General features: G+C 40.9%; 1 protein-coding gene, 1 long non-coding RNA gene, 1 other non-coding gene and 1 pseudogene across 3 annotated transcripts; 2 read left to right on the top strand and 2 right to left on the bottom strand.

The window, feature by feature from the left end:
• Positions 1–61,923: 61,923 nt before the first annotated feature.
• LOC144365529 (uncharacterized) lies at positions 61,924–63,561 on the bottom strand. The gene is made up of 2 exons (XR_013424062.1): positions 63,084–63,561; positions 61,924–62,207 (listed from the first exon to the last, which is right to left on the bottom strand). It is a non-coding gene; the product is annotated as an uncharacterized LOC144365529 (long non-coding RNA).
• Positions 63,562–82,546: 18,985 nt separating this feature from the next.
• On the top strand, positions 82,547–86,424 carry Cxcr4 (C-X-C motif chemokine receptor 4). Its single transcript, XM_005315834.3, has 2 exons — positions 82,547–82,697; positions 84,831–86,424. The coding sequence occupies exons 1-2, from the start codon at positions 82,683–82,685 to the stop codon at positions 85,872–85,874; spliced, it is 1,059 nt and encodes a 352-aa protein (XP_005315891.1). The 5' UTR covers positions 82,547–82,682; the 3' UTR covers positions 85,875–86,424.
• On the top strand, positions 86,109–93,227 carry LOC101971260 (small ribosomal subunit protein uS2-like; annotated as a pseudogene).
• A 29,396-nt stretch (positions 93,228–122,623) lies between these two features.
• Trnaa-cgc (transfer RNA alanine (anticodon CGC)) lies at positions 122,624–122,695 on the bottom strand. The gene has a single exon. It is a non-coding gene; the product is annotated as a tRNA-Ala (tRNA).
• Positions 122,696–144,179: the final 21,484 nt, after the last annotated feature.

The following is a 144,179-nucleotide window of genomic DNA, read 5'->3' as shown; positions in this document are numbered from 1 at the left end:
GGATAAGAAGAAAGCAACAAAATAACAAATATGTGGGTAAATACAAGAGGCTATTTTTCTCTAAATTCTTTGAGATACATTTCGACTACTGAAAAGAAAAACTGAGAAAATATCTGGAACTGAACAAAAATTAAAATATAATATATAGCTAGGCACACGCCTATAATCCCAGCGGCTCAAGAAGCTGAGGCAGAAGGATTACAAGTTCAAAGCCACCTTCAGCAAAAGTGAGGAGCAAATCAGTGAGACCCTGTCTCTAAATAAAGTACAAAATAGGGCTGGGGATGTGGCTCGATGGTGGAGTGCTCCTGAGTTCAATCCCTGGTATCTCCCCCACTCCCCCTGCCCCCCCCAAAAAAAATACAACATATCAAAATTTGTGGAGGCTGAACAAAAATTAAAATACAACATATCAGAATTTGTGGATGCAATGAAAACATCATTTAGAGAGAGATTCATAGCATCAAATGCTTATGTGAGGCAAGAAGAAAGTTCCCAGATCAGTAAACTTCCACTTTCAGAAACAAAAATTGATGATCAAAAATAAACCCAAAACCAGCACAAGGAAAAGGAGAGAAAAAAAAAAAGATGAAAACTAACATCAGTGACACTGTACAAACCATACAGTATGAATGGAGTGGACAATTTCTGGAGAAACATGAAGTACCACAAGAACATGAACATTTAGATGGTCCGATGACTATCAGAAAAAATTAAGTTCCTGATATGAAAAGCTCCCCCAAAGATCTTCAGGTATAGATGATATTCCTGAAGAATTCTGACACACATTTGAAGAAGAATTAATACCAACTGTATACAAACATTTCCAGGAAGTAAAAGCACAGGAAACAAGTCTCCTGTGTTTTATGAAGCTGGTATTACCCCACCATCAAACCAGAAAAGATGCTGCCAGAATAAAACCATGAAAGAAACCCAAAATCGACAGACCAAAGTCTTTCATGAATATGGACACAATATCCCTAGTAATGCACTTTATTGAAAAGCCAAGAAAGACGCTTCATGGCATAGATGGATATAGAACAATTAACATGACAAAATTCAACACCGATTGATAAAATCTGTTAGGTAGGTAGGACCAGGGAATGTTATGGATTAAATTTTATCCCCCCAAATTACATATAGTTTCAAAACAGTACACAGAACAATGATGTCTTTCTTTGTCAGAAACGGCACTGTTAGAATGTAATTACCCAAGATGGGGTCCTCAGGGCTAGGGTGAGCTCATGGTTCAGCATGGCTTGTGTCCTTCTGAGAGGACCAGGGCAAGTTTGATTCGGTGTGATTTATGTTGTTATGTGACTGTTTTCTCTCCTGTTTAGTTGATGTTGGTGGTGAAACATTTAATTCCCTTACCTCTCATTTTGGGCATGTCCTATAGGTATTTCTTTGTGGTTCCCATGGGGGTTCCATTTAACACGAGAGATGGGTAGTACCCTGATGTGAATTCCTCAAACTCTCTTCTGTTTTTCCTTCACAATATTTATCATGACCTTCAGGTCCAGAACTCCAATAAGGGGAAAGTCCTTCTTTCCTTAGAGATAGGAAGGACAGAACCCCCCACCCCTCACACGCACACCCTTCCTGGAAGGTTAGGGGTGACCTCCTCATACCAGCAAGGAAATGGAAGAAGCACAAAGCATTTCACTTATTTGTTAGTTTAGCTATAAGATAAGCTGATACTATGAGTCCAAAATTACAAAGGCTAAAATAAGATATAAAATTCTCTCTCTTTCTTGCCATCAAGAGACAATTTGGCAGGCTGAAGCCAATGAGTGAGTCTAGTCTACAAAGCCAATCTAGGACTCAAGTCCCCTCTCCTCCTCCATCTTCCCACTAGTTTGTGCTAATGTATATTCAAGCCAGTTAGAAAGAGGGAAAAAGGGAAGACAGGAAATTTCATTTTAGAAACAATGTGGACTTCTCTTCACAAGACCTCTATTCATATTCCTTCATCAGCCACACCTAGCTGCAAGAGAGGCTGAGATGTGTAGACTACCTGGATGGCTGTGTGCCTTCTGCAAGGGAATAGGGGAATGTCATTTTAAAAGTAAGATGAGCACAAATATCATTCTTTGCCAAGAGTCGCCATATTAAACCAGTCTAAAATTTTGGATCCATTACATTACACTAGCAATACAAAATCAGTAAGATGTAATACAAAGATGAGTAATATGAATGAAATACACAAGGAGGAAGGATTTGTCATAAATTCGTGGTGGAGATAAAACTTGGTACAAATAAAAATCCCATCCTGGATGATGGGAAGCCAACAATCACTGAATTAATGGAGAGAAGATATACTTGGATGTCACTGAAAGGTGACCTTTAACCAGTCATGGTACCATCAAGGACATCCACTTATTACAGTAAATTGTCAAAAAAAACCTGGGTCCTTGATAAAGCCGAATCACATACTCAAGACATTCATATCTCAGGTTACATTGAAAATAACATATTAAACCTCGGGCCTCTCTTTCTGGTTTTACAGGTGTGCACTAAGAAGTTAAGCAACTAAAAAAATCATAAGGAGATAAGAATTAAGTTCAATTTCCTCTCATAGCCCTCCACTCCTCCTGAACAAAATCATTTCCTGATGTATCACAAGACCGTTAATCATCCCCACCCCATTAAATCTATTTGCTTTCTTTATGTGTTCCTACTCCAGTTGAACATGAACAAAACATTTTATTTACTTCCTATGAATTTCACCTCTTATTTTCATAACTACTTATTGTGCCTGTTTTCCCTGGCTTGTCTTTCATCTTCCCCTCCCTAACCCTCCAGAGTCCTCAGGACCTGGGATAGACAGAGCTCCAAGCTGTGACAATGCCCTCTCTGCACACGGGCCCACTCTCACCTCCAGGCTTAGCTTCATGTTACACCCCACATCTCAGCAGCAGTCCAACCTCAGGGTCATGAGCACAGGATCTACAGGAAGGTATTTTGCAGACAGCAGCACTGGGCTAGAGCAAGCTCCCTCACTACTCCTTCAACTGAAACAACATTTTGAAGCAGGTGTAAAAAGTCACATCAAACCCATCTTCTTTCTGAAGCACAAGGTCAAAAGGACAACAATCAAGGGCTGGTATGATCTTAGTCATTCTCCTTGTTCACTTTCTCTTGCTGCCAGGGCAGGAGAGTCCAGGGAGAAATTAACTTCAGAATTATAGTCTGAGCACCTTGGCCTTCTCTAAAATGAATGCTTCAGAAATGCCCAGTAGGCAGATCATTAAAACCTCCTTAAGCATTGTTACAGGAAGGCCACTGAGAGCCACAAATCTTGCCACAGGGGTACAGTATTTATCCTGTCAGCATTTCCATAGTGAACTGATGACTAGTGAAGGATTTAGCAAGGTGGTACTTCCAACCTCCCCACTTTACCAAGTGCCTGGTGCAGATGGGCTGACCTTGAGCAGGTCTTATTTGTTCTCTGAACCTCACTTTCTCATCTATAAATTGAAGGGATTAAACCAATTGTAAGGAGATGGGTTCCAAGAACATTGCTCCCTCTGTTCATTCCAAGGGGCTTAGATTCCACTCCAGAATAGTAGTCTGGCCTTGGGAAAACTGGTTTATAATCCCTAAACTCAAATAGATCAACTGGTGACTTAAAGGCCATTTAAGCTGAATGTTCAATTAAGCAATGGAAGAAGACCACTCTCAGATGTCCAGTCAGCTTGCCACAGCTACCCCTTTCTCCCTAAAGCAGTTCACACAAGTGGGCTTCCAGTGACCATGTTGATGACTGTGTCTCTTCTGGTGATTGGACCAACTATAGACACTCAACCAATGGAAAGCCTCTCCCAGAAGTTGAGAGACAAAAGTCAATTTGCAAATAAGACTATATTTGTCCTGGGTTAAGGTAGAAAATGCATGCTCAACCCCTATCCATTTTTTTTTTGTCTTTGAACTTTAAAACGTGACTTGTTCTTTCATATACAGCCTCAATCACCAGAGTGTCTGCCCACAAAACTTTCACCATTTCTCCCATGATGTGATAAATAAGGTGAGCGTGAGAGTGAAAAAATTACTGAGTAACCACAGCTTGGTGCCAGAACAACCTCCTGTTGGTTTGCAGGGCTTGGAGGCACGGTGTGGAGGCTTCCACACATAGAGCAGGCTGACAGGTGACCTAGAAGACAGATCAAAGATAACTTCCCAAACTGGTGATTCAGAGCTAGAAAGCCTGTACCCTTTTTATTAAATGCAGTATTTGCATTTAGCCTCTGTGGCATTTGAAAGCACAATCCTGGCACTCATTACAGTTAGGAGGCCAATAAGACGCTCATCTCTAGAGCATTACATAACCTGTAGAGGCAAGGGCAGGGCAGTGAGGACCAGTGAGGAGCAGTGGGGAGCTGGGCAAGGACTATGCAACAAGCCCTCTGGGGTACTGGGACGTCATGGTTGGCCAAATGCACCAAAGAAGAGAATGTTGATCTGCTGATGAGGAAAGGGTGCCCCAGTTTTGCCTTTTATTATCTGTAGTCACTCTGTTCCTGGCAACCAGAGTTTACAAGAGGGTTTTCATAGTTAAAATCCAATCTGAAAAGTTCCTTGAGAGTCTATAGGAGCAGAGGGTCAGAAGAGAGATGGTCAAGTCACATCTTAGGAGCCACCCTGACCCTGAGACAATGCCTAGACGTCTGCACCACAGCTGCCTACCTTTCCCTCTCTGTGCTTTAGGCTGCCCTTTTGGTTCTTCACACTACACCAAGTATTCCATCACTTGTCCCCCTGTGAGGCTTTGGGAGAAGGCCATTAGGAGTGCTCTCTGTGACCTGGTGCTCAATGCAGTGAACTAGAGAGATAGTCTAGTGGGTGGAGTTGCTAAAAGGAAACCAGGACCAGGAGGCAAAGAAGCAGCACGCTGATGAGCTGGGTGCCCTGGGGCAAGTCCCTTAACCTCTCTGGATTTCAATTAACTCCTCTGTAAGAAGAAGACCAGGACATCTCCAAGATCCTAGGGCCAGATGGTATGATTTCCCTCCCACTCTCCTACAACACCTCCTGTGTCCCAGCCAGTTCCTAGGAGAATTACTCCCTAAAAAAGGTGCCTGCTCTTCCACAGCCTTTTCCAGATGCTGCCTGCTCAAAATGGAGCCAGCTCTAATTGGGATTCACCCCACACTTCTTTCCTCTATCACCAGAAATGCTCATTTGAATTGATGAGTTGAGGACTGCCAGTCCGGGTTGCTCTGGCAATAGACAGTTGAGTTTATTGGAAGTGAACACCAGGCTTTCAATTCACGTCAGTCTGGGTCCTCGGATTTGCATGATTGCACATTCAGAGACAGGCACCTGCACTCGGAGCATCCTTGGCCGCCCGCACGCTCTGCTGAGCCAACCCCAGCTGTTACAAGCTGCCTGTTTAAACAAGGCCTGCCGGGAGTTGAGCACGACCGCTGAGGCAAAACTGCATGTTAGTGGCTGAGGTTACTGGCATAGGACAGTCCCCGCCATAGGCCAGGCCTGGCTGGGCTGCTCTTCAGGACAGCTGTGAAGGTTCTACTTTCCCAAGGAGCCTCCTCCCTCTTGATCTGAGGCATTTGTTAGGGCCCATTCATTTTCACTCTTACCTAGCTTCAAAACTGGGTCCTAGGGTGCTTAGTTTCCTCCAATGGACCTTGGGCTTCCCCCAAGTGAGGGGTCCACTTACAGAAGCCCCTCCTCAAAGCTTTCATAGTAGCAGGTAATTCACAGTTAGTTTCAGTGTTTACATCCTAAGATTACAGTTTCTAGCTGTGTAAACCCCAGGCCCTTCACAGCCTGTTTCCTCAGTGTAATTGGGAATAATAATGCTGCCTACCTCTTTGGGTTGTGGAGGATTAAACGAATTACTACTTGTTTAACACTTGGAACAGGGCCTAGTACATTGCTCAATGAATCTTAGCCATTGCTGTTATTAATTTGGTCAGGGAGATCAAATGTAGAAAGTACTTAGAAAAAGACAGTTTAAGTTCATCATTGAAGAAGCAATGATCTTAAGTATCAAAATATTCCTTGAAAGAAAGATGGAATTATTTAACTGTGACATTGGGTGCCATAAAATGTAAGGTAATCTCTTACAAATTTCTACAGTTTTAAGATAAAAATGCACTATTTAGAATGCAGGCTGAGGAAAGGGTGGACGAATGGGAGGAAGTACGTATCCTCTTTTATCCAGATCTGGTAGCCCACCCCTTAGGATTTCCAGCCTCAGTTTCCATGGGGTCACTCACCCTCATTGGGCAAGAAAACTGAAGAACAGAGAAGTTAAATAATTTTTTGCTGATCTGCAATTAAAACCTATATCTACCTGGTTCAAAAAGCCTTGCTATTGTGGTCTGGAATTGTGGCCCAGTGGTAGAGCACTTGCCTGGCATGTATGAGGCCTTGGATTCAATCCTCAGCACCACATGTAAATAAATAAATAAATAAATTTTAAAAGCCTTGCTATTTCTACTTCTCTAGCTTGTCTCCAGTATAGACAGCAGGATATGGTCCCAAGGTGTCATAACTCTGACAGGAGCATCTATGTTATGCAGAAAAGCCAGAATACAGTTGAAAAAAAAATCTCCCAGCAATCAAGAGAAAGAGGGGAATGGGAAGAAAGAAATAAAATTACAGAAAATACTTAAAAGATCAAAACAAAAGATCCAGTAACCAATAAATAGACATTCAAGGAAAAGAGAGAAAAATGGACAAGAGGAAATCATTAATGAAAACAAAGTTTCTAAGAGCTGAGTTTCCTGAATGAAAAGGATCTGTGAAGAGCATAGAACGAACGAGAGGGTAGAAATTCACCATTATAAAATTTCATGTCATAAGGGACAAAAAGATTTTAGAGACATCTAGAGAAATAAAATAAGATACATACAAAGGATGAGACCCAGGATGACACTGGAGTTCTGACCAGCAAACACAGCAACAGCAGCAGCAATAATAATAATAATGGAGTAGCAGCCCCAAAGTTTTGAATGAAAATCATTCCCCACCTACATTTTGGTAACCAAAACAAAGTCTACTGAGTGTGAGAGGTTTAAAAAAAAAAATGTCATTTAAAAAAAAACGGAAGTTTTCAAAACACTCAGAACTGGTAATAGTGGAAATAACTGACACCACAGAAATCATCCAACACTACAACTAAGACTTCCTATCTTCAACCTTCCCCCACCCCAGACAGTTGTTAAACACTTCCCAGCACACCACTGGAATAAACCAAAACAGAAAGACAGGGATCTTCCATGGTCTGTTTGTGTCCCTCCAAAATTCACAGGTTGAAACTTAATCCCCATTGTGTTGGCATTAAGAGGTGTGGTCTTTGGGAGGTGACTAGTCAGGAAGAGAAGACCTGGGAAATGGGGTTGATTGCTTGCTTGCGGCCTTTGCTCTTTTGTCATATGAGGTCACATAGATGGCACCTCATCAGATACTAAATCTGCTGGCACCTTGATCTTGGATTTCCAGCCTCCAGAACTGTGAACAATAAATTCCTATTATTTATAAATTACTCATTCTAAGGTCATTTGTTTAAGCAGCCTGAACTAAGATAAGATCTTTTTAGAGAAAAAAACTCAGAATTCCAAAGATAATAACACCAAGAAATCCCAGGATAGCAGAGATGAAAGTGGATAGATGACAGAGTTCTAGAAAACAAACGTCTCCCCAAAAGGGTCTAGGGAGACTGATGAATTGTCTAATAATTTCCACCATGTTGAGAGGTATTTTAGAATTCTGGTGGAAACTTTGGGGATATATTAGTACCAGGGATAAATGCAGATGCAAAAAAAAAAAAAGGAGAGGGCAATTATTACATTTGTGAAATATGACATTTCACACACAAAAACATAGTACATTGTTTGTGTATCCATCCAGTGCAATAGTGTGAACAATGTTTATATCGTGATAGTGAGCAACTTAGCGAGACCCTGTCTCAAAATAAAAAAATAAAAAGGGCTGGGGATATGGCTCGGTGGTTGAGTGCCCCTGGGTTCAGACCCTGGTACCAAAAATAATAATGATAATTTTGGTCCAACTAAAACCATAAAATAACTGTCAACAGAATGTAAGGAGGGTGTTCGAGAAAAAATTCTGGTCCTGGTGTATGAAAAATGGTCCCCAAAATGCTGTGAGGCCAAAGAAGGAGGCAGACAGATCTAGGATTGCACAGAGTACAATTTGTGTGGTCCTGGGTGGTAGTAAAACCTTTGAGTCCCTGCCATTTGGGTCAGAAGAAGGGGGCTTATAAAGTGGTCAGGATATAAATCACTTCATCCAAGACAGATCGTAGCTGGTTTATCTTGAGCTAATATGGGAGGTATCAGGCACATTTCTGGCACTGATAGTGCCAGGGTACAGCTGTAAAGCTCCAGATATTACTCTCATGGTTTTGTTTGTTGATAGTAGGCTGGGAAACTATGCATTGAAATCCAGTGCTACCCGGGTTACTCAGGAGCACTCATTGCAGGTACAGTTCAACATGGCTGCAGTCAGGTGAAGCTGTACCCTACAGAGGGCAGCTAGGAGATGTTAAAATAGTAGAATATTCTCCAAAATAGCAGGAAACAATATATAAAATATACTATAGAAAAATGTGGCATGTTATACAGTAATAAGGAGACAGCTAAAGAAATAAGTGAAAAAAACTGTAAATGGTTGCTTCTAGGGAGTGATATATAATTGGGTAAGAGAGGCAAATGTTATTTCTTATTCTTATTTCATAGTACTATCTTACTGTTCAACTGCAGTTATTTAAACAAATTATTTAAACAAACAAGAAGAGGAGACATAATAGTATAGACAATCTCAGCCTCAGGATCTATGGGTTCCTGAGATGAAGAGCAAGGCAGAGTGAGCTTGGGGAAGATGGAGAGCCCTGTCCTTCCCTTTGTTATAGACCTGTGAAAAGAAAGGAGGAGAACAATTAGAGAGAAAAGAAGAACTGGAAAGTGCAGGCACAATGATCCATCTTATAGTCGGTCAGCTGAGACCTTCCAAGATTGAGTCAGCCTTTCTCTAAATTGCTCCCAAACAAGGCTCCTAGCTTTAAAACCCAGAGTTGAGTGGATAAAAAATATTACTGACAATAATACAAAACACATGATGCAAAAGTGTCCCACAATAAAAGATGGCTTAAATAAAAATAGTACATCCATATATAGAATTCTGGGCAGACATTTAAAAGGATGTTCAGAAAGCTATTAAATAACATGGAAAGGTATTTACAGTCTGTTCAGTTTGAGGGGAATAAGAAAAGGAAAATATATAATAGTATGTAACACGTGCCTTTTTGGTTTAAAATTACAAATGCCAAAAATAAAAACCAAGAACGTAAATAAGCACATGGGAGGGGAAAAAAAGACTGGAAGAATACACTGACAAGTAAGGCTTGTTTTAAATGGTCTGTAATTTTAAAATAATCTCATGGAGCATATATTCCTTTTGTATTAAGAAAACAATAAATGATGCTGATGTTTTACATTTTTAATCAACAAAAGGTGTATTCCTAGGTTCATCCTCTCACACTCACTCCTGCTTCTCATCCCCCACCCTGGTACCACCTAGAACAGAAGAGGAGCACTACAGGTCTCCAGTCAAAAATAAGTAAGGGGTCTCGGGGCATAGCTCACTGATAAAATGAGTGCCTTGCATGCACAAGGCCCTGGGTTTGGGCCCCATCACCAACAGAAAATACTAATTGATAAATAAGGTATCACAATGAATTACCCCAGCCACCACTGCTGTGGGATAAACCATGGGTCCCTGTTAATATCCCTCAGTATGGTCATATACCCACATTTCAAATTTCATTGCAATATATTTGATTTACAAAAGATTGGCACATTTTATAAAGCATGACTATCATTTTTTATTCAAATTGGCCAACCTCCACCAGAAAAGCTTTAGGAATTGGCATGACACCAGTTTTGGTTTTTTTTTTTTTTTTTTAGTAACATTCCAAATTTGGTCTTCTCTGTCTAAAGCTATTAGGCAATCAACAGAAACCCAAATGAATATTTTAAATTCTGGTCTCTGAGTTAAAACAGAGCTTTTAATTTGGCCAATATAGTAACTAAGATCAGAAGTATTATCCCCTGCCCAATGCTAGCGGACAAGGGGGGATATAAACTCATACCAACATTTTGGAAAATAATTTGGAAATATTTAAGCCATAAAAACTGACCCAGCAATTCCTCTTCTGGGAATATAATCTAATAAAACAGCTGAAAGGTAGAAGAAGAAGAAAAAAAAAAGAATTGCAACATTATTTCTACCGCAGATCAAGTATAGTGTTTAATCCCCAGGGTAGGATATTGCACAGTCATTAAAAACTGTCTTCAAATAATGTTAATGACACAACAAAATGCTTATGATAAGAGAGTGGTTGGAAAAAAGAGAGCCCAATTGTAGAATCTCAAATATTTAAACTAAATGCGTATCATAGAAGGTGAGAGATATATCAAATTACTAATCATGATCATCAATGAGTGGTAGAATTATGGATGATTTCAATTCTCTTATCAAGATGTTATGTTTTCTGAATTTTGTGCAGTGATAGCTGAGAGGAAGAGGCATTCCCACATTCCCACAAAACAGTGAGTACCAATATTGTTTCAAATAGTCATCCAGAGATGTGCTTATAAACTGACCTTCCAGGAAAAAAAAATATATTGATTTGTAGATTTCATATTTTCATAGTGCAAATATTCCAGCTGTGACCAATTTCAGGCTACAGCTGTCCTCAGACTAGTGGGCTGGGGCAGGATAGATGTAGATGAACACCAAAACACCACACCTCCACCTTCATGCTGATCTCTGCTTCCCCTTCCACTCTTGGAATCCAGGTAATCAGAGTCATTTTTATTCACAGTTGTGATAAAGAACAGTAGTCAAAGAGTGAGTGTTTTCAATCCCAAAGATAGATTCCAAAGAGTTGGACAGCCCAAAAATCTAGCCTCGGCCAAATGAGTCAAAAGCTAGGATCACCAAGGTCAACAAGAGTAAGTAGGTAACTAGGAAGGCGCCAATTAAATGTGGAGACCAGCTACCTCCAATTTACAACTCTGAATCCCAGAGCAGGCAGTGGGAGGATGGTGATTTAAGCAAAGGCCCCATATTTTAAGGAGAATTAGAATCACTTGGGGGCTTGGTGAACACTGATCACTAATTTTTTTTAACACTAAAAAATTTGGGACTCCCTCATCCATCTGGAATATCTGAACCTCTTCTCAGGATAGTGATTTTCAGTGCTTGTGTAGAGAACATTTTTTCCATACTTTGAATGTCTGAAAATTGAATCTTCTAAAATAAACTGACCATTGATTAACGGGAGAAAAGGCACACCAATTCACTTGTGTGTATAAGCAACACAAACTGAGATTCACAGAAGGACCAGGTGGTTAAAGCTTAAATAACATTTTAAGCTACAGTGAAAAAAAAAAAACAAAAAAATAGAGCTTGGGGTTTCTCAGGGTGCTGCAGTCTGGCTGGGCACAAATCACCGAGCCGCCACAAAGCACTTGTATGTTCAAACAGGAAACTTTATTGCCTGAACTCCAACAGCACTCGACGCACACTCCCCGGGAACTCTCCCGAATGCCACCCACGCGGCCCCCAGGAACACCACACACCAACTGAAACTCCCTCCACTGGGCTGCACACGCGCTCTCGGAACCCCCAAGAGAACTCAACGGGAACTCCAAAGTTGCCAGCGCCCGAGGCAGCAAGAGCCGCCCTATTACTGGAAAGTAAAGGTCTAATATACAATTGAATACACAGCCTGTTTCAATCCAGCATCATCCACAGCAATTATAGACAGCTTAACTTAATATCATCATCTTAATGGCTCGCCTCTCAACCATTACTTCTGGCAAAATGCCAGGGGCCATTCCAACTCGGCTGTGGCTCTCAGCATCAGGGAAATAAAATTTTAGGGAAGATGAATGGGCCTAAAGAAGAGACAACTGCCTGGGACCAAGGTGGGGGGGGCGGGGTTTCTGGGTGTGGTGTCAACTCTATAGTCTTCTTTCCTACTGGTTACTCTTCCTGTTAAGAGAATTTCAGAGAAAACCCTTCCCTGCTTTAGTTACTCTCCATGTGCTCTCAATCTGAAGCTCAAAGTAGCATATTTTGAGATATCATTTTCTGAGCCCCAACCCTTGAATTAAAATATGCAAGGCTGTAAGAAAAAGCAACAGCTTTGAAATATTGCTATCAAAATATTAGAAAACAAATTTTGATATAGTGATATGTAATCATGATGGATATTACTATACATTTAAGTACACAGAACAAAATCTAGGAACTAAACTAGTAACTCTCATAACTTTGAAGCACTAAACTAAATAATATTTTGAGATGACTGTAGCAATTTCAATGTTCTACAGAAATAGCTATAATTTCTATTGGTGACAATTATAGGTCTGCTACTATTTCTATGGTTTGTCACTGTTCAGTCTCAGAACATACCCCATCAAAATATGAATGTAGGAAACCAGAATATGTTGCCCCCAAATATACTTCTTTGACATATTTTGAACTGGGTATTCTGAAAAAGAGCAGATAAAGAAGAGGCCCCTAAAAAGCTGTCCTTTTGTAAAAGAAATTACATCTATAAAGGAAACCTACAGTGCTAAAAAGTATCTGTATCAAGTGTCAAGACAACTTTTACTACCTGGGAGACTTTATCTGCATAACAAGATAAACTTTATTCACTATCCATTGTCTCCCTTTACCCTCCCCACTCAATCTCTCCACCACCACCCAAGCCTCTTTGCTTCTGTAGCTCAGGATGTTATATATACTTCAGTGATCTAACTCTTCCTTAAATCTTGCATTTTCTGGAACTCTTGTGCATTAATTCTCTTGGGGCTCAGAAAAATAATACCCCCAAAATTGACAATTTTTTGGCATGCTAACTAATTTGATCTAAATTAAAAGTCATTAAAAATAGGCTTAGAATCAAGGTCCCTCTAACTTTTCTTGCTCATCTTCTCCCCAAGTGCAGGGAAAAGGCTCTCTGGAACTCTCCTTTATCTGCATTAGAACCACACTGCAAATATAATGGTCTTTTATCCCCACTTTGATATCCCATTATCTATCTCAGAAAAGAAGACTGAGGAGTGAATCCACACCTGGGTGAATTTCCCTTACAAGAACACCATTCAAACTCCAAATGGAACTTTTTTACAAGCTCATCTCTGTCTCCTGGAGCATTCATTCCTCATTTCACTTCTTCCCTATAGAAAAAGGAATGTGGGTCTGAGGATGTAGCTCAGTGGTGAGCCATATACATAGCATATGCAATGCCCTGGACTAGGTTTCTAACACCCAAAAACAAAGCGGGGAACATAAATTTGTGAATAATAGTAGGCAGGTGGGTAATCACAAGTCTATGGTTTGTGATTCATCCACTTCTGTGATTTTCCCTTCCACACCTTAATAAATGTGTGTGCCTTCTTTCCTGTGTAATCTGTCAGAGAACCATGAGAGGGCGAAGGAGAAATATCCCTTCATCCTTACCATATACCCATCATGGGCATATAATTAAACTGCTTTTTCTTGTTAATCTGTCTTATGTCAATTTAATACATAACCCAGGCAAAGAACCTAGAAGGACAAAGGGAAAACTTTCCCTCCCCCACATCACCTAACTTCTTAAAGGACATGCCAACTTTCAGTTAAAGATGTGATTTCTTTTTCCAATCCAAGTTCATGTACCCTCTGAATTCTAAACATGGACCTCAGTTTAAGATGGATTCAACAAGTCTAAAAGACACTCAAAATTACATTTCCATCTTACACACACACACATATTAGTTGTAGATGGACACAATACCTTTATTTTTATTTTATTTATTTATTTTTATGTGGTGCTGATGATTGAACCCAATGTCTCGCACATGCCAGGCAAGTGCTCTACCACTGAACCACAGCCCCAGCCCCTACATTTTCATCTTATTTTTATATTACTTAAAAAAACTATGGTCACAATTCCTTGGCTTTTTTTTTTTTTAACTTGGAATGAGTTATACTTGTTCAGTAATTATCCCAGGATCCATCACATAAAACACAAAACAAACTCATATTCGTGTCTCAACAGGACTTACAAATGTCATAGATCCACCTTGCCTTTTAAGTAATATAAAACATCATTGGTTTAAAAAAAAAAAAAGTGGTATTTGGACCCACAGACCCATCTTTTTTAGAATCATAAACTCAGAACTCTTGCCTTTAAGGTACCTTGCCAAATCAGATCCAGCACTAAAGGCAAAACATTTTTGGCTTCCTGGAACACACTTCATTTCATTCCTTAATGTGTCTTAATTAAAGGCTGGGGAAAACATTATAAAAATAAAACCTTTATTCTCTCTGGAAAACCAAAATCCAATAATAATGTTGTCTATTGTGGCTGTAAGGTAAAGGGGGAAAAAAATCACAGCATTTTATTTTCTTCCAGACTCCATAAATGCACAAGAACCCAGTGAGGTGACGGAAGTTAAATTTCTACTTTCTAAAAGTCATGGGCATCTCTGCAGAGTATGCAATGCCAGGACATTCATAGTGTTTTGTTTTGTTTTTTCATTGCATTCCCCCAAATCCTGCCCTTTCAAACATGTATGTAAATGAGGGGGCCCAAAGAGCTATTAATGCAAATTTCTTTAAGTAAGATTCCTGCAAACCAAAAGGCTGTTGGTGGTTTCGGAAAATATCTTGCAAGAAAATGCTGTGTCCATAGTGAACTGTTGCTACATGACCCTGGGAAAATTAACTTGTGTAGAGGGAAAACAAAGAGCCAGGGCCAGAGCAAGACACCTCTGTCAGTCTCAGAGCACAAAACCCTGCAGCAATGCTGGTGGGGAGATTTTTGAAAGTCGGTTAGGAGGGGTACTCATACTTTTTTATGGACTTGAGGATCATTCTTTAACAGGAGTATATCTGTTAACATCGCGCTTAATAATACATTAATAAGTGTGTGAAAGGCGCTTTGTTAGAGGGATGAAAGTCCACCACCTATCCCCGGAACCTGAGATCATTGTGCTAACATTACTAGAAGATCCAGAAACCCAAGGTTCCACGGGCCTTGACCCAAAGAGCCCCCACCCCAGACTCCCTTGCCACAGGAGGTCACACTGCCAACTGCAGGAATCCAGCTCCCAGGTTTGACTACCAAAGTTTCTTTGCACCTAGGGCTTTCCCTGCTGGGTAGAGAAACTGGAATTTATCACAACATGGAAGCTACTGAGGATTTGCTTCTCCCTCGAAATTCAATGCATTTTCTCATCAGAATTTTCTTAGATCAAGCAAAGGACCTTCTATAACCAAGACCTTGGGAATCAAATAGAAGAGAAACTAGCATGGTGGTAACGTCTGCAGCCTCCCATTACTCAACCTCACAGTGCCTCCATTTTTCATTCCTAGAAGGAAGAATAATAATACCCTCCTCACCAGGTGGTGTGGGTAACTAACAATGAAAGGTCAAGCCTGGGGAAGGCGGGAAAGTCAGCAGACGTTCAGGATATTGAAGAAGTGAATGGATTTTATGTCTCTTCTTTTCACTCAATCTGAAACACCTGAGGACACCCACCTTTGTAGAAAAGTATTGATTTTATGAACATGTATTGATTGGTCTAAAAAAGTAAAGGACCTTCCTTGTCCATTAGGAACAATTGATCATTTTCTCAGAAACCTACATTTCTACACTTTTCAAAGTGGTAGAAAAGGAACACAAAGTCTGCTGAAATCCTCCTTCTCACCTGAAACCAACTCTGTTGTACTTCAATGGGCTTGAGGGGCACACTACCAGGAACATCTGTTTTGAAGATGAGAAGATGAGGACCAGCAACATCCATCTGTCCACATCACCAGCAGAGCCCAATCCAGTGTCCCTGATTCCCAACCCAGTGTTCATCTTCAGCTCCACAGGACCCCCACATCATGAAGTGACCCTAATTCTCCTCTCTCCCTACCACTGCATTCCACCAGAGTCACTAACAGCTGAAGATACAATTTAAATCTTGAAGTTGCCTTTGAATTTATAGCTTATTGAAGGCACCTGCACTTGGAAGCTAGCACTAGAAACTACAAAATCAGAACTTTGAAGGAGACATTTCTCCCTGAGTACTGTTGGCACACATTTATTATTAAGGTCTTAGTAATTCTTAGTAATTACATTTCAGTAGATTTCCCTGCTTCACTAATTTTAGTGCCTTTGAAGGTTCTAAATGCAACCCTAGATTCTCCACTACAACCAGCCCTCCAAGAACAGCAACTCCAAGAAGCCAAGGTATTAAATACAGTCAGACTGGTTCATCTGTGTGGCACAAGTTCACAAGCAGCCCAATCAATAAACCTGAACCTTTCACACACCTGCCAGCCTCTAATTTCACACACCAAAGTGTATGCAAGCACATACTCCTACTCTGCACACTAGCCTCAAACATATGAGCACACTGTATTAGTCAGTTTTCCATTGCTGTAACAAAATACCCGAGAAAAGCTATTTAAAGGAAGAAAGCTTTATTTCAACTCACAGCTTTAGAGATTTCTGTTCAGTCAACTAGCTGCATTCCATTTAGGCCTGTGGCAAGGCAGAGCATGGTGGCAGAGAGGACACGGTGGAGCAGAGTTGCTTACCTCTTGGAAGCTAGAAAGCAGAAAGAGAGCAAGCATGAGAAAGGGGCAAGAATAAGAGATAGCCTTCTGGGGCACCTCCACAATGACCTACCTTCCTCCAATTAGACCCCACCTCCTACAGTTTTCATCACCTCCCAATAATCCATTCAATTATGAACCCATCACAGATTAATCCATTGAGGAATATAGAGCCCTCGTGATTCAATCACTTCCTAAAAGACTCACCTCTGAACATTGCTGCACTGAGGCCCAACATCCAATACATGCAATTTTGGGGGATATTTCAGATAATGTACACCTAGCACACTCTACATACTCTAAACTTTACATACATGTATGTAGCACGATTAGCCTAAATGTGCTCATACATGCACAAGCTCGCATAAATACCACATGTGCACACACATGCACACATAATACATTTTCTTTCTCTTTCTTTCTCTCTCTCATGTCTCTACCTGATTGGTCATTCTCCACGTCTTGGCTCTGACCCTGAATTTCCCACCCTCAGGCCTGCTTCTGGCCCTGTCCACTTGGCATTTTCTCTTGGGTCCTCAGACTTTAAACAGGAGCTGACACTAATGTCTCTAACTCAAGTTGCCTTACTTTTCATGAGATCTGTAACATCCAAGTTCTAAGCTCAAACCTCCGAGGGTTCCAAACTCTGATACCTCCCATTTAGCCAGAGATTTAATGCATCCCACCCAACCAGCTTCCTCTTCACCCACCATCACCTTGCTCACAAAGTCAGAGGGCTTGGGCAGGGGGACTGATCAGACAGGACAGTCCAGAAAGCATCAGAGCATAAAACTTGCCCACTTCCTCAGTTTAGTCAGCCTAGAATACATACCTACAGAGGTGTTATACATGGTCATAAGACTACATGGATATCATTCCATCCAAAAAAAAAATAGGAAATCAGCCCATTCTTGCATATCTTGAGTTAATTTCAGATACTACATTGTTTTGTGTTTTTCAGAGATGAGGCTGGCACCCCAACTCTTCCTTGGCATGTTTCAGAGACAGTAGGGCAGCTAACAACGGCAGCCATCAACGGCAGCCAAGAATAGCTGGGCACAGTCTCTCCTAGCCTCCTCCACTGCACCTGACCATCAGAACTACTGACTAGGCTGAACTGGGATGGAGCTAAAGACACTCACTACCCCCATTCATGACTTGATCTTGTCCTCATTTCCCACACCCAGGATCTACACTTAAAAGACGTCTCCGAGAACAGAAGCAACTAAAGTTTGGCTACTTTTTCCTCCATTGTTTTCACAGTTTTGTTCTATGAATCCAGACTAGGAAGAGGGTGGAGGCAGAGGAAAAGATCTTGGATCCCACAAGGAGAACATTCATTTCCAATGACGCCTCTTCTGCCCACTCTTAAACCCACTCCCAGAAGAAAACAGAGACTGGAGCCCGAGTCGTACAAAACAGCCATGGGCATTTCACACGGATGCAAATGACTCACCCTCCCCCACAAACTCCAATCTTCTTAATAGCCTATGACCTCATTTTAATTGAAACCCATCCACTGCTACAATAAGCCAAAACGATTTGGGAAGAACAATCCAATCCCATTCTCCTTTCTTGCTCCTGCCTCTGAGGAGGAAGAAGTGTCAATACTGATGAGCTAGTGGGTCAGGTGAGCTGTTGGCATCCAGAACAAATAGATCCCATCCCCAGACTGCCTTCGCCTCAAATGAGATGTGGGAACCACCCCAGAGATTGGGGACTGGGAACATTGAAGAAATGATACTTTGTCAAATAACTAGAAATCACACCTCATTATCTGAGCTCAGAATTATGGCAATATTTTATTTTTATTGTTACATGGAATTACATACATGGCTATACATGTATAAGGGAGAGAGACTCCCTCTATTATCCTCCTAGGTTCTTACGTGGGCTTATCTTGGCTGAGTCTAGGGACCAAATTAACACAAGACAGATTAACAAGGAAAAAAGCATATGATTTTTATTAATTTTTATATGTAACAGAGGATCTTCATGAGAGTGAAGTTCAAAGAAATGACCAAAGAAAGATGATTTTACACCTTTCTAGACAAAGAATGATAAGTTTGCGGAGACATAGGTACCATTGGATAAGGGGGTCTGTGGCTGGACAAGGGGGTCTGTGGCTAGGGGCTATAAATTCTAGAGAAGTCACTAAGATATAAGGGGGATGTAAAGCTAGCAAAAGATAAGAGTGACTTCAGGGAGTTTATTTACCCAGGCTCATTGCAACCCCAATTACCAGTCTCTAATGATCATGATAAAGGCTATTTTCTTTCCCTGGTACAAGGAGGGCACCCCTCCCAAAGGAATCTTTATGGCCTGCTACATATAGGAAAAGGCAGACTGTATAACTCTTTCTGGAGCTATTGTCTCTCCAATGCTCTCAGCTCTAAATAAGCAATGTACCAATTTGGCATATTTGGGGATGGTATATACTTAACTCCTTCATATATGTAGACCTGTAGGTGAATTTTAATTCCCTGTGTCCTGCCTATTGAAACCCATCCATAGCTATAATAAGCCAAAATGATTTGGGAACAACAGTCCAATCCCATTCTCATAGGAGGTGGCTGAAAACTATGTGCAATACAAAAGTATATTTGAAAAAAAAAAGTAAGGAAACAACCCAAAGATCCATAAACTGATGAAGAGATAAACAAAATGTGGTATATCCACTTAAATGGAATATTATTCAGTCCTAAAAAGGAATGAAGTACCGATACATGGTATAACATGGATGAACCTTGAAAGCATTACGCAAACTGAAAGGCAGACATGAATATTATGTGAGTTCATGTGGAGGAAATGTCCAGAATGAGAAAACCCATAGAGATTGAAGGAAGATTAATGGTTGGTGTGGACTGGGGGTTCAGGGGAAATTAGGGATAACTGCTTATTGAGAAAAGGGTTTGGGGGACAAGTGACAACATTTTCTGAAATCAGTGGTGATAACTGCATGACATCGAATGTACTAAAAGCCACCCTTAAATGTCTAACATGGTGATTTAATATTGTACGAATTTTACCAAAAATATTTTTTTTTTGAAATAGTGATGAGGCATGAAGGAAAAACTAAAGGTAAGAGATTAGCATGAAGCCTAGAAGGGAAGGGAGTGGCGATCATCACACAAAGACAAACCACCATTACTGGGGATGGTCCATGATGATTTAGACATGAGTCCCAGAAGAGACAGTAAAATAAGATATATTCCACATCAGAATGGATTCTACTGTCATGTATAAATAAAAAGAACCAATTAAAAAAATCAATCCATTAGGAGACCCATTCATTTTTCTACAATATAAGGGCAAACCAGTTGGGGAGAAAAGCAGAGTCTACTCCCAGAACTGGGATGCAATAGATACTACCTCCAGAGGGAAGCTCCATGATGTGGCAGGCTGGATTTACCTTCAGCAAATACAACAGGGTATCTCACAGCATCTGTCAGAGCTGATTGAAGCCAAAATGCCAAAATTACCACTAAACAAAGACATGCCCATTACCAAACATTCCCACGCTGTGACTTCAGTCCTTTGGATTTCAGGACCAATGTTTCATAGAGGATCTTCTTATCTTCATCATCCTTTTTTTTTTTTTTACCGTATTTTGTACATATTTTGAATGCTGCATTACAAACACCTGGAGTGCTTATTTAACTGCACATTGTAGGACTTTATGCTAAACTAATGCAGATTCAAAGTCTTTGAGGGTAGGGTCCATGAATATGCAGTTCAATAAACCCTCCAATTGATGTATACAGACAGCAAAGCTAGAAAGTCACTGAGGACCCGGATGGTGGTGGGGGCTCTAGAGAGAGCCATGATGTATCTCCACTTCCCTTCATCCCTCTCACCAGCCATCCAAGTTCTCCAATTCTTATTTAGAAACAGAGTCACTGAAAAGAAAAGCAGTCACATAGTGTCCTCCAAGGTACCCTTTCATCCCCTTCAGAACCACCTACTTTGGTTGCACTGGGAAAATACCATATAAATAGTGCTTTGGGTCAGACACTCATAGGTCTCCAGAGCTCTTCCTTAGAAGTAGGAAGATGTTGAAGAGTTCATTAACACTAAAGTATTAAGACTCCTTCTGCGGAACTTAACCAAGCAAAGAGGGGCCAACTCTCCTTATTCCCAGTCCATACTCTTCCACTCACAGCAGCTGTGGATTCTCAATGGAAAGTCTAACCAATTTCCCCAGCTCTGAGCGAAGCCTAAGTCTGTGTTCATCACCATGTGCAAGTCCATATTCACCACTATGTGCTGGACAGCTCCAATCAGAGACTCCCCAAGACGCCTCAAACCCAACAGCCAGAAGTGACTTATCTCCTTCCATTACCTTTAAAGGCAGAATCAACTGAATCCCCAGATCTGGGCAGGTAGGCATTTCTTTTGTAATTTCATTCAGTCTGTCCCAGTTCTTAAATCTTGGGACAAAGGCTTATATACACACACACAAAAAAAAAACAGGAACAGTTGTTCCTTTGTATCCATAGAGGCCTGGTTCCAGGATCCGTGAGGATGCCAAAATCTACACATGCTCAAGTACATTATATAAAATGGTGTAGTACTTGCCTATAACCTACACATATCCTCCCATATACTTTAAATCATCTCTAGATGACTTACAATACCTAATACTGGGAAAATACCATATAAATAGTTGTTACACTATATTGTTTATGAGTTAATTACAAAAGGAAGTCTGTACATGTTCAGTAAAGATGCAATTTTTATTTGACCTGCAATTGGTTGAATTCATGGTTGTGGAACTTGAAGATGTGGATGGCTGGCTGCACTGTACTTACGAGACCAAAGGGGTCTATAAAGGGAGATTATGGCTCAGTTGATTTTTGCTATCATCAAACTTCAGAAACTGACACAAGGTGATGTGGTTCCTCTGAACCCATTTCTGTTTACAGCATTTATCACTTGTAAATATGTTTTCCCCCCACTGTTGAATTGTTTTTTTTTTCCGGTACTGGGGATTGGACCTAGTGGTATTTAACCAATAAGCCACATCCATAGCCCTTTCTATTTTGAGCCAGAGTCTCACTAAGTTGCTACCTATTATTGCATTTTAAATCCAAGGAGTCCCTCCCCCCAGTAACCTGTTCCTAGTCTTTGCTCATTTCTCTATAGGATGTGTCTTTTTCTTACTGATTTATAAGTGCTCATATTAGTTTTCTGTTGCCCTGACAAAATACCTGAGACAATCAACTTAAAAGAAGAAAAGATTTATCTAGTCTCATAGAGAAATTCCAGTCCATGGTAGCTCCATTGCCTTTAGACCTGTCATGGCACAGAACATCATAGCAGAAGTATATGGTGGAGTAATCTGTTTACCTCATGGCAGCCAAGAAGCAAAGCGAGAAGGGGCTGGGGTCCCAATATCCCCTTCAAAGTCATGTCCCCAATGACCTAACATTCTTCAGTCAGGCCCCTCCTCCTAGAGGCTCCACCTCCTCCCAATAGCACCATAGACTGGTGACTACACGTTTAACACTTGAGCCTTTGAGAGTCATTTCAAATCCAAATTGTTTGTTCTTATTCTATTAATTTTTAATGTTGTCTGTAGCATCTTTCACTATACCAGAGGAGGAGGAGTTGTTATTGCTGTCAATGCTATCAAATCTGTCCATCATTTTATTCTTCTTTTTCAGCCTTATAGAACAGTGGATTGAACTAAATGAAATGGATTGAATTAAATCAATAAGCAAATCTGTGCTAATGGGAGACTTCTACACATGACTGGGGAAATTCTCATGTTTAGAGATGGAAGTTTGGGAAAAGGAAGAAGACCTTACTAGTTCAACATCTAAGCCTGCTTTGTTTTGTTTTGTCTTGGATTTTAATGATTCTGAGGCTCAAATCCAAGGCCTCACAGAGGGTAGGCACGTGCTCTACTAGTGAGTTAAAACACAGCCATGTAAGCCTGCTTTAAGATTTTTCATTCTTTTGATCTTGGGCGATTGCTGTGTATCTTTTTTTCCCACAGCCTCAGCCTCTAGCAAAGGTGCAGAAAAGAAAGATGCCCAGGGTTTGATACAACTGTCTTTTCCTTCTGGACTACTTGCCTATGACTCAACTACTAAAAAGCACACATGAAATCGTCAGGTGGGATGGAAGCAGCACTGCATCCTCCAGGCCTCCCAGTATCTTGGCACTCCAAAGAGTTTAGTTCTCACTACACAGATGTCACTCACTGGGATCTGAATTCTAAATGTAGGCAAGATTTTTGTTCTCATCTGGCCAGTCCTGTCCCTTAAACTTGATGGGAAGCTCACAGAGAAGGCTGAAATCCTCTGTAGACATCCACAACCTGCTAAGTTTCAAATATTGCTTCAAGGGCATAGTGCTGAGAATGTGGGCTTCAGGGCTGCCCGAACACACTTTCAACCCTGACTCTGCCGCTCACTAGCTATTTATTTCCAAAGTGACCCAACTTTTCTCTACCTCAATTTCATCATCTATGAAGCCCAATCTTATAGAGTGCTGGTAGGAATAACTGAGTAAATATATATCTATTGCTTGACATACCTGACCAAGCAGAAACCCTTAAGACGTTGGGATATTCTGAACACACACTACTTGAGTCTTATCTGAAGTGAAAACTTTTGGTGGTAGTCCTGAAAGCTACTGTAAATTAAAGTCTAAAGAGAGCTATGATAGCTGAAACCCCCCACCCACACACACACACACACCAGGGATAATTTGGCCATTGTCCTTCTTATTGGAAGAGGCTGTTATCATAGATGCTATTTCCTGGAACTAATTTCAGCCAAACTGAATAAATAAATAAATAAATGGTGCTAGGTGTTAGCCCAGGCTAAGACAGGAAGGCTGGCCAGACCACGGCCACCTGGGGGGCCACCTGGGGGGCTGCGGGAAAGGGAGCACTGGCTCAGTCAACAGCTGCAAGACAGCATCCTCAGTTTGATACTAAAACATCCCTCATGTTCCCTGCCACATGCCTGGACATGGGTCCTGCTAAACCTTTGCAGTTGTTTCAGCCAATTCAGCACCTCAAGCTTCCCCGCTGGGCTCCCAGCCTCCAAGGTTGTGGGCAGAGAAAATCTGGACCAGATTTTACCAGAGCCTTTTTTTCTCCCTCCCTGAGGCCAGAAGAGGGCTTTCTCTTGGTTTTATCCAATCCTTTTTTTTTTTTTTCATTTAAAAGTTGATATTCAACTTAACACAGAGAAACCTCATCCCCAGAGGAATAGAAAAATAAGCCACCCAAATCCTATTCAATAGGGTAAATATTGGGATAAGATAAACATCTGAGCTGCCTTAAAAAGACCATTGTATTCGAGCAAACTGTCATTTCCTTACCTGGTGAAAGGGCTCTGAATTCAGAAAACCTTAAGCTGAGGTGGGGTCCCAGCCTTGGTAAGAGAAGGCTGTCTCCATGGTCACCGTTTGCCCAGGAACGTGAGTGCCAGGTCACAACCAAGTGCTTTATCCACTGGTTTGCTCTCTGGTTCAGCAGCCCTGCAGGGCTGGTGTCTCTAATCACAAAGCCTGGCTCTTTCTCCATTTTCACCAAGATTGTGTAGCCACCTCTCTCCCACAATCCAGCTGGACGACCGGGCTGTGTCAGACACCCTCACCATCTGGATTCAGTCCTCCAACTTGCAACATGGCCTTTGGCAAAAGGCTCCTCTCCTTTAGCTTCCTTCTCTCTGACTCCATCTTTGAATTTGCTACCTTCTTCCTAGTGTAGTGAATGGTCCACACTAACACTACTAGCTGCTTTGTTACTGTGTAACTTGCCACTTTGTATGTGTTGTATACAATTTAAATACTATAAATTTGCTATAAGGTATTTTTATAGAGGCATGAGAGCTCCTGGAACTTTCCCAACTGACTGACTCTGAATCCTGTATTCTTCACCAAAACTGAGAACAGACAACAGATGGAAAGGACAGGAAAGCAGACTTGACAAGGCAAAGTCGCATCTGGGACCCTTTGGCTGACATTTTCCCAAATGGGCCATTTCCTCCAGATCCTAGCTCCTGACTGAAGGAAGCACGTTGAAAGACTTGGACTTTACTAGAGCCATAGATCTCAGAAAGTTACAAAGAATTCCAGAAGTTTCCTTGAGGTAAAAAGAACAAGGGAGAGCCATCTGTTAAAAGAGAGAGAGAGAGAAGTCTTCCAACTGATTCTACATAACAAGGTACTACACAGAACTGCCTGGTGTTAGCAGTCCTTGCACAGAGCAGGGTCCCAAAGGGACCACTGGTCTGAGTGGAACTTCTCTACATAAAGTGACCTCAAGGCAGCTGAGGATGAATGGTAGTAGGGGAGGAGCTGAGGACCCATGGTTAGGGCACTGCTGGTGTTTTGTTTGGGGGCTGGGTGATGAACTTTGTTTGTTCTCCTGAAGTTTGTGTTTCCAGATGACTATCTCTAGAGCAGTCAAGCAAATGGACAAACACATTAGGGCAAAAACAAACATTTACATAGGCAGGGAAGTCATTTCTCCCAAGTTCCCTCATTCACAGGACTCTATCCATCTAGGGATTAAAACAAGCTGCTTTTTTTCTTTCTTTCTTTCTTTCTTGAGAAAAATGGATTCTTTCCAGAATTCCCATACTCAAGAGTGAACTTCGATGACAGAATTCTTTCTTCTCTTTTCACAAATGAAAACCCAAATCCGATGAGCAATGTGCATTTTTTACTGTCCCTAGCCTCATCAGGCTCCAGCAGATGAATCCCAACAATAAGCCTCTTCTTTTCCATTAGACCATGTCCTTGAATTCCACAAAGCTAGTGTGGGAGCCAACCATATATGATTTTTTTGCTTGATTCTTTTCTTAATATATATTTTTTAGTTGTCAATGGACTTTTATTTTATTTATTTACTTACATGTGGTGCTGAGATCCTAACCCAGTGCCTCACACATGCCAAGCATGCGCTCTACCACTGAGCCACAACACCAGCCCTCATATATAATTTTTTAAATTTAATCTAGCTGGGTTCTAGTTACTCAATACCCTAGGAGATTATGTATTCCTTCTTCTTCTTTTTTTTTTTTAACCCATATAGCCTCTAGAGCTTCTAATATAACAGAAATGCAGACTGAAAAGTGCCTCAGGGGACACTGGTCCAGAGTTTTCAGAATGAATCATTTGAGGGTCAGGAAGTCCATAAAATGGGTTATAACCAGGATTTTAAAGGAAACAGACAACATGGAGAATTTCACTCAGTAATTTCACTTAGTATCGTTTCATGAAACTTTTGTTCCAATAATGTATGTGGTCCTGAGAGTCACAATGTAAAACTATGGGCACTTTTTATTGTGAGTCCTAATCTGAAAAATGTTGACCAACTCCTTGACTTCACAGATAGGGCAAGTGAGATCCCAAGAGGGGCAATGACTTGCCAAGGATTCTATCGCAGGACGGAGGAGATACTGCCCTTCTCCATCCCCTTCCCACCTGCAGACTCCCCTGGTTCCCTCCCACCAGTGAGCACATCATGTCTGCCTAGTGTTAGCCATGTCAGCATTTAGTTTCCTTCAGACAGAAGACACCCCAGAAAGCCCAGTGATTTCAAGTCTTTTAGTCACATCTGTCAGGTGTCTAATATCCATCCAGTGGCTCTTTGAGGTAATTAGAGATAGGATCTGGGAGAAGAAGAGGTAAGGAAATGCCTAAGAAAAGAGAACTCCGTGGAAAGGCAACCATGTTTATAAGCCCCTGAACACTAATGGCAGTGATTCCAATGATGACCCACCTACCCTCTTGGTATGTCCTCCAGGGACCGGGCTGAGCTCTGAATATGAAATATCTCCTCACAAGAAGCTGGTAGGATGCTGTTATTCCAGGACCCAGAGAGGTTTAATAACCAGTTCACTAAGCTATGGGACTTTGGGCCCCATGCTTTTAACCACTCCACCCAACTCCTACTTGTGAAAAAAACAAAAAAAAAAAAAACCTCACAGAATGTTAGCTGTTGCAACAATGATTAGGTACTTAATGAATTTGTTGAAAGACTGAGTGAGTGGATAAGGCAGAATGGGCCCACTTACGCTTGCTGAGAGGATGAAAGCTGAAACAGAACTGCCAGGGCAGAGCAGGCTCAGCCTGGAGAACAAGCCAGCACAAGAAAACATTCTTCAAAGGGGGGAGCAGATGCTCCTGGGGCACAAATAATCAAAGACATTCCCATCTCTCTCTCCTTCTAGCAGAGGCAGCAGCCACATCTCACTCAGTCTGTTCACCTGGGATATAGGTGTGTAGCCCAGTGAGGAAGTCTCACAGGGATAGTCCCTAAACCAATGCCTTCTCAAAATTCCTACTTAAAAAAAAAAAAAAAATTACCTAACATGAGGTTGAGCAGTGAAAGAGAAAATTAACTCAGCTTTTCATCAGCTTGGACTCCCGGGGCTTGTCAAAGATAGAGTGTCTAGTTAAAAATACACAGCAAAAACAAGAAAAAGAAAAGCCCATGTCTAGGAGAGAAGCTTTTCTTTCTGTTCTTCACTGTCAAGGAGGCAAAGCTGGTTTGGTTATTCTTGTTCACTCCTCTCAAGAAATTCTCAGTATGAATGGCAAGAAATCAGGAATAACAAGATAAAGTGGTGATGTAAATGCCAGTGGAAACAGTAGATCCTTTGTGCTGACCTTGTCTAAGAAGTCTCAAAGTGGGAAGAATAGCTGGGATTTGGGCTTTGATGCAGAACCCTTGCACATAAAACTTAACAGTATCCTTCCTATCGGAAATGCGCAAATACTTTCCCTACAGGTATTTACAATCTGTCTCAACATTTGGCTGACTCCTGGCGATTTTCTGCTCTCATTCAGAGGAACAACTTAAAGAAAAACTCCAGCCTTTTAAGTAGCATACTGAATTAAAACAAAGGATAAATCACCAAACATTGGAGGATCTGGAATGCAATTATCATCCAAGGGAGGGGGATCATTATTCTTTACTTGTATAAAATTCTGGCAAGATGTTGACAAGGACCTAGGAAGCTGGGAAAACTAGTCTAGGCAAAACCATATTTAAAAACCATTTGAATGTTCCCCTCTCTAAAACATCCATAGCTCCAGCATTCCATTGTCCCGTCTCTCTTCCAATTTAGAATCTTTTCAATCACAATAGACACAGTCCATTCTTGTGTCCAACTTAACCTCTTCAACTACAGTTTAAGATGAGTTACCTTATATTGGTGCTCAATGGAAAGAGAAATACCGTTCACTCGCATCCCAAGGTCCTGGGATCCTTGCCTGGAAGCAGTTATGACTCCTGTTTTACCTTGTGAATTTTATAATCTATACCAATAGCCACGTCTGTTTTCACATGAAAGTACTTTTAAGCTATCATCGAGATAAATGGACACTCTAGGAAAATACACCACATTTATCCATTAGCTGAAAGTCTCCCCCAGCATGCTGGCCCCTGTCCCCCATTAGAAGCCCAGCTCTGGATAAAGTCTCTATCCATTACAATGCTCTTAGCTCTAAATAACAGGATCTTCAACTTAAAAGTACCCTGAAGAGTGAGGAAAATGTATTACCACACATATATGATTCCAGAGGTGGATAGTACAAGGTTGCTTTCGTGCCTCAAAAATGGCAGCAAAGACCCCAGCTCTGGGAAGCTTTCCATTCTGCCAGCCTCCGTATGCTGGCTGATCCTGAGATTTGTCCTCACACAGACATAGATGGTGTCCTGGTTTAGGTGCTCTTTATAAACACAATGACATGTGCTTGAAGAAAATGGATGCTTCTCTCAGGAGCCATGCTTTATCAGCAAAGAAAATCTTTCCTCAAATCCCCACAGGAAACTTTCCCTATTGGCCAGAATCGGACCCCACAGCAGGGTTTCGTTGCCAGAGAGACTAGAAGGTGGAAAATCTGGTATTTTCAGTCTCTCTAGTAGGAGGTGAACTCTGCCAGCAAGAAGTAGATGGGGAGGGGCCTCACTTCCCCCTTACTCTGTAGGTAAACAGAAGGATCTTCCACAAAGCCCCTCATCCCACAGGCTCAGGTCCTTATGACAGCAAGGGGACTAGAGACAATCACTCTGAATGAACAAGACTCAATGGATCTCAAGCCCTTGGAATGGTAGTTTCCTTATTTTCATAAAATTCACTCATACTCTTCCAATGGCTTCTTTTTTCTTTCTTTCTTTCTTTTTTCCTGTTCAGAGGTGGTTTAACAATCCCAAAAAGTCTTTCCCATCAGTTTTTAAAAGCTATTTGCAGAAAGTTTTATTCTGCTACTTCTGCTGTTAAAAATATTAAGCATTTCTAAATATATAGAAGAACTAGATATTCCACATAAGAACCTGTCCACTATGTACACAGCACTAGTAAATAAAATTTCACATGTAGCAAGGGTTATAATCCGAGGTATCTTCTCATTTTGTCCTTGAACTTTTCCCTCCTCACTTCTCTCTACTATCAGACCAGTGGACAGGTACAGGCATATGTAACACTTAGAAATGGTTGAACAAATTCATATCCAAAAGTCATCTACATAGGACAAGCTTTCCTATAAATTTCAACACAAAATGTACAAAATGTGCTAATTTTTCTAACTACTTGGTCATACACTGGCAACCTCTTTAACCTCTAGAGACTAGACATTGCAAAATTGGGGCTCATTTGTCCATTACATACACTATATACAAAGCAAAACAAAATGCAGAAAACTGATGTCTGAAATGTCCAAGTATGAACACACTGACATTATCTTTTGCAATTGCTTCCCTCTCACCTCCTCCACATCACTGAACAAACACAGATAGTATTATACTGCTCACAGAGGTGGTTTAAAAGTTCCATTCCCAAAAGACAATATTTCATATGAATTTTAGCTAAAAGATATTTACAAAGTGATATTTTACTATCTCTACATTTAACATACATAAGGCACTTCTAAACATCTAGACAGACTAGATGTTTCAAGTGAGAACTCAATTTGTCCACTATGTAAAGGACAGTCTTGAATAGACTGCACACATGTAACAATAATTCTAATATGTAAAATGTCTTCTGGCCCTTCAGCAACCCAATGGGCTACAATGCTCAAATTTTCAGAAGACAATCCTTCCTAGGAATTTTAACATAAAACATACAAAATTTGTTTATTAATTCTACTTTTATCATACAGTGGCAACCTCTTTAACATCTAGAAAGACTAGATGTACATTATGACTCATTTGTCCTTTATATATACTATGGGCACAGCAAGATGAAACAAAACCCATAGACAGAAGGGTTTCACTCTTGCCTCATTGTTAGCACATTGGCATGGTGCTCCCAAGGAGCAACACACAATACTACTCCACAGGGGCTTTGACTATTTCCCCCACAACCCCAAAAAAATTTCATAAGAATTTTAACAAAAAGAAATTTACAAAATGTGTTATATTTTACCACTCCTACTTTTAACATATATCAGGCACTTTAGAACATCTAGAAAGTCTAGATATTAAAAAAAAAAAGTACTTAGCATTTTCAACTATATACAGTAATGAGGAATAAAAGGCACACACAAAACAATGGTTATTATACGGAAAATATCTTTTACATAAAACTGGTCTAGCATAGGACCTTTTTCTTCTCACAGTCAGTCTTCTCCACGTCCTCTAACCCGCAGAACAATCGTGGACAAGCGTCTCTCCTAGAGGTGGTCTAACAAATCTATTTCAAAGTAACTTTCAGAAGACGTTTCTGATTTTTTTTTTAAACAAATGGGCATTTACAGGAAGCTATTTTCTAACTCTTTCATACCTCAAGCAACCTCTTTACATCTAGAATGTCCAGATACAGCACAAGTTTTGAAAGGTTGGGGGGCAAGTTGAGAGCGCTTTATCATATTACATACACAGACCTACAAACAGCCAGTAAATCTTCCCAAAGGGTGGTGGCCATTTCCAGTTGGTGAAATAAAGTGTAACTCCACCATTTCCCTCTTTGGTAGAATGAACAACAACCACCGAGGCCTCTAACCAGTCATCTGGGGCTGTGCTCACCTCCCAGGTCGGTTAAGGCCTTTGTTTGCTTTGGCATGAGGCACGCTCTGGCTGGAGGCAAGGTCTGGTGGATGCATGTTCTCACTGTCTGAGATGCCGGTCTCCTGGGACCATGTGAGGTCTCTATGGAGTGGTCACTGAGGGCTCTAGTTTGCACGACTCCGCTGTCTAATGTGTGGCCAAGCTTTCGGGCGTCCACTCACCTTCTTGGGCCTTCGAAGCCCTCACTGGCCTCCAGCCCTCACTGGCCTCCACAGCATTGGGACTGCCGCCAGTCTTCTCACCACACCAGGCTCGAAGCCATCCAAAAGCACCACGTACTCAGTGGCAGCTTCGGCTAGGACAGACAGAATTGGACCAGGAGACCCAGCAGGCCGCAGGCTCCGGGGTCTAACAGGTAGTCGCCGCCATAAGGTCATCCAGCCAGAGGGATAGGCTCACCAGTCCTTCACAGCCTGGGTCAGCTAGTGGGCAGTAGCATCGGGAGCTCCGGGGATCTGCAGGGCAAAGGCCAGGGCCTGTGCCCGGACCCCCAGCTCACCCGCCTGCCCAGGGCTGGAGGGCCCCAGAGGGCCATGGGGAGCAAGCTCTCATTACACTCTGAGGAACTCTCTTTTTCCTTTTTAAAAAAACAATTTTTATTGTGGATATCTGAGGTTTATAGCATGATGTTATTGGATACATATGGATAGTAAACTGGTTACCATAGTGAAGCAAACTAACATCTATCATCACACAGCCTACTTTTTCTGTGGGTGCAGCTAAAATCCACTTAACAAAAATCTCTAAAACAAGTCAACTTAATAACTACAGTCTTCATTTTGGAAAGTAGCTCTCCAGACGCCTTCCTCCTATATATCTGCTAGTTTGTATCCTCTGACATGCATCTCCCCATCCCTGTCCCCTACCCTTCTATCCTTTCTGACACTTCCCTCTCCTTGTTACTTCTCTACCAGGCCCTAAGGCCATGAGGCCCTCCTGGGACATCTAGAGTCCCCTCTACTGCCATAGGATCAGGGACCTCCCTCATTGATACAGCCTTTACTCCAAATCAAGTCACAAATTCAAATGGCTCCATGTATACATAGAAATATTTTAGTTCGGAAAGACAGTAGAATGAATCGGACATAACTTTCCTATGTTCATTTATGAATACATGGCCCATGAAACTCCACCACTATATACATCCACAAGAATGGGTTATACCTCCATATATGCAAAATGTCAAAATATACTCTACTATCATGTATATCTAAAAAGAACAAATTAAATTTTAAAAAGAAATATTTTCCTGTCACAGAAAAGTCAAAAGACAGCAAAGATCACTAGCAAATGACACTTAACATCAGGGCTGAGAGTAACAGGGAAGGGTGGGGAATGTGACAAACTGAAAAATCCTATTCCCTTCTTAAAAGGACAGTGAAGTTGCCATGTAAGAATATAGACACGGGGTTGCCAGATATTTCTATTCTTCTAAAGAAGTCAGAAACCAGGATTTTTTTTCCATTGAAATTTCAAGTGTTGGTTCAGTTTAAAAAATAATAATAATAATGTTCAAGCCAAATACATTATGCACATATTTCTGTGCTCAAGATATTGTTCTCCATGCCCCACCATCACCATCAAAGCATATCCCTCTCCCTGGTGGATTTCGAAGTCTAGCAAGGTCCTTCCTTTACATCATGGTTTTTCTTGGCTACTGACCCTCCTAATGACATTGTTCTTCATCCTTAGACAACTTCAGCCCATATTATTTCTGGCCACCTAGGGATTCTCAACACTTCAGCATTCCTTTTGACAACACACCAGCCCTCTTGACCTGCAGCCCCTGGATCAGGACCTCATTTCCCATTAGTGTTTCTGGGCTGCTGCCCTGCTAAGCACCCAGCTGAGGCCTCTCCTCCTAATAGTATCCTTCCACTCCCCGATCATGGTGTCAGCTTTTAATCACCAGGACCTCTCTGCATTTGACCCTGTCGCCTTCACCTTGCACAGCAGCTGGCAATATAGATAATAAGAGCAACCTATTCTCTCAGTCCTATAACTATTCACCAGATCTGAAGGCCAGAGCCCCATCCTAGATCCCCTAGTTTGGCTCTGTGTTCTCTGGTCCTGATCCTGGGCTAGGGACATTGTTGGACATCAGTGGATGCTGGACTTAATTCACTCTTAATTCATGCCATTTCACTTCCACTGAACCCTGTGGCATCTTTCTACTAACCTTGCACACTGGCTCCTCTAAACACGGGTCCCCAGGCCACTCAGAGTCACCCACTGTTAACAAATGATGAGGAAGAAGATGAGAATGATATGCAGAGGGGTCATCTATTGAGAGCCTGCCTATGCTGGACACTCTGCAGTACTCATTTAATCAGCTTTTTAAATTAGATATCATCACCCCCATTTATAGACATGGAAACTGACCATCACTGGAATTATATTAATTGCTCAGGATCAAATGGCTAGTGTCTGAAACATGACACTCTCTGTGTCTATTGGCTCCAAAACCCCACCGAGCATCTAGCCTGCTGAGCTGGTTTGACCAGTCCCCTCCACTGGGCCATGGATTCACTCCCTCTCTCTGTTCCCTTATTCTTTCTCCCTTTCCCTGTACCAGCAGAAGACAAGTGTTTCTTCTTCCTTTGGGGGGCTGAAAGCCACACAATACCCTTGTTGCCTCCACTGTGTCCCCTCCATCTTCTCATGGGTCTTGATTCTTCAGTATTCCCTCTCTACTCAATTTCCTGAGTCCCTGCACAGATTGCTTCCCCTCCATCCACAGCTGAGAAGGAGGTCCCTGTGCTGGAAAATCCTTCATGTATCTCCTCTCTGCTACCCATTATGTTTCCCCTTCTTTGTTATTAACAGTCTAGGTAGTCCCTAAACTAATTCAAGCAAGAGTGTTAATGGATGATATCCCTTCTAAAGACTGTATTTGTTTTATTCATGGAAATCTTTGGAACTTTCCCACAGAAATTGTAAGTTTAGAAGAAAGAAAGTTGAAGAACACGAATTTGAGTTGACGGATGATAGATTAAATGGCCGGGGCCTTTTTACTTCTCACACTATGGAGAGAAGGGATTCCCCAGCTGGGTCTTACACAAAGGACTCACCGGGTCCCTCCCAGACATGCTGCAGATTTTCATCTCTATAACAACCTATTTGAGGTAGGTATGATAGACTTGCTTTTTAATGCAGAAACTAAAGTTCAGAAGGGATAAGAAACTTACCCAGACCCACAGAGTGTAGTAAAATGAACTGGGATTGAAACCCAGGCCACCTGACCTCATAGTCTCTGATATTTCCATAAAATGGAACAACTTTATTGAGAAGATTGAGGTCCTATAATTGCAAGCACTAAACCAGACCCACAAAACAGAGTACTAAAGTCACTTCTGAGTTCTAAAAGTGACTCCCACCTTCCCTCCCTCCCAGACTACCCTCCAAAGACAAATGACTCCCATTTGAGGACACTGCTGGAACTTGTCTTCTCCTTTGATTTCCATCTTCACCTTCCAGATGTAAACCTTTCCAGGTGGTATCTGGTTCTTTAATTGAAGCTGGTCAGGTCCATGGGCAGGGGCCCAAGACGACATGGCTAAGATGATTCAACTTGAGAGAACAGGAAAGGCTTATAGGTTGTGCAGGGTATGAAGGCCCTTACAAAATGTGTGTTCTGGTATTATTTGTACACATTTTAACTTGGGCCTAGCTTGCTTGCTTATTTATTTATTTAGGTACTAAGGAATAAACCCAGGTGCTTTACCACTGAGGTACACCCCTAGCCCCCTTTTTTTTTTTTTTTTTTTTGAGAGAGAGAGAGAGAGGATCTCAAGTTGCCAAGGCTGGCCTCAAACTTGACAGCCTCCTGCCTTGGCCTTCCAAGTTGCTGAGATTTCAAGGGTTCTTTTTGTTTGTTGGTTGGTTTGGTTTGGTTTGGTTTGGGGGTTTTTTAAGTTTGGGAGTTATTTTTGGTACCGAGGATTGAACTCGGGGACACTCAACCACTGAGCCACATCCCCAGCCCTATTTTGTATTTTATTTAGAGACAGGGTCTTACTGAGTTGCTTAGTACCTCGCTTTTGCTGAAGCTAGCTTTGAACTCTGCATCCTTAGCCTCCCTAGCATGTGCCTGGCTCAGTCTAGCTTCTTACAGTCCTACTGCCAAAGGATTGACATGTACCCTCAGGGGTCATTTAGCCCATGCAGATTAAAGTTAGGGCAGTAGGGGTAGTCTGGAATCCTCTGAGGGAGATTTTTTTTTTTTTTTAAATTTTTAATGCCCAGGTAGCAATTCAGCAAAACCTGCTTGCACACAGACTGAAAAACAGAAAGTCAAAATGTTCTTCACATCAGTACATGTGTTTTTATACTAAAAGCAGAAGCAGATCAGAAGAGACATTGGAGCAATGCTCCTATCGCAAGTCCTTACAGATAACATCTTCAGATAACACTGAGGCAAGCAACCCAGGTCGAAGTCACGGAATTAATTGTTGCTGGGAAGCCTCGGGCTATTAAAAAGAAGAAGAAAGAAAAGTCTCAACTGTACCAGCAAACTTTCAAGCCTGGCCTGCTGCAGGGACTTCCAGCTCAGCCCCAGATTCTTTGTGTGAAGCTCATTGTTAAACAGGACAGCTTCTCCAGCAGAGGGAATCACTGTCGGAATTCCAGCTCCTATTCAAAGGGTTATCAGCAGCTATTGTTTTGATGTTTCTCAATTTGCAGTGTTCACGGAGGAAACGGTTCACTCCTTTGTGGCTCCAATTCTTTAAAACAAATCGGCCCTTTTCCCTGGTTCCGGAATAATTTGCCATTTATGAAATGCCCTCTCTTCAAACTGTCTGTGCAAATCCCAAGTTATGCATTTGAAGTTCATGACCCCTTTTTCCTCTTTATGTTCCCAGCCCTCCCTCTCCCTCAATTTGCTGAGCTACAGGGCAGGAAACACCCCTGTGAATCGCGCTGTAGGAACATCCAGGCTTCCCCATCTTCCTTCTCCCAAACAAATGGGTCTAACTGTTAGAACAAATAATCCAAAGCCCCTCCACTCCACTCCCACCCCTGAGCACACAGCCCAATTCTTCTCCATTCCCTTATTAAGGAAACAATGAAATGAACACTCCAGGATATGCTGGTGCGGACAGTGAACACTAGCAATAAATTACTTCCTCACTTGCTGACTTTTATGGGTCAGGGAAACCATATGGCCCATGCAGCTGACTCCAGGTCAAATCCAGCAAACTCCATGCTCCTGCATCTCATCCTGGTTGTGTTAAAAGGCTGCAGGGTGCACAATACTGACATTTTCCACCACCCATCTACCCAAATGCATGCAATTCACTCTCAAGGTCCCAGCCTTTCTTCTTCTTTTTGTTGCCACCCCTTCTGGGTCTATTGACTCTTGATTTGTCCTATCTGGTCCTTCCTCTGCCAGACTCATTCCTATACAGCCTCGAGTGGGGAACGTTCTCTTGGGATTTGTCTCACCCTGACTGATAGACATCTCTATAGCTTTATCTTGCCCTTTCTTAATTTCAGCAACAGTAATTACATAACTTATGTTGCCTCTTTTTGCAAATTTACCCAATTTGGCAAGAACTGCCTGACCTGGGTCCTCTTGCCCCCTGGTCCCACTTCTGCACTGTAGAGGCCACCCCCTTTGTGACACAGTAATGATTAGAGTACTGCTCCCCAGTCTGCTGCTGTACAGGGTGCTTTGAAAAGGAACTTCTCACACTGGGAGCACAGGGTCCCAGTGGGCAGTAGCCAGGCAGCTGGCCCCAGAGCATGTGAAATTGCAGAATAAACCAGCCATTTCCTACGGAGTGGCAGGTGGGGAGAAGAGGACTGGAAACAATTTAACTGTAGTTAATTTAAAACATCCTCACATTAAAATAGGCCTGAATTTACCATAGACAGGAATGAAAAAAAAAAAAAACCTATAAGTTTACACAAATTGATTTCTCATTTGCAGGAGGCCACTTTGGGTCATTACCTCCCCCCAGTTCTCACCATCAAGATAATTTTCTCTCTTCTGTTCCCAGAAATATTTTGGCAAAAAGTATGAGTACTGGGCTGGCTGGTGATGTTGATGCTAGTCATAAAAATAATGATAGTTATTACTATTTCCTCTGAGATTATTTTTCTCAAGCAATGGTATCATGGGTGGATTGATGACAGTAACTATACTGGCCCTCTACCTTCTCCAGGAAAGCATGATTACTCCATGATTTATAGAGGAGTCAACAGATTCAGAGAAGTTAAGTAATTTGCCAAAGTAAGTGGAAGTAGCAGAATGTGAATCAGTTATATCTAACACCCCCTGCCCCCCCGCCAAACTACTTAGTAGGAAAAATAGCCAAACTTAAAAAAAAATAAAAGCACTCTTGAACACCCCAAAATTTCAGGATTTAAAACAACAGTGTACTATTTACTGGGTACCTTTGATCTGCTAGGCATTATTCTGTACACTTTATATTTCCCATATAGTCACAACCACCTTGGAAAGTAGGTACAGATTGAGCATTTTTAATCCAAAAATCAAAATCCCAAATGTTCCAAAAGATGAAAACTTTTGACAACATGATGCCCCAGTGGAAAATTCCATACCTGATCATACATAATAGGTTTCAGTCAAAACACAGGTGCACTAAAAATATTCTGTAAGATTCCCTTCAGGCTATGCATGTAAGGTTCATATGAGGCATAAGGAACTTTCTGTTCAGATGGATCCTAACTCCAAGATATCCCATTCTATATATGTAAATATTCCAATTTTTTTAAAATTCAAAATCTGAAATGCTCCTGGTAACAAGCATTTCAGTTAAGGAATATTCAAACTAGTATTAGACTCACTTTACAGATAGGAAAACTGAGGCAGAGAATTATATTTCATGAGGAAAAAATTATATATGTCTTGTTCATTATGTTATCATAGCATTACACTGGCAATACTTCAGTGAACTATTTGAATGTTCTAATTAGGTAATATTTAATTTAATATTAATAAGGCCAATACAGAATAAGTCAACCATATTATCTGTCTTGTTCATAATTTGGTCTCTAGTATCTAGCATGGTTTTGACACATAGTTTACATTAGTTGAATAAAAAACTAATCTTATATTCATACAACATTCAATTTACTATTAATTTGTTTAATATGTGATATTAATCTATTGAGTATTAACACATATGTAAACTAATATATTAATCAGGACTCTTTGGGTTGAAAATTATGGAAATTGAGCTTTTAAACTAGTTTAAGATAAAAGAAAAAGAAGGATGAAGGAAGAAGTTGATACATGTAACTCAGAAGTTCACAAACATATGAAAAAATGTTCAACATCTCTAGCAATTAGAGAAATGCAAATAAAAACTACTCTAGTGAGATTTCATCTCATTCCAGTCAGAATGGAAGCTAGCAAGATACAAACAACAATAAGTGTTGGCGAGGATGTGAGGGAAAAGGCACACTCATACATTGCTGGTGGGACTGCAAACTGGTGCAGCCAATCTGGAAAGCAGAATGGAGATTCCTTGGAAAACTTGGAATGGATCCACCATTTGACCCAGCTATTCCATTCCTCAGTTTATACCCAAAGGACTTAAAAACAGCATACTACAGGGACACAGTCATATCGATATTTATAGCAGCACAATTCACAATAGCTAAGTTATGGAACCAACCTAGATGCCCTTCAGTAGATGAACGGATAGGAAAACTTTGGTATATATATACAATGGAACATTTCTCAGCATTAAAAGGGAATAAAATCATGGCATTTGCAAGAAAATGGATGAAGTTGAAGAATATAATGCTAAGCGAAGCAAGCCAATCCCAAAAACCAAAGGCCTAATGTCTTCTTTGATATAAGAATGCTGACTCATAATAGCAATATCGGGGGAGATGGAGGAATGGAGAAACTTTGGATAGGGCAAAAGGGAGGGAGAGGAAAGAAGCAGGTAAGGGGGTAGGAATGATGGTGGAATGAGCTAGACATCATTATCCTATTTTCACACGAATGTTGTGAAAATACTTGTGTACAATCAGTGACTTGAAAAATTGTGTTCTTTATGTATAATATGAAATGAATTGCATTCTGCTGTCCATCATGTATAACAATTAGAATATTAATTGTGTTAGAATAAATAATTAAATTTTGATTTAAAAAGGACTGTATCCAGGGGCTCAGCCAATAGCATCAAGCCCATTTAAATGCATTTATTAGTTCAATTTTATTTTCATAGGCTCTTGGTAACAATAAGATGCTCTAGGTGGCTGGGCGCGGTGGTGCCTATAATCCCAGAGGCTTGGGAGGCTGAGGCAGGAGGATCGCAAATTCAAAGCCAGCCTCAGCAAAAGCAAGGTGGTAAGCAACTCAGTGAGACCCTGTCTCTAAAGAAAATACAAAATAAGGCTGGGGATGTGGCTCAGTGGTTGAATGCCCCCGAGTTCAACCCCAGTACCAAAAAAAGATGCTCTAAGTTGTATCATCCTTACAGCCAATATATAGAAAGAGTGATCAGTCTGTTTACTTCTGGCACAAGTCCTAGGAAGAACTAGATTGTACCAGCTAAGGTCACATACCCATCCTTTAACTAATCATTGAGGCTAGAGGAACATTTATTCTGATTAGATGCGCTGAGAGAGAGAGAGAGAGAGAGAGAGAGAGAGAGAGAGAGAGAGAAGTCAATCAAGTTTAGTTTTCTAAACTACACTGAGTGGGTTTTCCCTAAAAAGGAACGTGGACAAGGAAAGCCATGTTAGGCCAAAGCTTAGACTGCTACCATTTACTTGGCAAGAGAAGGCTCAGTTCCCCCTTGTGTCTTCTGAGGCCCCAGTGGTGAGACTCCAGAGCTGCAGATTCCTTCCCATTAGCCTTTTCCTCTTTCAGCAGGTATCTGGGCTGGCTGGGGACGCAACCATGAAGAGTAAACACCTTCCGAGTCACCCTTTCTCACCACCTCCAGCCCTAGACCCAACCCCACAGACCCCTAAATGAATCTCTTCCCTGGGTATGCAATGTTGGTACCTAATGCAATTGTGCAGGACAGGGATGGAAGCCACCTTTCCTGCCTGGGACCAGGCCCTCCCAACTCATGGACTCACCTGTCCCATTCACATTTGTGTTCAATTTCCCCATTTCTCGTTCTGGGATATATGTTATTGTCTACTCCAATGCCATTTTTCAGCCCACTATAATGGGCCTTCCCCTATTGCATGCTTAACATAAATCTAAGGGTGTTAGAGCATCAATCATGGTCCTGAAATGGGGATGAGAGATGGCCTCAATTCTCACTCATCATCACAAAATCAGTAATGCGTGTAGAGAAGGCAGATCCATTGATGAGAGGCTATGATCTGTAACAGACTAAATGATACATTCCCAAGTGCTCCTGCAGGGCTGCCAGGGAGGGGAGCAGAGCCAGTGGAGGCCAGTTCAGCCTGAATCCTCTTTCTCAGGCCTAGATTCCAACACCCGCAAAAACACTTGGTACCTCAATTGCAGAACTTTTTTTGTTGGTGGAGGGTACCAGGGATTGAACTCAGGGGCATTCAATCACTGAGCCACATCCCCAGCCCTATTTTTTGTATTTTATTTAGAATCACTGAATTGCTTAGCACCTTGCTTTTGCTGAGGCTGGCTTTGAACTTGCAATCCTCCTGCCTCAGCCTCCTGACCCACTGCGATTTCAGGCATGTGCCACCACGCTCGACTACAGAAATTTTAAATTGGACAAGGTTTTAATTTTACATGCAGTGATGCAAGAACCTTCAAAACGACTTCCAAATGTCTGATGCAATCTCTGATAAAGAACCTGGTAAATTGTTCATCAAGGTTTACCATCTCAGCCCAGAGTTCAAAAGGATGGTACAGAACAGCCTATCCTGTTTTGTTGGGCTCTGGTGGTGCTTACAAATAAGGAACTTTCACGTTTTAAAAATCTAGAGTTCTACCTACCTTAAAATGCAAATGTTCTGATAAACTAGACCCACAGTTCAACACTGTTGCCATTGGCTGTGGCTGAAGCAAAACTGCTCCTTGAGGCAGGTATAAACTCACTAGTCGTCCACAGCTCCCACCATTCCCTATTGTCTTCCATTGAGACTGCTCACTGCCCTTCATCACCATTTCCATTTGCAGTTCCTGGCTGCCCAGGTCTTTCATTTCAGAGGAGTGAAAGGAAACCCAAAGGGTTAGAATTACTTGCTCAATTCAAACTAAAAGCCTATCTGCTGATTTTTGTTTCTGTTTTACATAATATGCTGACACTGCGGCAATTTCTTCCTTAAAAAAAAAATTCCCATGCAGTGGAACTTTTTTGGGAGGGACAGGATTGGGGAAGCAAGGTATATGGTTTTAGGAATTTTAACACATTGAAAATTTTAGGAAATCCCCACCACAATCAAGGCACAGTTCCATCATCCAAAAAAATTCTCTTGAGCTGCCCCTTTTTAGTCATTCCCTCCTGCCCCAATCCCTGGCAATCGCTGATCTATCCTCCAACATAATAAATTTGTCTTTTAAGCCTTTTGTAAAAAAAAAAAAAAAATGGAGTAATGTATTATGTAACTTGTGAAAGGGGACTTCTTTCATTTGGCATGATACCCTGAGATTCATTTGAAGTGTTGGGTGTATAAGAGTCATTTCTATTTGTTACCAAATATTGCTCCTCTGTATCATTGCGCCATAGTTTACAGCATGAAGTTCTTAATTTGAAGTTCAGAGGATTTTTTTTTTTTCAAGAGGTGGAATAAAGCAATATTAGAACTGGCTCGAACTGGCTTATGAGAGTTGATTGTCAACTTTTCAGAAATTGTGCAATTTGGTTATTAAACATAATCATTACAAATTTAAATGAGGAGAGTAAATACTCAAAAGTTATCACTTACTGCATTTTCCTTTTTTCTAAGTCTATAAGATTATTTCATTGTATCAATCTAGCAGAAATACGATACAATGATGCACAAGGACACATCTCCCACTTTCCCGTTTGGTAACTTCATGTTGGTGTCATTAAATTTGTTATGATGCATCTTTTACTTGGCTTTTTTGCTGCTGGGATCAAAGAGCCTGACAAGAGCAATTTTAGAGGAAGAAAGAAAAGTCTATTTGGGGGCTCACAGTTTCAGAGGTCTCAGAACATAGAAGGCCTACTTCATTCCTCAGGGCCTGAGAAGAAGCAGGACATCATGATGGAGGAATCTGAGTCGGGGCATGGCCACCAAAAAGCAGAGAGAGAAAGAAAAAGAGAGAGAGGTGGGAGGTGGAAGGAAGAGAGAGATTCCCACTCCACTGGGACAAAACATACACCCCAAAGTCACGCCACCCAATGACTCATCTCCTCAAGCAACACCCTACCTGTTTACAGTTACCACCCAGTTAATCCCTATTAGGGGATTAACACACTGATTGGGTTAAGGTTACCAAAACCCAATCATTTCACCTCTAAACCTTCTTGCATTGTCTGACACATAAGCTTTTTGGAGACAGCTAATATTGAAACCATAGCAGCACGGAAATCTGCAAATGCTACAGGCCCATCCCTCTGCCTGCCTTCATTCCTACCTTCCTTTATTTTTCCCTCTTTCTTCCCTTCCTTCCAACTGAGAACCAATTATCAAACATATACTAACACACCATAGGATGGGAGAAGTTAGGTCCCAGATACCTTCCCCAGAAGAGTCCCCACTGTTGTCCTTGTTTGCCCTTTGCATCTCCAACCCTGGTGTGGCTTGTGGGTTCATGCAGGTCAAAGCATGTCCCCTTGTTGGGGAGCATCTTTGTTAATTTTCTGCTGCTGTAATAGAATATCTGAGAATGGATAGTTTATGGAGGACAGATTTGTTTGTCTCACAGTTCTGATGGCTGAGAAGCCCAAGTGCATGGTCCTGGCATCTAGCTGGGGCCACCATGGCAGAAGGTAGAAGGGGCAAGAGAGGGCGGAAGCAGAAGCACAAGTGAGGACCAAACTCTGTGACAATTAAGCGGCTCCTGCAATTATGACCTACTCACCTCTTCAAGGTCCTACACAATTGCCCTGGAGATGACGTTTCCAGCACAGAACTTGGGGAACATATTCAAAACATAGCAGAGGGAAGGTGAGGGCTAGATATGGTAAAACTGACACGCTGCAGTTGGCCTGAAAGCTGCCAAAAGCAGTGTGGTGCAGTATGCAGTGACCTGAATTGGAGCAAACGGCCAGGGTTTGCTCTGCCTTCGCCACAGAAAGTCTTTCCTCCTAAGAACACAGAGTATGATTCTATTTCTACCTTTCCACCTTTTCTCACAGCATGAACCCCACCTGGGAAGTCCTTCTACCCAAATCCACCCCTCAGTCAACTCCTCCCTGCCCTGTATTTAACTGGTCCTTTAAAGGAGAGAACTGGGTATTTGGTGATCAACAGAAGCCAAATTCAAAGGCACACCTCTGGGGGTCTCTAGGTGAATGAAGCAGATGAAAGGGATGAGCCAGGAGACTCTGGAACCCTCCTAATTCAGCGGAAGCCACTTCCCTTTAATGATTTTTAGATGAAGAAATAAGGTTTTCTTTGAAAAAGGGTTTCTGCTGCTAAATAAAAACTTTTGAACATCAGTGAATAATCCTGAAGAATCTATTATCTGAACCACAGCAAAAACCTCTTCATTTTGTCTCCTACCTTCCACTCTTGCCTCTCCCTTCCTCTCTTCTCTCTCTTCCTCTCTACTGTCCCACACACAGCAATCACAGCGTTAAAATGTAAATAAGATTATGCCATTTTCTCCTCCAAACTCCCCAACAACTTCCTGTAGTCATCAGAATAAAATCTGAAGTCTAACATGTCCAGTAAGTTTCTGCAGGGTGTGGCCCCCAGCCCCTTTCTGACTTCATCTCCTCTTCCCCAGAGAGATCTATTTATCACACATCTTTCTGGAATCTTCTTCCCTTGAGTATCCATATGGTTTGCTCTTTCAAAGATCTGGCCAAATGTCATTGTGAGCAAAGCCTTCCCAAATCCTCCTATCAAAACTAGTACCCATCACTATAACCCTCTCTTCCTGCCTTAATCTAGAAAGTATGTGTTTCATAATTTAAAAAGTAAGGCATGTTAATTTTAGGAAATGTAGAAAACATGAAATAAAAAATAATTCATTGCCATAAATGCAAAGATGAACAAACGATCTTTCACTATTTTTTCCAAGTGTTTTTCATTTCTTTTGGTTTTATTCTTTTTCAATGTTAATCATGCACAGAGTTTAAACAATCAACTAGATTTACAGATTTTATTATGAGTGCCGCAGTCTGGCTGGGCACAAAATCACGAGCCACTCAAGCAGGAACAAACTTTATTTTTGAAAATGCCACCAATACCCCCGTACATGTCCGGGAAGAAGCCGGTCCACACACGCGGCCCCGTTCTCCCCAAAACCCCAGAACAAGCTCCTCCCCTGGAATTCCCTCCTACTGTACTTCCCCAACCAATGGGAACTCTCCAGGAGTCCCGTAGCAGGCCGAGGTGAACAGCAGGAGTCCAATATCCATATGAATGCAAATCTTAACATAATCCTATCATCTCTATGGCTAGCTGGCGTCACCTTTCAACCAAAAGTGCCATGCATCATATTACTTGGCTGTGGCTTTTAGCAATGAGAAGCAGCAATTTGATTTTGGTTCTTTTTTCCTTCTACCTCAACCAAAGATGCACGTTTCCTATCCCTCTGTCCTCCTAATATACAATATATGTGTATTTTGAATAAGTCAACATTCAGTGTTAAATAATTGTGATTATGAATACACAATGAGCCATATGGTTTTTCATTATTACTTTTCCTTTCCAATTATTTATGTTTTGCCTAGAATTACTCATTTTATTGTATCCTATTTGCTCAGAGTTCTGTGTTCCATATCAGTAATGAAACCCAAATTACACCAGTTGTCCAAATTGTCTCAACAGAATCCAGACATATGTGTCATGTTGTTTTAATTTCTTGGAGCACTTTCCTACCTGTGCTTTATGACATGGTCCATCTAGAATGGTTGGCCTACGTATCTGGTACATTGCTGGCATCCCAGAATTACCTGAAATTCTCAGAAAACAGTATGCATGTTCTCCTTGGTTTACTCCAAGCCCATGCTCCAAGAGCATTCTGAGAAAGGCTGCCTAGAAGACATATTTTTGAGACATTTCACATCTGCAAATGCTTTCCTTATGTGCTTACAGCTCATTGATAATTTGGCTGGAAGTAGAATCTTAGGTCTGAAATCATTTTCCTTCAGAATTTTGAAGGCACAGTTCCATTGTGTTTCAGCTCCCAAAGTTTCTAATGAGAACCGAAACCACGCTAATTAATGGTCCTTTGTAAGTGGCATGTTTTTGCTCTCTGCAGGATTTTAAGCTCTCTCTTTGGCTTGATGTTCTGAAAGTTCATGGTGGTGTGAATGTGGGACTATTCTCATCTATTGTGCAATTGTGATGGGCACATGGTGGCCTTTTCAGTCTGGAAACTCAATTTTTTCAATTCTGGGAATTTTCTTGAATTCTTTCTTTGACAATCCCTTCCTCTTTGTTTTCTCTTTTCTTTCTTTCTGAAATCTGGATTATTGAGACCTCCCAGGCTGCTGCTTTAATTGTCTCATCTTTTCTCACCGATCTATCCATCTGTCTTCTTAATTCTACTTTGGGGGAGGTTCCTTCAACTTTCCAATTCTTCCACTGACTTTTTCATTTTTGCTATCATATTTTTAATTTCCAACAGCTTTTTTTCTGTTCTCTGAGTATTAACTTTTTTTTAGCATCCTATTCTCATGTCATAATTGCAATATCTTCTTCTCTTTTGTCTGAATATTCTTTCTCCTATACATTTTCTTCTCCCTGTGTAATGTTTCTTCCAAGTTGCTCTTTTTCTGTTTACGTGGTTTTTGTTTGGTCTTTCCTGTTAGAAACTTTCAGCAGATGTCTGATAGTCCTTGGACATCCGTTCATCTGAAGAAGGGGGAACCAAATGCTGATCATTAACTCTGAATGCACAGGTGGGACTCGTTGACTGGAGAGTTTCACTAGGTGGTGTAATTGCTTTGTACCATTTGGTTGGAAAACCCCCAAATATCAGTATCTTTAGGTCTTTCTCTGTTGAGACTGTCAGACTTTCCAGAGAAGACTTCTCCAATCTTCTGCCAGAAGGCCTAGCCCTTGGCTGCCATCTTTCTTGGCAGCATTAAAGTGAGCATAAACTCACTTAATCCCCCTTTTGAATCCAGTCCTCCATCCTCAGCTTGGCCAAGTGTCATTTTCAGAAAATAAAGCTCCAGTCTTCTTCAGGATGCCTGGCTCTTCTTTGTGGAGAAGAGAAGGTCTAGAGAGACAAATTGCTTCTTCAACAAATTTTCAGTTGACTCTATTTATCTTCTGTTTCCTGCACACACACACACACACACACACACACACACACACACACACACACACACACACACACGCCATTCCAGATTCACTTGACCCCACCAATTCCTGCACTTTGGAAGGTGATTACCATAAACCCAGGTTGTTCTCAGCTTTCCCCTCTGCCCACCTTGGGTACAGTTTTCTCAAGTTTGCCTCCTAGCCCCCACACTTGTTCCTATTTGCTTCTCTCTTTATCCATAAGCATGAATTTTGCCTTTAAAACCCTTTTACTGGCATTCTGTGAGGTTTCAGGTTTCATAAGAGGCAAAAATAGATGTGTGTTTTCAGTGTGACATCTGTATCCAGCAATCCCTATCCTACATCTACTTATTTGCTTATTGGCTATCTTGCCTCAATAGAATACGAGCTCCACAAGAGCAGAGACCTGGTTGTTTTGGTCACTTCTATACACTCAATTCCTAGAAGAACAGCTCTGGCACAAAGCATGTACTCCAGCAATTGACAAATAAGTGGATAAATGTAAGAAGGAAATTTCCTCTAGCTCAATTTCTCTTTTGTAAGTTTTTGGATCTTCAATTCCTGAATGCATTATATTGTTCCTTCTCCTTTCACCTTAAGGACCTTCTACTTCACTGTTTTTCAATCTTTACTTTTTCCTGGTAGATCGTCTATCTTATTGACTTGTTCCAAACTCCTTTCTCTTTCTGCTACCTGGCTGTCTTCAGTCTTGTTTTCCATAAGGGAGATGTATTTTTCACTCAGTAAAGCACACTCCCTATACTTGTAGGAGCTAGGAGAACACAAAGAGGGAAGGCTAAGTCCCTAGGTTATCTGGAAAAATATAATTTAACTAACTTTCTTTTTAAAATCAAGATTCCTATTGAGATTCAAATTCAAAGTAGGTGGGGGATGGGGAAAAAGGAACGGCAAATTACCAGTTTGCCAGGAGCAGGTGAGTTAATAAGAGATCTGGGGCAAGGGAATTGGAAGGATTATTGGAAGGGAATGAGACTACGCTTCTAGACAAAGAAAAGGCAAATTAATACTCAGAGTGTTCACATTCATCCTTATTCTTTCAAGTTCTTCTCTTCTGTCTCCCTTAGTAAAAACCAGAGCCAAATAGAGAAATAAGAAATTTGGTAAGTTTTTCTTTCATTGAAACAATATATATTAAATTTTCTAGTATACTTTAGCACCAGGTGAAGAAATCATATCTGCCCTTATGAAATGAGAGTCTAGTTGGAAATTCAGACCCTAAACCAATAGACAAATAAAGTTAATATTAGCAAACAGTGTCAAGTGCCTTGAGAGAAGTGAGTAGAATTCAGTAATAGGAGATTATAAAGGACAGTTCCTTAGATGAATTGGGCAGTGAAGGCTCCTCTATGAAAGTGCATTGGACAGATTTATTGTTGTTGTTGTTCTTGTTACATCTCAAATATTTACTTTAAATTTTTCCAGCCCAAAGTAATTAAGGGCTCCCCCATATGAAGCTTTATTGTTATGTGTAATCTCATCCTCAGCTGGAGGGGTGTCCTGATTGGCTTGAGCAAATCTGGTCCCTCCCCCTTGAATTTATTTTACTGCCAAAGGGATTGGGTTAGACATGGGCATGTGATACAATTCAGACCAATGAGAGATAATGAATCCCTGAACTCCAGAAGAAAATACCATGGGAATCCCTCCTTCTTCCTCTGGAGATTAGATGTGAGGATGTGATTCTGAAATGATGGCAGTAGTTTTGTTACCATAAGAATCAGAGCTGGGGGCTGGGGCTGGGGCTAGGTAGTAGAGTGCTTGCTTTGCATGTGTGAGGTACTGGGTTCGATCCTCAGCACCACATAAAAATAAAATAAAGATATTTTTAAAAATCAGCTGTACAGAAAATGAGAGAAATGGGGATCTTCAGAAACCTAGATCAATCCTTTCTTGAAGCCATTACTATTTCTCACTCAAGAGACATATGAACAAGTAGATTCCCTTATTATTTAGGGTATTCCCAGTGGGAGTTTTTCATTTACAATCAAAACAAAATAACTAAATTCTAAAAAAAAAAAAAAAAAGACACTTAAGCAGAAGCTTGAGAAAGATACAACCCAAAGACAAGAAAAAGTCTATTCTAGACACAGAAATCAGTCCTGGGAAAATTCTGAAGGGGAAAAAAAAATTGCTGTAATGCATTCAGGAATTGAAGATCCAAAAAATCACAAAATAGAAATTGAGCTGGAGGAAATTTCCTTCTTACATGTATCCACTTATTTGTCAATTGTTGGAGTCCTTGCTTTGTGTCAGAGATGTTCTTCTAGTGTAAAGGTAAAAATTCTAAGCTGATTCCAAGCTGCAAGAGCTTGAGTTAAAGTGTAAGAGACTAGGGCATTGTAAAGCTTCTAGGTTACAAGGCCTGGGCTAAAAAGTAAAAGACAATTGTCACAATTATAAGTCTATTGTTACAATTCCTCTGCTATCCCCGGAACCTATAATCTCTGTAAAGTTGTTAGGACAATGCTGGAACTGCCCAGTAAATATCTCCATTGATTCCCTGGTTGTTTAATAGCTAAGAGCTCTAGGTAGGAAGGCACGTAAGCATCTAGGCCCCAGAACCAATCAGTTTAAATGTGTACCCCGCTTAGACATGACCAATCACCCCTGCCCTGATTGTTCCCGCCAATGTATGTACTAATCATGTTTCAGAATTGTTGTTCAATTTTCCCGCACCTCATGATGATTTGTTCTGATGTATGCAAAGCCCACCGCCCTCTCCAAAAAGTGTACTTAAGCTCCACCTGACCTCCGCTCTGGGCTCTGAGCCACTCTCCCTTCTTGAGTGGGCACAGAGTCCCAGCGCGCTGGAACGGATCCCTAATAAATTTCCCCCCTGCGATTGCATGAAGTGAGTCTCTTGTGTGGTCTCTCCCCTCCGACGCTTCGCTGCACCCCAACACTAGGAATTGAGTGTATAGATGTGACCAAAACACACAGGTGTCAGGAAACTAAAACTACACCCTGGTGTGGAAGACACAGAAAGAATGAGCTGAGGCTAGGTAGCAGGCAGTGGCTGGATTATGCCTCCATGGGTCATGAGAAGGAATTTGTACATTTGGGTATAAGGAAATAGGAAGTCCCATTCGGATTCATGTTTCAAAATGATGGGATTACCAAATAAGAACATGGTGGACAGAGGCAAGAGCAGAAGAAGGGTATGAAAAGGGGCTTTTGGGTTGTCCAGACAAGAGAAGATGGTTGCTTAAGAAAAGTGGGTTCCATTTTCCCACGATAGAATGGAACTCAACTTCCAGCTCTTGCTTTCTCCTCCATGGCAAAGGAGGAAATCTGGTGACATGGAAAAATATTGGTAAGGCAACCTGTTTTCTGTGTCATTGCAGTTCCACTAGAGAGTCACCCAGAAATGCAGTGAACTTTGCATAAATAAGAAATAAGAAATCTTTTTTGCGTGTTGGGCCATTGAGATTTTGAAAATGTTTGAGGATGTATCAAATTTAGCCTGGTTAATATACAAAGTGATGAGGATAAGACTAGACAGAAAAGCAAGAGCCAGAACATGGACTTGACTGTCACATGCCCTGATAACATTGGATTTCATTGTGTAGGCCTTTAAGATTAACCAAAGAATAGAGAGTGACATATCAGACCATTCTGGCAGTAGTGGGATGGATGGATGGATAGAAATGTAGTCTTGAGGCTTGGGGGCAGGGATAGCTCTTAAAATCAGAGAGAATAGAAAAGATATTGTTGAAATAGTACAGGAGAAAAAAAAGAAAGAAAAAGTATAGGAGAAAAAGTGCTTTTTGAACTAAGACAATGATGGTATGAAAGGAGCATGCACATTTGGCAGATATTTTAGGAGACTGCACAGAGGTTGTCGGTGCCTGGATATTTGGTGGGGTATAGGAGAAAGAAGACTTAGAAGTTTTGAATCCCTTAAACTTCTACTTTCTTAGTTCAACCAACTTGATTGCTCTGGGTCCAACCACTGTCAGCATTAAAAGAACCAGAAGGGAGAGCTGAAGGAGAAGTCTTCGTGGCTTCAAGGCAAAATAGAAAAATATTGTACCATGAGTCAGAGGAGCAAGGAGATCAAATCTGGTCCCTCCAACTTGAATAAATTCATTGCACTTCTCTGGACTTCAGTTTCCTCATCTGCATAAGGTGATCTTCAAACTTCAAAGAATCCCAAGGCCCATATCCGTTTTAGTGTTTCATAAATTTCAAAAAAGGAACAGGAATAGGGAAAGGAAAGGATGGGAAGAAAGTAGGTGAGGAGTCCAGCTAGGCCCAACAAGAAGAATGGAAGAATAGGGAATAGAGAAAAAATAGAATAGTGTTGGTCAAAATGAGATTCTTGGGCCCCCAAGGTCACCCAGCCACCTGGTGTCTTTTTATCTAAGCCAGGGACAGGGTGTAGATTTTATCTCAGCTTACATAGGTCATGTTTTACTTATTGGATTTGTATTTTTATATATCAATTTTATAATTGTCCCTGATTTATGAAAATGCATCATTGGTTCAAAAGATAATAAAAATAGTGATTTAAATATCAGAATTCAGGTACCCCATGCCATGGTAACTGTAAAGAGAAAGCAGATTTAAGGACAAATGAAGAGAAGTGAAGTAGTATATGCTAGGAGAAGTAAGAATATAACTGTGATCTTAAACAAGCTCACATAAATTAAAGTCTATAAGTTGAGCTTAGGAAATATGACCAGAAGCATCTAAAAACTGTTTTGTATTGGACTGGTAATGTGTTTGCCCCTAGACCTCCAGGGTGGCATCTGTTATAAAAATGTTTTCCAATAACACTAGGAAGTCATGAAAGCTTCAGTGCCATTTTCCAACAAAGCACAATGACTTCGCTGATAGGACAATAAAGTTTTTCCAGAACAAGTGCAAACATCACAAGTGTTTTCTAAAACAAAATTGATGAATTTTGTGGCTAAAGGTAATAGAGAAACCAACACTACAGAAGCATCATAAAATAAGTATAGGCCACACTATTACCAAGAAGTTGTGAAACCAGCTACGAAGGTAATGACAAATAATGTATTTGAAGAGAAAGTGGAAGAGCACAATTTCTTTATCAAAGGACATTTGTAGGTGTTACATAGTATCTGTGGTACACAACGTGGGAGAAAGGTAGTATTGTTCCTGTGTAGATATTTTACTTTATATATGGAAAAATTCAGCTCTGGTGAGGCACATATATGAAAGAGAAGATTTGATTTTTCCACTTCAAGAGTCTCTCTCTCTTTTTTTTTTAATTGCTTTATTAGCCTGGCATGGTGGCACATACCTGTAATCCCAGCACCCTGGGAGTCTGAGGCAGGAGGATCACAAGTTCAAAGCCAGCCTCAGCAACTTCGCAAGGCCCTCAATAACTTAGTAAAAACCTGTCTCAAAATAAAAATAAAAAGGAATGAGGATGTGACTCAGTGCTTAAGTGCCCCTTGGTTCAATCTCTAGTACCAAAACAATAAATAAATATATGACCTTATTGAAATATAACTTACATAGCACACAATTCATCCACATAAAGTGTATAAGTCAATGATTTTGTTATGATATATTGTTTTGTCTTGTTTTTTATATCACATTGATTTTTTTTAAATTGTGGTAAAAAATAAGTAACATGTGTGTTTTACTAGGGATTGAACCACATGGTAGGCAATGCTCTGCGCTACATTCCCCCACCCTATTTTATTTTATTTGAGACAGGGTCTCCTACTAAATTGACTCAAACTTGTGATCCTCCTTCCTCAGCCTCTTGAGTAGCTGAGATTACAGGCCTGTGCCACACGTCTACCTTCTCTTTTTCACTTAGATATAGTGTGCCACACGTCTACCTTCTCTTTTTCACTTAGATATAGTTTACTAATTGTTTATCACTGAAAACTCACACTCCAAGTGAAAATGATTGTCATTTGATCAACACATATTTTGTGAGTCATGCTATAAAGTAAAAAAAGTACTTTGGCATCAGTTTGCAGAGTGTGCACTAAGGAGGGCATTCCCAGTGAATTGAGGAGGACGTGTCTGAACAGCAGTCTATCCACAGCTTCCCTCAGAGATCAGGTGGCTATCAGCACCACACCTTTCAATCTTGATTCCATTTTGATGGTATTCCCATGGAAGTTATCTCTGAGATGCAGATTAGCATACAGGATTTTTCCTAGGGCAAGGGTTTAGGATCAATACCTGTTGAAGGAAGAGAAAGGAAGCAAGATTGGGAGATTGTGAGCTATCATACATCCTAACAAAGTCCTCAGCCAACCCCCTAGGGTGCTATGAATCTAGGGGATTCAGAGTTGACTTGATTGGAGATGAGGGGACCAGATCCTTAAACCCCTGTCACTGGTCAGTCATTGGAAATATTGTACCTTTAGCAAGAAGTTTCCTCAGTCAAGACAATTCCATGAACGGGCTGATGATTGAGAGCCACCTTCCCAAGAGCTTTCCCAGCAAGAGGAATTTAGTCCTTCAGCTCTAAAGGAGTATCTGGGACGTACATCCAATGCATTTCATCTCTTGCACTGCTCAGATCCACCTCTTTGTTTAAACTCTGGGAGAAGCTTTTGCAGGATTCCTAGAGAACGCTTGAGAGGAAAGTTAGTGAGATAAACTGTAGTCCTTATCCACTGTAGATGTCTCCAGGATGCAACTGATAATCATCATTTTATCTCTGTAACTCATCTTAGATTCCCCTCACCTTCAGCTACCACATCAGTTGGTCTCACTGGCTTACCTGTTGGCAAGACCCATTTCCTCATACTTGAGGGGTCTGAGTACCTTGTCATCATGCTCTTTTGGGGCCAGAATAGCTGTATTTGTCCATTTGCCACCAGAATTGGGCAAGAGGATTCAAAGAGGTATCCTGTGGATCACCTAGGTACTCTCATAGGCTTACTTCATCCTAATAATCAGGATAATTACCCCTGCCAAGATGTGACTCCTCTTCTTCCTGCTGATCCCTTAGCAAAAGTACTGAACCATGCAGGTAGCAGTCATAGTTCAATAGGACTCTTTGTCCCTGGAAGAAGTAAGTGTTCATGTTCCACTTCGGGAGCCAGATTTGCTCAAACATAAATTCTAGAGTTCTGGGAACGAGAAGAACAACTCTCCAGGCTTTCCCATGCACAGTCTCCATCCCTGCCATCCAGGCTGCTTTATTCATGCCTATCTGGGCAGCTGATGACAGAGGTTCCCTGATAGAAATCAGTCAAGTCCCTTTGTCTACCTGTTTGCTTAGTGCCTCTTCTATGGTGGATGCTGTCTGGTGGGCTTTAACATGAAAAAAAAAAAAAAAGAACTTCTCCCTTCTTTCCTTCTCCCACATATCAATTCACAGGCATCTACCCTGGATCTTCTAGTTTCTGTTATTCTAATCTTTCTCCTCCCAGGACCATAAATAGTCAACCAAACCATTCACCACTGATCCTGAAGGCATATATATTCTAGTCTCTGAGCTGCTTTTCCTTCCTCCCAAAGTTGTACCACTTAAAGCTCTACTCATTGAGAGCACTTTTCCTGCTCTGCTTCTATTGAGGCCACCCTGAAAAAGTCTATATACGTACAATTTCTGTATTAGTCAGACTTTTGTCCCAATGACCAAAATACCTTACAAGAATAACTTAGTGGATTAAAAGTTCATTTGGGGCTCACAGTTTCAGAGGTTCAGTCCATGGTTGGGTGACTCCATGGCTTTGGGACTGAGTAAGGCAGAACATCATGGTGGAAGGGTAAAGTAGAAGAAAGCTTTTAGCTCATGGAAGCCAGAGAGCAGATAGAATTGGAGCCAAGAAAAAAAATATTCCCAAAGGCATGCCCCCAGTGACTTCCTTCCTCTAGCCATACCCCACATGCCTATCATTACTACCCAGTAGATCATTCAAATTATTGATCCATCAAATTGTAAATCTACTGATGATGTTACAGCTCTTGTGATCTAATCTTTTCACCTCTAAACATTGGATGTTTCCAACACATGAGCTTTTCAGTAAACATATCCAAACCTTAACAACTACCATGATTCTTATCTTAAACATGCATACCAAGGCAAGCCATATGTGGACAAGTCTCAGAGTTTGTCCTTCTTCATTAACTGGTCTTAAAGGATTCTTTTGCAGTTACAGAAATAAACTGAGGAAAGTGTGCTACCATAGTCATGATAGATGACATGGGGCGCTAGACTCTGTCTCTGTAGCTTAGTTGTGTGCCTGGTTTAACTCATGCTCATCTCCTTAGGGACTGTTATTGGGCCTTCCCAACCTTAAGATTCTGGCAGAATTTAGCCCATTGTTGGTAGTTCTGCCTTCATGGTCATTTAGTGTGCTGTGATTAAGCATGAAGCCTCTACTACAGTCCACAAGATAATTTTGAAACTTATATAATTCTAACTGTAGATGGTATTATCATGCTCCAGAAATCTAAGAGTCTGTACTATAATTCTTTTATTGGGTTTATCATAAATTCACAAAGCATCTTTTTCTACCATTGATACTTCCAATAAAATAGTATCTATCTGGTCATGTAACTCAAACCTATATCTGCTCCAGGGCCCTTTCCTGCTCTGAACATCAGTGAAAATTGACATCCTTCCACATTACCCACTACATGATCTAGAGCAACATTCCCAAGTACAGAGTATAGAAGAACCAGAGTACCTTACCAAGAGTTGTAGATTGTGCTTCCTACTTTGTGGTCAAGATACATGATGAAAGGAAGGAAGGAAGGAAGGAAGGAAGGGAGGGAGGGAGGGAAGGAGGAGATACGTGATGTAATAATTTGTCCTTTACTTTTAAGGGAATATCCTGGCAGGCCTCAGAACAGGACCCCCAAAATATGTTACTGGTGTGGTAGGTTCTTTGTAGAGTTTATCTCCCACCCTCTGGAATGTGTCTCACTAAAGTATCCACAGATCTGTTTTTTTTTTTTTCTTTATCCAATCTGATCCAATCTTGTCATAGACATAGTGAAGTAAGGTAGTACTCTTTGGATGTCTGGATAGCTCAGACTATCTTAAGACAGAGAGAAGAAGAGTTAATGTAGCCCTGAGGGAAAACTATAAGGGAATACTCTTGTCCTTTTCAAGTTAGTGCAAGTCATTTTTTATCCTTTCCAATAAGATTGGAAAAGAAAGCATTAGCCAGATCAGTGACTTTGCATCATATAACGAAGGACATGATAATCTGCTCAATAAAGAAGTTGCAGTTGGGGCTACTGCTTGGTTCTTATGATCCTCATTGTTTTCTCTGAACAGAGTTCTGTAACAGCATCTCCAACTGTCAGTCGAAGGGGAAGAGAGGCACCACTGCTTCTTCAGAACCATATTTCTTGTTGCTGTGGTTATTGGTGTGCCCTCTTGAATTTTTTTTTTTTTGTATCAGTGATTGAATCTAAGGACACTTAACAACTGAGCCACATCCCCAGCCCCTTTTTAATATTTTATTTAGAGACAGGGTCCCACTAAGTTGCTTAAGGCCTCGCTAAATTCCCGAAGTTTGGCTTTGGACTCATGATTCTACTGTCTCAACCTCCTGAGTCATGCACTAGTGTGCCCAGCCTCCTGACCTTTCTGCAATACAGTCATCCTGTGAATTTTTCACCCTTCATAGCACATGCACTCTCATGTGCCCACTTTGCTGAGCTTTTTGCACTACTCCTTCTACCACCATCTGCTACAGAAATTGGGTCATTTTTGCTCCAATTGGTGTGAATGACCATTTTTTCCATTTTTCTAGAGGGCCATCCTAGCAGCATGTTTGTACCATTTTCTGGGGGTCCTCAAAGAACGTTAAAATCCTGTGTCCCAGGAGAGGGCTCACATATCAATAAGCTCTCTTTAATTGAATGAATAATCTGTTCTCCTTGTTTCTGCATTCTCACAATCCAGTCCTTCCCTGGGTCCTACAAGTTGACTCCTTCAGAGCATGACTCCTTCCCTCCCCAGGCAGGCCCAGCATGTCCTCGGCTTATGTTGTGACTTAGCCCTAGTCATTGACCTCGTGGACAAAAAAGGAGGGGAGAGTAGATTCTATGGGAAAGAGGCACGTGGTATCTAACATGGAGAAGGCTCTGCATCATCTTCAGATAAGAAGAGAATGTCAAGCCTTCCAGGGAATGTGGGCTACTTCTACAGGTTCAGAGGGTCCCAGGGATTTCAGGACAGAAGATTCTTGGATGCATCAACCCAGAAGTCCCCCTTCCCAATTCTCAGCATCCCACTCTTTTCTAATCAAGATCTTAACTTTACAATATCCGACCAGCCTTTGTTAGTTTGGTCTTCTTCGGTGCTCATCTATTTTTAAGAATTAAATCTTCAGCCTGATCCTTGCAGCTTTCTCTTCCACAGAGGAGATGAAACCCTCTTCACCTGCTGCCCTCTGAATTTCACACTTAGGTTTTATTTGCTAAGTCATCATGATTAACTTTCTGTTATCTTTTATGAGAATGGAGTTTAGTTATAGTGACCAAAATCTGTTGTCTTTAAAGTTACCATTTCTACTGTGTTTCTCAAAAGTTTAATACACTGTAGGATCTGTCTCCCATAGGTGTACCATCCCCATTCATGATTGGTAAAAGTCTTCATAATTGTGCTGCCACACTGAGCCAGCAACTATCTATATTCCACCTACCACCAGTGATGGGATCCTCATTACCACCAAACAGCTCAAAATCTAGATCCAAAAATCCCATTCCAGTGATTTTCTCCTCTTTCATGATGACGGCTATCACAGGTTGGGTTCCCCAGGATGCAGACTTGAGATACATATTAATGTGCAGGATGTTTTTCAGGACTTTTTTTTAAATCAACACCTGTGAAAAGGAAAAAAGAAAGCAGGATTGATCAGAGAGAGAATTCGAGCTGTGGTCTAGGCTTAAGCCAACCATGTGGGGAGTTCTGAAGCTGGGATGTCCCTTCAGAGATGTCCTGAGTTTGGATGAAGGGACTGGTCCTCTCTACCTCACATGGATCAATCAGCCCTGGGAGGAGGAATGAGCTTGAGTGAGGTAGTTTTCCTCAGCCAAGGCAGCCCCACAAAGGGAGGAAAGCTGAGCTCAGTTTTCAGGAGCAATTTCAGGAACATGGAGAAGGGGGTGAATCCTTCCTTCATTTCCAGAGGGGGATGGGTAGTGAATAAATACCACAGCACCCACCACCACAAAGGAAATGGTGAAAACTGGGAACAGGATGACATTGCAATCACTGATAGATAGTGACATATTTTGACTTTTATGAGGAAGGAGGTTTTGAAATGAGAGATGAGATAAAAAGTAATTTCTTCATGGCCATTTCTATGATTTCAAGTGGCTTCCTATAAGAGCATTATCTCATCAATATATGCAGCTCGAACATCCTGAACCTGCATGCCCACATGAAAAATAAGATAAAGGGATTTCTTTTAAGACTGAGCCATGTTATAAACAGCTTAAAAATGCCAAAAAATATTTTTTATTTATTACCAGAATGTAATGACTTACCTTTCTTGTTAGAAACAAACCTACTATGTATTATTTTATATATCTAAAAACATGCCTAAATGCTGCAATAAAACATAAATAAATACTTTCAGAGCCAAATGGAACTCAAGAATAGACTAGAAATCCATTTGCAGTTATCTCCTGATGTGCAGCATCCAACTATCCCTCGTCTGAGTGTGATAAGCTCATCCACAGAGTGTCTGACAGTCTCCAGAGAGAGCCCTTGCCATGGTTTCTGGATCTGTATGTGACTGAGCTACCAGGAACAAAAACGCATGGGCCTTTCCCTACAGCTTTATAATTGTGAGATATTATTTTGTAATTTAATAAAACAGAGGAAATCAAAACAATAAGAAAAGATGAAAAGAAACAAAGCAAAAATAAAGAAATTGACCTCATTCATGCCATGATCAATGACTCAAGTGGATGATTCAAACAGATTATAGATGCTTTAATGAGATTGCCAGCGGCAGCATCCATCTCATCGAAATGAGATAATTATCACTTGATTTTTAACATTGTGCTTTATTTCTGTCTTGTGACAAGCACCATTTTGTAATCAATTTGTTATAATTTGCCTAAATTGGTAGAGATGGCTCTGACACCATACACACCCCCATATGTGCGTGCGCGCACACACACACACACACACACACTTCTCAATACATCAACTGCAGTGAATATTTTTTTATTTCTATCATATGTTGGGGTTTCCATATAGGATATGCTTTTTCAAATGAAAAAAGTATTTATTGTTTTATTTATAGAAAATATTTACTGTTTATTGCAAGCTGCCCCTCCACTAAAATGTAAGGTCACTGAGAACAGAGACCTTGTCTCCTCACCTTGTAACCCCATCACCTAGAACAATATCAAGTACATGACACTTCCTTGCTCAATGTTTATTGCACAAGAGAATGAATAAAACCTTTACTTATCCAGCCAACCATACCCATCGGAAATGTACCTATTCATGCATCATCTGAGAAAACCAGGTTTACTAGTGAGTGAGTTAGTTTTTTAATCTATTTGGCAGATTAAGTATGGTCTGCATATTCAATATGTATTATGTAAAATGATATTCTGAAGAAAGAGTCCTAAGGTGAAGGCCCATAAGCCCAACAAACTGGTAACTGGAAGAGCCAACTTTCATCTTCATTTGCTCAGTCCTCCCAGATAATAGCATTAGGATAGCCAGAAAAAGCAAGAAAGGGGACCTGAAGCCGGCATGGCTGGGGCCTTGTTTAATCAATCCTATTAAGCCTTATGCAGCTTTCATATTTAATAGCCTCCTCCCAAATACCTCACTAACCCAACCTAAATCACTCCTTTGTATAATACAGTACATACCTGCTGCTCAATAATAGCTTCTTTTTCCTGCCCTCCTCCTGCCCAGTAGAGTTCCATTTATTATCTCTCTTTGGTTGGACCTTTCCAACAATCTTTTCATGTCCCCCCGTACACATTTTCTATAAAGCCAGCTGAGCAATTTTGACCATCCCTGGAGATTATTGACCAACCAGGCTGGGTTTGCATTTATGAGCATGTAACTGAAGCTGACACGACTCTTATCAGAATTAATAGTACTTGGAACAATTTGCCTTCGAAGCATTTTATAAACAGCTTCATACATCTAAGGGCAAGGCAGATTTTAATTAGTGTCACTAATAGCTAAGTAATCAGAGGTAAAATAATTAAGTGACAGGACCAATAGGAGAAAGGGGTAGAAGGTGAACTTGGAGTCTGCCCTTTCAAGGGGATAGACGTGTCCACTTGTCTATGGGGTGATATGGGCAAGTCTTCTGTTAGCACTGACGGCTGGCAAATTGGTTTGTTTGGGTGTAATATCATTTTGAAACACCCGGCACTTCCTTCCTCTCACCCTCTCTCTTTAGTTTCTCCTCTTATTTAATTGTAGTTGCTCTATTCTCTCAGCAAAGCAGCTGCCTGACTGGGGAAGAGGTCCACCATACAGAGTCATGGTTTACAGTTTGCTAAATGTAAGCCTGCCTAATCCTTTGGTATCATTGGATTACTCTCCCCAAGCAAATTTTCCCAGCTTTCATCATGAGAATGGGCTCCCTGCCAAGAAAGCACTCATCCCAGCTCAGATCCACCTGGGCCTTCCCGATTGTAGACTCCCCCACCCCAGGCCATTAAGAGAGCTTTCAGCCTGAATATTTGCTCAACCATTTCTGCAAGTCAAATACAAAGTCTTTGTTCCGCGGAATCACTAACCTCTGTGCAAGATTCTGTTCTGAACTGTCGCCAGGAAAAGAGAAAGAAAAAGAAAGCCTTTGATCATTTGGTCAGTTTTCACCTAATTTCATCTAATTATATTTAAAATGAATTTATAGTCTATTTAAATAAGTTTAAATAGTAACCAAGTTAAGATCAGAGAGTTTAAAGAAAATCATGCACCTATGCGGATGAATGTCACTCTACAGGTGGCTGCATTTGGAAAGTAAGTAAAAGCTTTCTGAAATTCCTGAACGCTTCATGAACGCTGTATCAATTAAAGCTTTAACCGATTAAAAAAAAAAATGTTCATGGTCATTTGCTGCCTAATTCCCTCCACAAGCTAAGAGAAGGGGACCTTCTTAGATTTCAAAGGGAAAGGGTTCTTTGTGATGGCAAAACAGAACAAGGAGCTTGAGTCACACACACACACACACACACACACACACACACACACACACACACACACACATCTCTGTCAGTCATGTCTAACATTCCCAGTACGTATAAACTCTCTCTTGGAGCCAAGACAATAACACCTTGCCATTGAATCTCTGATTTTGATCCCTCCATAGCTAAACTTTAACAACTGTAAGCAAGCAATTGGGGAAGAAGGGTTGGTAAAGAGCTGCTTTCAGAATCAAGTACCCAGACTCAAAGAATTTAAGGATCTAAGGGGCACATTCATTGCACAGGCAAACAACAAAAATTACTCCTTGAACACTGAATCTGTTTAAAGTATTATGAAAATCAAAGATTCCTCTATACATTTTCCACTTGTATGCAAAAATTCTGGAGCCTGAGTGAGGAAGCATTCAATGTGTTAAATGTGCACTAAGTAGCAAAACATTGGGTGGATTTCTATAACACTGTCTTAGTACTCCTTTATTCATGGAGATTGCAGATGCCTGAAACCCTAGATAGTATCAAGACCTATATGTCCATGTTTTCTCCTATATGTACATACATAGGATAACATTTACTTTATAAATTAGGCACAGTAAGAAATTAACAACTAATAAAATTGAATAATTATAACAATACACCGTAATACATTTTTTTGTAAATGTGATCTCTCTCAAAATAAAATTTTTGTTTTTATTTTTGAGAATATATGTGGTCTTTGTTCTGTACACTATGCCTGGCTTTATCATGTGCCCTGCCATGTTGCCACATGTTTACCAGAGTTAATCTGTCCTTTCATGTTTTGTGCCCCAATGTTTCCTTTATACTTTTATGAAAGTGGAATCTATTAGGCATCTTCTTCCAGAAGAGCCCACTTTTAAGACAATTGAAGACTTGTTCTGAACAGTGTCCTCTCTCTTTCAACTTCTTCAGCTCTGTTGGAAATACAGCAACAGCTTCTTCAATGGCAGATACAGTTTCTCCAGTCATTTTCTTATTTTTCAATCCACACCTATTCCTGAATCTGTGTAACCATTGCTTTTTGCATTAAAAGGCACTCATTTCAGAGGATCCCTTGCTGAACACTTCATATAGGCTCAATGCTTTCTGACACACAACACATTGCTGTCAATCAGAGCATATTTTCTGTTCACGTCTTTCACCACGAATTTAAAGCCTCTTCCACCTGAAGCACTTATTATGCCCTGTGGCTATAACTTTGCCATTTTGAGGTCCAACAGCCAAACTAGCACAGATTTCTTTTTCCTTCATAGTTTCACAGACAGAAGATTCATTCTTACTTCAAATTTTAGCAACCTCCGCATAAGACTTTTTATTCCCCTGAGTGGAGAACTATCCCCTTGTAAAGGAAGCACTTTACAGCTCCTCTTTGATATATCAGAATTACCAGCATCGCTACTCTTTTGTTTGGAAACCACTATTAATAAAGTACAGGTTACTAAAATTTCAAGCACTGCAATACAATACAGTCAATCTGATAACTGAGATGACTACTAAGTGGCTAACAGGTAGATAATGTATACAGCCTGGATACCTGGATACACCAGACAGAGAACAATTCATGCTCTGGGCAGGCAGAATTGCATGGTATGAGATTTCATCACACTACTCAGAATGGCACACAATTTAAAACTTTCAAATCATTTATTTCTAGAATTTTCCACTGAATATTTTTGGATTGTGGTAGGCTGAGGATAACTGAAAACTTGGGAAGCAAAACTACAAAGTGGAACTACTGTGCTTTATTGATTTACTTAAACCCAGCTTATCAAATATGTCAAGACTGAAGAACACATTTTTGTCGTGCTAGAGCCTCCCTTCTTTCACACTCCCCGGCCTTTGCATTGCTTTCCAGAGTTGCTACAGTCAATGGAGAGGGGCAAGGTCTCTTTATCATGTGCCTTTATCCACACAGAGATAAGTAGGTAAGTATTCTGCCAGGTTCACCTTTCCTCTTCTTCCTCCAATCTTCCAGAAGATGGAGGACAGTAAGGTCTTAAAAATACAGCACCTTAAAAAAGAAAAAAAAAAAAAAAAGATGATATCTATGACTTAAATAAAGTAGTCCAGGTGAGCATGGACTTTGAGAAGGGTTAAAAAGGCCATTCTATTTGGTGGTCAGCAATGTATCTTATTTTAAATCAAGTTCCTAAAGACAGGGTACCATACATTTGCTGAAGTGGGGAGGGTGACAGCTAACAATGTGTGAGCTGATAAGAAGCTTAACTGGAACTCAGCTTCATTCATAGAAGTCTGTTTGGCTTGATATGCACCCGCACTCCCAAGTTTCACTTTGCATTTCTGGGTTCACCAAACCCTCAGATTCGATGCTGAAAGTCAAAGTGAAACCCCCCATGAAGAAAACCACACTGATTTTTACCTGCTTTAATGTCAACATTTTAAGAACCTGACAGTAAATCAAATCAGTTTACTCTACACTCACCTTTGGGGGTATATAAAATACCTCCACTAAAGTGTCAGCTAATTTGATTGGCCTCAAAAATGTTTACCATTTCAAGAATTTTAAATAAAATCAAAAGCCTCCACACATATCTAACAATGTTAAACAATTATACATGCTTTGTGAAAACCTGAAAATCCCAAGTCCTTCAAAACAATGGCCAAAAGTAAATATTGAAAATTTCTCTATAATATGCGTACAATAACACTGTCAACAAAAGAGAGAAAAGGAGTAATAGCCCAAAGAATGAAGACAGGTAGGAGGAAAGTTAGAGGGGGGAAAAAACCAAAATATGGATGCCTTTTCTATTCATTACTGGAACAGGTAGAATTTTCACTTGTTACCAGAATTAGTCTGATTTGAAATGCTCATCTGACTTGAAATGTTCAAATTGATCCTGGGGCCAGATTGGTCTGTCCAATTTACCTGGGGCTGAATTTGATCCATTCTGTGTACCCAGGGCCATCTTCATTGCACCGGGGACTGCATCCTTAGGTGCTCTTCTGTCCATAACCCTGACAAAATAGGACTAGGGCAGCCCAGCTTCTGTAAGTCATCAGAGTTGCTGAAAGTCAGAGTAGAAGAACTAGGAAGAAAGCCAAGATTTGGGAATGTACAAACAGCAGAGCAGGAGTGGCCAAGTTAAAGACCAAGGTCAAAGTAACAGAGTGAGAGCTGAGCCAGGTGGGAATAGGTCAGTCAGGAAGGCTGGAGACAAAGAAAACAGGAGCTAGGGGAAATAAGGCAGCTCCTAGAAGATTGTTGGAACTCCCCACCATCATCAAGGTGGGGGTGCCCAGGGAGGGGTCGAGGACACCCACCATTGACAGAACACAACCAGTCTTACCCTTGAAATCAAAATCTGGTTACCTTAAAGCCAAAAAGTTCTCCCTTTTGTGGAAATGAGAACTCTTGGATGCTCTACTATTCCCCACCCACCTTTTTTCCCCAAATAAAATGGTAACCCTGGGATTTAGTTTTCTGTCTTTACTAATAAAATTCAAAAGGCCTATGTGGAAATTCCATGAGGATGAAGATGAAAAAATATATATATATGGCTAGATGATCCTATAGTTCATGTTTCTGTTATGCATCTGCCATCCCCCACATAACCCCCCCCCATTATGATTTCCTTGTGGACTAAGACCTTCATCTCTCTGTTCCATCTCTCTGTTCCATCTCTCTGTCTTTGAGGCCTAGTCTAATGCTTGGCACTTCCTAACTACTTATAAAAATGCTTACTTTAATGTTCAAGTTGAGGAATGGTCATACTATTTGATACTTTTTTTTTTTTTTTTTGACAATGCTGGGGACAGAACCCAGGGCCTCATGCATGTTACCTGGGCTAGTGCTCTACCACTGAGCTACATTCCCAGCCCCCATTTGATACTTTCAGTCTCTCCAGAGTCTTCAAATATGTTTGAAGCATTTGTCCCCAGAGTCAATTAAATATCATCAATCTCCAGGAAGCTCAGAAGTACCAACCACCCTTAGGCTCAGTTACCTTCCCTGGAATGAAAGTGGCTGGTATTTTTTTCTGGAAACATATAAGAAAGTAACTTATAAGCAGCCCCTTTTCCCGCCTTTTTGCGTGTTTCTCCTTGCCTCAAAAAATATAGTGTGTTTCCAAGCTGCAAAGAAACCGTTGAAAATTAAACCACACAACAGCATTTTAATGAGAACATGATTACCTAACACCCCTCTGTGGTTTTTAGGTGGCCTTATGCCAACCTTCCAAACTGCTATCAGAAGCCCAGAGTTTAAAAAAAAACAAGAAGAAAGAGACCAAAAAAAAAGTGATTAGCATCCCCTTAGTGAAGGTAGCTTTCTTGGATGGCTTCCAAATAGATCTCTCTAGAAGGACCTAGGTTATTATTGGTGCCTACAGTTGAAGAAAAAACTTTCTTCCTGTTTTGAAAAGTTTGAGAGACAAAAAAAGGGGGGGCAACCTTGAATTAGTACACGATGTCCTCAACTCAAGTGTTTTCAGCACTGAGCTCCACTGTGAGTGGCTGTACCCAGTGCTGTCTGTCTCATCAACTTGCCCTCTGCGTACCCACTTGCTATTTCTGTAGCCTAGGTTACAAGACCGCAGGTGTCAATGCTGCAAGGTGGAAGCTCCAGGGCCCTCAGAACAAAACCTGGGGCGCAAAGCGGGCACTTTGCACCAAGCATGCCTGATAGTGGGCACAAAGAGTCAGACAGAGGTGCTGGGGCTCACATGAGGGTCATTTCTCTGGGAGCCTTCTTCCCTTGGTCTCCAACTGGCCAGCACTTCTATAAGTCAGGGTTGTGGTTTCATTTCCACATTGGGTTTCCTGACTCAACCCCTGAGCCACCTTCTGTAGTTGTCTTCCCACCGTTCAATGTCACTCAGATGGCTCTAAGAGGCAACATGAAAAAGGGCAGAGCAGAACTGGAAGACACTGGAGTGGAATCCCTTCAATCCCCAGATGACTAAATCAAGGCACAGATGAGCAAATCACAGGAAGTATGCCCTAACTCACAAGAAGACTCAGAGACAAGAGCATAACTACCATCCTCATTTCCAGGCTGTGCGCATTGCCCTAGCCTGGCTACCTCCAGTTCCTTTCAGAACACAGTAACTTCACACAAAGTGATGGCCCCAGAGCTGGCCCTTTGTAAATGCTACTTTTCTTCCTGGCAAAGTACTCTGTGCTTTGCTAAACCCTGACAAAGATAAGTGGGAAAGTCCTCAGGGAGTTCCATTACCTCAAAGGCAATAAACAACATGGACACATTTGGCATAGAAACAACACAATCAAATACACAGCAGAATGCAAGATGCTGAAGAGTGTGAATGCAATGAAAAGTCAAAGGCTCTCCCGCCTTACTGCCTCACCTGGCTAACTCCACTGTTCTTAAATTTGAGATCACTTCTTTTGGGCAGCCCTTTGGGTTTGATTTAGGTTTTGTGTAAGTGTGCAATGGTCTGCATACTCCACGATGACAGGATCCCATTCTGCCTTATACATTGCTGTCTCCCCAGGCCTAGTGCCTGGAACATAGTGCTCTGTAAACATCTGCAGAAGGAAGAAGCTGAATGTCCATCAGGAAACTCTAACTAGGACTTGCGATTGGAGATGGTGTCTAAGATAGGAAAGATTTCTGTCTAGAAAGTGGTCTAGAAATGGGTGGATAATACCCATACACATCATAGAAAACCACTGCAATCTGTGCTGGTGGGTGAGGAGACTGGTCAGTGAGGAGACTCCCACAGACAAGGGTCCCCTTTAAGGAAAAAGAGCCCAGACTGGAAGGCCCAGACTGGGAGGTCAGGAATGCTAACAGGATGGCAGCAATTTGAAGGGAGATGATTCAAAAAGAAAAGGATTAAGGGAAAATCAAATTCTAGAAGTCACTCAGTTCGATTTTAGAATCTGATTTGGGGAAACAGTTTCCTACACTGGGAAAGAGAGCTTTCAGGGTTCCTAGCGGCTGCTGCCCACACCCCCAATTTGGAAGCATTGAATCTCTTTCTGAGCACCTGAAAAGACTAGCTGAGTTTCACCTCAGGAAAATGCAAAATAGTCAGCTGCAGCCTAGGGAAGAAAAAAAAAAAGGTTTGCAAACTCCAGCATAGATTTCTCTGAAACACTCTTGTAAAGGAAATTCTGAAAAGACCACTGACTCATTTCAGCCGAGTGGCAGGGTGATCCTTTAATGTGGCGAGAACATGACCAAGAAACCACTTCTCTTTGGCGAGACTTCTCTCTTTGGGGAGCTGTTCGCTCTGACTCTTATCTGGTGTCTGTCCCAGGCAAATGAGCTTCATCTCCGTCTTCCACTCAGGGGCACCTGGTCTGCATTTAACAAAACAAAACAACAACAACAAAAAAGAGTTCCACAAAGAATTATAATTGTCAACAGCAGAGAAGGCTACCTTATGGCTCACCCACAAGATAATTATAACAAGGAGCAGAATGATTGGTCTGACAGTGGGTGCAAAGAAGGATCAAGGAGTCATGAGGAACAATTGGGACTGACTTATAAAACATGCCCCACCCCCTATACCCTGGGTAGAAAAGGCCACCTTCTAGGCAGCCATACACTGTATGAAACACAGCAGACATTTAGTGTCGATTCCTCCAAATCATCCTTAGCAAGAAGCTAACTAAAGAGGATGCCCAGAAAATGAGAGAATGGAAGACAGGTGAGCATGGCAGCCTTAAACTGTTGCTGACACATTCCACCCCAACCTTGGGCAGACGAGGAAGAAAACTATGACTCATTTCTATATAAGACCCCGATAGTTCTGCTGCTCTCCAGGAAAGATTACCTCAAGGTTACAAGGTTATAGACCAGGTCTATGGGCTGAGCTGCCATTGCAGAGCACAGCAAGGGCCCACTCAGCTAGTCTGTTGGACTGGCCTCACTATGGAAGCCATCCCTTCTTTGGGACCATGCTTTTTTAAAAATTTATTTGTTCTTATTAGTTATACATGATAGTAGAACATAATTTGACATATTATACATATATGGAGTATAACTTCTCATTTTTCTGGTTGTACACAATGTAGAATTACATTGGCAGTGTAATCATATAAGTGCATAGGATAGTAATGTCCTATTCATTCTACTATCTTTCCTATTCCCATCTCCCCTCCCTTCTATTCATTCTCCTTTGTTTAATTCCAAGTATTTCTATTCTTCCCTACCACCCCCTTATTATGAATTAGCATTTGCATATCAGACAAAACATTCAGCCTTTGGTTTTGGGGGACTGGACTATTTCACTTAGCGTGATATTCTCCCGTTCCATTTATTTTCCCAGCAAATGCTATAATTTCATTCTTTTTTATGGCTGAGTAACATTCCATTGTGTATATATACCACATTTTCTTTATCCGTTCATCTATTGAAGGGCACCTAGGTTGGCTCCATAGTTTAGCTATTGTGAATTGAACTGCTATAAACATTGATGTGGCTGTGTCACTGTGGTATACTGATTTTAAGTCCCTTAGGTATAAACTGGGAGTCAGATGACTGGGTCAAATGGAGTGGTTCCATTCCAAGTTTTCTGAGGAATCTTCATACTGCTTTCCATTATGTTTGCACCAATTTGCAGTCCCACCAGCAATGTATGAGTGTACCCTTTTCCCCACATCCTCACCATCATTTATTGTTACTTATACTCTTGATAGTTGCTATTCTGACTGGAGTGAGGTAAAATCTCAGTGTAGTTTTAATTTGCATTTCTCTAATTGCTAGAGAAGTTGAACATTTTCTCATATATTTGTTGACCATTTGTATTTTTTTTCTGTGAAGTTCCTGTTCAGTTCTTTTCCCCATTTATTGATTGAATAATTTGGTTTGGTTTGGTGTTAAGTTTTTTGAGTTCGTTATGTATCCTAAAGATTAATGCTGTATCTGAGGTATAGATGGCAAAGATTTTCTCCCATTCTGTAGGCTCTCTTCACATTCTTGTTTCCTTTGCTGTGAAGAAGCTTTTTAGTTTGATTCCATTCTCTTTACTGATTCTTGATTTTACTTCTTGGGCTTTAGGAGTCTTGTTAAGGAAATCAGTTCCTAAGCCAACATGATATAGATTTGGGCCTACTTTTTCTTCTAATACGTGCAGGGTCTCTGTTCTAGTGCCTAAGTCCTTGATCCACTTTGTGCAGGGTGAGAGTTAGGGGTTTAATTTCATTTTGCTACATACGGATTTCCGGTTTTCAGCACCATTTGCTGAAGAGGCTATCTTTTCTCCAATGTATGTTTTTGGCACCTTTGCCTAGTATGAGATAACTGAATTTATGTGGATTTGTCTCTTTGTCTTCTATTCTGTACCATCAGTCTATGTGTCTGTTTTAGAACCATCCTTTTCTTGCCACCTATCTGGATTTGAATTTATAAGGGCAGCCTCAAATAGCCCCAAAGCCAGTGACCATTGAGATCCCTGTAACTAAGAGAACAGTCTCTCCTAATCAGATGGGCATTCCTTAGTAATCCGGAAGGACATTTAAGGGGGAGGGGCTTGGCTGTCAAATTGTAAGCAGCCCTTTCCCACCCCCATACTGGAGCAGCTGTAAATAGTGGGTGGCTGTCTCTGGGGACCCCCATAAGGCACACACATGCTGCAGGGTACAGTAGGGAGCATCAAGTCACTGACTTCCCTGGTCCTTACCTAAAAAAACAAGATGAGCATCTGATGCCCTTGTCCTCCTCCTTCCCCCACATCCTCAACATGGGGCTTCTGTCATCTTCAGAGAGTGGCATCCCCAGCTCAGAAAGGGTGCAGGACAACTGTGCCACTAATGTTGATGATGATGACTACCCTGGTGGCAAATAGCAGGTACCACTATTATCTCTTAGCAGATGCCCTATTACATGGAGTAGGTAACCTGTCCAAAGCCCCTGAGCTAGTGAGCCCAGGCCTCTTATAATGGACAGAGGAATTGGGTGTGTCAGAAGCACTTTTTCAGCACCACCCTGTTCTGGCTCCTGCAGCATCAGTCTCCTGTCACTTGGTTGGCGCCAATTTTGTGCTTGAAATCTCAATTGTGGGTTTGAGGTCATAACTGTCTGTTCTTCCTCAAGAGGGGACACACCCACTGTTCCCTGGTTTCATTTGTACATTGGGGTTCCAACTGTCACTCCCCAGCCACCGCATTGGTTTCACTTCCCTGAGCCCTAATTCATTCGAAATAGGGACCTACCTACCAAAGTCCGTGTGAGAAATGAGAAAAGGGGTATAAATATAATGCCGGCAGGAGCCTCACCATGATCTGTTCATGCACCAGTGAGCACTTCACAAACAAAAACCATCCTAATGAATTATTTTTGTCTTTCATAACAGTCATCGTCACCTCTGGCTGACATCAGAATCATCCAGAGCATGTTCTTAAAATACAAATGTTCAAGACCCTACCCCAGCCATGCCAAATCAGAAACGCAATGATGGGGTCCAGGAATCTGAATTTTGTCTAGCATTAAGCTCCTTGTTGTGCAGGGACTAAGGCCCAGCTCATGTTCCTCCTTCTGGAAGGTTCCATAAGGGATTCTTACCCAGTAAGAGGTTTAGATGACCCAAAAGCTACCTCTCAAATAGCAATCCACTTATTTGGTTCTCGGTTTGTAGCTCCCTAACTACAAGTTAAGCAGTGATTGGAATACAGAGAAATATTTCTTCTATCCCATTCCACATTGGTCATCTCCCAAACTCATATCTCTGGCAGTCAAAGTAGGAATAGGCTCCAGGTACCAGACTAAAACTACACTCCCTCCATAACTACCTTTCCTCTACTAAACATGAATATCACTTTTAACAACCACAAAGTTTCATGAACCACCACATGAAAGCTGGTCATGCTGGTAACATGTCTGTTAACAAATAATATTCTTACACACACACACATACATAAAACTCCTATGAATTCAAACACTTCCAGATAAATTTAGTACTTTTAAAAATCACAGTGGTATCCACGTGTATTTGAAATGTTACCAGACAATATTTATTCAATCTTTAGAAAGATTTGGAACTTGGGAATATTTGAACCCTATACAACACCCTCCATAGGGGTCCAGATTGGGAACCTCAGACTGGGAACTAGCCTGCACCACCCTGTCAGGGCCAAAGGTCAGTAGCCTGCCCTCACTTGTTCCTGCACAGCAAATGTCACCTAAAAACTCCAACTGTGAAAACAGCAGTGTTTGAGATGAGCTGCCAGTGAGTAACCAAAGAGCCAGAAATGTGATCTGAAGCCAAGAAGGAAAAAGAAAATGGATCTGAAAACAAACTCTTCCCATTGCAAATTGTATCTGTGGCCATCCTGGAACCACACTGCATGAACCAACAATGAACAAGCCAAACTAGACCAAAACACTCAGCAAAGAAAATATTATAATGGAATAAAGGGTCTGGGAGACAAAAATGGCTGTTTTCCTTTAGAATGACTCTGGCACAATTTATAAATAAAGGCACAAATGTAGAACAAGTTATTTTCAATGTTTCACTGAAATTATGCCTGCAGGTGGGGAGCCCTGGAAGGACCAACTTCAAGTATCTTGGGTATGACATCCCAACAACACGCTCACCTGGGAGGCGAGTGCCGTGGCGATAGTGTGGGCTTCCTGGGAAGCTCAGCTCAGATTCCATCTCTTCTGTAAATCTTTTCCCAGGTCCACTGGTTTGTAATGACTCTTTCTCATCTGAAACACTGGGTCTTGACCATGGTCATTCTAACTCTGTCTGAGGAGGGCAGACGCCATCAACTTCTTGTTTTCTGTAAAAGTCACCTCTCACCATAAAAGTTACAGACAAGTGTATCTGAACTGTTATGACATCACAGATGTTGATCTAAACTCATACCTAAGCTCCTAGGACATCTGCTTTTTCTATTCTGCCTTTTCTCCTCGAGCTCTTTGGCACAGTCCTCGGCTCTGATATTGCATAGTCACACACTGATTTGCTTTAATCTAACATGTCGTCCTATCCTACAGAATCAACTGGTCTTACCCAGGTAGAACATTACAAATATAAGGAAGGATCTAGAAATCTACATTATTTTTTTGTCTGCCAAGTTTACCTCCTCTGATGGTTATCTTCTAAAGATGTGCAAAGGAGGTGAAGTCACCTTGATGACATCACTAACCGGATGTCATTGTACTACACAAAAGCCCACAAGTCAGAGGCAGGCATTGCTTGAGAAACCCAAAGTCTGAAAAACAAAAAAAAGATAAGCCTTCAAACTTTCTCTAAACAACATCAACTCCCCTCCAAAATCGTCTCCCTTGACCTGCATTCATCACATCCTAACTGCAGTTAGAGACCCCCTGGCTTCCTCTTTCTTCCTCAGTCCCACATCAATGAGTCACCAGATGCTGATTCCCTAAGGTTTCTTCTGCCCATTAGCCTCCTTCTAACTCCCACCACTATGCAGCTAACCAGACCTTTATAACCTTCCACCCTAGTTACCAGATATTTTTCTATCTGGTCTATCCACTTCAGCTTTCTCCTTCCAATCCATTCACCACCCCACTTAAGACCAAATTAAAAAGCCTGTAATTCTGCTCAGATTATTCTCCCAATCAAAATCTTCACACTTTTCCTATGCCTTGATAGAACAATATGCAGACCTAGCCTTGTTTATAATTCCATCTCTGTTCTGGCCTCCATATACGTTACCAGACAGAACCCCAGCCTGTATTACAGACAACCAGCTGATCCCTGTTCATGACTGCAACTTTCTATTCATGCTTTCTTCCTTGAACTCTTTTCAAGTCAAAATCCTATCCATTCTTCATATGTATTTTCTTTGTGAAAGGAAGGCCTCTTCTTTCTCTCCTAGACCTTATGTGTACATTGCCCATCCTGCTCTGGCTCAAGTCACAGTTACTTATGTTCTTCTATTTATGTCCCATGCTAGACTTAAGTGTCTTGATACTGAATATCGTATGTTATTCATACAGTATCTTTCCCAGTACCTAGGGGAGTGCTGAACATCATTGGGACTCAAAATACTTTGTGGAAAGAAAGGGGAGAGGGAAGAAAAGAAAGATAAAAGGAAGGGAGGAAGGGAGCAAAAAAGAAAAGGCAGAAAGAAAGGGGAGGAAGAGAGGAGCGATCTAATGAAGAGACTTCAGAAATAAGAGGAGGAAATAAGAAGGGGCTAGTTAGCGCAGGAAGAGAAGCCACTGAAGAAGAAGACAGGTTGTGAAGATAAATGGGGAAAACCAAATACTATAGGTCTGATCCTGGGCAGCGTGAGAGTATGTGTACTAAATTTGCAAGGGATTTGCAAGGGAGAACCATGGAAACTTGCTTGCACCATCAGAGAACTTAACAGCAACCCTGATTTTATTCAGTGGCAGACAATCATCTTATTATCTCCCCCACCTTTCACAGCAGGGCTGAGGTTTTCAGGCCAAAGAATGGTCTCTGATTTATGAAGTCATAATGGGTAGAAGCTCACCTCATTTCATACTTATCTAGATTTAATTAAAGCATCTTATCTCTAATAATAATTAACTTTAACTGAACAATCATTCCACTTTACCAAGTAGCCATATGGATTACCCTGGATGGTCCTCAAATCAATCTTGGTAAGATAAATCGTTAATAGGATTACCAGAGAGTGGCCTTGCACTTCAGAATGTGATAAACTTCTGGTTGTGTGCTGTCATCTCCCTTGGCCCTCACTCATATCTCCATTACCTAAGTCACACTCAGGGAAACCCATCAACCCCAGTTTGAAGAACACAAGCCACTGCTTTATACTTCCAAGTCTTTGCCCATAGGGTTCTCTGGGTAGAATTTGCTTTTAGTCCTTCAGCAACTTCACCTCCAGAATCATGTCTTCTGAGGGGAGAATCAGAATAGCATCCACTGAGAGAATTTCTAGGGTTCTCCTTTGGAGATTGGGGATGACCATCAACAGACAGGCATGCCTGGTTTTTAGCAACTGCTTCTGTGGAAATTCTGGAAGATGAACCAGGACCTAAGAGATTATGGGACCCATACCATCACATCTGACCAGTGAAGAAATACAGACATGTGCATATACGTGCATATACGCTCTTTATCCAGTACACCCCACCCCAGCAACAGACAGAAGGGAGGGCTTACATAGTAAAACCCACTTCCCTCGCTCTCAGGAGAAAGAGGTGTTTACACTTAGAACAAAGTGGGACAGCAGACGGGTGGGGGAGAAACTCAGACTTGTATTGGCCTCTTTGTACCAATTTCTGGATGAATCCACTCCCCTATCTTTAGCTCCTTCTTCTACAGAATTCATTTAAGATGGGCATATTCCATTCACAGAGGGACACAATGGCATGGGGCCTGGAGACTGCCGATAACAGGTCTTGAGATCAGAGTATTCTATATGGTTCTCTCTGATTCGAGGTGGATGTGAACAAATTTTTCAAGAAGAAAATGAGATGTATAGCTTGAAAAAAATATATACTTAATGATGTACATTTTTTCCAAGGTACTAAGTATTGAACCCAGGGTGCTTTACCACTAATCTTTACCTCTACCCCCCCCCCTTTTTTTTTAAGAGAGAGTGGGGGAGAGAGAGAGAGAGAGAGAGAGAGAATGAGAGAAATTTCTTTAATATTTATTTCTCAGTTCTCGGCGGACACAACATCTTTGTATGTGGTGCTGAGGATTGAACCCGGGCTGCACGCATGCCATGCGAGCGCGCTACCGCTTGAGCCACATCCCCAGCCCACCTCTACCCCTTTTTGAGATAGGGCATCACCAAGTTTCTCACTGACTTTGAACTTGGAATCCTGGCTCAGCCTCCTGAGTAGCTGGGATTACAGGCATGCACCACTGCATCTGGCATGATGTACTTTTTAATATTTGGAAAGCAGTCTATTGTTTTCACAATACAAACTAGAAGAAGTAAGTAAAGTTAGCAAAACTCTCTTGACTGTCGGGGAATGGACAGCACAAATATCTTCTGTATATTTGTACTTTCAAAAAAGAGGCAAAGGACAACTCCTGGGACCGGTTACAAAGAGCATCAGTTAAATTTTTACAGATAGTATAAAAGAATGAAGGGGATCTTTGCTGACCAGGCACCAGGGAGCCTCTCTCACTTTCTAGGCCAGTCCTGGGACACTCAACCCCTGAACTCAAAGAAAGAAGCCTACATAGGAATGTGTGTGATGGTGTCTTAGTGAGCTTTCTCTTTTCTAGAATGGACGTTAGGAAATGGGGAAGGCAAATGACAAAGAAGAGAAAAATCAGGAGATGCTAGGGTCTCCACAAACTCAGAAGCATAAACTAGGGGATAGAGCACTTGCTTTTAAGAGGCTCTGGGTTCCATCCTCAGCATTGAAAAAGAACATTTTTTTTTTCAGAAGTACTAGAGAATTTGGATTTCTGGGGCAGCAATAAGTGTAAGTGTGTGGGCGTACATGTGTGCACACGTGTGTGAGAGAAATTGGGGAAGGTTTTGGTGGAAGGAGGTGGGTGGTTCTTTTTTTAGTCTGGCAAATTGTCAAACTGTGACAAAAACCTCAGCACACCCCATGGGTGAAAGGAATAGGAAAAAAAAATCCCTTCAAAAAAGTAACCAGCTGCCAAAACCCTAATGCTGAAGTGAAATTTTACCTGGGGTTGGAGGGGAACCTGTTCAGTCTAAAGGAGGTTCATTCCTAAATCAGGTTAGGGAGACACTTGACAAGGGAGCTGGGATACCCTCCCATTTTCTACCAATTGGACACACAAATAGAGACCAGCTCATGGAAAGGATTAATCCAAGTGGTTCAGAGTTGTTCCTAAAGTGTCTCTGTGGAAGTTGTTCTTTCTTCTCTGCCCCCCCCCAAGCAAGTCATAAACTATCCACATGTTAGCTGTCTCCCAAACCATAAAGAAACAACAGGGAGGACATAGGATCTTTGATGCCTGCTCAGACAGCAGAGCTGCCCCACCTGGCTTTCAAAGGTAAGAGGGGCCAGGGACAGTGGTAAGCAAAAATAACCCAAATAAACACAGCCCAGCGGGTGCCACATCGGATTAAACACCTGGATAAATGAGTTGTGGGGGAGGGGGAAATGAAGAAAACCGGAGACATGCCCCCCGTGGTATTTTTAAATGACAGTGAACCATTTTCCTTTCCTCTATTTAAAAATAAAGTGCTCCAACACAGAGCCATCCCCAGCTCACACAGATCTCAGGAAATTCCCTGAGCTTTTCAGGGGAGGGAATGACAGGGAAATCTAGATGATAAAGCAATATTGTCTCCAGGCAGCCACCAGCACCTGCTAAAAGGAAACCCATTTGAGTGTGTATTGTCAGATGACTTTTTAAGTTTTCATTTGAACCTGGTTTTGCCTAATATAACACAAAGCAAAGAGGGGGTTAACTTCATTCTTTATTAGCCTGCTTCCAACACTGCTACTTTCCTGCATATTTTTCTCCAAGGCAAGTATGTCTGAAAGTCTCAGGAAGCCTTAAAAAGTCTAGCACTAAATCTTTTGAGACACTTAATCCCTAAATCTTCCATGTTTGGAGATAATTTCCTTTATGAAAAGAAACCCTAACCTGGCCCAATTCCTCTCTCAAACTCACTAATGGAACAAAGAAGCCTCTCATTAGACTCATCTCTGTGGCTGCAGAAAAAAGTGTCTCAGAAAGAGCACGTTTTTGCTTTAGCCTCAGGATGGCTTTGGCTGTCGCCTTCTTTGGCTTCCTCTCCTGGCGTCTCATCCAGGCAAGCTCTAGCCTAGTTAGATCCAGTGGATAGCAAAGAGGAGAGCCAGGTGCCCAGGAGAAAGGAAGAGTTGTCTAGTGACTAGGGTTTGCCCAGCATAAAATAGGCTCTCTTTCCCCTGCTGGGCAAGACTTCCCTGGGAGTGTTAAGAGACTGGACCACCCACATGGTTTTGTTGAAGTTTTTCCTTACAGTGGTTGGAAGATAAGACCAAATGGCTCCAGAGGACTCCTTCCAACCCAAATCTGAGACTCTGTAACTACAGGAGGGGCTTTCGAGGCACGTATGAGAAACTCTTTATTACTTCTCTTTCCTTCCCTCATCACACATCTCTCTTCTGCTCTGCAATTAGAAGAAAGAACATTTCACACTTTATTTAAGGCTCCATTTCCCTTTACCTGACTTCTGTGGGTAATGATGGAGAAAGCCGTTTGCCTGGCTAATTAAAGCCCTCCACTGGCAGGAGAGATATTTTAGCAGCTGAGATCTGAACCTATATTTAATATAGATCATGTCTTTGAGCACTTATGTGTTCCACACTGTACTAAAGATTTTACATATATATTGTATTTAGTCCTCCAACAATCCAAAAAGTGAAATGCTACTGTTATCTAGATATTACAACAAAGGTGATAGATTTAGAGATACGCTTGCCCAGATCTACATTGGTAAACCATGTGCTGGTAAATAAGTTCTCAAAAAAAAAAAGCCTTAATTTATCACATTTGCTGATTTCCATGGTGTAATATTCCCACTGTGGTCAATTTTAAACTATCAACATGATGTTTCCAATTTTAGAGGTAAAAGAGTAGATACGTTAATGCCTGTATGAGCCAATGCAGTACCCCCATGCTCTGAATCACAGAGCTACACTGTCTGGGTTGCAATCCCTTCTACTGTCATTCCTCTTATTTAAAGAAAAGGATGAAGAGTGTATTTCTTGTTGAAGGATGTTATCCTACAATAGCTGAAAGGAGAAATCAGGCTTAGGGCAGAGGGTGTTGCTCAATGGTATAGTGCTTGCCTAGCATGTAGGAGATTCTGGGTTCGAATCCCAGGAGAGAGGGAAGGGAAGGGAAGGGAAGGGAAGGGAAGGGAAGGGGGGAGGGGGAGGGGGAGGGGGAGGGGGAGGGGGAGGGGGAGGGGGAGGGGGAGGGGGAGGGGAGGGGGAGGGGGAGGGGGAAGGGGAGGGGGGAGGGGGAAGGGGAAGGGGAAGGGGAAGGGAGAAAGAAAAACAGACCAAGCCCTCATGCATCAAGGTAGTAGATAAAGCAGAGAGCCAGGGATGGGAAAGGGGTTGAAGAAAATGAGTCACAGAGACTTTCTTAATTCTCTTTAGGGACCCAGACTTGAATTAGTCAGAAGCCACAGTGGAGGATCAATTCAGAAATCCAAAGTGACTAATTTCAATCTTAGAGATATGGGCACCCCACAAAGATTCTGAAGCCAGCTGTTGTCTATTTTCATTGCTGCCTATGTGTGTCTGTTCCTTTCATCATCTTACACTACCTTAGACCAGTATAAACTGAAAGTTTGTAGAGTTTTTGTGTTTGTTTTGAACCAATACTATTTACTTACTTTTTTTTTTTTTCTGATGCTAGGGATTGAACCCAGGGCCCAGTGCACACTAGGCAAGTAATGTACCATTGAGCCATGCCCTCAAACCGTGAACCAACATTTTTTAAGTTTATAGATTTCATATTTCAAAAAATCAGGACTTTCATTCTCTCTTCACCATGAGTGAAATTCCCACGTAATAATGGAAGGTAGTAGCTGCCACTTTTAGGCAAGGCATACATACACCTTCCAGTTAGCTACAGTCTCCACCACTTTCTATTGTCTCACTCATTTACAATATCTGCAGGTTTCCAAACTTTGTCACTTGTGTCTTAGATTTACAAGAGCTCCATAGCTTTAGATTCAGAAAACTGTCAGAACAGCCAGACATGAAGGCACATGCCTATAATCCGAGGCTGGGGAGGCTGATGATTGCAAGTTCAAGGCAGGCCTCAGCAACTTAGTGAGACCCTAAGCAACTTAGAGACACCATCTCAAAATAAAAATTAAAAAGGGCTGGGAATGTAGCTCAGGGCTGGGAATGTAGCCCAGATTCAATCCCCAGTACCAAAGGAAAGAAGAAGAAGGTGGAGGAGCAAAAAGAGGAGGAGGAGGAACAGGAAAAGGAGGAGGAGGAAAATAGGTCAAGCAAAATATTGCATGGATTCCCCTACACACACAGACACATACACACAAATAATTCCCACCTTGTCCTTCTGCCAATGTAATGCTCTTGGTAGACTTAAAACCCCTCTACATGATCAATCAGACCACCACATTTCTACAAGAACTGGGGCTCTGCCATGGGATGCGTAGTTCTCTTTAGAAAACCTTCTATCCACAGGGCTCTAAACGCTTCCTCTTGTTATATAGCTGCCTGAGGTCACCACCAATAAATTACTGGCTTAAGGAAAACAATGACAAGCCTTTTCCATGGAGAACAGGGTTTGTTCACTCAATTATTTCCTAAAGTCATGCCCTCTTTCCAGCTTGACACCATAATTTTTGAAGCAATAGCACTGAGTCTGTTTGGTGCTGTTCTTCACACCCACAAAGTCACACAGCACCTGCCACATGAGCACAGCAAAGTTTGAGAACAATTCTTCCTCCTGGCAGTGGAATTAGTGAAGTAATGATCATTGCATTGCTAATTAAGTGGCTGCTTTGTTAAAATGACTTACCAGGGTGACTCTAAATTGGCTATATTTGTTTACCAGCCTAGCTTTTTTTCTTTGGGTAGGAAATTATGTTGACTGCTCCTGACTGCTATAAAACTTTGAAAGAAATCACAAATAGTCTCATTTTACTGAAAGCAAACCTTTTAGAAATTTAAGATGTGATTGAAATAACTCCAAGAAAACCAGTAATAATTTTCCTAAATTGGTATAGAGCTGCTTAAGTTCTAAGGCTTAAGTTTCTTTTCCAAAGTCATTTTCCACCTGTAAGTGTTGGAGACAGAAGGCATTAGAGAAGGAGTGGGCTGGGTGTGGTCAGGCAGGAGACCATTTCACTTAACACCGCCTTGCAAATAGTTGACATTTGATAGCATTGTCTCTTTGAGATTTGTATCCTATTGCTAGAATTACATGACCCTTGGGGAAAACAGGCTTGCTTTCTCTTTTTCTTTTCTTTTTTTTTTTTTAATTACTTGGGAAAACATTAACTTTATCCCTTTGAGTATCCCCTACAACCATCAAGGAAGTTTGTACTACTTTTTCTCTTTCAGAAACAAAAGCTATCAAACATTTTAAAAAGAGATTGGAAGGGTCTGTGAGAGGACAGGAGGATGCTATATATTCTTCAGGCCTTTAAGATCCCTGTCTCCTGCCATCCACCTTCAGGAAGAGGACTGTCCCTAAGCTATCTTCTGTCTCTGACCTGAAGCCGATTTTGGAACAGAGTACAGCTTTCTGTCAAACACATAAGTACACATAGACTTACACATGAATCAACCAGCTACAGAGAGAGCAACAGGAGGTGGCAGGATGCTTGCCACCATGTCACTTGATTTGCAAGCATCTCCTCCAAACCATGGCCAAGGCTAGTAATTCCCTGGGCTAAAGCCAACTTGAGAACTTGGGGACACTGCCAAAGCCCTGACAGCCCCTAAGCCTGGATCTGTTCTCAGAGCCACATAGGAAAGAATATTTAGGGGAGAGGAATAAAGACATACATGCATTTAAAAGTTGGATTACTTCACAAGAGATGCCACTTAAGCACTAGGTAAGTAAATGTCAAGTGACCTTCCAGAGGATGCAGCTTTCAGAGGGTAAATTGCAATGGCCAGAAAAAGGGAGACATTGTAATGGAGTGGAACAAGCCGGAGCTCTGGAGCCAGACAGACTGAATACAGATCCTCACTGTGTGGTCACATGCAAGTTGCTCATCCTCTCCAGACCTTATTTTCTTTACCTAAGGAAGAGAAGTAATGGCACCTGCCTTACAGAATTGTTGAGGAGATTATCTGGGGTTGGTTGCACTTAACAAGCAATCAATGTTTGAGTTTTGTTTGTTTTTTAAAGTATATCACAGAATACTGAAAACAGCGGTTTAGGTAAGATTAACGGGGAGAAAACAAGGAGGACTATCACATCTAGTGAATACTTTAGGAAGTAGAAAGGTATGAGAAAGGAGGCATTCTGATTCCTTTTTTTTCTTTTTTGTTAAAATTTATTGACATTTTTCTGAATATGAAAATGCTTCATCACTATTTTAGAAAAAATGGAGAGTGTTAAAATGCAAGGAAGAAAGTAAAAAATCAAATATAATTATCTAGCCAATGAAGCTTCCAATAAATATTTCATTTTTTATCCTATCTTTTCCTAAATGTGTATTTTAACAAAATTGAGATTACGATATATACACAGTTTGGAATCCTGCTTTTGGCACTTATTGTTTCATATTTTCCCATGTTATTAAAAATTCTTCACAACATTATCTGCAGTGTCCACAGGGAATTTCATATATAGATGTACCAAAATCTCAACTATCCACCAACAATGGACTTATGGTATTGTTCAGATATTTCACTATTATTAATGGTCATAAGTTAATTATTAACTATTATTAATGTGGTATAAGTCTTTCTTCCTTAGGATAAATTTCTATAGGTGAAATTACTGACCTAAGGTTCCTGCTGAATACAAAATACTTTTCACTGAGTATTTTCCCAACCCACACTTCTACCAGTAGTTAGAGATAGAGACAGCTGCTCTTTTCAAAGCCCAAAGCCAAATATTATCTTTGAAAGAAAAAAATTTTGGCTAATTTATAGTCACTAAATAGCATTTCATTGTTCTTTTGTTTCCTCTTATCTTAAAATGATCCTTAAAAGGAGCGTTCAGATAAACGCAGACTTCTTTTGTCTGCAAACAATCAACAAATATTTATTATTCAAATCATTCCACTAGGGATATATCCTCTCTTCCTTTGGGGGCAAGTTTGAGAGATTCCACCTTTCAGATTTTTGCCATTGTGAAGAATGGATTTTGGAGATACAACACAGCTGTCATTCCAGGATAAAACATACTGATCCCGTCACTACAAAGTTTCCCAAAACGGATCTTCTGCCTGTCCTAACTAGCTTATGAAAATAAGAAAATCCTGAAGTTGTGTTTAGACGTTTTAATAAAAGTGCTTTTGAGTTTTTGTATGTCATTTGGAGGGTTTTGAGAATTCCACCTGACCCCCAATATCAGCTTTCCTGTATCTGCTAAAATGCAGTGTACAGGGAAACCTTCAAAGGCAAACATTAGGGAGCCGGCCCTTACAAAAGAAGAAAATCATGCTCAGTAGAGAAAAGGGTCTCAGTCTCCCGAAACACTTCTAAACCGAAAGCTTTTCCTTTGATAAAGCAAAGGTGGGGTACTGCTCAGGGTCCACTCTGGACAAATCCTCTCCTTAGGGCTGTCCCAAGATAGGAGGATGCGATCTGGGGTCCGTGCCGTCGCGCAACCAGAGGTCTCGGGATAGGAAGCTCCTACCTGGGAACCAGCTAGGACTCCTGCGGTCCCGTCCCTCCGTGTGCAGTCGCACTGATTCTCAGCCCCGCCCCTCCCTCGCTCCCCGCCGCGCCCGGGCGAGACGCAGGCGGGAAGTGGCGAGGGGCTGGAAATTTATGTCTGGACGCCTACTGCAAACCCCAGCCCGTCTGGGGCTGCTTTAACGGTCCTATCCCCGCCCCGCCCCTCAACCTAATTTCTCGTTTGTGCTAAAGCTGTTCTCCGCACACAACCGTGGAAGACAACGGATGCGGCGCGGAAACCTGGTTCCGTCCAGGCTTTGAATCCCAAGGCACTTCTTCTCTGCGGCCGGTCTTCAGTTTCCAAGGATGCTCCCCCTCCCCGGCACGTGGCACACAGTCGGCCCTTTGTGCATAATCTGTTGACTAAATGCATCTCTGTGATGTTACCATCCACACGTTTTAAGAGAATGAGCAAGTGATTCTAAATTCCTTGTGATGTTACAGAAAGTCCCAATCGCCAAACACTTTTAATAATCCCACACACAAAAATATTATTCATGAATTGGTTGCCACTATTGTGAATTTCCTCCCAGGAACACACTTCTACTTCTCTGTTAGTCTCAAGAATTGTATCAAATCCTATCTGCTTCTGAAAGGTGTTTCCTGATTACTTACGCCTGACCCTGATGTAATTACTATGATTATTCACATAAAGTTACACACAGTTTTGCTGCGAAGCACCTTTACAAAAATCTGCCGAATGGACAGCATCTGCTGAAAGAGCGGGGAATGGAGTCAGACGCTCGGCCCCGTTTTCAACATTGCCGCCTACTGGTTGGGTTACTATCGTAAGTCACTTCCCCTCTCTGGACCTCAGTGTCTCCATCTGTAGCATTTCCAGGTCTGGATTCCATCCACGTGAATGAGAATTGTCGCACTCATCACGCAGAGATGCGTCTCACGGTCGCACTTCCCGCCTCCCTCCAGACGCATAAGGCTTTCCCCCAAATTCGGGGACTTTCTACCCTAATCTGGACTTTCAAAAGTGACCATCGGTGATCCACTACGGCTCTGGAGCTCCCCAAGCAGCTCACCCCTAAGCCCCGCCTCTCCGTCCTCCTCTTGGTTGCCAGTCCTTCTCCCCAAACACGCCCCCCCCCTTAACTGCGCATGCGCTGTTTAGCGAGCGTGTTTTTATAAAAGTCCGGCTTCGGCCAGAAACTTCAATCTGTTGGCTGTTGCAGCAGGTAGCAAAGTGACCCTGAGGACCTGAGTTCTCCCGTGGCTTCTGCGACTGGAGAAGGAGCGGCTACCATGGAAGGGATCAGTGTAAGTCCAGTTCCAACCTTTGTGCTAAACGTACAGACGCTTGAACTTAGAGCTCAGCCGCTCTCGGAGCGGGCAGAAGGGATCAGAACATTGGATCTGTCCATGCCCCAAAGAAGGGACATGGAAAGAAATTTTCAGGACTATGGCTATGTGGTGGGTTAAGATTGGAATTTCTTTTTTTTTTTCCCCAGAAAGTTGAGGGGAAAAAATTGAAATGAGGGTTCATGCGGCTGCATGTGTCTCCCCCTTGAGTCCTGCGGCGCACGCTGTTTGCAAACATAACATTTTGCCCAAGTGCAGGGAAGGCGCGCGCTTTGCCCCAGTATTCAGAACCTTGGTCTCTTCCTCCCAGGAAAGTGGGTGTCTTGGAGCGAGTTACATTATCTGAACCTAGAGGCAGGGGTCAGCGCTCCTGGGCTGGTTTTCCAGAAGTATTCTTCGTCCTAGGTTAACGTCGAGCACAAGCTCTTGGGGACTGTTTCTTGTCTTTGGGCGCACATTAGCTTAACTCCGTGCAGCCAGCAGAGGTGTGCCAGACTCGGGCACAGTGGGCAGACGGCGGGAAAGTCGGGCAGGCGCATTGCGCTGCTTGCTTGAGGGGTCAAAGCTGTGGCAGCAGCCGGGAGGTGGTTGGGAGTTATCCGCACGCACCCCTTGGGATTGAGAAAAAAGGTGCGGTGCCCGAAGCGCTTCGCTTGCCCCTAGTGGGGCCTCGAAGTTTGGGAGTTTGGGATTGTGCAGAGGTCGAAGGAGGCAGGCACATAGAACTTCTGGCCCCGAGGTGTGTGCAGCAGGCACTGAAGTAGCAGGGGTATTGGGACAGCACCTGGGCTGCCTGGTCTCCCGGGCGAAGAACAGGTGCGAGCGGGGAGACCGTTTGGCTGTCTTCTAACCTATTGCGTCGCGTAACCGTCGGTGGTTTCCTGAAGCCTTTTGAAACCTCCTTGCCTGGGAGGCTTTTCATTTCCTCCCGCGGCGCGCAATTCAAAGGAGCTCACCACGGAGCCGCCCAATCTCTCTTTAGCACCCTGAGGGGCAAGCCTGGCCGCACAACCAGGCGGAACCCCTGGAGCCGCTACCAGCCTGTTGTGGATGTGGGTGTGGTGGGCAGCGGCACGGCTGTGGTGGGGCGGGGTGATCCGACCCCTGGTAAACCCAATGCCTGGAGGCTTCCAACTGCCCCCTTCCGACCCCTTCAACTGGATCGGTGGCAGGGTGGAAAGTGATCTGGGAGAGTGAGGAAATGAAACTTGGGGCGCGGACCACGAGTGCAGACCCCGTGACTTTCCCCACCCAGGAAAATGCCGCGCTCCCTAACGTCTCAAACGCGCCAAGTAATAAACACGAGGATGGCAAAAGAGGCCCACGCCCCCAAGGAGCGTCGGTTTGGACTGAGGGGGTGCCATTTGCGCGTTTCTGACAATTTCTCTCAATACTTCAAGCCCTAAAAGACCCCGCTTTAATGCCGCAGTCTCCTTCTCCACTACGTGTTGCTTGAAGCGCAGAATGGTTTGTATTTAGACCGGCGTGGGAAAAACAATATTTTGCGTTTTAAAAGAATAAAAGACTTCAGGATTGTGAAGCCCCCTCCCTCCCCCGTCTGTTCCTTCATCCCCTCTGGCCTCTTTTTGGCTAATCTTCATACAAAAAGTTAATCCCAGCTCCTCCAGCAACCCTAGATTCTACACCCACATTGCCCCCACCCCATGCTGCCTGGGAGTGGCCTCTTTGTGTGTATGTTTGGTGTGTGTTTTTTTTTCTCTCTCCCTTGTACTTTTTTTTTTCCTTTCCTCTAGTGGGCGGGGTAGAAGAGTTAGCCAAGATGTGACTTTGAAACCCTCAGTCTCAGCGCCCTTTTGTTCTAAACAAAGAATCTTGTAATTGGTTCCACTAAAGAGGGATATAATGAAGTAACTATGGGGAAGATGGGGAGTATGGCTGTAGGATTTTATAATTCTCTTGGGCCTTTCCCCAGTACTTTAGAATTTCCTGAAGAAGGCTGACCTGGGTGTATATATATATATATGCACACACAAGAAATTGTTTGCTTTTAATACCCAGAAACATTTTTTTTAAACTTGGGTAGTGTCTGCTGACCTTGGAAGTGAATGTGTACCCTTGCCTCTTTTGCAGATATACACCTCAGATAACTACTCGGAGGAATTGGGCTCAGGGGACTATGATTCTATAAAGGAACCCTGCTTCCGAGAGGAAAGTGCCCATTTCAACCGTATCTTCCTGCCCACCATCTACTCCATCATCTTTTTGACTGGCATTGTGGGCAACGGATTGGTGATCCTGGTCATGGGTTACCAGAAGAAATTGAGAAGCATGACGGACAAGTACCGGCTGCATCTGTCAGTGGCCGACCTCCTTTTTGTCATCACACTTCCATTCTGGGCTGTTGATGCTGTGGCAAATTGGTACTTTGGGAAATTTCTATGCAAAGCAGTCCATGTCATCTATACTGTCAACCTGTATAGTAGTGTCCTCATCCTGGCCTTTATCAGTCTGGACCGATACCTGGCCATTGTTCATGCCACCAATAGTCAGAGGCCAAGAAAGCTGTTGGCTGAAAAGGCGGTGTATGTTGGCGTCTGGATCCCTGCTCTCCTGCTAACTATTCCTGATTTAATCTTTGCCAATATCAGTGAGGCAGAAGGGAAATATATCTGTGACCGCTTTTACCCCAATGACTTGTGGGTAGTTGTATTCCAGTTTCAGCACATCATGGTTGGCCTTATCCTGCCTGGTATTGTCATCCTGTCCTGCTATTGCATTATCATCTCTAAGCTGTCACACTCCAAGGGCCACCAGAAGCGCAAAGCACTCAAGACCACCGTCATCCTCATCCTGGCTTTCTTTGCCTGCTGGCTGCCCTACTACATTGGGATCAGTATCGACTCTTTCATTCTTCTAGAAATCATCAAACAAGGATGTGAATTTGAGAACACTGTGCACAAGTGGATTTCCATCACTGAGGCCCTTGCATTTTTCCACTGTTGCCTGAATCCCATCCTCTATGCCTTCCTTGGAGCCAAATTTAAAACCTCAGCCCAGCATGCACTCACCTCTGTGAGCAGAGGGTCCAGCCTCAAGATTCTCTCCAAAGGCAAACGAGGTGGACATTCTTCTGTTTCAACTGAGTCTGAGTCTTCAAGTTTTCACTCCAGCTAACGTTGATGTAAAAGACTTTTTTTTTATATGAAAAAGAACTTTTTTTTAAGTTACACGTTTTTCAGATATAAAAGACTGACCAATACTGTACAGTTTTTATTGACTGTTGGATTTTTGTCTTGTGTTTTTTAGTTTTTGTGAGGTTTAATTGACTTATTTATATAAATATTTTTTTGTTTGTTTCATGTTAATGAGTGTCTAGGCAGGACCTGTGGCCAAGTTCTTAGTTGCTGTATGTCTGGTTGTAAGACTTTAGAAAAGGGAACTGAACATTCTAGAGTGTGTAGTGAATCACGTAAAGCTAGAAATTATCCTCAGCTGTTTGTGCATAAATAATCTTTCCATTCCAGTGGAACATCTTTTTTTTCCTCCCCTTTTCTTAAGTTTTTTGGTTACACTGTGTGATTTTGCTCTAGAAGACAGCACTTATAACCAAAGTCTTAAGTGGTATAGAAATGCTGGTTTTTCAGTTTTCAGGAATGGGTTGATTTCAGCACCTACAATGTACAGTCTTGTATTAAGTTGTTAATAAAAGTACATGATAAACTTCCTTGGTGTTTTGTTCTGGTTTCTGTTAACATCCCCTTGGTTGGCAGAAGACAAAAATAATAGACATGTTTATGGCATACCAAATACAAGCAAAGGTATTTTTCTGGTAATATTTTACTTACACTTATCTATAATAGTTTCTGCTTCTGTTATTACTTAACATTTTATAGAGGAGGAAACTGAGGCACAGAAAGCCTAAATAACTTGTTCCAAGGCATGTGATTATTAGCAGAGCCAATATTTCATACCAGGTAAGGTCTCTTAAGTCATCCAAAGCTGTAACCACGATTTCAACTCCAATGGAAGTCTGGAAATGTTCATCCAGTGCCCATTCTTATTAAAGATCATCTTTCAGAAGGATATGTGCATGTGAAGAAGGAATAGCATGCAGTAGTGTTTGGATTTTACTGCTGCTTTCCCCTTGTGTAATCCAGGTCAGGGGCATGCTCTTCTCATCTAACCCTTTCTGTATAGATGCCATCACTCCCTTTTTACAGAGGAGGGAAATGAGGTTCAGAGACTTTCCAGAACTCGAATTTTTAACAGGTAGAGCCAAGAGCTGATCCTACTTAACTGTTCCAGCTTTTGCTCTTAACCATTAACCACTATTGTCCCCCAGAACACCTGGTCATATTTCAACTGAATTATTATTGAAAATAAGGCCAAAAGTGAATGTTTTCTTCATAAAATTAACCATGCCCAAAATACCCTTCTTGCAATATCTCCTATGCAAATTCTAACACTTTTTTATTCTTCATCTATTGCAACATCTCATACCTCCTTTGAAAGGCTCAGCCAAGCAGCTAAAAGTTAGTATTGGTGCTTTTTAAAGCACAAAATAAAGGTCTACTGAAGCAAGCTCCTCATTGCCCATATTTTGCACAAGATTTTGGAGTCTTATGTAATATCACTGTAGCTATTTACACTACCATTGTGCAAGCCACAGGCTCTTGAGTAAATTTCACCTCCGGTCTCCAGTTTAAGATAATTTCCAGACTGTAGTGGCCATACCTACCTCACTTTGGAACAGAGTGCTCCAGGCATGCACTCAGAAAATGAGTGGGATATAATTAAGGCAATACTTGGTCGACTTGTGGTAATTGTTTCTGGCAAAGAAAATCCATTTTGGAGGAAAAATTGCAATGCCTTATGTTTCTAAAGCAAATCACATTTGTTCAAGACAAATTATAGATCCTGTGAAGGGAAATAACTTAATTACTTAAAATAGAATCTAATTTGGCTATACATTTTTGCTGCAGTCTATGGAACTGGGATAATTCAGACTGGTATTCCTATTCCACTTGAGAACACAATTAGATTTGAGATAGGAAATTATCTTGAGGTTTCTTGGTTTTCCCTAGGAAGCCTAATTGGATCACCCTTCATTTAAGCATAGTTTTAGATGTACTCTCTCAAAGGCTCAGTCTTAAAGCCATGACCACTGTGACAGACTTCACTTGAACCTTCGCTATAAATATTTATTCTCTGAGAGACAATAAAAGAAATCCTTGGAAGGAATTCCTTTTCTTTCTCATCTTGGCTTGAAAACCTTCTTACCCCAAATTCCTCTCCTTTGCCGTGGAGTCACAACAAAAGGAACTGAGCCGAAACAAAATTCCCAGTGTCACCAGTCTTAATGGATATTTCATTCTCCCTTGGAACAAAGGTGGGATAGCTCTTTTTCAAAAGGGGGGGAAAAAAAGCTTTGGCTCTCTCCCTGCACCAAAAGGCTCTCCCCACCCCCATTCTATCCCTGGCCTGCTATGATCAGAGTAGCTCCAAAGCCTTCCCTATGTGGTAGTTTGTCTGACAATGCAGGGAAAGCCAGTTGGTTAGCCACCCTCTCATGAAGTAGGTGATTGTTCCTTCTCCTCTACCCCTGTGAATGGGGCCCTTGAAGGTCAGTAATGTAGATGCAATTGTATAATGAAAACTAAAATATTTAAATTGTATGCATGCCAATAATGGCATAGATATGACATCTGACTTGTTAATAACATTAAGTCAGTAACTAGGGAGGAATGTGAATGATTTTATCTTGAATAACTTTTGTTTTCTTAAACTGCCACTTGGCAATTTATCTCCCTTATTGTGGGCTTCCCAGCTCCTTTTGTGGCTATGTTAAAATAATGATTCCAGGGTGTTCTTTTAAGAAAACGCAGGCTTTGTTTTAATAATCAAACTAATTGTCTGTGACTTTCTTCTGGCGTATCATCAGACATTAAATAAAGACTCCCGAAATAATTGAATTTCATTGTTCCCAGATAATACTTATTAAGGAGGGGCAAGGAACCCTCAAAACAAAATCCAAATTACTTTGGGACACAATCCAGTATGCCCTAAAAGAAATGCAGCATTGCAGCCTGGCATCATAAGGATTTGCCCAGCCCACTTTAAAGCCGTCTTCCACCTGGCTACCAATGTGCCTAAGCCTCTTAGTGCCAGAGAGATCCACAAGTAGCCAGATGAATGACTTTTCTGAGAGCACAGCCTAAGAGAGATGTTAGTGCCTCATGGATCAATAAAGTCGTTGAAATGAATTCTTTAAAAGCAATGGTCCTCAACTGGGGCAATTTTCCCCCCAGGGAACATTTGGTAAGGTCTGGAAACATGGGCACTACAGATGAGGTGCTACTAGCATCTAGTATACAGGGGCCAGAGATGCTGCTAAATATCCTACAAAACTGAGGACAGCATCCACAACAAAGAATCATCTATAGTAGTGCTCAAAGTTGAGAACCCTTTTTTTAAGGTTACAGTGATTATCAAAATAAAGATACCTCCAGGCTAGTTGTGGTAGTATGCACCTGTAATCCCAGCCACTTGGGAAGCTAAGACAGAAGGATTACAAGTTTGAGTTCAGCCTTGGCAACTTAATGAGAACTTGTCTCAAAATAAAATTTAAAAAGAGTTTGGGTTGTAGATCAGTGATAGAGGGCCCCAGCAACACACACACACACACACAAACACACACACACACACACACACACACATCAGTATAATTCTGGAAAATAACATGAATCCACAAAGAGCTTGAATCTGCCATGGTATAAATGTTTATATCCTACCAAAATTCCTATGTTGAAATCTTAACTTCCAAGATGAAGGTATTACAAGGTAGGGCCTTTGGGAAGTGATTAGGTCATAAGGGCATAGCCCTCATCATTGGGATTAGTACCCTTAGAAAAGATACCCCAGAAACCCAGTTAGCCCCTTCCACCATGTGAGAATGTGACTTCAAGGCACCATCTATGAACCTGAAAGCAGTCCCTCACCAGGTCTCCTCTATTTCTTGAAAGGCTGCTGCCTCCCATGCTAGGAAACTATCCCACACAGGACAATAAATGCTAAAAGAGTGACGGCTAAAGATTCTCTGATTCCCTTCAAGTTTCTTTAATGTTTACTCATTTAATCCTCATCAGTGCCTGTGACTCAATTTGGAACACTTCCCGTTTTTCTCCTTTTATTTAAAAAATAAACAAGGAATGATGAGGTACCAGCCCATCGTTCCATTGTCTGCAATTGACTCGGATTAATTTAAATCAATCCTATTAAGTCCAACAATTAAAATCTTCTAAATCATCTGAAAAGTCCTTTCAAGTGAAAATGCAAGTTGATTACAGGCCGAGTTGAGGGATCCACAATGTTCAAGGGGCTCAGACGAAAGCATTTTTCAAAATCAGACAAACAAAGGTGTCTGTACCAGGTGTGAAATGTTTATCTGGCAGAAGTAGTCGACGATTAAATTCATTTACATATTACAGTTCAACTAACCAGAACCCAACTCATCAACACTGTAAATTAAAAGGAATTACTTCCTCATATTTGACTCTGACGGAAAGAAAGTAATACATACTGAGAGCCATTACATCTCACGCACTAACGTACTCAGATTACAAGAGCTTCTGCCAGTTAGATATTGCTCTTTCCACTTTTAGGCAAGGATGCTATCAAAAAAGTTAAACTATAAATAAAGTGCTATGCTTTTTACTCTATGCACATTACAAATAACATTAAAACAGAACCTCTAAATTCTAGGGCATACCTTAAAGTGCTCTATATATTTAGTCCAAATTTCTCTTTTCTATTTCCAGGTCAAATCCTATGTGATAACATTAATAGTTATCATGTACCTTGAGGAATTTCTATACACCAAGCACTTTGATTATTCATTATTCAATAACTGTTACATAGTACTATTATTTGCCTATTATAGATGGGGAAACTGACTCATAGAAGTGGCTTAAATTTGACCGGTTATCACATATTTAATGAATGATAAAGCCTGGATTTTAACCCAGGCAGTCTTACACCCAAGTTAGACCCTTTAAGCACTAGAGGGACTTTATTAATTGCTATGGTGTTAAACAATATTCAGCATAATAACCACAATGTCAGAAGGATCCTTCATACTCTTCAATACTCTTCAACGTTGAATACTAGACACTCACCTGATGTACAAAGAAGACACCAACATTTTAGAAAGAGTTTCACTATTAACAGTTGTAATAAAAAGGAGTTCAGCTGAACCTGATACCCTGTGCCTTGCACACAGTAGGAGTTCAAAATATTTTGTTGAATGAACAAATGACTTCCATAAATTTCTATTTCTGAGCACACCATTCTCTAAGCATTCTAATTCATGTTTGCATGTATGATTTGGCTTCCTTCATTCTTTCACAATCATTTATTAAACAATACTCTGGACCAGGCAGGTATGAAAGCTGTTCACAATAAGTGGAAGGTGTAGTTCTTTAATATTCTAGATATGCCTGAAAATTAGCTAAACAACTTTCAGACTTTTAATTTTCAACATTTTAAGAAATCAAAGTTTCTACCCAGTTTCCAGTTTCCAATTCAATCTTCCTATTACTGTTGACCTTCCATCCCCGTAGATTCCACATCCACAGATTCAACCAACTGCAGATTAAAGATATTCAGGCTCTCCATGTCACCCAAGAAGGATTCATATGGCAGCATCCTTAATTCCTGCTGTGACTTAAAGGGAAACTGTCACAATATCAGAGCCCTTAATGTCCTGCAAATGAAGGAGGAGGATGTTCTCAAATTCCTTGCAGCATGAACCCACTTGGGTGGCACCCATCTTGATTTCCTAATGGAACGATATGTCTCCAAAAGGAAAAATGATGGCAGCTACATCATAAATCTGAAGAGGATCTGAGAGAAGCTTCTGCTGGCAGCTCATGCCATTATTGCCACTGAAAACCTTGTTGATCTTCTCCAGCAATTAGGAAAAATGCAAACTACACTAAGATTTCATCTCACTCCAGTCAGATTGGCAACAATCAAGAACATGAATAATAATAAATGCTGTTGAAAAAATGTATACTCTTACATTGTAGGAAAAAAAAAAGTACACTCACATTGTTGCTGGGACTGCAAATTAATACAACCACTCTGGAGAGCAGTGTGGAGATTCCTCAAAAAACTAAGGATGGAACCACCATATGACCCAGCTACCCCAGTCTTCAGTATTTTCCTAAAATAACAAAATTCAGCATATTATAGCAATACAGTCACCTCAATGTTTGTAGCAGCACAATTCACAACAGCCAGTTATGGAATCAACCAGATGCCCAGCAATAGATGAATAGATTAAGAAAATATACATACACAATGGAGTTTTGCTCAACCTAAAGAACAATAAAATAATGGCATTTGCTGGTAAGTGGACATAAATGGAAAAAAAAATCATGCTAAGTGGAATAAACCAGGCTCAGAAAATAAAGGGTGGATTGTATGTGGAAGCTAGAGCAAAACAAAGGAAAGAAGGCAGTTAGGGAGGGGATCAGATATCATAAAGATACAGGGAAGATCAGTAGAGTAATGAGAAAACAGAAGTGAGGGAGGAAGGAAGGGGAAGATAAATGAAATGAATTTAACAAAATCATGTGATAATTATATATAAAGCTACCAAAGGGAATTTCACCTTTACATATATAAACGAAACTTCTTTTCATACATATATATATTGTATATGTAAATACATATTTTATATATGTATGTATATGTGTGTTGTATGTATATATATATATGTATTAAAGGAAGTTTAGTAGAGTACAGGAGGGAGGCAGGGGGAGAATGGAGAGGAGGGAAAGCACAGGAGGGCAGGAATGGGGATTGAAATCAAAATCCTTGCATGCATGATGTTGTCAAAATGAACCCAAATACTATGTATAGTTATAATGCTCTAGTTAAAAGAAAGAAAGAAAACCCTGCTGATGTCAGTGTCATATCCCTCAGGAATACTGGCCTGAGGGCTATGCTGAAGCTTACAGCTGCCATGGGATCCACTCCTATTGCTGGCCCCTTCACTCTGAAACCTTAACTAACCAGATCCAGGGAGCCTTCCAGGCTGACCACCAGCCTTTCACAGAAGCGTCTTATGTCAATCTTCCTACTATTGCTCTGGATAACACAGAATCTCCTCTACGCTACATGAACACTGCCATTCCGGGCACAAGGGAGCTCACTAGGTGGGCCCGAGAAGTTCTGTGCATGTGTGAGCACCCTTGGGAGGTCAAGCCTGATCTCTACACCGACAGAGATACTTAAGAGATTGTAAAGGAAGAGCAGGCTACTGCTGAAAAAGTTCTGACCAAGGGTGAATGGACCACTCCTGAGTTCATGCTACTCAATTTGCTGTTGCAGGCTAGTCTGAAGGCACATGCAAGGTGCCTTCTGTGCCTATCCAGCAGTTCCCAGCCCCCCATCAAAGACTGATCTGCAGCTCCCACTGTTCAGGCCACTGAGTGGGTAGGAACAACCACCATGTGGTCTTGAGTTATGCTTCTGCAGACACTTAAGCAAAATGGAAATAAAGTTACAGAAAATAAACTCCAGTTTCTAAACAAATTTAAAAATAAATAAATAAATATTCAGAAAGACAATTGTATCTGTGCCGAACAACTGCAGGCTTTTCTTATTTATTCCCTAAATAACACAAATAACAACTGTTTAAATAGCATTCATATTATATTTGGTAACATAAATAATCTAGAGATGATTTAAATTATAAGAGAGGCCAGGTGTGGTGGTGTGTGTTTGTAATCATAGCTACTCAGGAAGCCAAGGCAGAAGGATAATAAGTTTGAGGACAGCCGGGGAAACTTACCAAGAGTCTGTCTCAAAATGAAATTTAAAAGCCTGGAGATATAGCTCAGTGGTTGAGCAGTTACCTAGCATGTGGGAAGCCCTGGGTTCAATCCCCAGTACAGTAATAAAAATAGAAGCAAAATAAAGTATAAGAGAGGAAAACATAAGAAATAAAACCAAGAATCAATAAGTGGAATGCCATCAAACTGAAAAGCTTCCACACAGCAAAGGAAATGATTAAGAACATGAAGAAAGAGCCTACAGAAGGGGAGAAAATCTTGGCCACCTACTCCTCCAACAGGGAATGAATATCCAAAATATACAAAGATCTCAAAAAACAAACAGGCAAAAGAACTAAACAGAAAACTTCTCAAAAGAAGAAACATAAATTGCCAACAAATATATGAAAAAACATGTTCTACATCTTTAGCAATCAGGGAAATGCAAATCTAAACTACACTAAGATTTCACCTCACTCCAGTCAGAATGGCAACGGTCAAGAATACAAACAATAATAAGTGTGAGCTAGGTTTGGGGGGAAAGGGTATACTTGTACATTGTTAGTGGGACTGCAGACTCATACAACCACTCTGGAAAGCAACATGGCGATTCCTCAAAAAGCTGGGAATGGGAACCACCATATGACCCAGATATTTTTTGGTGTTTTCCCAAAAGATCTAAAATTGGCATACTATAGCAATACAACTACTTTAATGCTTATAGCAGCACAATTCACAATAGTTAACTTACGGAATCAATACAGGTGCTCATCAGTAGATTAATGGATTAAGAAAATGTGGTATAAAAAAAATGAAACTATAGTATTTGCTGGTAAATGGATGGAAATGGAGAACTTTATGCTAAGTGAAATAAGCCAGACTCAAAAACTCAAACAAAGGTTGAATGTTTTCTCTCATATGCAGAAGCTAGAGTGAAATAAAGGAAAGGGGGAGGGAAATATAGAATAACATACAGATAAATAATGTAGAAGATCAGTAATGTAGAAGAAGAAGATCCAGAGGCAAAGTGGAGGGATGGGTAAGGGAAGTCAATGCAGAATGAATTGTGTTGTGCGCATAGATAAATATATGAAAGGGAACGTCACCTTTAGAAGGTAGAAAAGAATCAATCAAATATAAATTAATAGATGAGCGAAAGTCTAGTGGAGTAGAAGAAGCAGAATGGGAGAGAGGAGGGAGGACAGGAAGGAAAAGGGTGAGGGAAAGGTGGAATCATGAACAAAAATCAAACTACATCCATGTATGAATTTATCAAGATGAATCCAACTAGTATGTATAACTATAAAGCTTTAATTTTTAAAACTCACCAAAAAAGCATTAGGGAGGATATGCACAGGGTATATGCAAATGTTTCATTTTTTTCACATAAGAAACTTGGGTACATGCGGATTTGGGCATCCATAGGGAATCCTAGAACCAATTTCCTAAGCATAACAAGGATGACTATACTTAATACCCTCTCAGTCTTGCTTCCACTTATTTCCCAGTTAAGGACAAGTGGGTCCCAGACCATCTCACAAGATAGGTGATAGGCCACCAATCCTGGGCTTCCTGCTTCACCAACCCAAGGGATGCTATTTATGCCAAGAAGATAAGAGCGGAAATTTTGCCAAATTGTAGGATATGGGAAAGGGCCCTGAGGCAGCTTTTTGGACTTCTGTCCACAAAAGACAATTTGTTAGGCCCCAGGGATTAAAGAAGGAAATCAAAACCATCATTTTGGGCCACATCCCACTTCCTTTTGGCAACTCTACTCAGTCCCTATCCGTCCAAGTGAGCTTTTCCATCTTAAATTCTTGACACATGAAGTCTGTGGCATGTTAAACTCAAAATAAAAGGGTTGGAAAAGTTTTAAATAGCTATTGTATATATCACCATGTTCTTCTTAAAGATTTAAATAAATTTTGCTTCTAACTAGTTTAACATATTAAGTGCTAAGTACTTTAAAGCTTAATATAGCTAATGAATAGATTTGATTTGATTTAGTGAAAAAAAAAAGATTTAATAAGAGGGTGCCAATGTCAGCTACAATTATATGAGGTTACCTTGATGTTTCCAAAGCCAGAATCAAGGGTGAGTCCGCCTGGGACATCTTTAAAGGAATGTTATACATCAATATAAGTTCTATGAATGCAAAAATTATGTCTGTCTTGTTCACAGCTGTCTAGAGTCTAGAAAGGAGTCCCAAGCTTTTTCTGCAAAGGGCCTCACAGTTTTTGTCATAACTACTCAACTCGTCATCACACACAAACAAAAAAAGCATCTATGGATAATATACAAATGAACGAATGTGGCCCTATTCCAAGAAAACTTAATTTCTGGAAACTGAAATTTGAGTTCCATAGCATTTTCAGTTGTCACAAAACATTGTTCCTTTGATTTTTTTTAACCATTTAAAAGTATAAAAATAATTTTTTTTCCTTGTTCCCAGGATGTAGAAAACATAGTAGACTAGATCTGACCCCCAGGCTATAGTTTGCTGACCCATGGTCTAGACAATGCTTAGAATATAGTAGAAATTCAATAAACACAAATGAATAAGTGTAACTCTAAGTATAGAAAAGTTTACTCTTTAAGCCAAAGGCACTAAGAACCCCAGGGAACATATGGCTTCTCTCCATTCACATAAATATGACACCCACCATTTATAAAACACTTGATCATTCACAAAATGCTTTCACAGGGAGGGCCTCAGAGTGAATCTGAACCAGTTTGCCCTATTGGTTGGCAAAATTCTCCTGCACCACTGGGGCCATTATTTCAGGAAGAAAGGTCCAGGATAAGAGAATTGCCTTTTTTACCCATACTTGTGTAGCTCCATCTCTCTCCCAGAGTGTGCATGAAGGTGGCATGTCCCCCTCTGAGAACCCCCCTGTAACTAGGACAGTGACAGCTCACTAATAAAAGTTGTTGGGGCGCTCACTAACCTTCCTCAGCGTGAGCAACACCAGCTTTGCTTCTCCAAAGTGATAATCACCACTCACAACTTCTGGCAGCGACTCCCCAGACAGTCAGTAAATAGGACAAAAGGAAAAGCCATAATCCATGCCAGTGAATAGTGTTTCCCAGCCGCAAGCTGAGCCACAAAAGCCCAAGAAAAATCAATGGTGCAGAAAGAGTTTTTGGACCTGACCCCAGCTTTTGGTGGAAGGAGGATAATTTCTGCTGTTTCCTCTTAGCCTTCAGGTGCCTCATGGGAATGTCAAAACTAACCTCCAAGGAGCTGCCATTATTATGTCTCTTACTAAAAATGTCTCCAAGTAAACTCTGTATTGTATAGCATATTCTTCCCAAGGTGAAAGGCCCAACTTCTGTCTCAGGTGAGAAGACATGAGAAGAAGCTGAAGAAACAATAAAGTGTTTTCTACTTTAAAGTGGGTCTTCTGTTATAGCCATATGACAAAACAAAAATGCCTGCTTGTCACCATGTCACATGTCACCATGGCCCAGAGTATAGGAAGACAATCCCCCAGGGCTGACATCCTGAGAGTCGATTTATCCTCAGTATGGAGTGGAAAAGAAAAAAGAGGTGTGGAATCAATAAATAAAATAGGAAGGGACACAAAGTGCTTCTGTGAAACAAAAGAGGAAATAAAAGTGATAAACAAAAATATGAGGAAATGTTCAACCTCACTGGCAACCAAATAAATAAAAAGCAAAACCATAACACACTGCTTGTCCTGTATCAAACTAGCAAATATTTTCAAAATTATTATGTCCCAAGTGCCAGGGTACCTGAGCCACACTCCACTGAGCACTGCCAGTCAGACAGAAGCTGACCAAACCCTTCCAAGGCCACTCGACGCTTCTGATACATCTAATGTCAAGAATTACTTGGGCTGGGGATGTGGCTCAAGTGGCAGCGCGGCCCGGGTTCGATCCTCAGCACCACATACAAAAAAACATGAAGATGTTGTGTGTCTGCCGAGAACTAAGAAAAAAAATAAATAAATGTTAAAATTCTCTCTCTCTCACTCTCTCTTAAAAGAAAAAAAAAACTGAGATAATCCACTTCTAAAGGGGAAAGATTTGTTTAAAAAAAAAAAGAATTACATCTTTAAAATTATTTGTGTAAAAAAATGAGTTTTGCATTTGTAAATAATAATAAAAAAAAAAACCTGGCATTTGTCTAAATATCTGGCAGCAAAATAAGAATTAAGGAAACTATGGTGAATCTATGTTGAGAGCCACAGCCCAGTGGGAATGGCCCCTGGCATTTTGCCAGAAGTAATGGTTGAGAAGCAAGCCATTAAGATGATGATATTAAGTTAAGCTGTCTATAATTGCTGTGACTGGATGATGCTGGATTGAAACAGGCAGTGTATTCAATTGTATATTAGACCTTTACTCTCCGATACTTTGGAGTTCTCGCGAGATTTCCTGGGGAGTGCGCATTGGTTGGGGAAGGTGGAGGGAGTTCTGGTTGGTGTGTGGTGTGTTCCTGGAGGAGCCACTTGGGTGGCGTTCGGATGAGTTCCCTGGGAGTGTGCGTGGAGTGCTGTGGGAGTTCGGAAATAAAGTTTGTTCCTGCTTGAGTGGTTTGTGATTTGTGCCCAGCCAGACTGTGGCAAATCTACACAATGGATTATTACCCAGCTTCTGTAATGGTGTGCATACTTTCTTTTTTTAAAAAACATATTTTTTTCCGCCGTTGTAGATGCCTTTATTTTATTTGTTTATTTTTTTTTTATGTGGTGCTAAGGATCGGACTAAGTGCCTCACACATGCTAGTCAAGCACTGTGCCGCTGAGCCGCAGCCCCAGCCCCATACTTTCTGATTATATATATAGCTAGGGATTGAACGCAGGGCCTAGTGCATGTGAGGCAAGCACTATACTAACTGAGCTATATCCCCAGCCCTATGTTTTTTTAAAGTCAATGCAAATCAGACATAACTTTCCTATCTTCATATATGAATACATGACCAGTGTAACTCCACATCAGATACATCCACAAAAATGGGAAGTTATACTCCGTGTATGTACGGATATGCCAAAATACATTCTACTGTCATGTGAAACTAAAAAGAGCAAATAAAAATTTAAAAAGTCAATGCATATTTTTAGAAAGAAGATAAAGTGTTATTAGCAGTAGCTGTTTGAGTCATAGATTTGGGGGAGCTTTAAATTTTTTTAAAAATTTCTCTGTATTTTCTGTATTTACTAGAATGAATAATGAAAAGATAATTAGCTAACTTTAATAGGTATGGATAGTGTAGGGAGAAAAGAACTGTACAAGCCCTAATATTCTAAGATGATAGTCTGATCTTTTACTTTTACTTTTTTTTTTTAAAATCAGCTCAGGGCCCAAGAAGTTTCAAGATAAATGGTTGTTGAGCTAAACTGAAGAAGACATTTATTGGATTTTTAAAGAAAAAAAGATCAGACAGATATATTATCCTCAAGGATTTAAAACCTAGTAGTGGAGTTTGCCAGTAGTAGAAATCTTAACATTACATCCCCAGTGTTTCTGAACTAAAGTTTAGGATTTCAGGAAAGCATTCTAGAGAATTCCAAAGGTACAGAAGAATGATATTCTGTGTTTTGTGGCGGTGGCCACAGGCTAGACAAAACTTCTGGAGAGTTTATCAGATCCAACCAATACATAGTCATGGCACTGTCATTATCAGACTGGCCCATTAAGGCTGCAGAGTCAATAGTGACCTGAGATCTCAAAGGATTTCTCCCAGAGAGGTCAAGTCTTTCAAAATCCATAGAAAAGTAAACATATTAGAAAATCCTAAAGGAAATCTCTGAAAGGGTTAGGCATTCATACATGACAGCAATAGTATAGGGCCTGAAATGGGAACAATGTGTAAGTGGTCAACCCTAAATATTCCATTTTTGTATTGTATTAGAAAGGAAATGTCATGTTGGGGAAGAACTTCCTTCATTCTAATAAGTCCCCGAATACAGCTGCACACACAATGGTGGTTTACAGTCTGCCCCATAAGGCAAGACTCTGAGGTGGGAAATGCCTGCCGAAAGAGATGGGGGTTGGATTTTGTCCAGAGGATACTGCAAGTTCATTACTTTTATTCCTTAAGATAGGCTCGGGAATCAGATAGAAAACAAGGATTAAAAAAGAAAAATTAGCACTTTTCTCTATGGTTATAATGAAATTTACATAATTGGCAATAATGTTGCAATTTTAATTATTATTCTGGGAAATATTGTCTGACTGTAAATATAAATTCTCAAAATAATATGTTAGAATAAATGATAGAGATATTATCTGGTTCTATTTATATTTTATACACATTAGGGTAAAGAAATCTCCATTCTTAGCTTCAGGTATACAGGCATTTATGACTAGGATATAGTTTCTTTTTTGTTTTGTTTTGTTTTATTCTGGGGATTGAACTCAGGAGCACTTGACCACTGAGCCACATCCCCAGCCCTTTTGGGTATTTTATTTTGAGACAGGGTCTCACTGAGTTGCTTAGTGCCTTGATGTTTCTGAGGCTGGCTTTGAACTTGAGATCCTCCTGCCTCAGCCTCCCAAGCTGCTGGGATTACAGGCATGTGCCACCTTGCCCAGCTAGGATCTCATTTCTTTACTGTGACATATGATTGACTTGGTGGAGTATTCCAAATTTACCCAAGAATTACTGTGGAATTTTGATCTTATACTACATAGTCTGTTTTTTAGATACACATATATAATTCTTTGGCTCTATATTGATCCTTTGAGGAAGAATGTTAATTCTTTTCCTTATTTAATATAATTTTTACTTTTCATTGTATTTTACTGTGTTTTATTTGTAGTTCCATTAGCATCCAACTCAAGCTAAAGTACTTTTTACTAAAGAGTTGCTTTAGTAAAACAGTTTTATGGACTTCTGTTGTGGGTTGAATTGTGTCCCCAAAATTCAACTGTTGAAGCCTTAATCTCCAATACCTCAAAATACAACTCCATTTGAAGATAGCGTCTTTGAAGAGGTAATTAAGTTAAAATAAGTTCACTAGAGTGGGCCCTAATCCTTGTAAGAAGAGAACAAGTCATAGGCATACAGAGAGGAAAGACCATCTGCAGACACAGGGAGAAGATGCTCTTCTATGAACCAAGGAGAGAGGACTCAGACAACTCTGCTGACTCTAGGAACTTACTTTCAGTCTTCAAAACTATGAGAAAATAAACTTTTGATGCTTAAGCTACCTGATCTTGTTGCCCTTTGTTATAGTAGCCCTAGCAAGCTAACATAGCCTTCATTTAAAATTCTACTATAGTATATCTTGTTTTTTTTTCTTTGACTTAATATAAATGGAAATGGTCTTTAAGATATACATTCAAAAAATGTTTGCTAATCTGTCACAAGTAAATGACCAGAATTAAAAAAAAAAAAAAAAAAAAAAGATTACATTCAGGTGGCTCAGTGGTAAAGCACTTGCTTAGCATGTGTAAGTCACTGGGTTCGATCCTCAGCACCATATAAAAGTAAATAAATAAATAAAATAAAGATATTGTGTTCATCTACAACTAAAAAAATATTTTAAATATATATATATATACATTCAACAAATATTCCTTGACCACCATCTGTGTGTAAAGTGTAGGGATCTGACAGTAACAAATAATGTCAAGTCCCATGAGCTTACAGTTTAGTAACAAAAGCATTACTCTTTTCTGGAATTATACTTCATTTTAGAAATAGGCCGTACAAATTTACTTATAAACAAAAAATCTTCAAAGAGTTAAGATGAGTTAGAATGAGCCAGAAAAGGAAACTTAAAAATATATATATACAAATAAAGAAATCCCAACATTTTAATGATACAACACTATTGCTAGAAGCCCTTTTCATCAGCTGAATCTTTTGGGAAGCAGATGCTGAGACATAACTAGGAGTGTAACAGGTGTATTGGTGAGTAGAGTCTGAAAGATGGGAGGAAAAGAAAGTGGACTGAGAAGATAAAACCTTCAGATTTCGATATTGGGAGGAAGCAGGACTAGGAAGAGAAAGCCTGAGATCACAATGTTGATTTTATAATCATGGCTAACCCAACTGAGAGCTCTAGATATAAGGATACCTGTTGGGAAAGTCCTGCGCTGAGCAGAGATGGACTGGCCCAGGTACTTGGACGATGCTCTGTTAGTAGCTAGAAGCTGCCAGGGAAGATAAGCATGTGACCTCTACTAGAAAGCTGAGGGGGGTTCTCCAGGCCCTCACACCTGGAGACTGTCCGCTAATTAGGCTCATGGAAATCTTTCTCAATGGGAGATCTGAGCTGTCCCTCTGCAATTCTTGCAACCCCCAAAAGGTAATACAGGGTTCCGACTTCCTAGAGATTTTTTAAGTCAGTACAGATAATTTATACTTGAAATAGGAACATCTCTCAGCAAGTGTTTTAGTAGCCAAAGTCAAGGCCTTTAAGGAAACATTTTAGTACCTGATGTAATTTAAATTTGCCAAATATTGACTTTGTAGAGAGAACACTTAAATTGTAAATTTTGTTAAAGTATGTTCTATCTCCATGGACAAAAGCAGTGTTTGCCCAAAACCTAAAGTTGTGCTTTTGAGTGCAGCATTAGGTTCTGGAATCTAAAGAAGTCAAATATTTGGAGTTTTGCCTTTTACTTGTTTATTTCTCCCATTTCTACATGTCAAATGCTATGCTTGAGGATGAATCCAGAAAAACTTACACAGCCACTCCCCTAAGTAGGAGAGCTAAACATTAAACAAATAACCAGAGCAATAAATGCATATTTACGAACTGACATCACTATCGTTAGAATCCGTCTTCATCAGCTGAATCTTTTGGGACGCAGATGCTGAGGCAGAACTAGGAGTGTAACAGGTGTATTGATGCAGGTTCTTCCTGTCAGTAGTTCAGTTAGAGTAGACCCAACGTCAAAGGAGAGTAAATTACTACAGGTGGCCCCGAAGTTTCACAAGTAAAAGATGAGGAGACAGGTGGATGTGGTGGACAGGAGAAGGTGGTTTGGACATAGATCTGCTTTATGGGAATCCCTCCTGTTTGGGACATATTGAATTAGAGGTGACAGTGGAAAAGTAAACTTGAAAGAATTAAGTCATTTTATATGTCTGTTTTGCAGCTCCTGTGATGTTTTAATTTCAATGACAATGACACTGTATCCCCTGGTGTCCTTCCCAGAGTGCCCATTTTGAAGCATGCATTGCAGAGGTTAAAGAAATGTTGATCTGTGACTGGAACCATTATCTTTCTCCTGGACCACACACTATCTTGCTGAGTGATATTCCAGATCTACTCAGGTTCTTTCTAGTTTCTTCTCCACATTATAGTTAACACAAACCCAATCACACCCCTACTTAAAATACTTCCTGTTGCTTTCCAGCAAAGATCATCTATGATGATCAGCCATGTGTGACCTCTGCCTTGATCATCTGGCCTCACCTGACACCACTTCTCTCTATGACATACAGATTTCCTGGCTCCTTCCACCTTATCCTGCATCCCTGCTCCAGGGCCTAAGCCGCAGTCAGCTCTCTATCCAGAAGAATTATACCTTAAAGGAACAAAGGCTATTAAAGTCTGTTTCCTGTACAGCCATTAGGTTTGAACCTCTTCTCCTTTATGAAATTTTCCTGTACTACTCTGGTTTCCTTCTCCCCAAATTCTTAGATACTATATATATATATACACACACATATATATATATACACACACACACACACACACACACTCATATATATATATATATATTTAGTTGTAGATGGACACAATACCTTTATTTTTATTTGTTTTCATTTTTATGTGGTGCTGGGGATCAAACCCTCCTCTTCTTTAATTGACTACAATTTCCTATTCAGTGAAATGAGAGATGTAGACAAGATTTATAGCACAACTGGTCTTCAAACAAAATCTTATGTAGACACCAAGCATAGAAAACATAACATTATAATTTCTATGACTAAATAAGGGATGTTTGACCTGGAGAGCCTCCCCCATGGGCCCCCACCTCATTGCCAGCTTCCCAAGGAACCCTGAAGTGTATGTGCAAAAATAAAACAAAGTAACAGATTCACCTGCATGAATTGACTTTTACCTATATCATCACAATCCCTCTACTCTTATGCTGAAAATTATGCTAAATTTAGTGTAAATCATATTGCATAAATAAGTATATCTAATTTTTTGGAGTTATTAAGCTCTTCTCTAATTCAAATAGCTCTCTTGTGAATCTTATTGAAATATGTCAATCATCTCATTGTAAGACTAATAATAAGTGATATGATGATTTATAAATAAATGATTGCAGTAAACCAGATACATTTTCCTGTTTTTTTTTTTTTTGGTTTTGGTACTAGGGACTGAACCCAGGGGCACTTTATCACTGAGCTGCATCCCCAGTCCTTTTTATTTTTTTATTTTGAGAAAGGGTCTTGCAAAGTTGTTAAGGCTGACCTTGAACTTGAGATCCTCTTGTCTCAGCCTCCCAAGTCTCTGGGATTATAGGCGTGCACCACCACACTGGCCCAGATGTGTTTTTTTTTTTTTTAATTGTAGATGGACACAATACCTTTATTTTGTTTATTGATTTATGTGGTGCTAAGGATCGAACACAGTGCCTCATATGTGCTACACAAGTGCTCTACCACTGAGCCACATCCCCAGCCCTCAGATGTGTTCTTAAACAGCTTTTACTCCGCTCAGTATCTTTTTTTTTCTCAGCTCTGTGAAGGACGCTGGTTGTGGGTGCTGCACAGAGATGAGGCAGAACTTATTAAACCATGGAAAGGTGCCAAGGAAGGAACAAAGAATCCCCTTTTGTGTTCATCTCCTTAGGACACTTTAAGAAGCCATTCTTAAACTGTGTGTGCCAATTTACAGTGACCCAGCTGTTCAACTTCCAGAAAATAGGAAACAGAAGTAACTCTCATACTCAGTATTGCCCTTATACCTGGACTACTGGGACCACCTGCACTATCAAGAGGATCTCACAGAAGAGGAGTCCATGGGTCACTGGAAATTCCCCCACAGAACCTGGGCCTCAGGTGACTCAAACCATGCTCTTGGTACCCAGGACCTTGTAACCTAACAGCCCTAAGTCTACCGCCCCAGCCTCAAGGACCTTGGGTCACCATCCTCAGGGTAGAAAAAATCTCCAATATGCACTTTCTTAGACCCAAGGAAGCCAAGGCACAGATATTTGCAGAGGAAAATGGAACTCAGAAGTGTGAATTTGGGTGTCTCCAGCTCCAAGGCAGAAGGCTCTTGATGTGTAGGTTGCAGCTGGGATTTAAAATGGTGAACTGCAACCTCCATTTGCATGTTTGGCCAAAGGTTAGGAATAGAGTTGCATTATATATAATGCAAAAAAGAGTTGCATTATAAAGAGTCTTCATGCTCAATGCCTGTATGACTCTGCACAATTTATTCCTCCTAGGGTTTTTCTAGCTGGAGACAAACACGTTTGGGAGTCATCCTGAGATTGACCCATTTTGTTACCTCATTGTTGGTGGAAAGGAGCCTATATGTCAAGGAGGTGCAGAGAAGTTGAAATTTTCCCTCTGGAGGTTTGATAATTGGGTCTGTTGAAATGAACTGATGATAGATTAACAGGAGAACAGGCATACAAATTTATTGACATACTGATGTTCTTAGGAGCTACACAAAATATGAAATCCAAAGAAGGACCAGTTGGTTCAAGCTTAAATACCCTCTTTATAGGGGCGAGGAAAGTAGAGAGCATAGGCAATTTTATAGGAAGAGTAAATTATTTTTTACAGAAGACAAATGGGCCTGAAGGACAGATAATAGCCAGAGATAAAGTTCATAGAGACTCCAGATATGGTGTCAACTCTAATCTTTCTTTCTGTGATGTGCTTCTGTTTCCCAGTTGGTGAGATATCTTGGGAAGAAATTCACAATGATTGAATATCTTATTATTATTTTTAAATTTTAGGACAGTTTGTCCTCAAACTTGTAATCCTCCTTTCTCAGCCTCCTAAGTAGCTGAAACCTCATCCAGGTGCCCCCATACCTGACAACAACTGAATATTTTCTGGAGGATCCAGTCTTCAGGTAAATAGGAGAACTTCAAAGAAAGCCCTTGCTTGCTCTCAGGGAAACAAAGAGGATTGAGAGACAGGGGAGGGAAACGTCAGAGAGACCTTAAGGTTACTTTTTAAATTCAGCATATCAAAGTGTCATACTTTGGTGTATTGTTTTCTGAGCCCAAACAGAGACATTTGGGAAGTGGGTTTTGGTTGGGGCTCAAGGGTATGCACTGAACTTCATATCTACTTGGCCCAGTCCATTAAGTACAAAAGCCATAATGGGTTTTGCATGATAAAATGTTACTTTCTTTTTTTTTTAGAAAGAAAGATTTTTTAAGAGAGAGAGAGAGAGAGAATTTTTAATATTTATTTTTTAGTTATTGGCGGACACAACATCTTTGTTTGTATGTGGTGCTGAGGATCGAACCCAGGCCACACGCATGCCAGGCAAGCGCACTACCGCTTGAGCCACATCCCCAGCCCAAGAATGTTACTTTTATATTTCATTGTTTTCTTATATTTTTCCAAAACCAAGATTTAGAATTTAAATTAGGTACCTAAACTCCCATTTTCAAAATGTATTTAAATTTTGGCCAAGATATTTTATTATACTATATGATATTTAACTCCTAAAATAGGCCCTTCAACTGCTCTGCAAAATGATAACCATTTTTATTGTTATCTAAAAATGTCTACCTATTTTTTCTTTGTTCTCTGCCCTCCCCCATCCTTCTCCCTTTTCTTTTCCTCCACTGAGTGCATACAAGTGGCTAGTGTGCACACACTAATGAGTTGCCCAGGCACTTAAGGATCTTAATCCCAAATCATAAAGACCCTAAGAAGGACCTCAGCTGCCATCCATAAATTTTTATTCAACAGTAAGATAAATTCATTCGCATAGAACCAGTGCAGTGAGGTGGGGGGGAATTAAGTGTCAATTCAAAATACTTATGTGCATCCCTGCACTTCCTGAGCTCATAACTTCTGCACATGCTTAATAGGTCATGTCACAGTTAATGCTTCTTCCTTCTAGGAACAGCTTCATAAACCCCCCTGAAATGCAGTTAGTACAGATGACTTGGGCATGGAAACATGAGGCAACTCCCTACTTTCTCTAATTGGAATGGCTAATTCAGCCATAACAGCAGTTCTATCCAGATGCTCAGATCTGGTTCAGAGTATGGAAATCTGTAGTAGGGGGATTTACTCAGGATGCTGAACAAAGAAAGCCATCATTATCTATGATCAGGAAAAAGTATTCTAATTAGTGTTAATGTCCTCCTGCTGAGCTTCTTGTCATCCACACTGTGATCCCTGTCCTTGAATTTTCCCGGATCTGATGCCCTTCCCCCCACACGAAAGCAAGGGTCAGAGCACTGAGGTGGACAGAGAAGCTGAGGATGGTGTGCTGTCCAGAGGAAAAGAATTAGCTTTGAAATGCCTCCTACATTGACTTTCTAGAATGAGATTGTTATAAAACCTGGCTCAGCAAGTATAGGTTGAATGCACTCAATTTATAAAGCCATAAAAACAGGGAGTAATTGAATAAGAGTGTGAGAAGAATATGTGGAACATTGTGTTCAAACATGTGAATTGTCATTAAGGCTCATCTGCAAGTGAATCTGAAACACTTGGATACCTATTAAGGCACGAGATTTCTCAACAATAAATTTAGGCTCTAGGGGAAATCAGGCACAAGTCAGCTTGGTAAATCCCTTTTGACAGGGAGAGGTGCAGGTGGGCCTTCCCCTAGATTCCTTTCTTTTCACTCACCCCAATGAAGACAGTGCCCTGATGGGCTGATGTCAAAGCCAAAAAAAAAAAAATAGCCCTAAAGACAGTACAAGGAAGAGAAAATTGATGTACCCAAGTCCCTCATGGAAAAGGAGGAGGGAAGGGAAAGATCCTAGCCAGCTATAAATTTCCTGTGAACTGCACATTGTCTTTCAAATATTGAGGGATTTAACGGATCCAGCTGAAGACCTCCATGTGAGCCTTTTTGAGTACTGGGCACCCTGCCAGTCACATATTTTATGTCACACATGCCAAGTGTGGCTCATGGTCAGAGCCAGGCTTGAGAAGAGACCAGGTGGGCAGTTATCAGGGAGGGATGCTCTCAGTAGCAAAAAGGAAGGTTCTCCCCACCTTCTCACGTCCCTCTTAAAGTAAAAATGACTGTACTGTCTGTGACGAAGCTGAAAATGTCCGAAACGTCCACCCTGGAAAGTCAGTCACTCATTTGACTTAGTTTTTTTTTTTCAGCCATAGAGGTAGAGGGCAATAAATGTGAAAAATACAAAAAGCCTTTTGAGACTATTGAGGTTCATTTCCTGATTCTAACTGATTTTTGGGTGATGGAGTTCCTGGCCAAAAGACTAAGGAAATCTACCATGCATTTGGCCATTTTACAATAAAACTCCAGTATGAGCCCATTTTATAATAAAGCTCATTTTCTGTGATACTTCTTTTTTTCAAAATGAAGCTATGCAGTAAAATGTTAATTTATGTACCATGTTCCTTAAAAACCCTAGAGATCAGTTCACTGACAACAGTTGGTCGGAAAAGATTTCTTTCGGAGTATGTTCCATTTAAAAAGAGTGTTTTCAAGTCAGATTATTGATTAACAAGTAAATAAATTGAATTCTGATCTTAAAGCATACATTTTGCTTCCATTATTTTCTGTGTAATTTCTCTGTCCACTTGAATCTCAGATAGGAAACAAAGGTGAATAAATAAGGAAATGTTAAAGGTAAATATCAAGAAGCCAGGATAAATATGTGAGGTAAGAGCAGGGGGAGGAAGAGAAAGGATGTCTTAGAAATAAAGTTTTGTCATGATATTAATGTTGTCAATGGTGATGTTTTGTTTTGGTTTTTGTTTGCTTGTTTTTTTGTTTTTGTTTTTGTTTTTGGTACCAGGGATTGAACTCAGGGTCACTCACATATTCCCAGCCCTATTTTGTAGTTTATTTAGACACAAGGTCTCACTGAGTTGCTTAGTCCTCATAGTTGCCGAGGCTGGCTTTGAACTCGAAATTCTCCTATCTCAGCCTTCCAAGCCACTGGGATTACAGGCATGCACCACGGTGCTCGGCAATGGTGATGTTTTTAATGAAGAAAATTCAAGCAAATCAAAGCTTTTGCTCATCAATTCAGACAATTACGAAGTATTGGGGTGGGGCAGACTTAAGAATTGCAGTTAAAGAAATGAAATATAACAGTATCTCCACAGATGTAAACGTAGGTATTTTCACTTACCAAGCTTCAATAAATGCTAACTTGCAAGAAAGGAATTAAGGAAAACACAAAGAACAAAGGGCACCTTAGCCAATATAGGTGATATTCACTTCCCAAGCTCTTTGCCCAGCTATCCTCATTGTCAGTAATATTAGTAAAATTCATTCATCTTTCATTTAATAAATATTTATTGAGAACAACTAATGTGCCAATAACTGTTCTAGGCCATAGGATTCCCCCGACTCTCATTTTTTATTTGTTTGTTTGTTTGTTTTTGCAATGCTGGATATTAAACCCAGAACCTCATAGATGCCAGGCAAGTGCTCTACTACTGAGCTACATCCCCAAGCTTTTTAAAATTTTGAGACAGGGTCTTAAATGCACAATTCTACAACCTCAGCCTCCGAAGTAGCTGGGATTACAGGCATGTACCATAGCATGGGCTAGGCTATAGGAATTCAAAAGTCAAATGGGCAAGATCTCCTCCTATTCTCATAGACCTCACATACTAGAAAAAGAGACAGTAAACAAATTAACAAAACAATAAGCAAACAAGAAAATTTATTCTTAGAGTGTTAGGAGACAGAGCAACAATATAAAAGAAAGTGACTGGGCAAGCTATTTACAACTGGATGACACTTCATCAATAATTCACTCAACTCAGCAAATATATATTGGACATTTAATCAGTTAGTTTTTGTAGCATAACAAACCACCCCAATTAATTGGAATATAAATTACTGGAATATAAACCCCCAAATTTAGTGGCTTAACACAATTACCATTTATTTAATTCATAATTCTTTGGATGACCGTTTGGCATGGGCCCCACTGGACAATTCTTCTGTTCTTGTCTAGATTCACTCATGCATCTGTGATTGACTACTGGTCATCCAGGTTGCATACTTCCGGGGGTTGGTTGGTCGTCACTGGGCCAATTAGGGTGACAAGGCCTTGCATTTCTCACCCTTCGGTAGCCTGAGCCCATTCACATGGAGGGTCCAAGAAGGAGAACAAAACCTCTTGAAGTCTAGGCCCCTAACTGAGACCACACAGCTCCTGCCAATTGGATGGCCAAAACAAATCACAAGCCAGAAACTGCAAAGTCATATTGCAAATGGTGAGCATAGAGGGGAAGGAAGAACAATTGGGCTGTTTTTTTTTTGTTTGTTTTTTTTTTTTGCAATCTAACACAGATGATCAGGGGTAAACTAGGCACTGAGAAGATGGCAGTGAGTGAAACAGATTCAATTCCTGTCTTTTTGGAGCATATATCCTATCATCTATGTTCAAATGACTACTGAAGGAAGTGCCTGCCTATAGCTCTAAGAGAATGGATGTAGAATGGTTGTTTACCTGTGGGACATAAATGTTGATTTCATTAATTGGCACTTGGCACCTGAGACAGGGGATTCGGCCTGCTCAACATGGGACCTATTAACACGCCTTATTGTGAATAGAACTAATTACTAAAATTGGATTCCAACCAAGCCACCCTCCGTTGCTTCTCTGAGCAGTGCCAATCTCATTGCGCAAAGGACAGTCACAGTTCTGTTGAAATCCTCTTTTAAAACCAAGTCATTTGTTCATTTGTTCATTGCCTCAGACTCCCAATTGCATCTGGTGCCCCTGGACTGGAATTATTTGTCCAGAAGGTGACCTTCGCTGTTGTGACTTTCTCCTGAAAAATGGCTTCCAACAAACATGCGGCAAGCCTAAGGGCCAGGAGGCCTGGCCAAGGCTTGTTGGTCGTCCACCTCCCAGATGTCAGAGCCCGAAGACAGAAGGTGATTGTCTCCAAATGGCCTCATCCTTAGGCACTGCAGGAAAGCAGCCATGTGGTAGACACGACAGGCCCGCTCTGCCAAGGCCATGCGGAGCTCACCACAAAGCCAAAATTCAGAAGAGAAACTTGCCAAATTCTGGTAGAAAGACTTTTCATGCGCTTTGCCTCAATTTGTCCTCCTGGAAAATGGGGCTGTTACCACTTTATTCTTATTCCCAAAGCATGCAGAACGCATGTCCTTCCACATCTGTTCATATTGGATCTGTCACTCAACAAACTCTTATGAAGCCCCATAGTAGGGTTACAAGAATAAATAAGACCTAGAACTTGTCCTCAAAGCATCTGTTGACTTGTAGACAGGTATAACAAAGCTTCTTAGGGTCTGGGACTGAAATTATCAAATGGTTTTATTTAGTCACACCAAAAGAACAGGCTCATATAAAACATGGATGTTGCTAATGGATATGTTTATGCTTTCTATAACTTATAAGGAGAGACTCTCTTTGAACTGAAGGTATCAATGTTGCCTGTGTCATCCTCTTATACCAAAATTCTTTAGCCAGCCAGTTAAAAGTTTTGAAAGAACCCAACAGTACAGAGATTGATCCTTCAAAACCAGAGGAGGGGAAGGTTTTACGATTGGAAATGGAATTCTCATGGCTGAGCGAGGTTTTATCCATCTGCTGGGAAAGACTGTGGAAACAAAGGAGACAGGCTTCTGTCTACTACCTCACCCTCACCCTACTAGGGACACATTCCATGTCCCCAATTCTGTGTCCTTTGTGTTGTTCCTTCTACCTAGAAGGCACTTTCTTTCTACAGATCCAGATTCTAACTCTACTGTAAAACTTTTCCCTGAACTCTTACCTGAAAGACCTTTGTGAAGGCTTAACCTGATAATTTTACCTGGTAGTCATAGCTTCCCAGAAGTACCCTTGTATTTATTGAAACTTTTAGAGTATGTTCATGTTGTTTTTCCCACACAATGCCAGAGGCACAGTAGGTTCTCAATAAATGTTTGTTGAAATGAGTCAATAAAAAGGAAGAAAAAGGAGAAAGAAGTGTTAAAAGAGAGAGAGAGAAAAAGGGCAAAGGAAAAAAAGAAACACAGAGAGAAAGAACCCAAATATTGCATAAAAGGATCTCTCGGGTAGAGTCGGCACCACCTCAACTGCAGAATCAGAAGTGGCAGCCTATTTTAGAAACTATCAGATTCCACCTGTGATGTCAATATCCCACTGAGGACACAGATCTTTCTAATCAGGTTTGAGATCCAACCTTGCAGGCAGGAGCCTTTTCCCCTTTGTTCTGAAATGTGACCCAGAGACTTTGACCAATGAAGGATGCCACCAACACACACACACAAAAAAAATTAGCAGAAACAGGTTAATACCAATCATCAATGCAACCAACCTCCACTCTAACTCCAGACAGTACCCAGGCTTGCTCACTTCAAAATAGGAGGAAGGTAGGTCCCCAACAGCAGCACGGTTTCTTCTGAGTGGTTAAATGGGATGATTTCAGAAGATCACCCCCAGAGCTGAAGCAAGAGAGGAAGAGGGGATACTACAATGTGAAGCTGAGAATCTTCCCTCAGTTCCATTTTAACCCTGTATCAGCTTTCTTTCTTTTTTTTTTTTTTAATTTGCATTTCTTTTAAGCAATAATACAAAAAATAGCTATGGGGAAGGGAGAAGAGGCAACCTCAACCAAGACACAAGAGGATTGTCATCCAACTGGCCCTGGGCCTTGCTGCTCTATTAATGATTAAATTGAGGCTTTACCACAACCCCTCCCTTCTATCTGTAGGTTACATCCAACAACCCCAGCAGCATTTCTCAGTGCCAAAAGCATTTCTTTCTGCTTTCTTGAGATGATCTTCAAAAATCATAACCTGGTTTAGTAGAGAAATCCAGTGGTGTTATTTGCATTTTACAAATCAGAAATTGAAAGGCTGAGAGGTTTAATGACTGGTCCAAGATCACAAGCAAGGAAGAGGGGTCAGTCAGTTCAGGACACTTTTCTGAAGCTCTGTGTCTTATGCATTCCTCCTTCCTAACTCCCTCTCCCCTTCCCGCTGCTCCCAGAGTACCTTGCAATCCCTCCATGGTATATTTTCAGCTTTCATTCGGTCTCTGAGGCCAGATTCTGTCATACCCATGTTTATCCAGATCATAGCACGTTAAGGTCCAATAAATACTTATTGAACTAAATTGTAAATAAACTGTACTGAACCCAAGACTTCTAACTCCAAACACATAGCACTGGAATCCTTTCCTGCCTTGAAATACAAATTACTGGCAGCAAAAAGCATTGTATAATCACTGAAGATAAGCTGCAAAATAAAGGCAAATATTTTTAAAAAAGGACTAATCTCATAATCCAGAGATAATTTTAAGTAACATTTCGATATATTTCCTTCATCTTTTCTTCCAATACATAAATGTGTTTTAGAGATTGGTTTGAATCTAACATTGAATTATACAAATTTTTTCCTCATGATTTTTTAAAATCTCCAATTCTAAGGTTCTTAGAATTTAAATATAAATTATTGGAATATAAAATCCAATATTTAAATATGTTCCAATAGTATAATATTCAGACATATGTAAGTATGACTTATTTAGTTATTTTACTTTTATTTCTGACTTTTAAATTATTTTTAATAAATCTAAGAGGGACATTGTTATAAATGAAATTTCTATTCAAATTTCTATTTCTGTAGAATACAGTTCTAGAAGTAAAATTACTTTAAGTCATTTACAATTTACTGTTAAATTGAAAGAACATAGCCTGAGGTTCTTCAAAGTTCAAATTTCTAATTGACATCAGACAATTAGAAATATACCATTGAAAGAAGGTTCAGGAATTGTCTACCAAAAACTAAGTTACTTGATGGATTGGGGAACCAAGGCCCAAGAATGGTTCATCCAAAGTCATACTGTTGGATTAGGAAGGAGGTTATAAGGAAAACTGGCTCGTGACTCATTTAGGTAGGAAAACCAAGGCAGTATAATTTTCAGAAGCTCAGAGAAGAAAGTGTTTGAAGAAAAGGATGTGGCCAACAGCATCCAGGGCAACTGAAGGGATGTAAAAGATGAGGACATAGATAAAGAGAGGTGGGGAAGTGGAGAGCAAGTAGCGCTGACTCCTTCAAGTAATTTCACTGTAAAGAGTAAGAGAGAAGGCACTGGGGTTGTGGCTCAGAGGTTGAGCGCTTTCATGCATGAAGCTCTGGGTTCAATCCTCAGCACTACATAAAAATAAATAAACAAAATAAAGGTATTGTGTCCATTTAAAAAACATTTAAAGAAAAAAGAACAAGAGAAAAATTTTGCAGCCCCTCATAGGAAGCATGCCTTAAGGGAAGATTTGTAGCACTGCATTCCAAAATTCTGTGATTGTTGAGAATGTTGTGCATCTTCCAGTGGACACATGAATAGTAGCCTGGTCAACTAAATGAGGCCCTATCTTAAAATAAAATTTTAAAAGTGCTGGGGATATAGCTCAGTTGTAGAGCATTTGCCTAGCATATATGGTTATGGATTGAATTCCCAGTACTGCAAGAAAATAAGAAAAAATAGATTCCTTTCAACCAGTAATTTCATTCTTTGTTTATCTTCAGAAAATAAAAGATAATCCATGCAGAACTGTTTTTAACAGCCAATAAAAGAAAAATACAAAACAAAACAAAACCTAAGATATCCCAATATAGCAATTTGGTTTTACACAAGCTATAAAAGTGTTGTCGAAATGTATGTTTATTAACATGAAAGAAAAAAAAAGAAGTTCATAAGAAAAGAAAAAGAAAAGTGGCTGATAGGACTGAGAAAACAAATTTTATTTTGTTTAATATTAATTAATATTAATCTAAGTAGCTCCATGTAACTAGTGGTTACTGTGCTGGGGAACACAGTTTGTGGTTATCCATTCACGATGATGTTAAGACACATCTGTGTGCTGATAGGAATCATTACATGCATTAACTCAAATGGATACCTGAGTAATGCTGGATTCTGTGTGGTTTTTCTACCATACTGAAAGACCCCCGTCCAATGAAAGACCCCCGTATCCCTGTCCAAGGAGAATCACACGAAACACTGGCTGCAAAAGCAAGAGGTTTGTTTATTGGGGACACAGGCGCCTGTGGGTGCCCAGCAGAACCTCAGCCGGAGCTTTGGTGAACTGGCACACCGGGCTTGGGGATACAGAGATTTTTATAGGGTTTGGGACAGGTTTCGCACGCGCAGGAAGCAACAGGTTTCTTATTGGTTTGTTTAAATCTAGCATATAGGCCACCTAGGGGGTACATTCCAAAAACCACAGGTCTGCATTCTATTCTTTCTCTTCCTGCTTATCTGTTCTGGTTTATTCATTCATGCCTCAGGATGCGGGTGCTCTGTTCTTCAACTGGTTGTCCAGAAAGCATGCCTGGCGCCTGAACCTGTTTATGGCGTGCCTGGTATCTTGGTTTCATATCTTGGCCTTAGGTAACTGGGCTGACTGGGCTAGGGTCTTTCAATACCACACCTACATCCCTCACTCTATTGGTGCTTAACTCATAGCTTAACTCATAGCTTGTGTTTTACAACTTGTAAAAAAAAAAAAAAAATCCCTTATGTTCAATTCCATGATCATTGTTGTTCCAGACAAATGACTTTAATCTCTATGTGCTTCCACCTTTGACTGAAGTTTGGATTGAGAATAACTCAGTTTCCATTTTCTGAAGAAAAAAAAGATGCACTCTGTGTTGGATCTAGTTAGAATGATAGTATGTAAGTGATTAAGAACACAGACTTTGGATATAGCAAGACAAAGGTTCAACACCAAGCTTTTCTATGTATTAGTTGTAAGAACTAAATGCATTACAGGAACTTCTCAGGTTCTCAATTTCTACATCTGTGAAATGGAGATAGCAAGAGGCAAGGGTGTGGTGAGACTCAAATGAGATCTTTGGGCACAGTGCCCAGAAATATGGTAGGCATTTAATAAATGTTACCTGTTATCACTAATAACACACATTAGAGAAACCAGCTCTGGAAGCAACATCATGTGTCTGTTACAGAGTCAGTTTGAGGGAGCCAATGCCTCTGATATTTATTTATCATTTGAAAAGTATGTTTATGGTTCATATGACATTGGGACAGCTCAATTTCCTAAACCGGAGGTGCAAGGTTAGGGAAGAGCTTTTCCAATTTGCAGCTTGTGGCTCCTTCCTGGGAGTGGGTGCAAAAACAGGAGGGTCTGGAGAGCTCTTCCAATAAACATTACCTACTACTGGATGACTTGTTATTTTTCCCAGACTCTTATCTACCAACGCTGCCCACATAACCCCTGAGACTTACTGATAATTCTGAGCCCAGCTGCCAGGCCAGCAGTGATCTATTTAGAACTTCAAATGAATGCCCCCCAGATCCGCCTACTTTCTCCACATAGTGCTTCAAGATAAGTCTCCCTTGCTCTTGATAAAAGCTTTGAAGAACAACTTGCCTGTTAACAAACAGCTTTTGATTGTGCCCGAGTTTGATCTTTATTTTGTCCTTATTCATCAGACTCTTCTAAATGGGTTCTTTCACACTCCTCAGATTAGCCTAAAGGAAACCCCATGAAACAATGGGCCTGATTCTCCCTGGATGCAGGGAGTGAGCTGTCAAAAGAGGACATGGGGCCTCCTGCAGGGCTCTAAGTGGAAAGAGGGGTTGGTGATGCTCCCAGCACTGGAGACTTAAGCTAGCTTCAAAAAAAGGTTCGCCTGTGAGGAAAGCAGAGATGTAGCACACAGCCTTCTGGCCCAGGACTCTCTTCATTCAGTTTCAGAGGAAGTTTGTTTCCCTAGAAATAGAGGAGCTTCTTCCTAGGAAAGCCCAATGTCATTCTTAGTGTCTAAAACCCCAGAGCCCATCTCCCATGGCAGGACAGGAAAACAGTCAGTCTGATTTGGAGGTGTAGAGAATACACTGCCCCCCAAAATTGGTGTGTATCTGAAATTATTCTGACAAGACATTTTTTTCCTTTAAGGAATTGGCTTTCCTTGACCTAGAAAGATCATGCCCACCTCTCCCACCTTAGCACATGGCATACAATTCAGACTGGATCATTAGAATCCAATCCCTGTGGACACTGATTAGGCCAATGAAGAACATATAACTCAATCAGGACCAATCAGAGTTCTGTGGGTATGGGGGGAGAACACTCTCATCTCTATCTCCTTCAAAAGTCAAGTAGGTAGTGTCTGTCTTTAAGGCCCCACAGGCAGGGAGCTTGGAGATAAAGATACTGCCTCAATGGCAAACTTGAGTCCCCGAATGCAGCCATACCCGAATATCCTGAGTTTTGTCTACTCTTTTGAATGTCGTAGCTATGGTAGCCAATAAATGATCTTTTTTGCTTATACTAGTTTGAACTGGTGTTCAGACACTTACAACTGGGGAACATAAAGATTCCCTAAGAATTTGTAGATAGAAGGGCTGGGATTATGGCTCAGTGGTAGAGCACTCACCTAGCATAGGTGAGACCCGGGTTCAATCCTCAGTGCCACATAAAAATAAAGACATTGTATTGTGTCCCTCTACATCTAAAAAATAAATATTTTAATAAAAGAAAAAAAAAGAATTTGTAGATAGAGATGGAGAAGATGAAAGCAGTGGTTTAGGAATATGTGTTTGACAACAGTTTTATTAAGATAAATTGTAATCTAGGTACCAGGTTGGAAGCCTGTTACCAAACTCTAGGCTTCAAAGTCTTTCATTTTAAGTGGACATTTTATGTAGAGGGAAGTCTACATAAGTATAAAGGATATGGGAGACTGAACACTACAATTTGTCAAGTCATTTCTAACATGTAAATTACCTCAATCACAAAGATGTTTTCTGAAAAATTTTGAATCACTATTATTTCAAAGGGTAGGAAAAAGTATTTAAACAAAACACTTGCTATAAGTACATTTATGACAAAAAGCCATGCTGGATAACTAATGATTTATACCAAATAACATACAAGAATAATCTTATTTTACTCATGTACTATGAACATCACATACACACACACACACACACACACACACACACACACACAAAGACTGGAGAATACCCTTGAAGCCAAAGGACTAGAAATAATGCCCACCTTATTGAAGAACTGTTGTGAAGAGATAATTACAACTGCTACCACCAAGCACCAGGCATTTCAGTTTTCACTGTGTTTTGTACCACTTCTGTACCATTTTTGAGCATGCAAGTCAAATTCACACCAATGTCTATTGCTGCTAGTCATATTGTGACTTCCAAAATAGAGCTATATGACCTTGATTTCTGCCACTCTTGCTGGCATGGTACCCGTCTACTGTAGTATAGATGTGTTTTTGCCCCCAAGGGTCCCTCTATTCAGAGCTTGGTCCCCAGGTGACAGTAGTGGGAAGTGCTATGGAAGCTTTAAGAAGTGGGGCCTAGGAGCTGGGGTTGTAGCTCAGTGGTAGAGCACTTGCCTAGAATGTGTTGAGGCACTGGGTTTAATTATCAGCACTGCATATAAATAAATGAATAAAACAAAGGTCCATCAACAACATATATATATATATATATATATATATATATAAAAGAAATGGGGCCTAGTATGAGTTCTGAGGCGATGGAAGACAAGCATACTCTTGGAAGCATGGTTCTCATGCCATCTCTTGGTCATTCTCGACCAAGAGGTGGTTACAAAAGCCCAATCCTGGCCCACCCAGCTCTCTAACTTCCTGTCCATTTGTCACTTGCTCCTACATGGACTCCCTATAATACCACCTACCATTATGTAATACAACCAAGAGCCCCCATCAGAACTGAGCCAACACCAATGCTGTGCCCTTGAACCTAACAAACTATGAACCAAATAAACTTCTTATAATGTCAGCCTGTTTCTGATATTTCATTATAGCCACAAAAAGCTTACTGATACACCTTCCCTCACTAATTCCTGAGTCAAAGCCTGGGCCCCAGAATAGACTATGAATGGACTATTACATACTGAATTGTGTCTCTCCCAAAATTCATATATTGAAGCCCTAAACACCAAAGTATATTTGGAAGACGGGGCCTTTAAAGAAATAATTAAGGTTAAATAAGGTCATAAAGATTGAGTTCTAATCCAATAAAGCTGATGTTGTTCTAAGACAAGAAAGAGACATTATGGACACATGTACACAGTGAAAAGGTCACATGAAGATACAGCAGGAAGATGGTCATCTGCAAGCCACAGTAGGGAGGCCTCGGAAGAAATCAGCTATATTGATGCCTTGATCTTGGACTTCCAACCTCCAAAACTGTGAGAAAATTAACTTCTGCTGTTTAATCCATCCAGTCTGTGGTATTTTGTTAAGGCAGTCCTAGTAAACAAAGACAAAGTGGACTGATTCATGCCTTTTCCCCATCTATAAACGAGCTTGGGAAGTGGTAGGTGGTGAACTCAAGAGACCTCATATTAAAGATAAAAGAGGATTTGGTGACTAACTAAAAGTGGGGGTTGATTTAGTTAGCTTTTGTTGCTGTGACCAAAAGACCTAGCAAGAACAATATAGAGAAGAGGAAAAGTTTATTTTGACTTTCAGTGTCAGAGGTTCAGTACATGACCAGCCAGCTCCACAAATCTGGACCCAAGATGAGGCAGAATAAATATCATGGTAGAATGGTATAGCAGAAGAAAGCAGCTCAGGACATGGTGGCCAAGAAGCCGAGAGAAAGCTCCTCTCATCAGGGACAAAATATAAACCCCAAAGGCATACCCTCAGTGACCTACCTCTGTCAGCCACAGCCTACCTGCCTACAGTTACCCCCCAGCTAATCCATATTAGTCAATTAATCCACTGACTCAGTTACAACTCTTATAATCTAATCACATAACCTCTGAACATTCTTGCATTGTCTCGTATATGAGTTTTTAGGGGACACTTCATATCTAAACCATAATAGGGGTGAAGACAGATGGTGAGTCAAAGAGGTCTCTCAGACTGAGAATTTGGTGACTAGAATATTAATAATGATACAGTAGATAGAGAAGTTGCACAAGGAATGCACTCTGGGAGGTGTTCAGATGCATTTTAACAATATAGAGGTATCCAGGTGGAAATTGGAAGTGGGTGTCTAAGGCAGGGCATGCATCTTACTTAACTCTAGTGTGTGGAGGTAAAAGCTGAAGTTGGAAGAAAGATACGTTGTTTGAAGGACAAATAGAGCTGGGACCTTGGGACAGTCCATTGGAGGTGGTAGGAAGGGATGTATGGACTGGTTCAATTAGAACGGTCTAATTTGGGGTTGGGGATGTAACTTAGTGATAGAACACTTGCCCAGCAGGCATGAGGCCCTGGGTTGGATCCCTAGCACCACAAAAAAAAAAAAAAAAAAAAAAAAAAACCTAAAATCTTAATGGCAATAAAGATTTACTTCCTCTATGAAATAAAGTTGGCTGATAGCTTCACTCATCATAATACCTCAGGGACCCAGGCTGAGAGATGATCCATCTGTCATCACCAATGATCATCAACCATGTCAGAAAGTCAGTGTGGTAAATGAGGAACAGACTCTTTTTTTTTTTTTTAAAGAGAGAGTGAGAGAGGAGAGAGAGAGAGAGAGAGAGAGAATTTTTAATATTTATTTTTTAGTTCTCGGCAGACACAACATCTTTGTTGGTATGTGGTGCTGAGGATCGAACCTGGGCCGCACGCATGCCAGGCGAGCACGCTACCACTTGAGCCACATCCCCAGCCCAGGAACAGACTCTTAAAGATCCACACACAGAAATCACTTCCAGGCTGGGGACATAGCTTGGTTGGCAGGGTGCTTGCCTCGCATGCACAAGGCCCTGGGTTCAATCTTCAGTACCACCAAAAAAAAAGAAGAAGAAGAAGTCACCTCCATGTGTTCAGAAAACATACCCACACTGAACCTGAAGGGAATGAGAAAGTATAATCCAAACACATGCCCTAAAGGGTAGAAATGGAAATATTTAGTGAACAGCATTAATGCCAACCACTGGAAACAAGAGAACAGAAACTAGTAGAAGAGATGGGGTTGGATCACTTGGACTCTAAGTTTTAGAGGCAGGTGGTAAAACAAGCCAATCTAGGATCAAAGAGGCCAACACAAAATAAAAGCAGAATCACTGCTTTGTTTGCTAGAATAATAGCCATGAACGTGTGTGTGTGTGTGTGTGTGTGTGTGTGTGTGTGTGTGTCTCACATTGCTTTGTTGTTGATGGTGGTAGTTTTTTAGCAGAACTGGGGCTCAAACCCAGGAGGACCTGGCACATACTAGGCAAGCATCCTACCACTGAGTGACACCCCTTGCTTTGTGTTTTATTACACAGCTTCCCTTCTTATTTGGGAGGATTTCCTCCTTTTGTATGATCCTGGGGAAAGGGAGAGCCTAAGGCCAGATCTTTCCTCCTGCTACTCTCAGAAATCAAGGCACAGGCAAGTGACTTAAGCAAGCTCATGACCTTCAAATCTTAATTTGAAGATTTGGTGGTTAGAATCTTACCATGGTAATGGGATACATGCTGGAGGGCAGATGGGTAGTGGAATCATGCCCAAAGTGTGATGGCCAGGACCAACCATTCCTGCCCAAAGACCAGTTCTCAACCCTTAGGCCTGCTTTGTTTGCTACCCACTCCCAAATTCACACTTTTGGTTGGTTCTCTAAGCCATGATACACTCCCAATAAGTTGATTAAGATAACTAGAGTTGGTCTCAGATTCTTGGATCTGAGAGCAAACCTTTTCAGGGAGAGGTCTGAAGGAATAGTCAGATTTAGGCATCTTTTCCCACGGTTAGCCAGATCCCCAATTATGGTTTCACAGCTGAACATAAGAAAACAGACTATAACAATTGTGACAGTAACACATTCTAAAACAGCAAGAGACATAATGATGAGAGTGGAGAGGAGGGACAGTGATTTAGAATCAATCACCTGGGGGTGACCTTTAAAGTTACACTTCAGTCTTCCTATCCTAACATTATGTTAGGTCATCAGTAAAAATAGATATAGTGAATCTTTGTCACTTCTTTAATTTCCAGTATCTGAGCCCCCACCTCTGCTTAGGAAATTCTCCATTGTGTGTCTTGGTGAAAAGTACAGCCTGCCTCCTACCAAGGCTGAAAATGCTTATCCTGTCCTCGTAGCTACTGCATATGATTGGGGCTCAACCAAACAGATGCTCCTGCATAGAACTTTTTGGATTTGTAAAAGAGGATTTAGAATTTAGTGGCTTCAGTGACAAGAGAGAGTGTAGCAGTCTCCATGCTCAATGTCCAGGAGCAGGGACAATAGCAGTGGTAGCCTTACTAATTAGGCATGAGTTGGGGTCCAACTCCCCAAGCTATTTCAGGTCCCACCCACTTCGCAGCCTGGTTTTTTAATCTTCCTAGGAATCAGGAAAATAAACTTCCAGGATATTCCTTTGCTACTTAAGCTAATGTGATAGTTTTATGGATCAACTTGACTGAGCCACAATGCCACATATTTGGTTAAACATTATTCTGAATGTTTCTGTTAGGGTGTTTTGGATGGGACTTACATTTGAATTGGTGGGCTTTGAGTAAAATAGATTGTCCTCCATAAGGTAGTCAGATTTTTTCTAATCAGTTGAAGACCTGAATGGAATGAAAAACTGATTGCTCAAAGCAAGAGGGGATTCTGCAATAGAAGATCTTTGGATTAGAACTGAAACATCAGGTCTTTCCTGGTCCTGATGGCTTTGGACTTCAACTGAGCATTGTACATTCTCTGGGTCTCTGGCCTTCTAGCCTACCCTACAGATTTTAGACTTGCCATTCTTCATAATCATGTGAACCAACTCCTTAAAATAAATCTCTTTCTATGTATGAACAGATCTTATTTGTTCTCTTTTTCTCAAGGATCCTGACTCATAGAGCTAGCCATAGTAGCTTCGGTTATTTGTAGTAAGAAACACTGACTTATGTATTTTGAAATTCCATAGGGAATTCTAGTATATTTCCTACTTCTCTAAATTAGTTATCTCCCTGCTTTATTCTTTGTCTGATTTTTTTTTTTTTTTTTTTTTTTTTTTGGTGATGCTGGGGATTGAACCCAGGTCCTTGTGCATGCGAGGCAAGCACTCTACCAACTGAACTATATCCCAGCCCCGCTTCTTTCTTCTTTTATGTATTTCTCTGTATAAGTGCTCTGGAGAATTCTAGGATAGTGGATCCACAGATATAATTTTTCCACCCTGGGTAGTATACAATGTTCTCCAACCTCTAGATTCTGATTGAAAACCATACTGCATTTGTCTGTTTTTCTGTTGCTAGGACCAAATACCTGAGGCTGAGTACTTTAAAAAGAATAGAGGTTTATTTAACTCTTGGTTTTGAAGGCTCAATGTCCAAAATTGGGCAGCCCCATCCATTCAGCATCTGGTGAGGGCTCCCGACAGCTGCCTCACATCATGGTGAATGCCATCGTGGCAGGAGGGAGAGATCACATGGCAAGATAAGAAGAAGGAGAGCAAATTCAGCTGTGCTCTTTTATAACATCTCACTCTCATAAGAACTGACTCTCTGCTAGAACTACCTTAATTTACTCCAAGTGCCTCCAGTGACCTAACTACCTCCACTAGGCACACCACCTCAACACTACCACACTGAAGATTAAGACACCAAAACATGAACTCTCTTGGGGAACAAACTACATCCAAATACTTTCTGTTTCTACCACACTTTTTTGTTCATTGTAGAAAAAAACACACAACATAAAATTTACCATCTAAACCATTTTCAAGTGTAAAGTTCAATAGCTTCAAGTAAATTCACAGTGTTGTGAGACAGATTTCCAGAACTTTTTCTGCCTTGGAAATCTGAAATTCTGTACTCGTTAACCAATGATTCTCCTTGCCCCTCTCCCCCAGGCTCAAGTAACCAGCTTTGTACTTGTGTTTCTATGAATCTGACTACTTCAGTTACCTCATATACGTGGAATCCTATGGCATTTCTGTCTTTTTGTAATTGGCTTATTTCACTTAGCATGCGTCCTCAGGTTCATCCATCTTAGAGCATGGCATGTGGCAGGATTTCCTTTCTTTTAAAGGTTGATAATATTCTATTATATATGGACACTACATTTTGTTTATCTATTCATCCACTGACATTCACTTGGGCGGCTTCCACCTCTTGGCTTTTATGACTAATGCTTCTATGAATATGGGTTAACGCTAGGAACGAGATCTCTGAGATCTTGCTTTGAATAGTTCTGTTGGCTATATATTCCGAAGTGGAATTGCTGGATCATGTTAGGAGCCTTTGTCCTACTTTGCTTAGGTTGCACCATTTATCTATCATGCTTTAAACTCCCCAAAGCACTCCGAAATTTATAGTTTTGTCCTCACAGCTCTATGAGATAGGTAGAACATAGATTATTCCCATCCTGTAGATGAGGTAACTGATACATAAAGAGGTTAAACAGCTTGCATAATATAGCATCTATTTGATGACAGATTGGCTTCATAGTTCAGTACATTTTCTATTGACCAGGGACACTCAATCAAAAGGAGGCAGGCATGGCCCCCTATGAATGCTGAAGGACTCTTTCAAACTACACTCCCACCCTCAACCTAAATAAATTGAAAACAATTTCTTTTAATGGATGTTATTACTTATGGGCATGTATTGTGCATGTGAAGTGTATAGAAATAAGGGAAGGAAATATAGAATAACAGTTATGGATAACTGTCTTCTTGGGAGCTCAGCCTTGTTTATGTACTTGTTTTTTCATTTTTTTTCCCCAAATAACACTCTTTAAAAAAAAAAAATCTGTCTAAGGATTGAAATAAACCAAATGGTTCTCAGCAAGGGCATTGGGAAAAATGGGGAAATTTTTGTTTTGTTGTGTTTATGTTGTTGTTGTTGTTGTCATCACAATGGTCACCCCCACACTACATGGCATTTAGTGAGCAGGACAAGAGATACTGAAAGTCTTGCAACACAGGACAGTCCCACGTAAAGAAGAATGAACCATGCCAATGGTGCCCTCATCAAGAAACAAGCTTAAGCCAAGTGCAGTGGTGCATGCCTATAATTCCAGTGGCTAAGGAGGCTGAGGCAAGAGGACTACAAGTTCAGAGCCAGCCTCAGCAACTTAGCAAGGCCCTAAGCAACTTAGTGAGACCCTGTATCAAAATAAAATAATAAAAAGGGCTGAAGAGTTTAAGAATCCCTGGGTTCAATTTCTAGTTTCAAAAAAAAAAAAAAAGAGTTATAAGAAACGGGCTCAGGAGTGGGGGTCTGAATTAGTGGTAAAGCACTTGCCTGGCATGCAGGAGGCCCTGGGTTTTATTCCTAGAAAGGAATAAGAAGACAAGGAGGGAAAGAAGGGAAGAGAGAAGGAAAGAAAATAAAGAAATACAGGCTAATGAGAAGATCAGTGGCAGCGTCAAGGGTGAGATTTAGGAGACTCCAGTTCCAACACCTCTCTGAGACACTACAGTTATATGATCTAGACAACATGGTATGCTTGCTACATAACTTCAGCATGTAGTTCTCAGCCCTCCCTGAGAACCATTTAGTTTATTTCAATCCTTGGACAGATTTTTTTTTAAGAGTGTATTTGGGCAAGGGCAGTGGAATGTGATGGGTATCATTATCCAAAGGACATATATGAACGAACTGGGTGTCAAAATACTTTATGTATAAACAGATATGAAAAATTGTGGTATATATGTGTAATAAGAATTGTAATGAAAAAAAAGTACATGTATGAAGGCATGAATTGGCATAAACATACTCTATATACAAAGATATGAAAAATTGTACTCTATATGTGTAATAAGAACTGTAATGCAATGTGCTGTCATGTATTTAAAAAAATAAAATCAATAAAACTAAAAATAAATAAATAAAGAGAAACAAAAGAGTGTATTTGGAAAAAAATGAAAAAAATATAACTTCAAGCCATGTCCCTCAGCCACTGCTATTCTAAGAGATCCCCATCCTTAAGCACCTCCTATTAAAAAAAAAAAAAATTAGTTCTAGAGCTACCACTGAGAACGCTCAGAGCTTCATATCCAGAAGTTCCAGAACACCATTGTCACTGCCAACTTCAAAGGATTCTTCCTTTAAACATGAACAAACAATAAGTTTTTTAAAACAAAAACCTCTTAAGCCCACTGCTGCTCCAAAAGAAACATGAGATTCCCAGTTTCAAGTCATCTTTTAGATTAGAGGAATTCTGTCTCCTTGCAGGATTCCCCATGGAAAAGACATTTTTACAGAGAAAACACCTTTCTCCAGGACAATGTATGTTTTTGCAAATAACAAAAGGTAATAGAACCCTTTTCTGAAAATTGGTTCCTGAGCCTGGAGCTGGCATTTACCCCACACTTCTTCCAACCTTACTCAACAAAAACCCACAGTGAATCTGTACAGTGCCTCTAACCTGAGTACTTGTAGCTCTCCGTGTTTCAGGGCCTCTAATCTTGAAAAGATCTAACTTAAAAGAGGAAAGAAAGGAAAAGGGGGCAAGGTGCTTTCATGCTAATTAGCATTTCCAATTTCCTCTCTTGCCACTCCTCCCTCCCCCTCAAATCTCCCCACAATGAGCTAATTCTTTGGGATTGATTGTAGCCTGTAGATAACTGAGTGTACTTTCTTCCTTTCATTTTCCCTTGTCTGTCACACAAAGCATTTTAAAATGCTGCCTAGAAGGAAAGCTGGCTTAAACCTGCAGAATGTGGACATGCATGTAGAGTGGCTCAGAAAACTCACTTTCAAGCTACTTACTTCTTCCCTCTCTTGTTTTCATAAAAGGAGGGGAAATAATCTGGCTGCTTCAGGTTTACTCTCTCAGAACCACAGTCAGAAAAGAATATGAATCGTTTGGCAATGAGCATGCAGCCCATCCCTGTCACACCCTGGAAGCTATAAACATTTTCATTGCACGTACTACGGATGATCAATTTCTAAGCACATCTTTGTTTTTCCTAAATAGCCGCATTATTCGTCTGATGTTGAAAATGGCATCTGCACTGTATGTAATTTCCATACTCGCTTGGCACCATCAACTGCCTTTGATGACACTCAGGGCCGTTTCTTTTTTGTCTCCTCCTTCCCTCCAGCTGCAAGACCCAGATGTCAGGTTCAGGAATGCATTTTCTCTGGCAGGGCTATCTGGCTTCTCTCCCCAGTCCCTAAGTTGGTGGCTATTGTGGTAGTGCCAGCAAAACAGCACAAGATCACATTAAAGACGGGATTCAGATGTTTTTGTGAAAAGGAAAAACAGAGTCCGAATCTTGGGGTGGGGTGGGGGATACATTTCTTATGCCTCTAATTATAAGCCAGGCAAGTGGCAAGCCGTGCCTGAGCAAATTGCAGATCCTTCTATTTAGCTGCTGCTCATCCATTTTCCTTCTTGACAGTTTTTTATCTCCCCACTCTGCATCTGAAATCAGCAGCTGGGTACGATTAAGGGCTTGCCTAAGTTAATCAAACCTGGGGTAGTGACAGAATCAAGTCCGATTTAAATATTGTGGACAAGGAAAAGGAAAATAGAAAGGAGAGAAGGAAAGGAGGAAGACAGATGAAAGGAACTAGTAATGGGAACCAAGGATAGAGAGCAGAAGACCACCCAGTACCTCTGTGCCCAAGGAGGCAATTCAAAGCAGCCTTCATGTCACCTGGGAAGTGGAACGCCCCTACAATTGGCTTTTCTTTTTCAAGCAGCCTTTGTAAATATGAATGGAGATCAAGCGCCAACCTGCCCGCTACCCCAGCCCGGCTTATGCTGATCTTGCTTCAAAGACATCTTGAATGAGGCAGAAATTCAAAAATCCATGCCCCAGAGCACCACATGCCAGCAGGGACTGTGTCAGACCAGGAGGTGAAGAGGCTCTCGAGCCATAAGGAGGCCTTGTGGTGTCTAATTTTTTTTTTTCCTTCTAAGCAGCTGCGCTGGGCTGAGCAGTGTGTGCAGGGCAGAGTTTGGAAGTTTCCCACGACCAAGTGCCCACCCAGGCACCCCTTGCTCACTGCCTCAGATACTCTCAACTGTTCAAAGAAATTTGCTGACACTTAGAGAGAAATCTGTCTCCCAAGCCAAAATACAAATTAGGTAGTCCTTTTACAAGCATAAAGTGTTCCATATTAATGAAATTTGGATTCACCTGTCTGTTGAGCACACCATCCCATGCAGCTCTGTCATGTCACTGGATGGCTTGTATAGATCTAGATTGTCACTGTCTCATTCTGTAAAGGCTACTATAACAAAATACCGTAACTAGTGTCTTAGTCCATTTTCTGTTGCTATAACAGAATACCTGAGATTGGAAAATTCATAAAGAGGTTTATTTTCACGCTTCTGAAGGCTGGAAAGGTACCTGACATCTGTTCTAATTCTGGCAAGGGCCTTGTATAGCTTTAACTCATGACAGAAAGTGGAAGAGCAAACAGAGGTCATGAGATAGACAGCAAAAGGAAATCACTTTGTAACAACCTTCTTTCAGTCTCTTGAGAGCAAGAACTCACTCCTGGAAGGAAAGCATTAATCCCTCTTAAAAACCAATGCCTCTCAACAAGTTGCACTGGGGGCCACACCCTAACATAAGCATTGGTGGGGTCAAACTATATTCAAACTATAGCAACTTGGTAGCTTATACAACAACAGGAATTTCTCTCTCACTGTTCTGAAAGCTAGGAAGTCCGAGATCAAGGTGCAAGATGATGCAGCATCTGGTGAGGGCCTTCTTCCTAGTTCACAAAAGTCTGTCTTCTCACTTTAACCTCACACTAGTGAAAGAGAGGAAGGGTCTCTCTCAGACCTCTTTTTTAAGGGCACTAGTTCCATTCACAAGGGCTTTGCCCCATCACCTAATCACTTCCCGAAGACCCCCACATTCTAACATCATCACCTTCGGGGAGGGGTGAGACTTCAACATATGTGTTTTGGGGGACATAAGCATTTAGACCTCTTACTAGTCCCTGTTTAAGTGAAGTTCACTCTCAACTGTGGACAGTCCTGCTTCCCTCCACAGACTAACTCTCTGGAGCACCCCAGCTCCTGGAATTCACACAGCCTAAATTCAGTGCATATGTGAGCCTTCGTCCTTCCCCCCATCCTTGACTCTGGAGAATGGAGTGAGCACTTGGGAACATCCAACAAATGGAGGACACCAGCATCTGCAAATTCTCCTGGGAGTTAACACCCAGCCATGGTTACTCCTTCCAGCTCATTCTCACTAATTTAACACTAGAATTATTTTTGATTCAACACAGACCCAAAGGGCAAGAGCCAGATTGAGGCACTCTCTCATTAACTCTGAAATACAGAAAATGCAGCACATCTATATTAACTCAGTAAGGGGAAAAGGTGGATATATATCAGAGAAAGTGTGGCTCTATCCAAATTGTGTTACTGTTGCCTTTTAATATCATGGCCAGCAGATCGAATGGGATATTACTGACAAACCACACATGGATTGGGCAGGATGAGGATTGGATTGGACATGGATTGGACATCATTATCCTAGGTACATGATGATTACACAAATGGTGCATCCCTATACCATGTACAACCAGAGAATTGAAATGTTGCACTCTGTTCTTGGTACTCAGGGTGCCTCCCTGACCCCTCATCATCTGCCTTTTCAACCCTTCAGCTGGTCTTCAACTAGACTTCCCCTGCTCAAGACCCCAAGCCTTCACCAGTATAGCCCTCCGTATGCCTCATCATTCACTCAAACAAAGTGACCTCAAAGATGTCTTGAACACTTTTCTCAGTATGGTGAGCATTACAGGCTCCCCAGACTCTTGATCTTTAGATGTCTCCCCAGCAGAATAAATGCACCTCCACCTTGCTTTACAACCTCTCGTGGAGCCTGCATCTCATACTCCTGGGTACCCACAGGCCCCAGAAGAGTTTTTCAGCCTTATCCTTCTTATACACATGCTGTCTCCCTTCCCAAGTATCACCCATCTTGTTCCCACCATGAATTTTTATGCTTAATCTTTTGCTTTCATGCTAGTAAGAAGACAGGCTGAAGGATCTTAAAGGGCAGTTCTTCTTGCTCTCTTTATTCCCCCCAGCTGGTTCCAGGTTAACACAGCTGGCACCTGAGCCATAACCAGCATCTGGGAAACAGGCAGCCTGGCAGCCACAAGTAGAGCTGTCCTGCCTCAGCACACAGCACAGTGCTGGTGGTGAGTTGAGTCCATGCGGTTTGGAATGTCTGGTTGATGATATTAGAGGGGCTTCTTTAACCTCAGATTCAAGAAGCAACAAGATCAAGGAGATGAGGAAGACCAAAGAAAGACGAATGACCTACACATGAGTTGGTTAACAACCTACTGTCCTAGATACTTTTGTGATACGTATATCATGAGTTGTAGAAAATCTCATTGATGATCCTCTTGTCAGGGAGACTGTGTGGCTGTTTAGAAGAAGTATTTTATTTGTTCCTCTGATTTGGGGAATTAGAAGCCCTAAGGTGCTTTTCTCCATCAATAGTAGATGTTCCTTAAACTGCCAAAAAATAAATAAATAAAGCCTTTCATTTGCAGATAAATGGATGGAGTTGGAGAATATTATGCTGAGCAAAGTAAGCCAATCCCAAAAAACTAAAGGCTGAATATTTTCTTTGATTAGAAGATGCTGATCTATGTTGGGGGTGGGGAGTGGCATAGGAAGAATGGAGGAACTTTGGATTGGGCAAAGGGGAAGGTGGGGAGGGGTTATGAAGGTAGAAAAGATGGTGGAATGAGATGGACATCATTACCCTAGGGACATGTATGATTGCACAAATGGTGCATCCCTATACCATGTATAACCAGAGAATAGAAATGTTGCACTCTGTGTACGATGAATTGAAATGCATTCTGCTGTCATGTACAACTAAGTAGAACAAATAATAATAATAAAGCCTGGGTTTTGCAGACTAAGTAGGCATACATGTTGGGGAACTGAGATGCCTGGTGGAAAAACGTGGAAAAGCTGGAGAAGGAAAAAGGGGTTCAGGCAAACAAACTTGCTTGATGAACATATTTGCAGTTGTTTCCTATGTAGTATGCTCTATAAATTACTTCCTCTGTTTCCCTAATAAACTCTCCTACAGAATCTTTTGTAAAGATCAAAAAGCATGACTATGATTAGACTTTTTGGTGTGGAAATGGCAAAGGTCTGCCTACTAGCTGCTGAAGCACCATGCTCATGAAAATGCAGGAGACCTTCTACACCCTAACCCTAACCATGCCACAAATGGGATTCAGTTTATCTGTTTTTGCTTTTTATGCTAATCTTCCTGGATAACTACAGGGCTCTTGAGGTCTCTGCGGTTTTCAATTTCTAGTGATTATAATGCAAGAACTTTCTCCTTTTGCTAGCATTTTTTTTCTGCCATTAACTGCATTGCTGCTGCAGCTGGAGGCTTCTTACAGCCTCAGCATGTTTGTGTGTCCTACAGAATGCTGTGGTTGGCTGTTTCCTTTGTCATGCTACTCTGGGCTATTCTTTGTGTCCATTTTTTGACCACTTTCTCTTGAAGATGGCTGTCAGATTTCCCAGCTCTTCAAATGACCTCTCCCACTTAGCCACATGGTCTCAGAGTTCTGGTCTCACAGGTCTCATCCCCTTTCTTACCTTGCTGCCTCCTTCACCACACGCCCACATGTTATACATTCATTGATATTCAAAAGCATTTATGGAGTAGCTTTTTTGTGCCTGGCGCTATTTTAGTTCCTGCTTCCATGGGTTTTACAACCTAGCGAGGGAAAAAGACTATCAACAAGTAAACAGAGAACATATGCTGGACAGATTCTCTGTGCTATTCAAAATCTGCTCCCATCCTTTCCTATTTTTCTTAGGGACCCCAGAGGCCGACCTCTATCTGTTCCATTACTTGGGTTTCCTTGCCCTCTTGCTTCTGGTTGGTTTGGCCAATGAGGAACATCAGCAGGAGGTGAGAAGCCAGAATGAAAAAGAGATGACAGTATTTATTCTCCTGTGCACAGTGACCATAGTTCTCTACCAAGGCTACATTTTTCTGATGGATGTCCTCTCCATCATGGCTACATGTTTTCTAGGTTCCAGTATCAACTCCCTTCCCTTATCACTTCATGGTCACCTAAATTTCTTCAAAATAGCTTCCCACGAGGGCCAAATCCTTCATATGTCACCATCCCTTGTTGGATCCCTTAACTCTGCCCACATTCTTGAAAACCAGTGTGTTCATTCAGTAACTGCCCCCGCCATGGGTGTGCCTTCTATTTCCTACCAGGATCCTGTTTCATACAAATGTATAATCCTAAGAGCTACAAAAGTACACCCACATAGAAATAAAGCAGGGTAAGTGACAGAAGTGAGAGGGAATAAAGGGAGGAGGGCTTGTTAGCATCCAGTGACTGATAGTAAGGAAGACATTGGAGCAGAGACACAAAGTAAATAGGGAGTAAGTCCTGTGATATCATGAAAGAGCACCCCTCACAGAGGGAATAACAAATGCCAAGGTCCTGAGATGAGAGCTTTCTTAGTGTTTAAAGGGCTACCAGAGGTCTGGGGGTGCCTGGAGTATAATGAGATCAGGGACAGGGTAGAAAAAAGAGATGAGAGTGGTGGCAAAGACCAGCACAGGTAGCGCAATATAGACCTCACTGAGGACTATAGTTTATTCTGAGAGAAAGGAGAAGCAGTTGGAGAGTTTGATCCGAGGAAGAGCATGACCTGACTTTATTTTTTAAAGGATACCACTGTTTGCTATATGGAGAAGATGCTCTAGAGAGACAAAAGTGGAAGCAAGGGAAACCATTTGTAGGCTATTCCTGTTGTCCAGGCAAGGGATGACAGCAGCCTGGACCAAAGTCTGAAGACAGAGAATAGTCTGAAGACAGAGAATTTGTTTTTGTAAATGTTAATTTGAGATGCTTATTCTTCATCCAAGCTGGAGATGACAAGTAGGCAATGTGTTTTCAGCTTTGGAGTCTGGAGAAGAGGTCAGAATAAAAGCACTAAATTAGGGAATTATCAGTCTATAAATGACATTGAAGTCATCAAACTGGATGAGATCATCTTGTGAGTGTCTTTGGAGATGAAGAGTCCCAAGGGTCGAGTGCTGGAACCTATCCCACTTCAGGGTTCAGAGTCCAGCAATAGAGACTGAGTGAGCAAGCAAGGCATTCAGAGTGGTCTCATTGTTTAAGCAAAGAAATTTCCAAAAATAAGAAATAATCACCCATGTGGACCTAGATGAAGCTGAGAATTGATTGCTGCGTTTTAGCACTGTGAAGCTAATTGGTGCCCTTAAATGGAATTGTTCTGGTGCATGGTGTAGATAAAATCTGCTTTAAAGGGGTTTTAGAGAGAGAGTGGAAGGAAAGGAATTGAAGTCAAGGATGAAATATAACTTTTTTGAATGTTCTGCTATAAAAAGAAGGAGTACACTGGGAACATGGCTGGAAGGGAACATAGGGTTCAGGAAGATTTTGTTGTGTTTTGATTTACAGGCTGAAGGGGATGATCCAGTAGAGAGAGGGGGAAAAATGTGGAAAAAATAAAGAAGCCAATCATTCAGGACAGAAGGGTTAGCCTTCAATAGGAGTGCTGTCAGTTCAGCCACAATTCAACGAGGGAAGATGAGTGAGATGGAGCTGAATGGGAAGTTGAGGTGGTGAGAGCTGATGGAGATTCTTTCTAGATTGCTTCTGTTTTCTTAGTGGGAAATAAGAAACAAAATTCTCATCTAGGAATAAGGAAGGAGGAAGAGCATTGGTAGTTCTGTGGAAAGAATATGTAAATAGGTGTCTAGAGAGTGGGAGAGTGAATTGACTGGAAATGTAGAAGAATCACTGGGCAGCACTGAGTCCCTTTGAGTCGACCAGGGACAACGGCCCACGCCTGTAAAACCAGCAAGTGGAGAGGCTGAGGCAGGAGGATCCCAAGCTTGAGGCCAGTCTCAGCAACTTAGCAAGACCCTATCTCAAAATAAAAGTGGTTTTTTGTTTGTTATGCTTGAATTCGCAATCCCCAAAAGACCACCAGAGTCCAAGATCGATGTAAACAGCAAAGAGGTGTTTATTGCAAGCTAGCTCCATCCTCCGTGCACACACACAGCAACTGGTGACACTGAGAGGCCCCGAACCCAGGGTTTGCAGCAGTTTTATTCATTCTTTGGAGAAGGTAGGGACCTCACATACATCATAGCATCTCTTAGCAAATCATCACACACAGCGGGAAAATCAAATAACAACTCTAAAACATGATTAGCACATTCAATGGCAGGAACAAGTTGGGGAAGGGTGATTGGGGATTCATTTGGACTGATTGGTTTAAGCCAAGAGGGGTGTACATGCTGAACTACATGGTTTCCCAACATGTTATCAACCACCATAAACTACTGGGAGGGTCATCTGGCATCCCAGGTATTTCCCTGTCTCATGCTGATTGGTGGCTGCTAGGGGGTTGCTATGGATCCCCACCTAGCCTGACTGAGTCAGGGACACCTGGCGCAGCAGATCTCTCCTGTTATTTGTAGAAAAACAACTCAGCAGGGTGGTATGTGCCTAGGAGTGCTCTGTGGGTCTTTCCAAGGACAAAGGTGATATCCCTTCCTTGGACAGGCTTTGCTCTGAGGTAGAGGCTGGTTTTTCAGTTTTGTTTTATTTTGTTTTAAGACTGGGGATATAGCAAAGAGGCAGAACACTCCTGGCTTCAATCCCCAGTACTGCAAGAAAAAAAAAAAAAAGTTCCCTTGAGATTTTACCAACTATATATCTTCTGGTCAGACCAACACAGGGCTCTATTTCCCATCTTCAGGATACTGTCACTCTTGGGAACCACTCACTCCTCAACCATAATCTTTGGTATATTGAGAAGCTATTTTCCAAGCTTTGGGATGGATGCCTTTCAAGCAGGATACCACTGGAAAGCCTAGTCCTGGAAATAGCAGAGTTTTCCTAATCTTCGTAGGTCTCTCATGGGAGCTGTCTTGTCTGGGAGACAGGAATTAATGCTGTAACTCTGCTTTCACTCCCTTGGTCTTTCTGTAAGGTACTTCAGGAACCAAAGACTAATAGGGATCCTGTCTCCACCCAGTGAATTTGGAATCTAGTTGGGAAGCAGGGATTTACACACAAACCCCTATGTACAAATAACTAAACGCACATGGCGTTGAGCACTTTCAATTATGGGGTATGTGAACCAGATCAGATATTAGAAAGGATTAGAAACAGGAGAGATCAGGAAGGGATTGGCGGCATGGGGGAAGTGTCTAATGGGACATAAGAACATTCATTAGACATGCAAATCATCTGGTGGGCTTTCCAATGTGTGCACTGACATACATTACGGAGCTCAATTCCCTCCCAGTGCTAAAGCTCTGCTCTATGCCTTTGAACTGACACACCCTGTCAAAATATGTGGAAATTGAGTACTCTGAGTCTAGACCTCCCAGGGAGGCTCTGAAGGGAAGAAAGAAAGAGCTACTCACATGTTGGCCACCACCACCTTGCTCCCTCCCAGGCAGCTAGATGTAGGAGCCTTGGTCCATATTTCTCAAATCACTTCCTTTTCAATACTTCTTTGTCCTTGATATTCGTTTTAGTCAGTGTGCCCATATTTGGGTTTGAGGAGGCGAATCAATAGACAGATACAGTCCCACTCTCCTAGGTTGGGCTCCTTCTAGTTCTTGGGAGTCTGAGATGTATACATTATCTCTGTTTTAGGTGCCTACAGCTGGGGCAGGAATTCACTCATTTTGTCTATTTAAATTAATAATCAGGGAGTGTGTTGTTCATTTCATAGCCAGTTGAGTGACAGATCTATGCCTTTACCTGATGCTGACACTACATGGGAAACACCATGTACTCTGGCTGAACTCCAGTGAAAAGGCAAGTGCCACAAACAACTTAATTTTTAGATTTTATCTGTCCTTCACTTTACCTTTCCAATGTTTCACAGTGATAAGAAACTCACTTAACATCTGTCTTTCCAAAGATCCTAAACAAGGATCGTTCATTTTGTATCCTTAAGGACATAGCAAAAACAGCATTATACCAAGTAGTGAAATTACACAGTGCTCCAGGATAAGCATTAGAGAGTACTGAGAAGAATATCATAGGGAATAAAATGACTAGCAAATTTTAAAGAACATAAAAATGACATCATTTGGACTTAAAGGGCAAATAAACCACAGGTATATCTGAAATTGGCAATCTCAGAGAGAAAGCAAGAAAAAAGACTGAAATAAATTTAGGTTAAACAAATTTAAACTATAGAGAGGCATAATTCTGGGCTAATTTCAAAAGCTGATTGTCCTTTGCCACAGTGGGACAAATAACACCCCTTTCACCTGGCCTTGCAGTCTCCAGTGGGTGTTTTCAGGTTGCTCTCTGTCAACAGCTGGAGCTGATTACAGGTTTCTAGTGAAGAACAATCAGAAGGTTTGCCTTTGGAAACCTGGGGAGGGACTTTCTTGTTAGACAAGCCTTACATCGAAAGGGAAGAAGAGAACACTTTTCTTAGACTTTCAGAGAATCTGAACTGTTGTGGATGTGTAATTGATGTGATTCTGCAATCTGTATTTGGGGTAAAAATGGGAGTTCATAACTCACTTGAATCGAATGTATGAAAAATGATATGTCAAGAGTTTTGTAATGTTTTGAATAACCAATAAAAAAAAAGAAAGGTGGACTTTTCAATCCTGAGGCCCATGGCTTGGTCTGGAAGGCAGCTTCCTTGAGCAGAAAGAAGAGGCAGACAGAACAGATGAGGTCTGTGGATGAGCTGGGAGTCAACTAGTAGAAGCTCTACACAGGTCTTCCCCCAGTCTGAGAGAAGAATCAGGATAGAAGTGAATGGAGAATATCATCTCTGAGTTAGAAGAAGAGAAGGGCTTGGGTTAGAGAAGGACTAACTGCTCCAGAGCATTTGTCATCCAGACGCTCACTTGGCAACTCAACTTGTATTATTAGTTAATATCTATTTAGAGTCAGCATTTCCCCAACGAGGTGGTCATATTTTAGAAGGCAAGTTTTTTTGTGTTAAGCATTTGATCTCTATGGCAACCTATGAGATAAGTACTATTACTGGTTCTATTTTGCATAGGAGGAAAGTGAAGAGAGATGAGTAATCAACTGATATAGGATCAACCCAGAAGTGTCTCCTTATATTTTTCTTAAATAAAGGAGTAAAGCAATGAGCAACAATGTGTACATCTTCAAAAACATCCTTTTCAACCTTCTTTCTTAAGCAAGTTTAAGATGCCATTTGGAATTCATAATTAAAGTACTGGAAGCAAACTATTTAAAGGGAGAAACTCAAATGGTGCGCCTTGAGATGGCAAAACAGTCAAAGGGTGATCTTTAATTGGTTTATTCGACTGTAAAATGCAAAATAGTGAAGACTGTTATCTAAAGGAAAAGATAAAAGGCAAAGGCAGAGTCAAAGATAACAGATTTCAGCAGTCACAAATTTCTCTCTCTGGAAATCACAGCTGTTTTTTGTATCTGCCAACCAACTGGAACTCGTCAAATGACTTCTGTTGAAAGCCCGCAGGTCCTGGCAGGGAACACAAGAGCTGCACAACACATGGGTCCTCCCTTTCAGGACCTTACATTTTAAAATGTACTCATTACAAGACCCTGGAAAGAAACTGACTTAGTGAGGGGGGAAGAACAAGGTTTAGGATATGCTTTCATACACCCTAATATTTCAGCCAGGGGGCACAGCCCCTCTGTACAAGGGGGAAACAGTGACACTAATAAGACTATATGGGCTAAAAATATTACTAACAATTTTAGTGCTTAGAGGTGGCAGCAGAGTTGACAATGGCCAGTGCTATGGTTTGAACATTTATCCCCTCCCAAACTCATGTTAAAATTTAGTTGCTGCTGTAATAATACTAAGGAGTGGGATCTTTAGTCCATGAGGGCTCTGCCTTCATGAATGAATGCATGCCATTAGTGCTAGAGTGGATTCCTTATGAAAGACCAAATTGGGCTCCCTTCTGCCTCTCTCCCTCTCTTCTGCCCTCCTTTTTCCTTCCACCCTTCTTTGCTCTAACACCATGGAATGATGCAGCAAGAAAGCCCTCACCCCTTATCTTGAATTTAAAGCCTCCAGAACCACAAGCCAATAAATTTCTGTCCATTATAAATCATCTGGTCTGTGATATTCTATTCTAATAGCACAAAACAGACTAAAACAGTCATCTAGTCAATCAACAAGCAGGAGCCTGTGTTCCAGGCTAAATGCTAGTTATAGATTTGCCAACACAGTAGAGCTGTCCCTGTTGTCTGCAATTCAAGGGACCTTATTTCTTTGTGGAAACCAATGACTCAAGTCAGCATCAGGTAGAAGATCAGCTGGATTAACTTATCAGCTGAGCTCTTATCCAGTCAACACACTGTTGATTGCTTGTCTTTCTGTCATCAAAGAAACAGGGGTAGGCCTTCCCCTGGCTGCCAGAGGCCCCCACTGCCAGCCCTCATCTCCCTCTTTTGACTGTCTTGCCTGTCTTACAACATTTCTACCCAAAGCTGTCCCCAGTGTTGACATTCATGCTAATCAAGATCTCCCTTGAAATTTCATTTTTACTAGGCTTCATATATCTGCGGCATTGCTAGGCTTTAGACACCTTGTGCTCAGAGAAGCTGTGTGAATAGGTGCTACCAAGACGGCTGGCTGAGATGAAAGAAAAAATGAGGTAAGCATTTACTGAAACTGGTCAGGCTGAAGTGGAAATCCCCAAAGAGAAAGATGCAAAACACTCTACTGCTTCTAGGAGGAATGGAGAGATTTGTGGACCAGAGTGGGGGTGGGGGTCACAATATGGTACAAGCTTGGTTATATGGTGACAGGAAGATAAGCTGAATGCTATGACTCCTTTAGATGAAAAACGAAAATTTTCAAACATGCAGGACAGTAAAGAAAATAATCTGCTAGGGCCCAGATTAAACAAATGGTAGTGTTACGCCTTTTTGCTACAACTCTTCTGTTTTAAGAAATAAGATAAGGCCCACTTTGTGATCCTTCTGATCTCATGTCCCACTCAACGCGTCTCCAAATGCAGATAATTTTCAAAAAGAATGAGAGCTACTAACTCATAGTATTGGGATTTTCTTTTGTAGCTTCTCATTGGTTTTAGCTTCATGCTAAACATAATAAAGTTGTGCTAAATGACCATTGGCTTGTTTTTTTTTTTTTTTTTTTTTGATGTTGTATTTTCTGGGTTTTTGTAGCAGGGATTGAACCCAGGATTTTTTTGTTATTGTTGTTGTCTTTTTACTCCTAAGCCACATTCTCTGCCCTTTTTGATACAGGGTCTCACTAAGTTATTTAGGACCTTCCTAAATTGCTGAGGCTGGCTTTGAACCTTCAATCTTCCTGCCTCAGCCTTCCCAGATGCTGGGATTATAGGCGTGTGACACTGCACCCAGCAAATTCTACTTCTTATACACTGTGTTTATATACTCACTGTGTTTAAGTGAAGCAAGCATGTTCATGTAACACGTCTTGTGGAAGGTTGCCCATTTCACAGTCACTTCTGGGCCCCATTTTTGAAATTCACTTCTTTTGACATTACTCTCATGTAGCCTGTGTCACTTCTACAGGTACCTAGCACCTCATCCTAAGAACTTCTCTCAGTGTATGTCAACAAGGACTAATCATATATATATATATATTAATTAATTTAATCTTCACAATAACCTTTTGAGACACAGTCATTATCTCTATTTTACAGATGAGAAAACTCAACTGCAAAGCATGCTGGTTTTGTTGTATATTTTCCTAAGAGAATCTTGTGGCTGTCATAAGCTCTTGTGTGCAGAGTAAACTACAGCTCTTGTCCAATTTTATGTCATTGCACTATGTAATTACTGGATCTTTACTAGGCCAGGAGTTTGAACTATCCAGGCATTGCACCTTTACTTGGTTGTACTGTAGCTACTCCCTTGACTTTCTTCAAATACAGATTTTTCATTTCTTCATAGAGAATTCACTAGAAAACAAATGTTTCATTGGGTCCTGGTTGTCCATTTGGCACACAGGAGTATGTGAGCCATCCATCTTCCTGAGTCTAAGGAAGGGATGGTGGTCCAGGGAGAGTAAATCATGTCCATTCAGAACAGCAAGAAGCAAGACATGCATTTGTAGGAGAAGTGGAAAGACGCAGCCCCTTCAGCCATGACATCTCTCTTTATTCTTCCTTTCCTTCTACATTCTGGCTACCTTTCCCTTCCCAAACTGGTCTAGCCAAACAATAATCATTCTTCAAGGCTCAGCACAATCCTACATATCCTGAAGAGCCCTCCCAGACAGCTGGAGCCCATGCTGATTCCTCATCACACTGCCCTTTAAGCTGTGCAATTGTTTCACGAGCTTCCTTTGCTTGCTTGCTTGCTTTGGCTGCCAATGAACTTCCAAAAAGTAGGAATAATGTACTTAGGTATATGATGTACACCTAATGACAACCACTACAAGACTCACTGGGGTGCTGGTTATTTCTTGTTTCAAGGATTAGAGGGGAGCATGTGAAGAGGACTGGATGTAGAAAGGAAATCATTTCATGGTGACCTACCCAGTGCATCCTGAGGAAGCAGATGGTGTTGCTTGGGCATTGTATGACTACACAGCAATAATAATATGCCTTCTTCCACTCCAAGCAAGAAACAATATAGACATGTAGTGGTTCTTCAAGTGGCTTCTTGCCCTGGTTTAGATGAGGCTCAACTGGACCTGCCATTAGATTATGTCTGATAATAGGAATTAAGCACAAGACAAAAGTAGTAGAGTGAGGAGTTAAATAATAGGGACTCTGGAGCCCATTTTGCTGAGATCAAACCCCAGCCCTACCACTGACTACCTGGGTGATCTTGAGCAAGTTATATAACCTCTCTATACCTTTGTTTCTTAATCTGGAAAACTAGAGTGGTCATGATAGCACCTATCTCATAAAGTTGCTATTCATAAATCACTTAAAGCAGGGCCTGGCCCAAAGTGGAACCATACATGTGTTTACTATTATTATCCATGTCCCTACCTTCTCTTCTAACATTTTTTGGACTTTTTTTTTTTTACTAAAATAGGGCTTTTGTTTGAATCACTTATCTTACTGTCTTGCATATTGGGGGTACAACAGATCTCTTTAATGTGAATGAATGGTTTTTGCAAAAGTGATCAGAAGAAATGCCTTTCAGCCAGGCACTGTGGAAAGAGTTTTGCAGATGTGATCTCAAATGCCAATGCTCTTACTAACATGTCCAAGTCTCAATTTCTTTATCTGTAAAACAGGGCATATAATACTTTATTCATATCATTCTGTTAAAATTAGAAATAATGCTGGATATGATCATAAGTTGACACACAGTTGCCACCAGTAGATATCTAGTGAATGATAGCAACTTTCAATATCATTGTCATCATCATGAACTGGGTTTTCCTAATATTCCATAAAATACTTAGCATACTGCTAGAACTTTTTTTTTTTTGTACCAGTGATTGAACCCAAGTGCTTAACCACTGAGCCATATTCCCGAGCCTTTTTATGTTTTGTGTTTTTATGTTATATGTTAAATTGCTTTTTAATTTTGAGATAGGGTCTCACTAAGTTGCTCAGGGCTTCACTAAATTGCAGAGGCTGGCTTTGAACTTGTGATCCTTCTGTCCCGGCCTCCTGAGTCACTGAGATTACAGGTGGGTACCACTGTTCTCGGCTAAAACTTATTTTTAAAAAGTAATTGCTGCCAGGCACAGGGGGGCACATCTTTAATCCCAGTAGCTCAGGAGGCTGAGGCAGAAAGATGGCAAGTTCAAAGTCAGCCTCAGCAACTTAAGAAGGCCCTGTCTCAGAATAAAAAATAAACAAAAGGGCTGGGAATATGACTCAGTGGTTAAACACCACTGGGTTCAAGTCCTGGTAATAAAAATAAATAGTTATTACTTATATTTTTCAAGTTTTAAGGCCTTCTAAAAAATAATTCATAACTGCTCTTCTATAAGCTGACATGAACTTTACATACAAACATATTATCTATAATTCTAACACTTTCTGACAATTAGCAATGATAGACTAAAGAAATCTAAGAACAATTTTTGTCTTGTGTTTATATTTTAGGCAAATTTCTAGCTTTCACTATAATATACACATTGAATCATACATTTAAAATTCTTCACAAAAGAAGGACTTCAGCAATAGTCTAAAAATGGTTATCATATCACAGGTAGTGGCAGGCATCACTATTTTATAGAGAAACTGAATGCCAGAGGAATATAGTGAGAGCTGTTCAAGATGTACATTGCCTAAAGAAAACATTACAATTTTTAAAAAAAAAGCAATTACTCAAAATTCTTTTGATGTAACAAAGGATTCATTCCTTTGAAACTATTTTCAAAGTGAAAGAAAAAAGTTTTCAGAAAAATAAAAGCAAATAGGTTTAGCTTTATTCAGAAGACTCTTAACAGAATCATGATATATTATAGCTATAAAGAATCATCCTGAAGAAAATTTTAAGACAGTTGCCCCACATCACAGATTAGGAACTCAAGCCAAGAGCAGTGATAAAAGCAGCGCAGGATCAGTCCTTCATTACCTCTTCTGCTATTGGTCACCTCTCTGGGCCCAAGTCTTTATATCTGAACTAAACTCAAGAGCTACTGCCATTTCTTCTTGACTTTAAATTTAGAAAAAATGTGAGAACTGAGATGCGTGCAAAAGGAAAGAGTTTACACCTGTGTATGTGAGACTAGCAAGAAAGAAATGAAAGAGCAAGGTGATATGAATATATTTCTAACATAATTTGGTTTCATTAATGTCTTTGACTATTTCATCAATTTGGTTTTTTTTTTTAAAAAAAGTCTAAAAACTGTTGGGTCAAAACTACATTTTTTTGGTAAGGCCTACAAATCTCTGATTATTCAAACATAGGAACTCACCAAAAGGCATGCTGAGTGTTCGAGTCAGGTGGATGACAGGAAGAACCCCCAGAGTAATAACTGTATTAGTCAACCTGGTATCTATGGTCATAATGCATGTTTACGGAAAGCCCCATTATTCACAGCGACTCAAATAGAGCAAAGTCTTTACAGATGCTGGAGCACAAATTATGTTCTCAGAGAACATTACACTGTGCCTCTTGATTCCACTGAGAACTCTGCTTCCCAGAGGAAACCAGCCAGACCAGTGTGAGCAGCTCAGAAATGGCTTTGGACAGGTGCTTCCACAGTCTCTTTTCAATTCCATTTTCCTGGATTTTGTAAAGGACTATCAGATACCAGGATTAGAGGCACAATGCAAATGAAAATTGTCCTGGTGTGTCTTTCTTCATTGCCTTCTATCCTGCATATGGAAGTCACCTTTCTCCTTGGATTATGTGAAAATTATTCAGGGAGGGATGTCCCAAGGCTGAAGTTCTTTTATAGAGTGGAGAAAATAACTTGCCAAATTCTTATTACATTCCTGCTCAAAAAGAGACTCTGAAGTCTGTGGAGAAGAGGAAGAAAAATAGAGATCAGCCCCCCAAGTCACCCTAGCTTTCTCAGTGTATTTTCCTCATGATTATTTAAACATGAGTTAATTTGAAATCTTAATTTCTGATGATTTTTATCCAATTAATCGAATTTATTGTTATTTCCCTGCTCATTAACACCTCCACAAGAGAAAAAGGGGATGAAATGAAAAAAATCTATGATTATAAAATACTAAACAGATATTTGATTTGGTCAGTATTGTAAGAGAAAGAATCTGAGAACAAAGTGACTTTAGAGAGCACCACTTTGTTAAGATGGTTACCTATGCCTTAATATGTGACCTTAGCTGTAAGAAAGAAAACCTGACTGTAATTACTCCCCATAAGAAGGCTGCGGTTAGCAGCTCTAAGAGCAGCAGTGGCTTAGAAATGTGGTCAAGGGGCCAGACTCTCTGTCTCCATTCTCTGCCATCTCAGACGGTTGACTTTTCATCCTCATGCCTGTTTGCACCTGGTAAAAAGATGGTCTTCCCCATTCCAGGCAGTTTACCGACAATTGTATTTAAGGCAGAAGGCAGGGAACAGGCTGACTGCCCATGTCTTCACCACTTTATCTAGGAAAATAACTTTTCCCAGAAACCCTCACAGATGGCCCATAAGATCACATGAGCCACACCTCATCTTGAGGGAGACTAAGTCATATGTCATTTTTCAGCTCTATTCTATGCAGAGAAGTAGGCAGGGAAAGGGGGTTTGAAATGACTATAGAATGAGCCAACCAATAGCAGCTGGCTCAGGGGGAAAGTATTGTAGATGACAAAACATAAGAAAATTGAGGCCAAGTTACAACTAACATTTGTTGGTCATCCTCTATTTACTGGACCCACTGCTACTTGGTGCCAATGCTAAAGCTAAAAGCTGAGTTTCCCTGACCCAAGCTCTCAGCATTTGTGTTAGGCCACACTGTAGTCTGCTCAGAAGCAGAAGAGACAAGGGTGAGCACTAGTTTTTTTGCATTAGTTTAGAACTAAAGAAAGGGAAGGAGGTTCTTTTTTTTGTTTGTTTGTTCTTGAACAATAAAGACACAAACACCTTTCTACTAGATATTAGCATTAATTTGGGGGGGGGGCGGCAAGGGGTATCAGGGATTAAACTCAGGGGCACCTGACTACTGAGCCACATCCCTA

The sequence above is a fragment of the Ictidomys tridecemlineatus genome, chromosome 7 (assembly GCF_052094955.1).
Source record: "Ictidomys tridecemlineatus isolate mIctTri1 chromosome 7, mIctTri1.hap1, whole genome shotgun sequence".
In the NCBI taxonomy this organism is placed as follows: Eukaryota; Metazoa; Chordata; class Mammalia; order Rodentia; family Sciuridae; genus Ictidomys; species Ictidomys tridecemlineatus.
The sequence above is the reverse complement of the archived record's forward strand: the minus strand, read 5'-3'. Positions and strand labels throughout refer to the sequence as shown.